General features: G+C 49.4%; 3 protein-coding genes across 3 annotated transcripts; all 3 read right to left on the bottom strand.

The window, feature by feature from the left end:
• Positions 1-25,095: 25,095 nt before the first annotated feature.
• VRK3 (VRK serine/threonine kinase 3) lies at positions 25,096-42,134 on the bottom strand. Its single transcript, XM_056866401.1, has 14 exons — positions 42,062-42,134; positions 40,468-40,593; positions 38,102-38,266; positions 37,108-37,254; positions 36,495-36,547; positions 34,666-34,732; positions 33,302-33,386; positions 32,377-32,479; positions 31,882-31,974; positions 31,214-31,346; positions 29,172-29,292; positions 28,560-28,618; positions 26,419-26,567; positions 25,096-25,199 (listed from the first exon to the last, which is right to left on the bottom strand). The coding sequence occupies exons 1-13, from the start codon at positions 42,132-42,134 to the stop codon at positions 26,419-26,421; spliced, it is 1,374 nt and encodes a 457-aa protein (XP_056722379.1). The 3' UTR covers positions 25,096-25,199.
• Positions 42,135-46,477: 4,343 nt separating this feature from the next.
• Positions 46,478-110,534, bottom strand: CCNF (cyclin F). The gene is made up of 20 exons (XM_056866572.1): positions 110,216-110,534; positions 109,579-109,712; positions 108,307-108,633; positions 107,128-107,197; positions 62,112-62,266; positions 61,076-61,182; positions 59,876-59,943; positions 58,585-58,778; positions 57,763-57,816; positions 56,558-56,662; positions 55,554-55,631; positions 54,325-54,476; positions 54,043-54,207; positions 53,589-53,712; positions 52,321-52,501; positions 51,420-51,507; positions 50,625-50,724; positions 48,950-49,074; positions 48,150-48,319; positions 46,478-46,935 (listed from the first exon to the last, which is right to left on the bottom strand). The coding sequence occupies exons 1-20, from the start codon at positions 110,532-110,534 to the stop codon at positions 46,478-46,480; spliced, it is 3,174 nt and encodes a 1,057-aa protein (XP_056722550.1).
• A 613-nt stretch (positions 110,535-111,147) lies between these two features.
• Positions 111,148-111,519, bottom strand: LOC130492706 (transmembrane protein 100-like). The gene has a single exon (XM_056866469.1). It carries the CDS (start codon positions 111,517-111,519, stop codon positions 111,148-111,150), a length of 372 nt encoding a protein of 123 aa, XP_056722447.1.
• Positions 111,520-119,839: the final 8,320 nt, after the last annotated feature.

Below are 119,839 nucleotides of genomic sequence, written 5' to 3'. Positions count from 1 at the left end.
TGCGCAGGACGTCCTACCCCCCGTGAGTTCAGGGTTTCAGTCCGGGTTCTGAGCCTCGACCCATATTATCCTCTCCCTTGGAGTGTCACAAGGAGCCCGGTGGAGCAGAGTGGGAAGCTGCGGTCCTGCAGTCCAAGCTCTGCTCACAACCTGAGTTCGATCCTGACGGGAGTCAGTTTCCGGCTGCCGGCTCAAGGTTGACTCAGCCTTCCAACCTTTTGAGGTCAGTCAAATGAGTACCCAGCTTGCTGGGGGGTAAAGGGAAAGACGACTGGGGAAGGCACTGGCAAACCACCCCGTAAATAAAAGTCTGCCTAGTAAACTTCGGGATGTGATGTCACCCCATGGGTCAGGAATGACCTGGTGCTTGCACAGGGGGCCTTTACCTTTTTTAGAGTGTCACAGACCATGTGTGCGGGAGGGCCAGGTATCGCCCTGAATGTCACTTCATGATCAGCGGCGATCCTTTAAGAACTGGGGGATGTGGGAAAATACTGGTTTCCTGCTTTGAGGTATACTTCAGCATCTTGGGAGGTTCTCCTGCAATTTGGGTTCCCTCACATCTCCGTTCCACACATGCTATTTTTCCCGTGTTTTCTCCACGCTTTCTCAAACCACCTCTGATCAAATAGGAGAAAGCAAGGAGAACCAACGAAGAAACCACAAAAGGACCACAAATGGAGAGAAGAGAACGCGAGGAAGCTGGGAGGAAAAGAAACCCCACAGGCTAGCAGAGAAATCCTTTGTGTGAAAAAGTCTAAATTTTTTGTCGTGGTGAACTAAATTGTCACTTTGTGGGTTTGTGTGTGTGTGTGTGTTTTTTAAACAGCTGCTGACTTTTATTCTGTGGGCTGTTTACCCTAGTACCAACAAGACCTACTTGCACAAAAGACGCCTGTCCTAAAGTTTCTGGTCAACAAGATGCCAGGTAGTTAAGAGATTATAAGCTTTGCTTCGTGAGCTTCCCAAAGGCTCAACGCAACTTATTTGCACGTTATTGCTTGGCCGGCTTCCAATGAAGACTGAGATTAAATTAAAGCCCACGATGTAACTAAAAAGTGCGACCCTGCTATAAATGCATTCCTCCGCGGAAGGAACGAATGGCCTGTGCTCTGACCCTCATAAATGCAGAGCCTGGAAAGGCTGGGTTGAACACAGAGATTGTTTTTCTTGTGCACAAAACCCTGTCGCAATGAAGGAGGGGTGCGTGACCGTGATTTCTGCCCCACGTGAAGCACCAGGCAAGAGGAGCCTCCATTTGGATTTTGGACCTTGGTCCCGGGCAAATTTTGTTTGCAAAGTCAGGTACTTCTGCGCCAGAGCTTGTCTATTTAGAAAGGTTTACGGCAGCCACCAAACGGCTCGAGATCTGCGGGCTCGGGCCCTTGCCGCACCCGCCAATTAAGACCCCGCTCTCTTTTGACAAAACGGTCTCATACTGAGTCAGATCATCCGTCCTTCTAGCTCAGTACTGCCCCGTTCTGGCTTGCCGCATCTCACCAGGGTCTCAGGCCAGGATCCTTCCCTGCCCTGCTGGCCAAGATCTTTTCATTGGAGATGCAGGGGAATGTACCTGGGGACACATTCTTTCTTCCACACACCACGGGAAATCTGAGGAACGGCATCACCTGCGGATATGGGGTTTGGATCGGCTCAAGGGAGAGGCTGCAGCTCAGAGCACGTGGGAAAGATTCCCACGTTCTCTGGCTAAAGGATCTGTGGTAGAACATGGAGGGAGAGGACCTTCTCTGCCTGGGACCCGCTCGGAGGAGACAATACTGAACTCGACTGACAAGCTCCACAGGGACCCGGATCATCAGGGGTTTGCAAGAGGCAACCTGCAGAACAGGGAAGGGCCAGATCGAGAATTTCTCAACGCACCCAACGTTTGCACGCCAGTAAGGTCAAGCGCCCCGCTGGGTGACAGTGCAAAATGCCATGCGCGTTAGCATCTTCCATCATACCAGTGCACCACACGGCACATGTCCTCCTGAATCCCCTGGACTTCACTTCATGGCTATGGGCCAATCACTACCACCCAGCCTAGATGGAGCTTGAACCAGGGACCTTGCCTATGCTTAAACCTGTGCTGTTCCATTAACACCACGCCTTAAAAGGCTAACAGAGTTTGCTACGACACACGCTTCCATGATTCGGAGCTCACTTCCTCAGATGCATGAGGTGGAACATCCGCCAGGCTGATCTACATACACAACAGAAAGGCGTGTGTGTGTCTGTGTTTCAAAGGGAAGCTGGATCAAAACAAGCTCCAGTCCAAAGAGTGATCTGTGAGACACTCACAGCTGCTGTTATATAGGCAAAATGGAAAACCCACTGCAGGGTGAAACAAGAAGAGTTGGTTTCTATATGCCGACTTTCTCTACCATTTAAGGGAGAATCAAACTGGCTTACAACCACCTTCCCTTCCCCTCCCCACAACAGACACCCTGTGAGGGAGGTGGGGCTGAGAGAGCTCTAAGAGAGCTGTGACTAGCCCAAGGTCACCCAGCTGGCTTCGTGTGGAGGAGTGGGGAAACCGACCCGGTTTACCAGATTAGCCTCTACTGCGCATGTGGAGGAGTGGGGGAATCGAACCCGGTTCTCCAGATTAGAGTCTGCCGCTCCAAACCACGGCTCTTAACCACTACACCACGTTGGCAGCTAAAGCAGATCTTTCCAGCGCAAAGTTATGGAACTACAGCTGAATTAGCCGACAACTGTAAAGGGTGTTATAAGCAAAACATTAGCATCCATGATGAGTCAGAACTGACAGGTCTCTGTTAAGACGGGGATGGAGAGTCGGTGCTAAATTTCTTGCTAAATTCAGCAATTCCCACTGGCATTCTACCTTGGAAATTTTTTCAGCAGGAGAATTGCGACCTTGGGTTCAGCAACGTGATGCCCCTCATCCATAACTCATCGCTTCAGCTAGCTGCCTACTGGATCGGCTTATCTCATTTCCTCCTGTACTAGGTTTTTACATTTTCCCTGTGTATTTATTTATATATGCCACTGCTGCAGTGATCTACCCGAGATGGCTTACACGTGTTCTAGGGGTGATCTCTGGATCTGGTTGGAACCCCGGTCAGTTCTGGGGCCAGGTTTGTCCAGAGGGGTGTTCTTCCCCGTCATAGACACCTCTCATGCAATTATCTTATCCCAGGTGCATGAACCCTCCATGGGGAAACATGTCAATGCCTTTGGAAAGCTAGAGTGTCAAGGAAATATTCTATCCTAGCTTTCTCCCAGCGCGTTTTTGTGGTGGAGGGATATTTTTTTTTAGAAGAAGAAGGAGAAGAGTTGGTTTTTATATGCCAACTTTCTCTACCACTTAAGGGAGACTCAAACCGGCTTACAACCACCTTCCCTTCCCCTTCCCACAACAGGCACCCTGTGAGGGAGGTGGAGCTGAGAGAGTGTGGCTAGCCCAAGGTCACCCAGCTGGCTTCGTGTGGAGGAGTGGGGAAACCAACCCAGTTCACCAGATTAGCCTCCGCCACTCATGTGGAGGAGTGGGGAATCAAACTCGGTTCTCCAGATCAGAGTTTACCGCTCCTAACCATGGCTCCTAACAACTATACTATGCTGGCTCTCAGATGAGCCTTCGTTCATGCAATTCCCCTACTAGAATCCTAAAACGGTACAAGCCAAAGAAGGCTGTACCATGTTGTTTTTCTTACCACGTTCTAGATCCAAAAACAACCACGTTCAGACCTCACGGAGGGAGCATTCCTTAATCTCACTCTCCGTATTGTCACGTTCCTTGGCTGTGCTGCCCAGAACTGAAGTTCCCTTCTCATAGCAAAACAGGATGGAGACACCCCCTCCCCCCAAGACCCTTTCTGAAATGTGGCAACCGCACATTCCCCACCTTAACATTCCCCACCTTAACAGTCTACCATCCATCTTACGCAGCCCCAAGTACTATTTCCCTTTATTGATTGAACGGTACCAAATGGATACCACAAACTGACAAGCTGCATTAAAGTTAGGTTAGCTCACCGCAAAACAAAATGCCCTCATCAAAAAGGCGGCCCTCTCGACGCGAAACCACCATAATCCTAACGTCAGCCTCAAAGTACCCGAGGCGCGCGCACTTAAGCCGTGGAGGGGAAAACCAGAGGATCAATGGGAGCGCATCAATTTTAATGAAGCGCCTCCTCTGATCTTCACTGCGAGAGAATGCAGCTCCCTGCAGCTCTTTGCCCTTCGAAGGGATTTGGTTGGTGCGAGGATTTGTGTGGTGTAGTGGCTACGAGCGGTGGTTTGGAGCGGTGGACTCTGATCTGGAGAACCGGGTTTGATTCCCCGCTCCTGCACTTGAGCGACGGAGGCTAATCTGGTGAACTGGGTTGGTTTCCCCACTCCTCCACTCGAAGCCAGCTGGGTGACCTTGGGCAAGTCACACTCTCTCAGCCCAACCTCCCTCACAGGGTGTCTGTTGTGGGGAAGGGAAGGTGATTGTAAGCCGGTTTGAGTCTCCCTTAAGAGGTAGAGAAAGTCGGCATATAAAAACCAACTCCTCTTCTTCTTCTTCATCCATTCACAAATGCAGCAAGAAACGCAAATGACCACCCAGCCACGGGGACCCTGGTAACATGGGAGAAATGCAAGGTTTCAGCAGACTAACCCGTCTACAGCCCGGTCTACACTGCAAGCTTACAGTGGGGCTATCCCAGTTCCACTGTCCTGGCTTCTACGCCAAATAATTCTGGGAACTGTAGTTTAACAAAGGGGCTGAAAATCCTATAGACCCCTAGCACCTTTCATAGAACTAGCCAGAAGAGGAGGTGGGGGGGGGGAGATGATTGCTCTCTGTAAGTATCTGAAGTGATGTCACGTAATTTATACATTTTGGATATTAGATGGTCATTTGTATCCAATAAAAGTTTGTGAAAAGTTGATTTATTTTTAGAAATCCCTGTTTTCAAGTCCTGAATAAAAACAGAGTTAATCTGGTGATATTGAAACCAGGTTAAAAGGTCCTTTACTTCCTCATAGTCTTTCAGTGAGCATTTATTACTTTCCCACTTTAAAAGGTCCTGAAACGTAATAAACTGTGCGGGCCTAAGTGGTCGTAATGTCAACATTTCTTGTGATGATATCCCCATCGGTGCCTTTGGTTCGAGAAGATGTTAAGTTTTTACAGTAAGAGTTGTTCAGCAGCGGCAGCGGTTACCTAAGGAGGTGGTGAGCTCCCCCTCGCTGGCAGTCTTTAAGCAGAGGCTGGACAAACACTCCTCAGGGATGCTCTGGGCTGATCCTGCATTGAGCAGGGGGTTGGACTAGATGGCCTCTACGGCACCATCCAACTCTATGATTCTACAATCTGCCCATCTGCGCGTGCCAGGGTTTCCCAACTAGCATTCAATGTAAAGCTCTGCCTCCCTTCTACTGTTCTAATCACTTGCCGGATCCTACCCACCCACCCACCCTCCGCCAATTCAGTTAAAGGATGAATGAGTCGCCTTGTTGTAAATCTACATTACAAAGTAATCACTCAGTGGACTGAGAACAAAAATCCACTCCATGTGGATTTTTTAATTAAAAACAACAACAACCTCACGTTTGATCAACATATTCCTTCAAATGATGCGCTTATGCTTTTGAATTCTGAATAGCATTCAGTTAGAGTTACACACATTTCAATAGTTGGGCGTTTTAAATAAAATAAAACAAACAGAAACAGATTTTAATCTATGCCGGAGATACAGGCAATGCTTTCTGCTTTTTTTCTACTGCTTGAATCTACTCCCAAACTCCTACAAAGTTCTGTAACTCTTGGATAGTGCTTACATTTCCAAACACGATTGGAGCTGGGAATCTCGCCTACTTACGAATGTCAGGCCTGATAACATTTATTCGTTGACGTCATTTGTAGACTGCCTTTCTCAGAGATTCCCGATGGATTGCAATTATCTTTTTAGAAATGTAACAAATCGGTGGATGCCCTGTCCTCCAGTCCTAAAGGTGGGGGGTGAGGGAAAAGGGCCCAATCGTCCATCTCATAGAATCATGGAGTTGAAACGGAGCACCAGGGTCATCTAGTCCAACCCCCCTGCCCAATGCAGGAAATCCACAACTACCTCCCCCACAAAACCCCCAGTGACCCCTACTCCATGCTCAGAAGATGGCCAAGATGCCCCTCCCTCTCATCATCTGCCCAAGGTCATAGAATCAGTATTGCTGACAGATATTTACTAGGTCTTAGCAGCTGACGGTGGCCTGGATTTCACCCAAAAAGCTCTACGCAGCTCCGGATCCACACGCTTTACAGAGCATCTCCTCCTATATCGGTTTTCCTTGCCCCTGCCATCTTTGGCCGCCAGAGTTCAGGACGGCTCCCGCGCTTGTGTCCTTCTTTAGAACAGGGGTAGCCGATGTAGTACCCGTGGGTGCCACAGCGCCCACCAACACCCTTTCTGAAGCCCGCCAAGTCTTTTTAGTAACTGGGAGGGGCCAGGTGGAGCGTTTGCCTATGTTATTATCTTATTTCAGGTACACGAACCCTCCATGGGGAAACAGGCCAATGCCTTTGGAAAGCTAGAGTGTCAAGGAAATATTCTATCCTAGCTTTCTCCCTGTGCGTTTTTGTGGTGGAGGAATATATATTTTTTTAGAAGAAGAAGAAGAGTTGGTTTTTATAGGCTGACTTTCTCTACCACTTAAGGGAGAATCAAACCGGATGACAACCCCCTTCCCTTCCCCTCCCCACAACAGACACCCTGTGAGGTAGGTGGGGCTGAGAGAGCTGCGACTAACCCAAGGTCGCCCAGCTGGCTACATGTGGAGGAGTGGGGAAACAAATACAGTTCACCAGATCAGCCTCTGCCGCTCATGTGGCGGGGCGAGGAATCAAACTCGGTTCTCCAGATCAGACTCCACCGCTCCAAACCACCGCTCTTAACCACTCCGCCACGCCGGCTCTCCAGCGTGGGCTGGAGAAGGCCGGCATGCAGACTCCACAAATTGGGTGTAGCTAGGGCACAGCTCTGTAACTGTCTGTAACAGTTGTTCTGAGCACACCCTCTGTAAGCATCGCCAGCGCTCCCAGCAAAGGCCGCGGACTGATGCAATGGCCAGACATCCAAGCCCTTGCTGTCAAGCATGCATTACCCTGCATCGTTTCATTCTGGAAACCACTCACAAAGGATCCACTCCTGGCCACGAGAAGACTAGCAGCATCCAAGGAGACTAGCAGCTTCGAGTCCAGCTGCGATCTCGTTGTCAGAAAAGACTGTACCGAGTTCTAAAGAGGCTGACGGTTCCTTTCAAGCCCTTCCTCGATTCCTTGCTTTTCTGATGGGCTGTTTCCATAGGAACCCAGGGCCAGGGAGGAGGAGGAGAGAGAAAGATCCGTTCTCCCACCCCCCACACACGCACGCACAAACAGACACATACTTTTGATGCAGGCACAAAAGTCTGAGTCACTCCGGGAATTAATTCCAACCTGCAGAATCGCACCAAAAAAGCAGAGTCAGGATCTTGCCCTCCCTGTTTTAAGAAGGTGCCCTATCCAAGCTTAGGGTTGCCAGGTCCCTCTTTGCCACTGTGTGTGTGTGTGTTAAGTGCCGTCAAGTTGCTTCTGACTCATGGCGACCCTATGAATGAAAGTCCTCCAAAATGTCCTATCTTTGACAGCCTTGCTCAGATCTTGCAAACTGAAAATCAGATCTTTGCCACTGACAGGAGGTTTTTTCGGTGGAGCCTGAGGAGGGTGGGGTTTGGAGATGGAGGGTCTTCAATGCCATAGATGCCAATGGCCAAAGGGGCCATTCTCTTCAGATGAACAGATCTCTATCAGCTGGAGGTCAGTTGTAATAGCAGGAGATCTCCAGCTAGTACCTGGAGGTGGGCAACTCTACGCCATATCCAACCTCCTGCCAAGGGTACAGCAGGGGAAAGCGAAGGGAAGGCCAAAACCAAATCAGGCTGGGCCCAGAGGTGGCCTCTTGCTCACAGGAAACTCAGCAGTGTACGCTTTGTCAGTGCAATCCTATGCATGGTTACTCCAGTCCAAACCTACTGAAATTAATGGGCTTAGACTGCACTATTGAAGGGTCCTCAATGCCATATCTTCTGAACCTAAGAGGCATTATTACGAGCTCACTTTTTATAGGAACCAGGGAATAACACACAACCCGGCAGGCACGGATGTTGTTCACAAGCAACTTGGTCTGGCCCGCTTGAGTGCCCCTGGCAACCAAGAGCCTACTGGTCCCTGAGAATTTTTTGGCAAAAAGGGCTAAAAAAGGAGGCACCAGGTCAGACCCTTGTAAAGCTCTTAAACAAGAGTGCATACTCAAGGTCACTTAAATGCCTATTCATTCCGCCGCGACTGTTAAGAGATCCTTAGTACGTACTCTTGCTTGGCACACTGGGGGGGGGGGACACATCACTGGACCACAGCGCAAAATTTCCCACAATATTTTATAATTGTTTTTACAGTGTATTAGTAAGCGCAACCGTAGAGCGATTGGGTGTCAGTCAGATCAGAATCCCACGCCCCAATTTCCCTACATTTCAGCCCCGTTGTGAATTTGCAAGAACAATTTGGGGGATCGCAGAATTTTCCGTGCAACGTGTTTCTGAAATTTTAGCACAGATCTGTTGAAAAAGCGACCTAAGGTTAAAATTACAGAACGCTTCAGCAACAAGCAGCGGAAGAAAAATCTCACCACAGGGTTAAATTTCTTAAAAGCTCACATTTCTAACCCGAGCTTGGCTTGCAGTCACACCATCGGATCGCTCCAATGTTGTAGGTTATTACTTAGTGATGGGCGGAAATATAATAAATTTTGCACGTGCTTAGAGTTTCAGAGGGTAGCCATGTTGGTCTGCAGTAGATTAGCTGGATTCGAGTCCAGAAGCACCTGTCCAGCAGACACCTGACAAAGAATACTCAAAATTGCCTATCCTGACAATCTCGTTGGTCTCTAAGGTGCTAGGTAAAGTAAAGGTAGTCCCCTGTGTGAACACCGGGTCATTCCTGACCCATGGGGTGACGCCACATCCCGACATTTACTAGGCAGACTTTGTTTACGGGGTGGTGTGCCAGTGTCTTCCCCAGTCGTCTACACTTTACCCCCAGCAAGCTGGGTACTCATTTTACTGACCTCGGAAGGATGGGAGGCTGAGTCAACCTTGAGCTGGCTACCTGAAACTGACTTCCATCGAGATCGAACTCAGGTCGTGAGCAGAGCTTGGACTGCAGTACTGCAGCTTGAACACAGGAAGCTGCCTGATACTGAATCAGACCCTTGGTCCATCAAAGTCAGTACTGTCTACTCAGACCAGCAGTGGCCCTCCAGGGTTTCAGGCAGGGGTCTTTCACATCACCCACTTGCCTAGTCCCTTTCACTGGAGATGCCGGGGACTGAACCTGGGACCTTCTGCATGCCGAGCAGATGCTCTACAAACAAAGCCACAGATCCTCCCCAGAGCTTACCACTTTGCACCACGGGGCTCTGACTTCTAAGGTGCTACTGGACTGAAATTTAGCTGCACCCTACAAAATCTGGGAAACAGGGATGAGGGGCTCACTGGAGCCACACGCCAGTGCTGATTCAGACCATTCGGGCACCCAAGGCCGAAAACCCAAATGGATTTTCACCCATTTGCCTGGTCCCGATCCTGTAGGAGGTGATCCGAGTTGACCTGCCGGCCTCTCACTCCGCTATCACGAACGGTGCCCCCAAACCTGTGGGGGATTCAAACCGCCTACAGTTAGGTAAAGAAGCACACTTCTGTCTGGGAAATCTTCAACCAGTTGGTACATGTTACAGTTAAGAGCACTTGAAAAGACAGAACGCTGGGTTGTCCAATTTTTTTTTTTTTTTTTGCAAACTCGTTCAAGACGCCTTGTGGTCACAACAAAATACCCTGACTACAGGGGAGTCAGTTTCCCTGATTCAGCCACAGACTTCCTGCCCAGCCTTGAGCAAGACGCTTAGATGTGCACCGAATGAGGAATGAGGACACGATTCGAGTGTGCACTTCCCCTCTCGGCAGCTGACTCCCGTAGGACGGGCCACGCTTGCTGCTCCCAACACAGAAGCCGCCAGGATGTTCTCAAAACTGGATTCGTCTGTCTCACAGACCCGATCTTTGGGTGAGTTCCACGCCCCAAACACGCACAGTTGCAAAACCTCGAATAGCGGGCGAGAGAAAGGCAAGATCTGGGAGCCCTGGAGAGTGGCGGAGGGATGAAGCGAGAGGCGGTTTGGCGCGCAGACTGTAGGTTCAAAGCAACAGGATGTAAACATAAGAACATAAGAAAAGCCCTGCTGGATCGGACCAAGGCCCATCAGGTCCAGCAGTCTGTTCACACAGGGGCCAACCAGGTGCCTCTAGGAAGCCCCCAAACAAGACGACTGCAGCAGCATCCTCCTGCCTGTGTTCCACAGCACCTAAGATAATAGGCATGCTCCTCTGATCCTGGAGAGAATAGGTGTGCATCATGACTAATATTCATAAGAACATAAGAAAGGCCATTCTGGATCAGACCAAAGCCCATCAAGTCCAGCAGTCTGTTCACACAGTGGCCAACCACGTGCCTCTAGGAAGCCCACAAACAAGACAACTGGAGCAGCACCATCCTGCCTGTGTCCCACAGCACCCAAGATAATAGGCATACTCCTCTAATCCTGGAGAGAATAGGTGTGCATCATGACTAATATTCATAAAAACATAAGAAAGGCCATTCTGGATCAGACCAAAGCCCATCAAGTCCAGCAGTCTGTTCACATAGTGGCCAACCACGTGCCTCTAGGAAGCCCACAAACAAGACAACTGGAGAAGCCATCCTGCCTGTGTCCCACAGCACCCAAGATAATAGGCATGCTCCTCTGATCCTGGAAAGAATAGGTATGCATCATGACTAGTGTCCATTTTAACTAGTAGCCATGAATAGCCCTCTCCTCCATGAACATGTCCACTCCCCTCTTAAAGCCTTCCAAGTTGGCAGCCATCACCACTTCCTGGGGCAGGGAGTTCCACAATTTAACTATGCGTTGTATGAAGAAATACTTCCTTTCTGGAACTGATGTCCGGGACAGAACAAATATAAATAACAGCTGGTTAAGTTGGACTGTTTCACAGTGCAGCCCTCAATATTTGGGGAAAGGGGCTTTCAACTAGGCTCGGAAACATCTTAAAGCCTTCCAAGTTGGCAGCCATCACCACATCCTGGGGCAGGGAGTTCCACCATTTAACTAGGCGTTGTGCGAAGAGCTGTTTGCGACTGAACGTGGCCCGCCACAGCAGCCTCGGTTGCCCTCTGCCCCAGCACACGCTTTCTGTCCCTCTCATCAATTGAGACTGGGCTGTAGACAGAGCATACTTAAGAACACACGAAAGGCCCTGCTGGATCAGACCCAGGCCCATCAAGTCCAGCAGTCTGTTCACACAGCGGCCAACCAGGTGCCTCTAGGAAGCCCCCAAACAAGACGACTGCAGCAGCACCGCCTGCCTGTGTTCCACAGCACCTAAGATAATAGGGCATGCTCCTCTGATACTAGAGAGAATAGGTATGCAGCATGACTAGTATCCATTCTAACTAATAGCTATTAATACCCCTCTCCTCCATGAATATGTCCACTCCCCTCTTAAAGCCCTCCAAGCTGGCAGCCATCACCACATCCTGGGGCAGGGAGTTCCACCATTTAACTATGCGTTGTGTGAAAAAATACTTCCTTTTATCTGTTTTGAATCTCTCACCCTCCAGCTTTAGCAGATGACCCCGCGTTCTAGTATTATGAGAGAGGGAGAAAAACCTCTCCCTGTCCACTCTCTCCAAACCATGCATACTTTTATAGACCTCTATCAGTTATTAAAAGAAAGTGGTAAGATGGAGGATAATTTTTTCCTGGTAGAATCACTGACCTAACAGGTTCTGGAAGGAGCACAAACCACCTGCAAAACAGGTGTGCCCCACGCAGCAATGTCCTTATCGCGCCACCGCCGACTCTCTCTCTGTCCTGCTCAAAAAGCTCCCAAATCTACAAACCGCCTGTTTCCAGCTCTACTATTATTTCATGTTTATTAAGAGCAGGCAACGTGGTACACCAGAGGTCCCTGACATGGTGCTAGTGGTGCCAGGTGTGTTTTTAGGAAGTGGGTGGGGGCCAGGTAGGGCTTTTGGCCAGCGAGGCTTCTGGATTTACTATTGGAGATTTGGTGGTGCAGATATATTTTTTTTAATGTTGCTCTGGCAAGCAGCGGCCACCACAGCGCAAAGATCTGAAGTTAAGCTGTGGCAGCCATTATGTTGCTGCACCCACCACAAAGTGTCAGAATTCCAGGAACACATGAATCTGTCTTATACTGAAGCTGCCCTTGGTCTATCAAGGTCAGTATTGTCTACTCAGACCGGCAGGGGCTCTCTAGGGTCTCAGGCAGGGGTCTTTCACATCACCTACTCACCTAGTCCCTTTAACTGAAGATGCCAGGGATTGAACCTGGGACCTTCTGCGTTCCCAGCAGAGGCTCTACCACTGAGGGTGTGTGGGGGAGGTGGTTGTGAGGTTCCTGCATTGTGCATGGGGGTTGGACTAGATGACCCTGGTGGTCCCTTCCAACTCTATGATTCTATTATTCTAACCCTGTCATCAGGTAGGGCAAAGTATCTCGGCGTTCCTTATGAAAACCGCTTAATGTAGGCCATGGAAGGTTTGCAAAAGGCCGTCGGAGATTGCGGCTGAACTGAGATGGAGAGGGCTTCCCAACTAGCCGTCCAGGCACCGTAAAACCACAGAACTCAAAAACCAAGGAAACCGACAGCTATGTATCAGCTCTTCTCTGTGCCCTGGCTTAGGTATGATTCACGTCACCATGTGTGGCAGAAGAATATTGTGAACAAATCTGGGAAGAAAGAAAAAGTTCACAGGAACGCGCTATTACCTGGATTCCATGTGTCTTAAAAAATACAAAGCTGAGCTTGCAAATGGAGAAAGGAAAGAGCATCGTCAACCCACATTCGGTATCTGGAGCATAGCAAATAAATCTCTCCGGAGCAAGGAAGGAAGAGGGATTAAAGTGTCAACCACAAAGGAATAAGTAGGCGAGGTACTTTGAGGCCAAGACGCCCACCTAAATGGCTGCAAGAAGCTACTGCGGCGTAGCCGTTACAGCATCAAGGCAGGATCTGGGAGTCTTGTGTTCAAATCCCTGCTCTGCCTTGAAACCGGGGCCAACCCCTTTCTCTCACCCTAGCCTACATCACAGGGTTATCGTGATGATAAAATGGTGATGTGGTGTATGTCACCTTGGGCTCCTTTGGGGGGGGGGACAGAAATGCGATGGACAGATAACACAACATGCCACAACCCTTTGCAAAGTCAAAGCATTCACGCTGTGAAGTCTTCCAGTCAAGTTCAAAAACAGGAAGTACCGCATATACTTCTGGCTTGGCGCTTCCTTTACAATGTGCGAAGCGATGCAAAACTCCAAAGCGACGCTGGAACTTTACACACCAGGCTTCTAAACAAACAGCTGTTCGCCTGGGGCGAGTAAGACTGGCCTGTAGGCAACCAGGCACAGAAGGCCGTGTTAACCAGAGGAGAGCCAACCTTCCCCTTTTTTCTCCAGATGAGACTGCGACAAACGACAGGCGTAGAATCATAGAATAGAATCATAGAGTTGGAAGGGACCACCAGGGTCATCTAGTCCAAACCCCTGCACAATGCAGGAAATTTGCAACAACCTCCCCCCGACACCCCCAGTGACCCCTACTCCATGCCCAGAAGATGGCCAAGATGCCCTCCCTCTCATCATAGAATTGGAAGTGACCACCAGGGTCATCTAGTCCAACCCCCTACACAATGCAGGAAATTCACAACTACCTCCCCCCCCACACGTCCAGTGACCCCCTACTCCATGCCCAGAAGATGGCCAAGATGCCCTTCCTCTCGTGATCTGCCTAAGGTCATAGAATCAGCAGTGCTGACAGATGGGCCATCTAGCCTCTGCTTAAAAACCTCCAGGGAAGGAGAGCTCACCATCTCCCGAGGATGTGAACATGTGACAGTCTATTATCCCGTCTACCACAGAGTCCAGCTGACACCAGCTTTTTGAGATCTCAAGCAGAGGACACCATGCAAACAACCAAAACACCTTAAAATGTTACACAAGCTTTCGAGTTCTCCTGATATTTCCACCAGGCTGGTCGTAGAGGAAAGGTATCACGCGGCTTTTGTTTTCGGATTTTGCTTTGGACTGACACAGTGACCCGCAATCTCAGGCAAAGGTCGTTCACGGCTCTCCTAACACAGATCCCTTTAACGGGAGACAAGAGGGGCTTTGAGGGGCCCTCAGTATATGAAGCGCGTGCTCAGACGCTGAGTGACAGTCCCATCCTATATGTGGGTAGGCTAGTAAAAAGATTTAGGGGGCTGGAAAACTTGAAGACATGCTAACAAGGGGAGGAGGAGTCCCAAACCCTTGATCCCCACCCCCCAGCAAATCTAGGCCCATAAGTAGCTTATTTCTAGGAAAGTAACTTCGGTAAGGGGTTCAAAATAAGGAAGAGGGGGGACTGTGGCTTAGTGGTAGAGCATCTGCTTGGCATACAGAAGGTTCTAAATTCAATCCCTGGAATCTCCAGTTAAAGGGACTAGGCAAGTAGGTGATGTGGAAGACCTTTGCCTGAGACCCTGGAGAACTGCTGCCGGTCTGAGTAGACAATACTGACTTTGATGGACCAAGGGTCTGATTCAGTATACGGCAGCTTCATGTGTTCATGTGTTCAAGGCTGACAAAAATAATTTGGTTTGAGCGGAACATTGTAAAATAACTCTAACAGCAACTGAACAAGATGCGCCATCTCGGCACACGACGAAACCAATACCCAAGTTTGAAAGCAAGCCTAGGCCACTTGATCCCGACTGTTACAGGACAATTCTAGATTAACGTCATAAAACGTACATCTTGAGGCTCACTCAAGCACTGGTTTGGAACCAGTTTGGGTTTGAAAATCAGCACGCCCGCGTTATATTGCCAGGCTGCCCACCATATTGCCTCTAAAGGCCTTTTTAAGGGCTTTTTCACCCCAGAAATCCCACTATGCAATACACGTCAAAATAGATGTCAGGGAGGGGCTGTGGCTCAGTGGTAGAGCATCTGCTTGGCATGCAAAAGGTCCCAGGTTCAATCCCCGGCATTTCCACTTAAAAGGACTAGGCAAGTAGGTGATGTGAAAGACCGCTGCCTGAGACCCTGGAGAGCCGCTTCCGGTCTGAGCAGACAATACTGACTTTGATGGACCAAGGGTCTGATTCAGTACAAGGCAGCTTCATGTGTTCATGCCAATGGCTACACCCGAAAAGGGTGCTAGAGAATGTTTCCTAACCCCCACTGCAGTATCAACGGCGTTCTCCTCCAAGCAAGCATAACTAAATCCCTGATGGAGCCGAGCCCTTAACATGCATCTGCTTCCTGCACTGATGTTCCATCCTCTCGACCCAGAGCCCTCTGCATGCTCCGAGGCATGCGTGGAGTTTCTACCTATTGCGCAGCCCCATGTCTTTGGCCGACGAAGGAGGCGGCCCCTCATAGACAAAAGCTCTGTACCTTTCACATAGGAGGCATTTGCTCCTTCTGCTGCAAAAAGCACCACAAAATTGGAGTGCGCAAGTCAAAATCTCTCTCCAAAACGTAAGAATCCAACGGCTCATCCGCGCCTTGCCTCATGGTTTTGCCAAGCAGAAGATCACAAACAACTAAATGCAAAATTGTCTCCTGTGGATAATTTATTCCCGTAGCCAAGTTCTCTGGTCAGGTCAGGTAGCAGTTTAAAGAACTGGCTACAAGTGTCTCGCCCATCACCACAACATGGGGGTTCTCTATACCTATCTGCACGCGCAAGAGGCCTAATTAACGTCCAAATCAAAAGAAGACGGAAATTATGTCCGGAACAAAGACTACAGGCCAAAACTTAATACTTTCTCGGGGGGAAATTAATAATTCCCCCAAGACTGCGAGAGCAGGAAAAATAATATTGCTAAATAATATCCCTAACAAAAGTTCTTTCTTTGTTCCTTTGGTGGTACGGTAATCTCTTGCTCTTAAAATATAGTTTGTCATCACCCTCTTTGGATGTTTGCTCTGTTACACAAGAAACCGTGAGTCTTTGCTTCCCGGCAGTGGAATGTAGGTTCTCTGGCTGCGGCCCACCATTCTAAGCATGCGGTTACCCATGCGCTTATGGACTGGATACCATTCATACAATGGGAAGGGACTGAGATCAATCTTGGCCGAACCCCTCACCCATAACACATGCCCAGTTCAACCCGAGCAATTCCAGAGTGCAAGCAAGAATGAGGTGTGCTGAGTGAAGGTGCCAAGAGAGCACAGGGCAACGAGTCTAGGCATAAGCGGCACCCCAAGTGCGAAATTAAGGTAGCCCGCGTCCTTCCTTCTGCGCCAAGATCCTTTGTTGCCAACCTCAAATGCATCAGCCTGGACTGCATGGATCGGGACCACATGAAGCTGCCTTATATTGAATCAGACCCACGGTCCATCAAAGTCAGTATTGTCTACTCAGACCGGTAGCGGCTCTCCAGGGTCTTGGGTAGAGGTCTTTCACATCACCTATCTGCCTAGTCCCTTTAACTGGGTGTTGAACCTGGGATCTTCTGCATGCCAAGCAGATGCTCTACAAACTGAGCCACGGCCCCTCCCCACTGGCAGTGGCTCTCCAGGGTCTCAGGCGGAGGTCTTTCACAGCACCTCAATTGTCTAGTCCCTTTAACTGGAGATGCCGGGGATTGAACCTGGGACCTTCTGCATGCCAAGCAGAGGCTCTACCACTAAGCCTCAGCCCCTTCCACACTTCAAATCACTCACAGCCCTTTTACCAACTGGCCCGGTCAGCACAACCCAGGCGGGGTGGACTGTTTTAGAGACAGGATTGCAGGCAGGGAGAAATGAACTGACCTCCCCGAAGGCTGTGTAAACACAGACGCATCCATAGGCTCCATCTGATAAAGGTGTGTTGAAATACAAAGGACCTGCCAGGCCGGGCCAGAGATTGCGCACCCGGCTTAAGTGGGGATGGATCAACAAGCAAGGCTCCAGACGGTATTTCCTGGTAGCTGTTTTGCAAAGAAAGGCAAACAGCAAGTTCTTTGATATAAAACATGGTAAATTGCTTCACAGGACGTTCAAGAAGGGAGGTGGGTGCGGGCCGAGGATCAGGCAAGAGGATCAATTTCCTGCCCATGTTAAGACCTTGGGGCTTAGCTCCTTCCTACCCTCTTTCTCTCTCGTTAACACAAAACTCCAATTGAAGACTGCCTGTAGTCTCCATACAAATCTCCGATCCAAGTTTCTCCACCTTCCGATGACCCTAAGACGCAGGGGGCCTTTTCTGCTGTAGCCCCTTCCTTAGCGGAATTCCCTCCTACAGAGCCCTCCCTTGCTTGTTCTTCATCAGGTTTCAGAAGAACGGCCATGACTTTTTCCTTTTTAATGGCCTCTGAGGGATGGGCCGCATTAATTTAGTTATTGCTACTTCTTCCTAAGAAACAAGGCATGCTGGGGAGGTTTTTTAAGACAGCTTTACTTTTTAATTGTGTGTGTGTGTGAAGTGCCGTCAAGTCGCAGCCGACTTATGGAGACCCCTTTTTGGGGTTTTCATGGCAAGAGACTAACAGAGGTGGTTTGCCAGTGCCTTTCTCTGCACCGTAACCCTGGTATTCCTTGGTGGTCTCCCATCCAAATACTAACCAGGGCTGACCCTGCTTAGCTTCTGAGATCTGATGAGATCAGGCTAGCCTGGGCCATCCAGGTCAGGGCATACAAACGGGTACATGTCAGTATATAAGTATTCTGCTCTGGCGTCTGATCAAAATTTTTCACCAGGATGCACAGCAAATTTTCAAAAAGCGGTCTTTTCACAGTTCAAGGAATCTCTTCCCCAAAAAATATAATATGGCAGGAGTCCCAGAGAATTACTAAAGCAGGGAATCATGGACGTGGCTGATTTGTTTTTTTTTTAACTGTAAGACCAAAACTGTTACTCTGCCACTCGGGCGGAAGGCTCATTTTGGATGGAACATCAATTTTGAATTGCCCTGCGTAAGCTGCTGCACCCACAAACCTGTGGGCACAGCCATACAATATACAGATTGAGAGGAATCAATATTCCACACGAACAGGCTTCGCCAGCCCACTCAGACACAAGCAAACAGAGGAAACAGAGGAAAGAAACAGAGCAAACAGAGCAACAGAGGAAAGTTTCAATACACATGCACCAAAGATGGCCGGGAGGAAGCAAGCCCCAGTAAAAATTAATCCATTGAAGAACAGAGGGGTGGGGGCGGAGATTTAGTACATCCAAATTGACAAAATGCCACCGGGCAAACAAACACATTTTTACCTTTTTGTGCATTACAAAGAAAACATTTTGGCTCTCTTGAGTTTGCACTCCATGTTTTCGGGTCACATTAAAAAAAAATCACTGCAGTATCAACGGTGTTCTACTGCACGAACTTTTAAATCCAAAGACCGAGAAGTACAAACCAGGGTCAACTCAGATGGCGCTTCGGGGGGGGGGGGAGTTCCTTTAGGGACAAATCCCTACAGTCCTTCTCCTTCCCATGTTCACAGCTTAAAAATGCCAATGGCTGCTAAGGACACCAGCATCAAACCCACTTGCAGGGGGGCACAGAGGTTGGCTCCTAAGAAAAGAGATGTGTGTGTGTTTGGGGGGGGGGTACAAGCTACAACAGCTGTGCTCCTGCCCCTCATCTCAGGTGAGGAGAAGCAAGTTGTGGTTACTTAGCAGAGTTATTCTTTAGCGTTTCGTACATCTCGGGCCCAAGCTACGGGATTAAGTGTGGAGGCATGCACTACTACCAAGACCTCACGGTCCTCAAACAATCGAAACCACACATGGTTACACGCTCTCTCGTTGACGTGGGACACAATCCGCTTGGAACGGGAGCTGCGCAATAATACGATCGTCACAGGCTGCCCCTCCACCTGACACATGGAGGGATTTCTCAGGGAATCTCCCATCCATGCGTTGATGGAAACCTGCTCCATTTCAATAAGTTGGGTGGGCCACGTGTCCTCCCAGCCACATCCTTTTGGGTGGTACAGTTCCATTATGAGAGAACTTGGGGGGGAAAATAGAGGAAATTCAGGGCACGGTGAGTCTCCTCAGGGATCTGATCTCTTCCCCCGCCCCCCGGCCCAATCTACCATTAACATCCCCTAGGTCATGCCACCAAAAATGCCCATCTCGCTTCGCATCATGATAAGACCTTTTTCAGGCCCTTGAAAACAGGCTGCACGGTTAAGTACTGGTAAGGTCTGGCTCCAACCAAGTCCTGCCATAAAGCTTCCTCAGCGCACACCATGCAGGCCAACTATTTCATTGTTTTGGGGAGGGGAGACACGTGCAGGGTCCCATTTACAGAAATCAAAGCTGGGTGCATCTGTCACACCAAAGAGTCGAAAGTGGAGGAAAGGGCCATCATGTCACAGCTGACTTATGGCGATCCTCGTGAGGTTTTTCAAGGCAGAGAGGTTCAGAGGGAGTTTATACAATCATAGAGTTGGAAGGGACCACCAGGGTCATCTAGTCCAACCCCCTGCACAATGCAGGAAACTCACAACTACCTTCCCCCACACACACCCCAGTGACCCCCACTACATGCTCAGAAGATGGCCAAGATGCGTTCCCTCTCATCATCTGGCCAAGGTCACAGAATCAGCATTGCTGACAGATGGCCATCTAGCCTCTTCTTAAAACCCCCGTTGGTTCTGGTCCGACCTTCTCGGGCAACAGAAAACAACTCAGCACCCTCCTCTATGTGACAGCCCTTCAAGTACTTAAAGATGGTTATCATATCCCCTCTCAGTCTTCTCCTCTTTAGGCTAAACATACCCAGCTCCTTCGACCTTTCCTCATAGGACTTGGTTTGCCATGGCCTGCCTCTGCGTAGCAACTCTGGACTTCCTTTGGTGGTCTCCCTTCTGGGTACTAACCAGGGCCGACCCTGCTTAGCTTTCGAGAGATCGAGCTAGCCTGGGCCGTCCAGAGTGAGTCGATGCAGTCATTCGTATGCTGAGACCTAAGACCTCGTGTGGCAGATACCATCTGCAGAAGGCTTCTTTGGACAACATCAGCCAAAGGATGCCTTTGGGTGCCGCCCAACATTCCTGACCAAAAGAATAATTCACCAGCGCTATATGTAGGCTATGCAACAAAAAATAAACCAGCACTAAACCTCTCAACATGTATTGTAAATCTTCTATTACAATGTGCAAACACTTACAACGTACAACCTATAAACATACTATACACATAAGAAAACCTACTCTTACAACAATACAAAACAAAAGAAATAAGTCCATACGAACAACTAGCATTTTATCAGGGTTGCAAAGCTAACTCATCAGTTGGTTCTTGTAGGTTATCCGGGTTGTGTAACCGTGGTCTTGGTATTTTCTTTCCTGACGTTTCCTAACTCATCAGTTCTTTTGCTGACAAACTAGCAGTCCAACTCTTATTGTTGTAAGAGTAGGTTTTCTTATGTGTATAGTATGTTTATAGGTTGCATGTTGTAATTGTCTGCACATTGTAATCGAAGATTTACAATACATGTTGAGAGGTTTGGTCTAGTGCTGGTTTATTTTTTGTGGCATGACCATAAACTCCAGGCAGGCGCACCTACCGGGGGAGCACCCATCCTCCTGCAAGGCCCCCCCATGCACGGCACAGACGCCCATCTACCCCCAGGCCTAGCCTCCCAAGAGACTTGGTGTATTTTCTCCTGGGGGCGGGGGATAATTCAGACGACTTCATGGTGAGAAGAAAGCCAAGGAGATTGTCATCATCTCCCGGCTCTCCAAAGCAGAGGAGGGAATGATGTCATGCGCATGACAGAACGGGAACATGATGCATTTGCTTAGAAAGACATGTCTTTTTTTTATTTAGACCTGGCCCTTAGCAACTCCGCACCTGCTTTGCAGGAAATATCCGGGGCGGCTTTTTTTGCCCCCTAGGGAGGGGATTGCTGGGGAGGGGGGGAAGGGGGTCGCGCTCAGCCAGGAAGAAGGGAAAGGTGGAGGATGCCGTCAAGGGGGAAGGAGCCAGGCCGCCGAGAGGAAACAGGGTGCCTTTGGTTTGGTGGCCGGTAATAGAAGGTGGGCCTGCAAAGTGAGGGGAGGGATCGGGGCCTTTTTGCGCCCATCCACCCTCCCCCACCGGGATGGCTCCTTCACTCCCTCCCGTGCAGCGCCCGCCTCGGCCTTTTATGCACGGAGACAAAAGGAGCCGCGCAAGGAGCACCCCCCTTCTCTCCACCCACCCACGAATCCAGAAGCAACGCGAGGGTGGGGCGGCCGGGCTTTGGAGGGGGATCGGGGCCGGGATCCTGCCAAAGGGGAGGAGAGGCGGCAAGGCCCGGCTGGGCAAGCCTGGCGAGGCTTGGAAAGGGCGCGCAGGCAGGGAAGGGCGCGCGGGGGGTGCCTTCTTACCGGGTCAGCGCCGCTCTCCGCGCCCCGCAGCCCACGTCGCCCCTCCGGCCGCTGCTGGCGCCGCTGCCATCCCGGCTGGCTGGCTGGCTGGCTGGCTGGGGCCGGGGAGGCGGCCGCTGGCTGCCAGCTGATGCGCCCGGGCGCCGCCTCCCGTGACGCGCCGGTGGGAGAGCCGGGGCCGGCCTCCAGGCGGCGGGGCTCCCCTGCAGCCCTTCCCAGCCGGACCCCGGCCAGGGGGCTTGGAGAGGCCCAAGAGGTTTTGGTGGGTGGAGCCTAGGGGTGCCAGGTCCCTCTTCGCCACCGGCGGGAGGTTTTGGTGGGTGGAGCCTAGGGTTGCCAGGTCCCTCCTCGGCTCCAGCGGGAGGCTTTTGGGGCGGTGCCTAAGGAGGGCGGGGTTTGGGGGAGGGACTTCAAGGCCACGGCGTCCAATGGCCAAAGCAGCCGTCTTCTGCAGGTAGGGTTGCCACCTCCAGGTTGGGAAACACCTGGGAGGTTTTTGGGGTGGAGCCTGAGGAGGGTGGGGTTTGGGGAGGGGAGGGACTTCAAGGCCATAGAGTCCAATTGCCAAAGCAACCATTTTTTGTTCCAGGTGGACTGATGTCTATCAGCTGGAGATCAGTTGTAATGACAGGAGATCTCCAGCTACTACCTGGAGGTTACCACCAACAACAGCCCAAAGGCTCATAAGTAAATAAATGCTATTACAAGGAATAATTCCAAAAAAAAATTTTGTAATAATATTCAACAACAAAATGCACAATATCACAACGACAACTCCCTTCCTGGGAATAATTCACAGTCCAAGAACAAATCCAAAGTCCAGTAACCTAAGGATTCCAAAAGTGTAAACAAAATGAGGTTACGTCACCAAATGTCCAAAGAAAAAGTAGTTGGTAGAATTGTTCCAAACAAAGATGATCCAAAGAGCTGATATGGAGATCAGTTGTAATGACAGATCTCCAGCTACTGCCTGGAGGTTGGCAACCCTATCTCCAGGTGAACTGATCTCTAGTGGCTGGAGATCAGTTGCAATAGCCAGCTAGTACTTGGGAGTTGCCAACCCTAGCCGGCAGGCTGCAAGCTCAGCCTGGCAAGATCGGGAGAGAGCCCAGAAAAGGGCCTGTCGATCGGCGGGTGGGAGCAGCCTACCTCGCTGGGTTGTTGCGAGGGTGAAGTTGGAAGAGACCTGTGTGTGCCACCCTCAGCTGGCTGGGTAGGGGGGAAATGAGCCTGGTGGGGGGAAGGTGCCCTTAAGTCACAGCTGCCTTAGGGCGACCCTGTTGGGTTTTCAAGGCAAGAGACTAACAGAAGTGGTTTGCCATTGCCTACCTCCGCCTGGGCTGAGGGAGTTCGGAGAGAACTGTGACTGGCCCAAGCCACTCAGCAGGCTTCATCTGGAGGAGCGCAAGGTGTCTATTTAAGTGAAGTTAACCGCTTACCCCCCAAAAATGATGGTATTAATAGTGTAGATCTGTTATGGACAAGAACGATTCAAAAAATGGAAATGTCCATCTTACAATAAGATAGTTTTGGTTAAGCGAGAAAGGGCTATGGATGCATGGTTGTAAAGCATTTTATGTGACTTTATGTTCTTATATGTCTTTTAGTTTTTAGTTTATGTATATATGTATTGCTGACTATCCATTTTATCAATAAACTATTTTTTTTAAAAAGCCTTCTCTTCTGTTTACCGATCTGATATTTTATGAGGTTGTACCTTCTTGGTTAAACAATGAACCGGCGTGAATGAGGCCAAAGTGCAAGACACTCCTTCTCCACGGAGGTCAAATGGAATTTCCTTGCTGAGGAAACGGTGCTTGGGATTACAGGAGATGGGTGCCAAGCCTGGAGGGGCAGGGGGTGAGAGAAAGCCCTCTTCTTCCACAGTTCCTTGGAGACCAGAGCTAGGTTGCGGGGAGGGGCCAAGAATTGGGGGAAGGCACAAAAACTGCCCATTCACCATGTACAGATTTTTATTTTATTTTTGTAAAAATGAAATAGCTGAAAAGGAACAACCTTGTCTTACTGTTTGCTTTTCTGGCACTTAGCAGAAAAAAGGGCGGAGGCGGAATCAAGGCGGGCCACTTTATTTCCTGATCGCTTGATAATTGCTAAGTGTAGCTTTTATTGCCCAATTCTACTCCAACGTTAAGTACCCTTCAGTTCGATGGGTCTTGTCTGCCAAACAGGTGTGTGCGGGGTTGGCGCCACGCAGCCTGAGTTTATGCAGGTTCGCTCAGAAATGCTGCTTTTTTATTTAAAAAATGAGGATGAGAAAGAATGGTTTATTATGGCCACCTAGAGAGTTCGCGGCTGAAGCTGATTCTGAACACAGTGATACATTTCTAATTTAAATATACGGGTGTGGAAGTTAAGACAATGAGGAAAGCCGGCAGGAAGAAAGTTGATCTGTTTGAAATGTGGTATTGGAGGAGAGTTTTACAGACCGCCAAAAAAGATTAATAAGCAGGTTCTAGTCCAAGCTCTGCTCACGACCTGAGTTCGATCCCAGTGGAAGTTGGTTTCAGGTTGCCGGCTCAAGGTTGACTCAGCCTTCCATCCTTCTGAGGTCGGTAAAATGAGGACACAGCTTGCTGGGGGTAAAGGGAAGATGACTGGGGAAGGCACTGGTAAACCACCCCATAAACAAAGTCTGCCTAGTAAACGTCAGGATGTGACATCACCCCATGGGTCAGAAATGACCCGGTGCTTGCACAGGGGACCTTTACCTTACCTTACCTAGTTCAAGTCAAGCCTGAACTGTCCCTAGAAGCTAAAATGATTAAACTGAGGCTATCGTACTTTGGTCACACTACGAAAAGACAAGAGTCACTGGAAAAGACAATAATGCTAGGAAAAGTTGAGGGCAGCAGGAAAAGACGAAGACTCACATGAGATGGATCGACTCTATAAAGGAAGCCCTGGCCCTCAGTCTGCAAGACCTGAGCAAGGCTGTTAATGGTAAGACGTTCTGGAGGACATTAGTGGGGTCGCCATACTTTGGAAGCGACTTGATGGCACGTAACACAAAGCCTCTCCCCATTACAGAGCAAAGGGGCAAAAAAACCCACCACCACCTCTGCTCCAGAAAGCAGAGTAGAGGGCAACTGAGGAACCTTCACTGAATACAATCCTTGTGGGGCAAAAATGACAGGAGGAAGAGAAAAAGGCTTCTTGCTCCCAAGTAAGCCCTACAGAAGTACCCCACACTGCTTGTGTTTGTCACTATGAACCACTCCAGGAGTTCACCAGAAAAGAGTTTATTACAAAATTAGTATTTACGAGTTAAAACATCATAATCATCAACTTGGAGAGGGGAGACTTACTCTCCTCCCCCAATTACGGTGCCTCATTCATACCCATGGCAGCATGAGGGGGGTTGCTCGGCGATTGCCATTCAGTAGCATGTCTGCCAAAAGGCATTAGGGCTTCAGAGGAACTAGAACTCACATGAAATAGAATTAGAACTTCACATGAAATCAAACTAGAAATTTAAGAGAGCTCAAATTTAAAAAACACACATGCACACTCGCAGTAAGGTACTAATAGATGATACCAGGAAATTCCACCGCTCCTGCTGATTCCCTCCATAATCTAAAAGCCAAGAAGAGGAAGAAAGCACAGTGGGAAACTGCATTCCTAGCTGCTCCAGTGTGAAGACCTCCCAGTGGTCCGTGACCCTGCACGTCCCATCTTCTCTGAGCTCCTCAGACCTGCAAAGCCACAAAGCAGAATGTGACGACTAATCCGTTTGCTACCCACCGTCTCCCTTACTCTCTACAATTCCACTTCGCTTCTATGCCGCTGGGAGCTCAAAGCAATGAAGCAGCATCTTGGCGCATAAAACAGGCCTGGTGGTGACACAGATTTGCATCCGCTGTCTGAAACAAGGGGACCTAGTTCAGCGCCTGACAGGGCCAAGGATCGTCCGGTCGGCTGAATTCAGCACGACAATGGAAGACAGCCATTGCAGATCCTTAATGTCACGGGCTTCCTATAAACCACTGAATGTTTTTTCCTCAGCGAGGAAGCGGTCAAGGGGCATGGTCCAATAGTCCAAAACCAGAGATTCCAAAAGTCCTGAAGAATGGCGGACAATATTTCGGGAGGTCGGTTTTCAATAGAAAAGGACAGAAATCTACATATCAGTCACAAACTGAAAAAAGGGAACTTTTGGACATAGCTCAGTGGTGGATTATCTACTTTGCATGCAGACGGTCCAAAGTTCAATCCCTGCTATCGCCAGTTCAAAGGATCAGGTAGTGGACAGTGCAAAAGATCTTTGCCCGAGGCCCCGGACAGCTGCTGCCAGTCTGAGTAGGCAATACTGACTTGCTAAACCAGGGGTGGGGAACCTTTTTTCCACCAAGGGCCTTTTGGATATTTATAACATCATTCACGGGCCATACAAAATTATCAACTTAAAAATTAGCTGGCCAAGACGTTTCTTCATGGCCCGGGTGGGAAAGGGTTAACACAGTTTCTTGGGTGGTCCTAGTACCTCCATAGCTAACGACTCTTCTGCAAGGGGGGAAAAAGGTTCCTTTCCTCGGCAAAACAAACTCTCATCCGCCTTGAATAGAGCCAATTCCTGTCCGCGGGGGGGGGGGGGGGGGATCGCCAGTCTTAGATCCTTCTGAGCTAGAGATCTGCCAGGACCCATGAAGGGCCAGACCAAATGATTTCGTGGGCCTTAAACAGCCCCCGGGGCCTGATGTTCCTCACCCCAGTGCTAAACCATGGTTCTGACTCAGCAGAAGGCAGCTTTGTGCAGTTCAAAATCCCAAAAGCGACTTTTTAACCCGGGTCGTCCCTTTCCCACCCGTCACACCTCCACTTTAACCCCCCCCCCCAATTTAAAGTTAAGTGGCACAGGCCAGAATCCCATTTTGGAGTGGAAAAGAGAATGCAAAAAGGTTCTCGGCACACTACCTAGGGCACCACTTTGAGGTCCACCGAGTCGTAGGCAGAAGCTCTCATCAGCTCGAGCGGCTTCCTCAGAAACTGCCGGAGCTCTTCGTAGTCTGGCCTCTCTTCATAGTCCAGGGAAACCACCCGCAGGAGGTAGCGCTGCACGGCATCTGGCAAAAGGGCATCGGGGAGGTAAATTAGACTGGCTGGATTCTCCGAGGCACTGGCTACAGTCTTCCCGATGCTGCAAAGATGCTGACCCAGATGGAAGCTAAGTGGAGTTTCGGACTTTGCAAGCTTCACGGTGGACAGGTAGCAACCGCCGTGGACTTGTGAGGAAACTCTGGCGCCAAGAAAGGAACGCTGAAAGAACCCATACTAGCCAACCACAGCAGAGCTGCAAAGACTGAGGGGATATGGTAACCATCTTCAAGTACTTGAAGGGCTGTCATATGGAGGAGGGTGCTGAGTTGTTTTCTGTTGCCCCAGAAGGTCGGACCAGAACCAATGGGTTGAAATTAAATCAAAAGAGTTTCCATCTAGACATTAGTAAGAATCTTCTAACAGTTAGAGCGGTTCCTCAGTGGAACAGGCTTCCTCGGGAGGTGGTGAGCTCTCCTTCCCTGGAGGTTTTTAAGCAGAGGCTAGATGGCAATCTGTCAGCAATGCTGATTCTGTGACCTTGGGCAGTTCACGGGAGGGAGGGCTTTTGGCCATTTTCTGGGCATGGAATAGGGGTCACTGGGGGTGTGTGGGGGAGGTAGTTGAGTTTCCTGCATTGTACAGGGGGTTGGACTAGACAACCCTGGTGGTCCCTTCCAACTCTATGATTCTATGACTGATGTGCCCGCACGATGCCACCAAAACCACTATGCTATGTGGAACCTGCTGAGTCATTAAGATCTTCCTGCTTAGCTTCGGGATGGGGTCTCCTCCACGGTGGCCACCTGCACGTGGAATTCCTACCCAGGTTACAACGGGCTGGTATGTAGTTTGCCCAAATTTAGATGCCAGCTGTTTTATTGCGATATGGGGTCCTATCGGTGAAGGAATAGTTTTCGGTTGCTTTATGTTATTGCTGTAAGTGGCTGCAAGCAAGCCAACCGGAGGAGAGAAGGCAGGAAATCAATTTCTTTTTAAAAGAATAAGAACCAAGAAATAAGTATTGCTGAGTCACTGATGTTGGAAGGAGTCCAAGAAGACATGTAGCAGGAGCAGCAGAAAAATGTTTGAATCTAGTGCAGCATCACATTGCCAATAAACTGCACGCCAGGAGATACAATCTCTCAGCACTCCTGCTGGGCCAAGCAAGCAGCTGGATTCTTTAAGGATAAAGCTTCCCGGGCTCCATCAGGCCTGATTCACTCCTTCCAGCACATGGAAGCCTTCATTTCATGAAAAAAAAGCACTAGATGCCCTGGCTCCACAAGAACCCTGAAGGGCTGCTTATCTGCTGTGGGCCAGGGAGATATATGATCAAGTATTAGGACTTTGCTGGGGGGAATGTACGCTAGCTGGGAGGAGCTGGGGAACGGTTTGTGAATACTGATTAATAATCTTTCCTGTACACACGGCTCAAGAGAAAGCACTCTAGACAATGGATAAGGAGAACAGTTAACTGGATCTGTCATCATGATCTCATACATGGCAGCCAGTGTGGTGCATAGGTTAGAGTCTCGACTAGGATTTGGGAGACCCAGTTCGAATCCCCACTCTGCCACGGAAGCTGGCTGGGTGACCTTGGGCCAGTCACACACCCTCAGTCTACCCTGCCTCCAAGAGTTATCGTGAGGACAAAATGGAGGAGAGGAGGAGCCGCTCTGGGTTCCCACGGGGGAGAAAGGTGGGACATACACTTAATAAAACAAATAAATAAAAAATAAATGCATGAAGGCGTCTGAAAGCCCCGACCTATCCCCAGACCTAGGTCCATCCTACACGACAGCCAGCATGGTATACAGAGGGAACTCGTCAATTCTAGACGCAGAAATATGAAGTTTAAATTCCCACGTTCAGACATAGAATTCACGGGGAAGTTTGGACAAGCTGCCATTTCTCAGCGTAACCGACCTGTAACGGATAAATCTCCTGCGTACGCCGTGGGAAGACCCGTCAAAGAAGGCTGAGATACAAATGTTGCGAAGAAACAAAACAACCAATACCTGGAATTGTTCTCCAGCCACAGGATAGTTTGGGATTCTTGATCCTATCAGCTTTATACCTAGAAGAAGAAGAGTTGGTTTTTATATGCCGACTTTCTCTACCACTTGAGACTCAAACCAGCTTACAATCACCTTCCCTTCCCCTCCCCACAACAGACACCCTGTGAGGTAGGTGGGGCTGAGAGAGCTCTTAATAGAACTGTAACTTGCCCAAGGTCACCCAGCTGGCTTCGTGTGTAGGAGTTGGGACACAAATCCAGATCACCAGATTAGCCCCCGCCGCTCATGTGGAGGAGTGGGGAATCCATCCCGGTTCTCTAGTTTATACTTAAAGTCCATTGCTCCAAACCACCATTCTTAAACTTCCCATTTTGCTTAACTGTTCGAACCTCTGACCTTCCTCCTCACCCGTTATTTAAAACCCCTAATTCCATTTCAGACATTCAGAGAGGTCATGCTTTCAAGATTCAGGGCGAGATTCACACCTCTTTACCTCCCTCGCCCCCCCAAAAAAACAAACAAACAAACAAACAGGGAATCTACACTTGAAAGACTCAGGTCAGAATTAACCCTTGCTTTGAAAACCCCAAAAAACAAATGCACAGCACTCACCTCTCTTTCTTCTCCATGACTACGCAGGGATCGGCCAATTCCTCAGACCACGGAAGGAAGCCGCATAGCCACTTCACGAGGCAATAACCCAGCGACTCCAGATCGCTCCGACGGGAGGGTGCTGACGGGGCAGGGAGAGGACACACGTCCACGCGTGAAACACTTGAGAACAGAGCCCAAGAGTTGTGCCCACAGAGGAAAGAGAACACAACAGTCCTCCATGGGTCACAGCAATTCCCGTGCAGTATAGCCACTGGCTGAACAGGGACGTCGACAAACGGCTCGCTTGCCCGCAATTTCTATTTCTGGCCTACCCTAGAGTATCCAGACAGTCCATGGGGTTTTCCGAAAGAAGTTCACAGCCTCGAGCTTTAGAGCATCTCGGACCTACTGCTGTGACCCAGCTGAGAACATCTCTCTCTATGTACCCTTCTTTCTACGGATTTCCTTCCCCCCCCCCCCCAAGTAGGGCTGTCGGCTGGTCAACTGATTAAAGGTAAAGGTCCCCTGTGCAAGAACTAGGTCATTCCTGACCCATGGGGTGACGTCACATCCCGACATTTCCTAGGCAGACTTTTGTTTACGGGGTGGTTTGCCAGTGCCTTCCCCAGTCATCTTCCCTTTACCCCCAGCAGCAAGCTGGGTCCTCATTTTACCAACCTCGGAAGGATGGAAGGCTGAGTCGACCTTGAGCCAGCTACCTGAAACTGACTTCTGTTGGGATCGAACTCAGGTCGTGAGCAGATCTTTTGACTGGAGTACTGCAGCTTTCTACTCTGCGCCATGGGGCTCCTAGGTCAACTGATTAATTACATGTATCTCCAAGAAATTTACACAATGCCTTTTTGGGGATATTAAAAAAAAAAAAAGAATAACCTAGCTGTTGCGATCAAGCTCTCAGTCCTCTCTCCATCAAAAGGAAAAGTCTTTTTTCCCCATTCTCCATTTCAGTGACACACTAGGACCAATACTGTCCCTCTGATAAATAAACACATAAATTATATAAACATGCCCTTAATTTGCAGCCCCCCTGATTAAAATTGGTCCACAGTTATTAATCAAAAGCTTTCATTAATTAATAGCAATAGAAGAGAACAAGAGTCCAGTAGCACCTTAAAGACTATTAAAATTTCTGGCAGGGCATGAGCTTTAATAGCACACTCCCTATTCGGAGTCACTCCAGTCTATTAAACTCTGTAAAGGGTTGTGCTGTGTATCTCATCAATAAAACCCTGTGATTCCAACTAAGTGCGGCCGGACACCCAGAGGGAGGGCTGGACACTAGGAGAGCAGATGTTCTCTTTGATGGGACCGTGAAGGAGAAGGTGTGAGCGCACTGGACTGCCCCGCTAGACCGGTTTCTGTTCAGATCCATGGGTGACAATCCAGAGGAGAAAGGGGAGGTGCCACCAGGGCATGAGAACACCATCTAGACGAGAACCCGAAGCTAGGAGAGATATCATCCAAGGTTCAGGGTCACCAGCCCCAGGCCGGGCCCCGGGAGATCGAGCCTAGGACTCATACAGCACGCACGCGCACCGTCTGTTTAGAACATATGAACATCAGAAAAGCCACGCTGGTTCAGACCAAGGCCCATCAAGTCCAGCAGTCTGTCCACACAGTGGCCAACCTGGGGCCTCCAGGAAGCCCCCAAACAAGACAGCTGCAGCAGCACCATCCTGCCTGTGTTCCACAGCACCTAATATATTCGGCATGCTCCTCTGATCCTGGAGAGAATAGGTATTCATCATGACTAGTATCCATTTTGACTAGTAGCCATGAATGCCCCTCTCCTCCATGAACATGTCTACTCCCCTCTTAAAGCCTTCCAAGCTGGCAGCCATCACCACATCCTGGGGCAGGGAGTTCCACAATTGAATTACATGTTGTGTAAAGAAATACTTCCTTTTATCTGTTTTGAATCTCTCACCCTCCAGCTTCAGCAGATGACCCCGCGTTCTAGTATTATGAGAGAGGGAGAAAAGCTTCTCCCTGTCCACTCTCTCCAAACCATGCATGTTTCTCAAGTTCCGCAATCTTACCGGCTCCTTTGTGGCTATCCAGGCTGATGAATTCCAGCGTGCCCTCATGAGGGGTCCTGCTGTCCTCCCGCTGCGGCACATGCTTCCCCCCTGGGCAGTACCGGAAAGCAAAGCAGTAGCCCGCCAGGGTGAGCTGGGGAAGGAAGAAAAGGGAAGCGTTGGAACAGGTTGCTGCGGAGGCCCGACAGGAACCAGAGGGGGAGCTATCAGCCGGGCCCTTGTGGGTGAAACTACCTCATCTCCAGTTTCCCCGTTATCTTTGGCGACTGGCTTGTGCCCCGAAGCCTCTGCCCATCTCTCTGTGATAGCCTGGAAGGAGGTAAGGTCAGAACAGGCTGAGCCAAGAAGTGTGGTGACACCCCCCCTTCCACACAACATGGTGAGAATTTTCAGCTCTGTCCCCCTTCTCTCGCTCAGGTTCCCAACTAGGAAAGACCCCCGTCTTCAACCCGACAGAGTCAGTGTTTGATAGCAGGAGGAGAGGAAGACACCCTCCCACTCCAGAAACTATTTGGCGAGTCATGTACCGAACTAACAGCTGGGTTTAAGTCCTCAGCACCTATACTTGGGGGTAGCTTGACTTTTTTCCTTGTCTTTTGGAAGCTTTGGAGTCTCAAGCTGTATAGGAATGCTCTCCAGCAAAGGACTTATTCCTGACTGCTTCTTACCTCGGAAAGATCCACTGGATTCACGTATATGTTCTCGGCAGCGATGTCCCCGTGGCAGTACTCGTTCTCGTGAAGGAATTCTAGCACGTCCAGCTAAAGGCAGAAGAAAAACAGCAACGCTGCAACGCCCACCTTTTCCTCTGCCCGAGACCCTGTTTAGCTGCTGCCAGCCAGAGCAGACAATGCTGGCTTTGATGGACCCAGTGTCTGGTTCAGTGCAAGGACATCACCCCAAACACACTTTCGTAGGGGGAACGAGTCTCTAGACTGACAGTCCATGCAACTGTGTTATGCCCTCTAGCTAGGCCCTGGCGGGCAGGAAGGATGAACCTTGCCTGTAGCTCACTCCTGCAGCTTCAGCAGTAGGGCAATCTCCCACAGTTCCCTGCTCCAGGAACTGGCCTGTCGTGGCGACATCCTCCATTTTACAGCTGGGCAAAAATTCCACGACAGACTGTTTTGGGACACCCCGCCCTTCTTTCTGGCATCCCGTACCAGCCTGATCGCGATCTGGAAGGCAGCTTTCTCCGTCAGCTTGCTGGCGCAGTCGTCCAGGACTGACTGGAGGGACCGGCCCAAGTCAGAGAAGACCAGGAACCTGCCGATCAGAGCGGGAGACTGTTGCAGATGAGCCACGCCTTTTGCCCTGATGTTTCCAACACATCACCCTTCCCACCCAACTCCAAGCCTTCCCACCCCAACCTCTGCATCAGTTGACTCTTCTTCAGGTCTCCTTATATTTATTCATTTATATCCTGCTTCCCCCCCCGAATGGCGACCTCCAAGCAGCGTACAACATTGTTCTTCCCCTCTTCCATTATATCTTCACAACAACAGCCCTGCGAGGTGGCTTAGCCTGAGAGAGAGTGACTGGCCCAAGAAGAAGAAGAGTTGGTTTTTATATGCCGATTTTCTCCACCACTTAAGGAAGACTCAAACCGGCTTACAATCCCCTTCCCTTCTCCTCCCCACAAGAGACACCCTGTGAGGTAGGTGGGGCTAAGAGAGTGTGACTAGCCCAAGGTCTTTACCAGAAGGCGGTAAAGAGGGTGGGAAAAGGAGGTCCGTTAACAAGAAAAGCATAATTAGAGGTTAAAAAAAAGTTACAGGAGCAATCCAGATCCAATAAAACAAAGGGTATTTTGCCTTCTAGCAAAAAAGATAGATGGGTGAAGAAAATGGCAGGTTAGATAATAAGAAAAGTCAGATCAGCGTAAGGAAAACAAACATTGAGGCCACAGCTTTTACGAAGAAAGGCAGGCAAGGGATGGCAAAAGGAAAAGCATAGAAGAGGCCTCAGGGGCCAGCGAAGGAAATGTAAGATGGGTGGTGGAAAGGGGATGACTTGGAGCAAAGAGCAGGATAAGGGCAGTCATAGGAGAGATGATACACGGGAACTCCTTAGCCAAAATTCCCTCACCTGTACTTACTACCATGGAGGCCAAAACCAATGCAATTGGGGATTCCCAGCAATGGTACCGAATGCTGTTTCTTCCACTTCTCCACTGCAAGGGACATAAAAGGTGACAAACAGGGGTTACTCAAGTAGATCTCATACACGATCACCTCTCTGGATAGGCAAAATGACTCAGAGACCAGCCCCTCACCTTTCACCTATCAGATACAACGCAGAGTCACAGAGTTGGAAGGGGGCAAAGAGGCCATCTAGTCCAACCTCCTGCTCAATGCGGGATCAGCCTAAAGCAACATGAACAAACCATTAAGAAGAAGAAGAAGAAGAGTTGGTTTTTTGCATGCCAACTTTCTCTACCACTTAAGGGAGACTCAACCGGCTTACAATAACCTTCCCCTCCCCACAACAGACACTCTGTGAGGTGGGTGGGGCTGAGAGAGCTCTAAGAGAGCTGTGTCTAGCCCAAGGTCACCCAGCTGGCTTTGTGTGCAGGAGTGGGGAAACAAATCCGGTTCACCAGATTAGCCTCCGCCGCTCATGTGGAGGAGCGGGGAATCAAACCCGGTTCTCCAGATCAGACTCCACCGCTCCAAGGACCTAGCTTGTTGGTAGCACAAAGTTGAGGAAAGAGGGCTGCTATGGGTATTTAATAGAGAATGAAGAGGCAGTAAGACAAGTCCCGCTGCCACTGACCTAATCTGGCAGTGCTGCTTTTTAACTTTTACCTGCCCATACTGCATTGTCTATACTTGGCCTGAGATCCTGGAGAGCCACTGCCAGTCAGAGTAGACAATATTGACTTTGATGGACCGAGGGTCTGATTCAGTATGAGGCAGCTTCATGTGTTCACATGTTTATAGAACAAACCTCCCTCAGAGATGGCAACAAATGACTGACACATATAGGAAAACATTTATTACTGCTGGAAGGTGCTCAGTGCAACACAAGAATGAGTCCCATTAGAGCTCACTGCCAGGAAGTGACAGCAACAGAATATATCTTGGAAAGGCTGAGCAACATAGAATCATAGAGTTGGAAGGGACCACCAGGGTCATCTAGTCCAACCCCCTGTACAATGCAGGAAATTCTGAACTACCTCCCCGCCACACACCTCCAGTGACCCATACTTCATGCCCAGAAGATGGCCAAAGTGCCCTTCCTCTCATGATCTGCCTAAGGTTACAGAATCAGCACTGCTAACAGGTGGCCATCTAGCCTCTGCTTAAAAATCTCCAGGGAAGGAGAGCTTACCATCCACAGCTCTCCCGTTACCCGGCCCCCAGAACTTGGAAACTGGCCAAAAATGATAGCAGGCCAAAGGAGAAGACACACAGCCCTGCCATCCGTAAATTGCTCAAGCCAAGTCTTACCCGTGGCTTTCTTTGCCGCTCGCTGCAGAAAGTTCTGCTCGTTGAACAGCCGCCCGTCTTTGGTATCCTGAGACGGAGGGAGGGAGGCAGAAGCGGGCATTAGTATTCCTTCCCGCAGTCTCGCCCCCACTGCCGTCTCCCAGATGACCATTAAGAAAGCGATTGTTCCTTATATAACTTCTCTAGCGGCTTGAAAGGAACTCACTGATGCGTGCAAGGCTGCTGTGCGAGGCTCCCGTTTAACAAATGGGGGAAATCAAGATACGGCACAGTGGGAAATAGCGAAACAGCCGCACTAAGAGCAGAACTCTGGTCTTCTGCGGAGAAGGCATTCTCAGCATTCTCAGCACTAGAGAGCCATAACAGACAGGGATGTTCGTCTCCTAATCGCCCACATAAGGGTCATGCAATTCGGTCCTCTGTCTGCTTTGGTACTTAACTGAGAAAAGAAACAAGCTTCTAGTCCACAGAGATGTGAAAACATGCAGGCATGGTATTCTGGAACCAAAGAGGGCCTTGGGGAGGCTTCCCAGGGAAGACACTGAACCTCACACAGCTTGTTCTGGGTCTTAGTTCCTAGCACTAAGAAGGGATGGGAGCCTTGTCCTGCTTGTAGAATAAGGGTTTTGTTTGGATCTCCTCCCTCTAGCTTTCTTTTGGATGTGACCGATTAAGCAGATTGTAGGGGGATGGAAGCATGGTGTTGTCTTGTTTGGGGGCTTCCTGAAGGCACCTGGTTGGCCGCTGTGTGAACAGACTGCTGGACTTGATGGGCCTTGGTCTGATCCAGCAGGGCTTTTCTTATGTTCTCTGTTACCACTCTGACCTCCCCTGTCTCTCTATACTTGCCCTTGACCACTCCCACAAATACCAACAATCTACAGCCTCTTATATACAGAAACATAATTAAACAAACTGGCAGGCACAAAACGGACTCTTTAGAATCTGTACTGTCCCTTGGAGAGTGCTGGAACAGCTTCTTACCTTGGCCTGCCCTGCTTGTTGGTCTGTATGATCTCACCCTCACGAGAGCCCTCCCTTAAGTCTATGATTTTTACTACTACCCTCTGGGAAAAGAGGCGCTTCGAGTCCTTGTGCGACATTCCACCTTGCCTTTTGCCGAGCCCCACTTCCTGTTCTGGTCCACGTTCTTGGCAGATGTGTTGGAAACCTTAATTCCATACCTCTCCCCAAGTTAACGTTAAGCCGGTGGAACATCTCCTAAGCAGGTGACAGGTTCACAGGCTGCCAGAGCTAGGATCGGAGAAGGGATAGGATCCTTGTCCCTCTTGTAGAATAAGGGTTTTGTTTGGATCACCTCCCTCTAGCTTTCTTTCGGATGTGACCGGTTAAGCAGATTGTAGGAGGACCGAAGCACAGAAAAGGGACAACAGCACTGTCCTAAAAGGATTGAAGGCTCTCGTATCGGGATCATGATGGCGGTGAACGAGACCGCTTAAATATAGTTCAGCCATCATGCAAGGTTGATTGTCCTTCCTATTTGGTTTCCTGGTGCTAGACCTGTCAGCCCCTGTATTTCTAAGGAATGATGAAGAAGTGCCACCAGACAGACAAAACAATCTAGCAAGCAAGCAAGCAAACAAACCCACAACTTTTGCTAGAAGTATAATGAAAACTGACTACATCCCCAGAACCATCCTAACGTCATGTAATTCTGACATGGATCCTGGGGTTTTACAGACGTAAAAGCTCAGATGAGCGCTTCACAGGGCTTCCCTCACTGACAGGTACAGCCAGCAACTCTGAGAACAAGAACCTGCCCATGGGACGTTCTACGTGATAAGCTCGGCTCCCAGAACTGAACTCACCAGTTTGAGAGAGAACCTCTGCTTCTGACGGCAGGCTCCAGATGCCGACTCAGCTGCGGGAGGATGAAATGAACGAAGGTTATGAATCAGCAACACAGGAGAGGTTAAACGGTGCTGTGTGCTGGGCCTGGCAAGAATGCATAGTGTCCAGAGGCTCTTAGAAGTCCCCATCCCTCACCTGGATGGACTGCAATGGCATGCCTCCTCCCAGCTCATTGTGGAATGACCAGGCTTCTGTTTGTGTTTTTTAACCACCTAAGCCGGACTCAGCCCCGAGGGCCTGGCTGTCACGGTGCGCTCCCGATACAATGAGTCACCATTAGAGCCTGGACCAGAGAGGATCCTGAGAGTTGTCAGCTGTGACTTACATGTTGAGGGCTGTGACTTGCCCAAGGTCACCCAGCTGGCTTCGTGTGTAGGAGTGGGGAAACAAATCCAGTTCGCCAGATTAGCCTCCACCGCTCATGTGGAGGAGTGGGGAGTCGAACCCAGTTCTCCAGATCAGAGTCCACCGCTCCAAACCACCGCTCTTAACCATTACACTGGTACAGATCAGAGAGTCGGGCATGGCTCAGTTCTCCCCATCACAAAGCAACGCAAGTATATTCTGTACCTTCGTACATCAGCCCAAGGTCAGACTGGCTTAGAAGTTTCACAAGCTTCCACCGTTTTTCGCTCTGGTCCATCAGGATCTCGCCCTCTGGGAGAGGGGTCATGGAAGCAGTCTTGTTCTTCTTGGGAGAGCGGGAACTGGGCTTTGCTTTATAAACAAACAAACACAGACATCCCTTAGACAGGCAGTCCACTGGGCCCGAGCAGTTCATCCTGTACAAACTACAAATCGTGCTAACATCACCCCTCAGAAGCTGTCAGGCCATGAATGAAGCCTTCAGGCTGTGTGTTTTGCGAGTGACAGGCACTCAGAATTCAAAATGCCCATTGTCAACAAACTGCAAGGTCTGGAAGTAACTTTAGTTCAGACCGAATGGGACAGCACAGGCCTCTCCTCTTGGTCTGTGCTTCTTCATCCTGTACGCCTTTGTGCTGCTAAATGTGTAAGGGCAAACCAGCTCTGGGAATGGAGGTGGGAAGTAAGTGTGTGTGTGTGTGTGTGTGTGTGTGTGTGTGTGTGTGTGTGTGTGTGTGTGTGTGTGTGTGAAGGACCACAAGAAGACACAACCGTTAAGTAAATGTTGAAAAATAGCATACACAACCAAGAAAAAAAAAGAATAGTAGGTGAAAAGGCAGCTGTATACACAAGCAGCGTTTCTTAAAATCCTGATAGAAGCATGAGAGGAACAAGGACTGGGACAGACCAAGCAGCAAAACATTTGCCCTAATGACAGCTGACAGCACATACTCTTCTTTCTTAAACGTAGCCAGAGTGTGGTGCAGAGGCTAGAAAATTGGGTTTCCCACCCAGCTCACTATATTTTAATACAAACCCACCTTGTGGGTTTTGTCACTTCCCAAGGATCTCCTCACATTCTCTGGAAACAAGTTCCCTAACTATAACCATTTCAGCCATGGGCTGTGGCCCATTCACGACTCTGCTGTGCGGAACAATCTGCGGCGTTGGGCCTTTGCTGTTACCCACAAACTCTCACCTTTTGTCGCCTCCTTTGGGGACCTCGAAGTCATGGAGATTTGAGGGGAGATTGGTTTCACTGAACCGGAAGCCTTTTCTTTGTCTGGGAAGCATATTTCCACTTTTCTCTTCACAGGAGACCTCACTGCAACAGTAAGCTCATCCAGGCCTTTCTGACTGAGGTCTAAGCAAAATGAAGCAGATCTGGTCAGGATCAGTAAGGTGCTGAAAGGATCAAAACTCCTACCCGGGATCCCTGAAGGGTTCCAGCCCGCCTAGAGTGACCTTAAGCAGAATTGAGCTTTTATAAGACTATTGACTTCTGTTGACTTGTCAGTTGACTTAGGAAGGGTGTAACTTCACTTAGGAAGGCCCTGTTTGTTCTCCACAATCCACTCCTCTCCGAGTTACTGAACTCCCAAACAGTTTAGTGATTCAGTTCTAGTCCTGATTAGCACATTTTAATTATCACACCAGAATAACAACTGTGAGAGTAATAGATGACGTGGTCTCTGCCCATTCTGGGCTTTCTCTCTAGCAGACAGCGACCCCTGCTGGACTTTGAACCGACATCAGTGTATTATTCACATTACACATTATAGCAAACTAATTGGGGACCTGTGGTAAGCTGCAGTACTGCAGTCCAAGCTCTGCTCACGACCTGAGTTCGATCCCGACGGAAGTCGGTTTCAGGTAGCCGGCTCAAGGTGGACTCAGCCTTCCATCCTTCCAAGCTCGGTAAGTAAAGGGAAGATGACTGGGGAAGGCACTGGCAAACCACCCCATAAACAAAGTCTGCCTACGAAATGTTGGAATGTGACGTCACCCCATGGGTCAGGAATGACCCGGTGCTTGCACAGGGGACTACCTTTACCTTTTAATTGGGGACAACATTAGCCACATTTAAACAATAAACATATCCTTGAAAATACGTTGTGTATATTCAATGTATATACAGGGATCATCGTTAGCTAATGCTGTAAATTATTTAACGCTACAAAATCTTCATTCAACACATTTTGAGTGAGCAAAGCCTTGTCTTAAACTGCATTGCATTCAATCCAAATGGTGTGGTGGGAAAAAAATTTTTAGTGTTCTCAAAAAATTCCATTTTTTTAATTGGGAAAAACCCGAAAAAACCAGTCCTTGGAGGAAAACAAACAACAAACAAACCCTTATTTCTTACTATTTTCTGGATTTTCTTCCAGGCCTTTGAACATCTATCTAGTACACATTCCTTCTGCTAGGAGAAAGCACCAGCAGCAACATGTAGAAAATGGGTCACACGTTAACAATGCCCAAACGACAAAGAAAGCTTCCAGAGAAAATAAGAACCAAAGAAGCTGCCACCGAGGAAATATTTATGCTCTAAATTAGAATGGAATCCTTTTTAAAATTTCATCCTCACAACCACCCTGTAACTTGACCAGGATAACTACTTCTAATTGATAGCTGGGGATGGAGGGCTGTGGTAGGTGGAAAGCTCATAACAGATTAAATAGCCTAGATCAGACGTTGCCAACCAGTGGGACATAAGCTTTTCGTAACATTTACTAAGATATTGCTTGCCCCCAAATCCCATAAATGATAAACATGATAACAGAATGTCTGTAAACATGTGAATGTCCTCGGAAACTTTTGTTTTTCTTTCTTTCTTTAAATTAAAATTTTTGGATAACAACAATAACACTAAACAATAACAACTGAAAGAAGCAGAAAAAAGACAATCTTCATGATTTAAAATACAGTATATATATCTATATACACGATAACAACAGAATTCCTATGTTACAGCTTATTTCTTTGTCTTCATATGCATCGTTCCGTCCTGACTGAGCACAATGCTTTCTCGCCCTTATTTATAAAATTCTCTATTTTATTTTTCTTTCTGTCTTGGTGGGCCCCATGTTCTCTTGACAGTGATCGGTGGGATTTACAATACAAAAGGCTGTCCCAGATCAGTCCTGAATTCTAGCAGTTGATTCAACATCTGGCTTCACAACTGTGTATGACCCACTCTTCCCAGCCAACAAACCCTTGATGTTAAAAAGCATAAGGTACCTCTAGCCCGCGTTCTCACCTGGATGGCCCAGGCTAGCCTGATCTTGTTAGATCTTGGAGGCTTAGCAGGGTCAGCCCTGGTTAGTACTTGGATGGGAGACCACCAAGGAAGTCCAAGGTTGCTATGCAGAGGAAGGCCATGGCAAACCACCTCTGTGTGTCTCTTAACCTGAAAATCCTATGGGGTCGCTGTAAGTTGCCTGCGTAAGGACAGCATTTTTCACTTGCCGCCTATAGCTTGTAATCAGAGAGCATTCTGCTTGGCTTTCAGATGGGTTAAGTTTTTTCTGTTTGCAGATCTTCATTTTGAGTGAATATTCTTACCTTGCTGTGACGGAGTGGGAGTGATCTGCATAGGTTCTTCTTCTGGTGCAGGGAGCCGGTTCCCACAAGAAGGGCAGAAGATAAATATTGCCTCTACCTTCTTTCCACATCGGGGGCAAAAATTGACTATCCTGGAAAAGAGAAGGGAAGGAAATGAGCACAGAAAGCGTTACTTTCAGAAAGCAATTTTTTTACTAAAAAGGAAAATTATCTTTTATAATGTTTTTATACCTTTGAAGGCACAACTTAATGGGGCTCTATGCACGTAGCATCAAAAACTCCAAAAGTGAAGTATAGCTCTAAGGCCATTTATGCATGGGAGGTTTTGCCTTGGATTTGCCACTCTTTAAATGCACATTTCCCCCATTCAAATTCTCAAAACTCAACAATAAGCCCCCATGCAGAGTTTTGAGAATCTGGATGGGAAAAATGAGCATCTAGAGAGCGGCAAATCCAAGGCAAAACCTCCCATGAATAAATGGCCACTGACTTCACCTTTATTCGAATAAAACATTTTAAAAAATGGTCGCAGGAAAAGAGGAAGACCCAACAAGAGATGGATGGACTCCATAAAGCAGGGGTTCCCAACCAGGGGGGAATTTTAGGGTTGCAAAGGGGGAATTGGGACCACTATTCAGCAAAAGTGCACATTGTTTGGAATGAGAGACTATTTTGGGAAGGGGAGAATTTTTTGAGATAGACTCTTTTGGGAAGGGGAGAATTTTTTGCGATAGACTATTTTGTGAAGGGGAGAATTTTTTGAGATAAGACTATTTTGGAAAGGGGAGAATTTTTTGCGATAGACTCTTTTGGGATGGGGAGAATTTTTTGAGATAAACTATTTGGGGAAGGGGAGAAGTTTCTGAGATAAGACTATTTTGGGAAGGAGAATTTTTTGACATAAGACTATTTGGGGAAGGGGAGAATTTTTTGAGATAAGACTCTTTGGGGAAGGGGAGAATTTTCTGAGAGACTTTTTGGGGAAGGGGAGAATTTTTTTGAGATAGACTCTTTTGGGGAGAATTTTTTGAGATAGGTTATTTTGGGAAGGGGAGAATTGGGAGAATTTTTTGAGATAAGACTTTTGGGAAGGGGACAATTTTTTTTTAGATAGACTATTTTGGGGAGAATTTTTGAGATAGGCTCTTTTGGAAAAGGGAGAATTTTCTGAGATGGACTATTTTGGGAAGGGGGGGAATTGTATCCTGAGCAATGGGGAAAGGGGGGAACAGAGCAAAACAAACACACAAACAAACAAAAAAAGGTTGAGGCCCACTGGAATCAAGGAAGCCGCGGCCCTCAATTTGCAAGACCTGAGCGAGGCTGTCCAAGAGAGGACATTTGGGAGGACTTTCATGCATAGGGTCGCCCTGAGTCGGAAGCGACTTGACGGCACTTCACACACACACACACACACACACACAACTACGCAACGTCCCCCTCGCCCCTTTCCTCCTCCTTCCCGGGCCTCCCCCCGCGTCCACTCCGAGGCCCAGCCCCGCTCATCCCAACGGGGCTTCTCTCCTCAGCCAACGGGGCTTCTCTCCTCAGGAAAGGCCGCGGGCGAGGCCTGGCGCTCGCCGTACCCACCCGCCGCCGCCGCCGGGGGGGCTCGCCATCCTCCCGGCCCGCAGCGTCGAGGCGGCGGCGCGGCCTCGGCGCTTCATGGTCCCCGCCGGGCCCGGGAGGCCGTCCCGCCGCCACGCATCGCGGCCCTCCCCCCGCGTGGCGGTTGCTCTTCCCCCGCCTCAGGGATCACGCGAGCGCGGGCTCGGGGGCCGGCCTGTAGGCCGCGCCCGGGGGGGTTTTGCGCGGGAAAGAAGAAGCCCCTTCAGCAGCTCGGCGGTTACCTCAGCTCTGTGGCGGTTGGTCGGGTCGTTGGTTCGTTCAAAGGTGGAACGAATAAAAACGTTTATTTTAAAACGACCAGACGACACCCTGTGAGAGGGGTGGCCGCACTTTCTGTTCCCAGCGACGTATTAGGAGTTTGAAAACGTTATAAATAGATATAGAGAGATAGAGATATATAGATATAGATAGATATAGATATATATCTCTATCTATCTCTATCTATCTCTATATCTATATAGGCCCCTTGAGAGCCCACCCACCTCTTGTCCGGCCGTCCTCTTTTCCTGCTGCCCTCCACTTTTCCTAGCATGATTGTCTTTTCCAGTGACTCTTGCCTTCTCATAAAGTGACCAAAGTATGACAGCCTCAGTTGAGTCATTTTAGCTTCCAGGGTCAGTTCAGGCTTGATCTGATCTAAAACCCACTGATGTGTAGGTGATATGGAGTCCATCCATCTCTTGTCGGGCCTTCCTCTTTTCCGCCTGCCCTCCACTTTTCCTGGCGTTATTGTCTTTTCCAGTGACTTTTGCCGTCTTGTAATGTCGTCCAAAGTACGACCGCCTCAGCTGAGTCATTTTAGCGCCTGTAGTGCCTTATTCACTTAGTTTATAGGGGAAACATGCATTCTTTCACATATAGGTCTATTCACATAGCGTGAGACACACATGCATTTATATTCTTATGTACCGATCTAGAATCGCTATGCATGATGGGTAAAATGTATTCTTTGGTCAAGAGCCATTGGCTTGTGTCAAGCCTAAGGTCGGCTTGACCCACAACTGCTTTTCGTCAGGTGCGAAAGTGAGATCGTTCTTTCTCTGTGTCTTGGCTGGTACAGCCAGACTCGCTAACGAGCGAACAGTGATTGATGAGACCATTGATGTCATCCCGGAACGTAGTGGCGGCTCTTCATTGCCAGCTAAAGTCAACGCCTTCGGAGGACTCTTATAGGACATGCAAATAGTTGTTTATACGTTCTTGATGGTCACTGGCTCAAGTCTTATACGCAATTATCATTAGCATTGTCTGTTTAATCACCTATAAAACATGCTGTCTCCTTTGTTCTGGCGGAGGGCTCTAGACTTTTTTGGGGAAGAGTTTCTTCCACGTGCGCTCTGCTCTTTTATTGATCAATAAAAGACCTGCTTGATTGTTAACCTCTGCCTTGAATTACTTATTTGAATGCTAAAAGGAATTAGGGCTTGACACTTCTAGGGTCAGTTCGGGCTTGATTTTATCTATAACCCACTGATCTGTCCATGGTATCCGTAACCCTCTCCTCCAACACATTTCCAAGGCATCTACTTTCTTCCTATACGCTTCCTTCATTGTCCAGCTTTCACACCCATACGTAGTAATAGGGAATATGATGGCATGAATTAACTTAATCTTGGCGGCCCATGACACATCCTTACACTTAAGGATCTTTTCTAGCTCCTTCATGGCCGCCCTTCCCAGTCTCAACCGCCTTCTGATTTCTTGGCTGCAGCCTCCCTTTTGGTGGATGATGGAGCCAAGGAATAGAAAGCCTTCAACAATTTCGATTCCAGTCCTACCAACGGGTATTGTATTTATCCAAATGCAAGACTGGGCTTTCCCCCAAAAGGTATGCAATCCACAAGGGGGGAAAAAAAAGGAGAAAATGACTTTGCATTCAGATACAAGTTGCAGTTATGTCCAGCAACTTTGTGGCTAATTATTGTCAAAGGCTTTCATTTGTACTTATTGATTGTACTTATTATTGTCGAAGGCTTTCATTTTTTCATTTGTGGCTAATTATATGCATGGGAGGTTTTGCTGCTCTCTAGATGAACGTTTTCCCCCATCCAAATTCTTAAAACTCAAAAAAAAAAAAAAAAAAAGCCCCCATGTAGTTTTGAGATTTTGGATGGGGAAAATGCGCATCCAAAGAGCGGCAAAACCTTCCATGCGTAAACGGCCTGTGTATGTATAATGTTTTTGAATGAGGCCCTCTTATATTTGAGGTTGTCTTCCTTTTAAGCGAATACTTTAGTCCAACCCCACTGAGAAGCAGTAAAACTCACTGTACCCTACACATTTAGTCCAGTCTGAGGGGTTAGACTAGCGTAACACTGCATAGGATACAACCTACATAAGCGTTGATTCCCCCATTGTTTTTAACTGCATTAGGATGCAATGGGTTTAGGAGTAATTTATAGGATTACATTGTAAACAGAATAACAGAAACACAGGTCACTTTATGAAGAAGAGATGGGCTTTATTAAACTTGGAACAAGGTTGAAATTTGTATTAAATAAAGACTAGCTTTCTTTTCTTCCCGTGTATTCTTCAAACACAGTCTTTGTTATCAACCTCTTTTCCCTCTCCCTTGCAAAAGGACTGTGCTAGAACAGTAGGATGTACACCTTCATTCTTTCTCCCAGGAGAATTCACAGTATATTTTAATACGCATTCTTGGTGCAAAATATAATGAACACATAGTATGTTATTGGTATTAATCAACAGGTCTATGAAACTCCAAGGAATTTTTTGAAAGTTAAAAGCGACTGGGCAGCAGCAGGAGAGTTTAATCAGGCTCCTTTCTTGGATTTTCAGCTCATGTTAAAAACCCACATTCTTAGTAAAAAATTAGCAGCAGGGTTTCAGAGTCCCCAAGTCTTCCCACATCACCTACGACCTGATCCTTTTAATTTGAAATGCCGGGGATCGAATCAGTTCAACTGAGATCTTCCCTTTCCCCAGCATGGCAAAACAAAAGCGACGTCCAAAGTTGTCATGCGCCAGTTAAAGATACAAGACATGCACGTGCCTTTAAGCAGGAACTTACCAAAACCTCTCTCTGCCATCCCAAAAAAGAGTCAGGAGTCCAGCGTTTTATAAAAACATGGTTTCTTTGTTTTTTTAATAAAAACATGGTCACTAGCCAGCATAAATTGTCACTGACATTACCTCCTTTATATATAAAAAAAAACACAAACGGAAACTGTCCAGTGTTTCTCAAGTCCTTGTAGTCATTCCCATCACACGAGATTGTGTATCTTGGCATACAGTCTAAAGAGGCATCATTTTTAGAAGGGACCAGGGCCTTATTCTGTGCCCCTAAAGACGGAACACAGGCCCCTGTTCAGAAGTTTTCTTACACCTTTACAACAGCCAAAGAAGGCTGCGGGGCACACCATTTGGTCCATGTTTTTCCTCACGTACTGACACAGAAGGGAAGTGGTTACTCCAGAGGAAGAAAATCCAAGCTTGAACGCCGTCTTAGTGTCGTCGACTCTTTTGCAAAGGATAATTCATTCCGCAGATTCTTAGAGCGATAGAGCTACACCGGGCAGTGGCGCGCCAAGCGTCGTTCAAAACCTCCTGTTGTGCTCACAAACCTCATTCAGGTTAAGTTCAAAATCGTCAGCTGCTTCCCCCACACTCTGCGGTCCCAATTGCAGAAGCCCAGCCTTACATTGGAGCAAGTCAGACACCAAGAATCTCAATTTTTTTTTTCTGTAAGAGCACATAAAATCTGAACAATGAGTAAGAGAGAAGAGGAACATAAAAGAGGGCTAGAAAGAGGAAAAACCAGATGCAGAAGGGTTTCCAGCACACCATCAGGACAGAATTCATCTGTATGATTCCTCCTAAAGTTAGCAGTTTAGCACCTGACCTTAATTTTTTAAGAGAACTTCATCTGTAAAACAAAGGCATTATAAAATTCACACGGGACTCTGGAAGATGCTGTTTCGAATTATCAGTCTGCAGAGAGAAAAGGCACAAAAAACCAGTCGGCATATCCCAGTATAACACAAATGAACAAGCCGCAAGTTTGGGGCTTTGAGACGTGGGCCAGATCTTGCAGCGGCAAAAGGGGTTTGGGCAGGACACTCATTTGGCACAAGTCGGGAAGACGTCGTTTGCATAGGGTGGGAAAAGCGGGATTCTCCCCCGCTTTCCCCAAGGCACTTTGAGATGGCGAGGTAACATACCACTGGCACAGGCAACCAAAGGGAGGGGGGACAGAAACTCAGGGACATCCTGAAGTAAACAACAGTGGCAAACAGGGCCGCACAGCTTACAACCCACTGTGCTTGAAGGCCAGCCCGGCGACCATTTTATGGCGCCCAACCAGCGGCTCAACGAGAACGTCACGTTTCCCCGGACTGGCCGAAGAAACGGCGCTGGCCCCTCAAAGGCTTATGAAGCCCAAATTCATCCTTTCCGCTTCACTGTACTCAGCCATGTTTTTCCTCTTCACCCGCCTCCGGCTGCTGTTCTTGCCGGGCCTAGTGCAGACGGAAGGCAAACATGGTTTTGCATCCCGAGGTGGAGGGAGGCCTCGGTCCTTCGCGGGGCCCGGAGGCCGCGCTGAGGTAGTTTTGGGAGCCGCACCGAAGGGGCAGTTCATGGCAAGAGGAGGGGTGGCGCTGCTGACGGAGGAATACCCGGAGCTGGCTTCCAGAGTGGTTTCTCGGAGGGTGTGGCACACGAGCCACCTCTTCGCCCCACCTGGCGGGTCACTTGGTCGCAGGTCGTGTGCAGATCCATCCTTAGCAAGGCACTCTTCGTCACTGGAGTCGTCACAGCAATGGTCTTTAGGATCCACGTAGACTACAGCGACGTCCAGGACCCCGCTGGGAGCTGTAACTGCAGCCGGGGTGGGGGGAAATACACGATATGGGTAGCCGCACAAACCTTTCTGAATTCAAACTGATTACACGAGATGAGTCTCGAATGCCTGGTTATTTCATTTCTCCAGTTCCGGCTGGGTTATTTCCCTACCCTATAGCACAGCATTCGCATATGACACTCAGGCAGTAAAGAAGAAGAGTTAATTTTTAAATGCCAACTTTCTCTACCACTTAAGGGTAGAGAACCAGTGTACAATCCCCTCCCCTCCCCACCACAGACACCCTGGGAGGTAGGTGGGGCTGAGAGAGCTGTGACTAGCCCAAGGTCACCCAGCTGGCTTCGCGTGTAGGAGTGGGGAAACAAATCCGGTTCACCAGATTAACGTCCATCACTCATGGGGAGGAATGGGGAATCAAACCCAGTTCTACAGATCAGACTCCACCGCTCCAAACCACCACACCACACTGGCTTCAGTAAAACAGTTTGACACTTTAAAAACCTGTCTTTTGCTAGACAATGTATACAACCGGTGTGTGTGTGCTTTTTCTGGGGTTTGGCAGATTGCATATTTCTTTGAGGTAAGCTATTAGCTACTTCTATACCCCCCCCCCACATATCAGGAAAAAACACTTTGAATGCTCCCCTTTCCCAAAACAAAAAGGAAAAAAAACTTGCCTGTATGTTAAGAATTGGCATGACAGGAAAAGGATTCTATAATTTTTTACATGCAGGGTTTTTCCCCCTCCTTATTGGGTTTGGGAAGGCAGAAGGGGGAACATTCAAACACACATTCCCTAGAATCATTGCTTATCACTTGATTTGCACGGCATAAATTTAACACACACCCTGACTTTCCATACCTTTGGTGGGAATTAAAAAAAAGGTAAAGGTCCCCTGTGCAAGCACCGGGTCATTCCTGACCCATGGGCTGACGTCACATCCCGACGTTTACTAGGCAGACTTCGTTGACGGGGTGGTTTGCCAGTGCCTTCCCCAGTCATCTTCCCTTTACCCCCAGCAAGCTGGGTTCTCATTTGACCGACCTCGGAAGGATGGAAGGCTGAGTCGACCTTGAGCCGGCTACCTGAAACCGACTCCCGTTGGGATCAAACTCAGGTTGTGAGCAGAGCTTGGACTGCAGTACTGCAGCTTACCACTCTGCGCCACGAGGCTCCTATTGGTGGGAATAACAATACAAAACAACAACGGAAACAAGGCAAAAGCTTTACCGTCCCCTTCCTTCTCTCCTTCGCTTTCTTGATCTCCTTCATAACCCGAGCAGGAATCCAAGCTCCAGTCTAGGAAGTCGTCCAGAAGACTCTCCTCCTGGTTGGACAGCTCAGCAGTGGGGGTCGTAACGAAGCTGCCCCGGTCTTCCTGGATGCTGTCTTCCCTTCTCCTGTGCCAAGAACACCGTTGTTAGTACAGATTCACCAAACGGTAATTACAAATAAATCAGAAACTGAACTGTTCCTAACTGGCATTTTCCATCCCAAAGGAGGTTCCCAAAGCATCTTTACAATACAAAATGCTCCACGTCCTGTCAATAATGATAGCACCACAGCCACCAGAAGTATTAAAAAGTAAAAATTTTAACCACCACCACAGAAAGAAAGCCCACCCAGAACAACAATGATCTAGAGGAGCTGAAAGACAAGATCCAGAAGGAAAGCAGAAGAATCAACCAAAGGCCTAAGGGAAGCCATCGATGGGAATGAACGCATGCACGTAGAAGACAATAGATCAGGCTTTCCTTCATGGGACCAACACCCAACACAACAAGGACGCAGCTGTTTTCTTAGGGTGCTTGCTACCAGTTACCAGCCTGACTCCCCACACAAGTTCAGAAGAGACCATCTTGTTTTCGCTGCGCTTCTCTCATCTGTACTGGGCAACCCCACAAAAAAAGGCAAGACTATAGACGAGTAGCTGAAAATCTTGACAAGAGAGGAGCTGAACCCCGCTGGCGCCTGCCAGACGGATCTGCCAAGCACAGAAGCAACAGTCCTGATGGGAAGAGTCCGCTTACCTTTTAGTTCTCTTCCCTGATGGAGAAGCAAGGAAGGTTTCCACCATGCTCGCGTGCCAAGAATTGGGCTCTGGGTCTTCCTGCTTCACTCCCAGCAGCGAGCAGAGCTGGCTGTAACTCATCACCTACAATTAGAGGCACCCGGTGAAAATACCACCACCTCTGCCGTCCTCCCCGACCCAAAACGTTCTGCTTTTTGCTCCCTTCCCAATAAGTCTGCAAGCTGGTATCAGGAGAGGCAACCTATCTTTAGACACAGGAAAGCATTCACCCTTGCTAGATGCCAAGCTCTTCCCTCGGCGGTTCTGGATGGGAGATACAGACAGGTTCCCTTGGAGGATAGGGTATGTCCCTGTGTTTTGAGGGAAATCGAAACAATGGAGCACGTTCTACTATACCAAGAGGTTTGTTCTAAGTTTATCTCCCCCTGGCTTAGCAGGCATCCTGGCCATTCAGGGGCAGGGTATACTAAAATGTTGCTTACAGATGAAAATCCACAGGTTACAGCAGGAAAGGCAAGGTTTTGTGCGGCAGCCTGTAGAATCCGCCAGACGCTGCTGAGAATCTCAGTATGCCAACTATCTTAATGGGTTAATATAAATAGCTTATAATAATTGTGCAAATAACTGTTTACAATTTGTGCAAACCAGTGGCTAGAGTGTAATACTAAAGGTTTCTGGAGGTAAATTGTGAAGAGCTGTGCTGGTCTATGGCTGTTTTAATAAAGACTGAAGGTGAGTCAATCAAAGCTTTGTGGCGCGTCAACCTAGCAAAGGCTAATTTCCGATCAGTGAAGTTCAGTGGTGGAAGAGGATGCCACCCTGTCGTATCTTGCTCCCACATACCCTTTTAACCCCCAGTGTGGTGCCAGAGATTGGGGGGGAAAGACCTGAGCGGACAAAAACCCACAGGGAGATGGACAGCTGTAGCCATGAGAAGAAAACAGGCGGGGCCACCTTTCTTTATGCCAGTGGAAATCGCCGGGATCCAACCCTGTCCTTATTGGGCTGTCTTGGTTCTGGTATGGTATCGTAAAAAGCAACAATCGTAATGACCACCTTGACTTCTAACAGTTGCTAGTATTGAGTTAAAGAGCAATTCAGCTAAAGTACCTCTGTAGAAAAGGTAAAGGTCCCCTGTGCAAGCACTAGGTCATTCCTGACCCATGGGGTGACGTCACATCCCGACGTTTCCTAGGCAGGCTTTGTTTATGGGGTGGTTTGCCAGCGCCTCCCCCAGTCATCTTCCCTTTACCCCCAGCAAGCTGGGTCCTCGTTTTACCGACCTCGGAAGGATGGAAGGCGGAGTCGACCTCGAGCCGGCTACCTGAAACTGACTCTCGTCGGGATCGAACTCAGGTTGTGAGCAGAGCTTTTGACTGCAGTACTGCAGCTTACCACTCTGTGCCACGGGGCTCCTAACCTCTGTAGAGCATCTAGTTAAAATCTTGATCAATGATTCAAACAAGCAGGCCGATCGTCCATCCACAGCCCCGCCAGCACCATTTCCCCATGTCTAGTCTCGGCTGCGCTCACAAAATACGTGCTGCTGCGCGCCCGGCAAACCTGCCTCGCTTCGCCTTATTGCTGTCCCAGGAAGTCCCCGCTCCCGCCTCCGTTGCCCATGTCCGACAGAGGAGAACACAAGACAGTGAGACAAGGCCGTTCAAACGTACCTCTTCTTTGCCGATTTCTTCGTAGCGCTTATCTTCAAACCGCTGCTTCACAGCAGTCAGGGACACCTGCCTGTAATCCTTTGGAACATCATCGTGGAAGCTTTGGGGGGAGAGAAATAGAAACCCTTCAGAGAATCACTGGTTAATTTTCAAGCCCACCAAGAATTAGACACGGCCAATATTTCTTTGTGTGCCGGTTGCCCTCTAAAATTCAAATTGCAGTTTTGCTAGAGACATCCATAAGAGTAATCACAATTTTTTTGGGGGGGGTTGCTTTTGACTCAATGGATCCTATGCTGCAGTAGGGGGGGTGTTAAAAGAGTCCCCCCAGAAAGCTGAAGACCACTACCCCGATTTTCATGTCACCTTCAGAATGTCTCAATTTGCTATTGCGGCCAGGAAGATCAAAGCTCTTGAAGCTATTAAGAAAAATTCTGTATAGGAAAGCAAATGAGTGTGACCTTTGTTTTAAGAAAGATTGTGCATGAAACAGTTTTTATCCGGGCAATGTGTACTGATGCAATTTCATTCTTTTTTAGATACCATTTTTGACTTTTGTACATACGCAAGGATATTTTGTAACGGTCTATGGCTAAACAAATCACTGAATCCATTCATCCACTATGCTATAATACTTTGTGCAAGCCACAGCTTTACAAACCACCACACCAACCTGTGTTCAGAGCGTACTAGGGGAAGTAGTCCCCACTGGATTACTCTAAAGCTGGACAGACAGCTCTTCAATTGCCATTCCCCTCACACCCTCTCCCCCGCTCCAAGGACCTAAGATTTTACCACTTCTTGTGGAGACTTAGCATGCAGAGTTTCAGCTCTTCAAGGGAAAATCCCGTGCATTCAGATAACTGGCTCGTCCAAGGATGAGCTGAAGGGAGAACAAAAAAAACGGAACAAAAAAAATCACAATACTATATGGATTTATTTCTCCTCTCTCCCTTCCCCAGAATGGCCTGCAAGGATCACAGGAGACCGACGCATGCGGTCCAGAGCAATCCTGGAGCAGAAAGAGCTGTCCGAGATGAGAGATGGGAAGACCAGAGACTAAATACTAGGGACCACGCCTAGAGAATTGTGTTCAGTTTTGGGCACCGCAATTTAAGAAAGATGTAGACAAGCTGGAACGGGTCCAGAGGAGGGCAACAAAGATGGTGAGGGGGTCTGGAGACCAAGTCCTGTGAGGAAAGGCTGAAGGAGCTGGGTATGTTTAGCCTGGAGAGGAGAAGACTGAGAGGGGATATGATCACCATCTTCAAGTACTTGAAGGGCTGTCACATAGAGGATGGTGTGGAGTTGTTTTCGGTTGCCCCAGAGGGTCGGACCAGAACCAACGGGTTGAAATTAAATCAAAAGAGTTTCCGTCTAGACGTTAGGAAGAATTTCCTAACAGTTAGATCAGTTCCTCAGTGGAACAGGCTTCCTCGGGAGGTGGTGAGCTCGCCTTCCCTGGAGGTTTTTAAGAAGAGGCTAGATGGCCATCTGTCAGCAATGCTGATTCTATAACCTTGGACAGTTCATGAAAGGGAGGGCACCTTGGCCATCTTCTGGGCATGGAGTAGGGGTCACTGGGGGTGTGGGAGTTGTGAATTTCCTGCATTGTGCAGGGGGGTTGGACTAGATGACCCTGGTGGTCCCTTCCAACTCTATGATTCTACTGAGAAAGCAACCAAGCGTCACTCACCTTGCCGGTGGAGGACTTTGGCTAGCAACAGTGCGGCAGCAGACAGGCAGGCAGGCGAGTACTGGCAGAGGCCCGTGTTGAGGAGGGAGAGCTCACAGATGAAGTTGTACAGGTGCGCCGTTCTTCTCTCCAGTGGGATGATGCTCAGAAGCACTTCTTTGTAGTCCACAATAGTGGGGATCTTTAGAATGAGAGAGTGGGGAAAGGGGTGTTAAACGAAGAAGAATGGAATGAAATTCACCTGGGAAGAAACGGGGAAAATGAATATGTTTCCAGTCTCCTACGCTCTGCACACCTCCATGTTCCTCAGCTTGGGTAATGGCAGAGATGCTTCATGCCCCCCCCCTTTAAAATATGTTAGTAAACTGCTGAATTTGTTCTCCAGGCGCTTTAGGCATTGCTACAACCTATGGATCTTGCGCCAACTACCTATATAATCTAGCTCTACCATTCCAGAGGAGAGCCTTCACGTTGGCAAGATTAAACGCCTTTCCGTCGGCAGTGACTCATGGGAGGTTTCTTTGTACACCTCACAATGCCCGACTACGCGCCTGTGATGCGGGAGTCCCCCACTCTGTGGAACCTATCCTATTGGACTGCCCATTCCACAGCAGACCTCAGCCATCTGCCAGATCCTCGGCATATAAGATCAAAAAGGGATATGACTCGCTTCCTTTTAGCAGATCAGGACAGTAACCTTACTGCTCTAGCAGCCTCCTTTTTATAAACAGCCCTCTCTGAGAGAATCCCCAAAGATCATCCGGTTCAAGAGAGCTCAAGTATTATATAAACTGTAATTTCAATCGATAAATCATCATTACTAATGTATCATAAGAACGATTTTAATCCTATCTTCGCCAGCTGTTCGGCGTGTTTTATTACTTCAAGATGCCAATAAAGGTATTGTATAAACTGCTAAGTAGACGCTGAAGGCTTTGGGGTCGTTTTGACCCGCCCCCTAAGCTGTACCCAAATGTGCAACTGAAGCTAGCAGATGGGGTGAAACGGACAACAACAAAACCTTAAAAGACGCTGAAAAAAAATACAATAAAAATACAAAATGCAAAAAGTAGCAAGGGAGCATAGATCCCATATGTTATTTCAATGTGGCATTTCCCAGCCACATGAGAGAGAGTATGTTCCAAAGGCTGTGGGGTGCAAAGGAACCACAAGAACTGCCTTTGATGGATCAGGGCCACGTTTCCAGCACTCTGGAAACAGCTAGCTAGACTGGAGAGAACCTCTCGGCAGCTTTACAAAAACCGTACCCGTATCTTGCCTTCCAGGGCAGAGATGATCTCTCCCATCATCCGGACCAGATCTTCATATTTATATGTGTTGTCCGTCAACCAAACCGCTTCCCGTATCGTCAAAATCTCTTTGCTGATAAAGCTGTAACGAAAAGAGTGGTTAGCATCAAAAGTCCAAACACAAGCACCCCACACCTCATTGAATTGTGCCAGATAAGGCCAGTTACGGTTTCTTTTCCTGTCGGCTGGGAGCTTATTTCTTCCATCTATGGGCCTGGGAATCTGCATTTGGACCCGCAGATGACAATATGGGGAGAATGGACTTGTAATATTTTAATGGCTTTGCCGTATAAATAATAAATCTGAATCACACACACAGAGAAAGTTTTCCCAGACCATCTCACGGGGACAGCCCTTATTTTTTTTCATTTTTTTAAAGGACAAGCCCCAAATCAACAGTCCAGCGTCTTACCGTGTACAAATAACCATGCATGCAATGCCCAAAAGTTGAAGGCGAGCCCGGGGCACGAGCCTCATTTTCAAGTACCGGTCCACGCAACCCACGGTCATGTGGAGACAGAGGCTGGAGAAATCCTTCATGGTGGCCACTTCCACCAGCCAATCGATCAGGATGTACCTGAAAAGAGAAACGGATGAGGGGGGAGCCGCCTGCAAGAGACGCTCGGCCCCGGGTCGAGGTCAGAAGCCTTCCCTTATGACAGTGTGTTTGTGTGTGTGGATCCAGGGTTTCTACCTCATGGTCTCATTCATTCCCTTCTGAACGCTGAAGATGCTCTGCTTGCTGAGCGGGAGAGAGGCCTGGAAGAGCTGAGACACCAGCTCGCAAGAGGCTTTGGCTTCCAACCCCGGCTGGTTTACGTTTCCGCAGGCTTTGGCGAGCGCTATCTGGAAAGCGGAGGAAGCAGACAATGAAAACGGGCGCTGCGTTTATTGCTTTCGAAGGCAAAGGAAGCAAAAGGCTGCCAATGACAGCAAAGGTCTTCTGGAACTGACCCCAGGGTCAGAAGAAATATAAATAATAGCTGGTATGTTTGGCTATTTCACAATGCAACTCTCAGTATTTCGGGAAAGGGGCTTTCAACTAGGCTTGGAAACATTTTTTTTTAAATGTTAAATGTCGGTTCACAAATAGAAGAAGAGTTGGTTTTTATATGCCGACTTTCTCTACCGCTTAAGGGAGAATCAAACCAGCTTACAATCCCCTTCCCCCCGCAACAGACACCCTGTGAGGTAGGTGGGGCTGAGAGAGCTGTGACTAGCCCAAGGTCACCCAGCTTCATGTGGAGTGAGAAAATAAATCCAGTTCACCAGATTAACCTCCGCCGCTCATGTGGAGGAGTGGGGGAATCAAACCTGGTTCTCCAGGTCAGACTCCACCGCTCTTAACCACTACACCATACTGGAGGTGGAGACTCTGCTATGTACACAGAGAGCGAAGCGTCTCTTTCATGTTCAGGGACTGTGCATGAACCGGAAGACGACTGGGCATTGCTTTAAGCAAATGGGGCAGAGCGTGCTTATATGGAGCAGAGGGAAGTGAATGGGGCAGACCTGATTCGTATTGAGCTCCACGCATACATTGGAGCAGAACCAACGGGTTGAAATTAAATCAAGAGTTTCCATCTAGACATTAGGAAGAAATTTCTAACCATTAGAGCGGTTCCTCGATGGAAGAGGATTCCTCGGGAGGTGGTGGGCTCTCCTTCCCTGGAGGTTTCTACGCAGAGTCTAGATGGCCACCTGTCAGCAATGCTGATTCTATGACCTTAGGCAGTTCATGAGAGGGAGGGCATCTTGGGAATCTTCTAGGCGTGGAGTAGGGGTCACTGGGGATGTGGGGGGGTAGTTTGGAATTTCCAGCATTGTGCAGGGGGTTGGACTAGATGACCCTGGTGGTCGCTTACAACTCTATAATTCTATGAAAGCCAGTTAAATTGCAGCAACTCGGATTCACAATCTTACCTGGGCCTCCCAGGACCCCTTAGCAGCATAGTCCCTGAGTTTCCTGAGGCTCTGGAGGTACCTACCAGGGTCTGACATCTATAAAGAAGGGATACGATCCTATTATAAGATGCTTCTTGGTCCAGCTTAGGCCAACGGTGCATGATTTTATTCCAACAAGATGGAACAGTCCTCTCCAGAACAGGTGTCTGCGGGCGCCATGGCACCCACAGGCACCACGCTGGGGACCCCTGTGTTATACTAGCTAGGTGGAAACCCCCTCCTCTCTTTTGTAAGCTAGCCAAGCTCAAGCGCAAACTGGGAGGTTCAAAAACTGGAAGCAGGACTCCAGAGACAGGCCTCCGATTGGCCGCACCGACAAGGCATTCCCTCTGAAGATGGTATGCCCACAGCTAAGAATCTCAACGAAATTCTTCCAAATCCTCCCCTACTTGGAAGGAGATCACATCCCACCATGTCTCTAAATTTTCCTACCTAGTATGGATTTCCCTCTTAGAGCTCATCAATGTCGGCATCAACTCCCGATCAAATAGGAAAGCGTATAAGGTGGACAAATGATCTCCACTCTAAACTAAAAGTCCACTTTATCGGCAGAAGATGCACAATTCTATTGCTCAGCCTTTTCAAATCCAACTGTAAGTCAAGATCCCTTGATACTATATGAGAATTTTATTCAGCAACTTGAGACCTGTCCTATATAACACAGGCCAGCAAAGGCAGGTGTCGGCTCCTAAATCCAAACCATGGTTTGATAGGGGATGTTCTGAGGCAAAAAAGGCCCTCAAATATGCATATTATAGGATTACTACAGCACACAACAACCAGATTCAGGAGGCTCAGCAATTTCTTATAGCACTCTGAAGATGCCCAGGCGACAGAGATGCTACTGCCCTTCCTCCCCTTCTCGGGCCCTCGGCCAGCACAAGAAAACCTCCCTCGCTGCAGGCTTTAATTCAAGTTAGATCCCTCGCCTCTGATGCCGCCCATGAATCGCGGACACTCACGGCTGCTTTCCTGTTGTATTCCCAGAGGAGGTAGGAGCTGTGCAAACAGCCTTGCTGCGAGGACGTCTCGAACATTTCCAGGGCTTCTTTCTTTCTTTCTTCATCCTGTATTTTAACAAAAGAAACAAACAGAGGCAACTGACGCCAACTGGATGCTAACCGGAGCAGAGAAAGCCACCAAGCTCAAGCGCTCGCTGAACTGGCTGCTTCTGGAACGCCTGCAGCCGAGAAGTCCGCGCAGCGACTGACGCACAAGGAATGTTTTCCGGCCGCACAAGGAAACCCCACAACGAAGCCGTGCAATCGTACCAGCCAGGTGTTTTGCACCCGCATGGACTAACTCCAAGCCCATGTTTAGAGGCCAGCAACGAGAAGAAAAACTACTTTTATTTTTATATGGCTGCCAGCCTGCAACCAATCCCCCCCTTTTCACCTACAGATGTATTAAGCCATTAAGGGCACAGGCAGCCATCTCAACGGGCCCCTATCTGGTTGTGAGGGAACGATACATGTGCAGAACGGGGCAGAATGGTTCCCAGTTCCCGAAGCCTCCAGATTCCTTGATGCCCGAATGCAGGCACCTGTGTAAGCGGGAAATTTGCCTTCTCCCCAAACACAGACTTCCAGCCACAACAGACACTTGTCGATGGGCCCTCTGATTCTCAAAGCCAGTGATGATTTGTGTCATCCTGCATGCCTCCACTCATCTGTCATTCCTGCCTGTTCTAGCCCGAGCACTTGATAGCATCCTCATCGATCCAGGCATCAGAAATGGGGTCAGACAGATCCCACTGCAACCGGCGAGAGCCTCTGGCAGCAAGCACTTTGCTATAGCACAGCACTTGATAAACAATCATGAGCGCCGCTCTACACTTGAGGAGGGGCTGTGGCTCAGTGGTAGAGCATCTGCTTGGCATGCAGAAGGTCCCAGGTTCGGTCCCCGGCATCTCCAGTTATAGGGACTAGGCAAGCAGGTGATGGGAAAGACCTCCGCCTAAGACCCTGGAGAGCCGCTGAAGGTCTGAGTAGACAATAGTGACTCTGATGGACCGAGGATCTGATTCAGTAGAAGGCAGCTTCATGTGTGACCCACACACTCCAAGCACCTCTATTAAGGTCACACTTAACACATCGGACCTTGCGGTGAAGTACTAGGCGCCTTTTTAGAAGCGGCAAGAACGGCATGACTGTCGTAGAAGGCTTACCTCAAAGAGCTGGAGCACCTTAGCCAGGCAATACAGAATCGATCCTCTCTGAGCCTATGAAAGGAAGAGCATTTTGTTACAAAGCCAGACGAGATTAAAGCTGGCCTCTAGGTAAAACAGAGAGGCAGTAAGCTCAGCGGCAGAGCCCCTGCTTGGCATGCAGAAAGCCCCCAGCTTCTGTCCCTGGCGCGCCTCCAGCAATGCTAAAGATCTCTGCCTGAGGCTCTGGAAATCTGCTGCTGGTCAGGGGAAACAAATCTGGCCTTGACAGACCAATGGCCTTTCTCAGCAGAAGGCAGCTTCGTCAGCTCCCAAAAATATTTAGTATTCTCGGGCGCTTCCAAGAGACGGAATCCTTCAGCTCAGCGGGTTTGCAAATTAACTTTGAATCAACCAATGGGCAGAGGGTGCCCAACTCCAGCCGCAATTAAAATGGTGACGAACAAGCTGTCTAACTGCAGATTCTGAGCGAGGAGACAGTGATTAGGCCCAGAACCAACGGGTTGAAATTAAATCAAAAGAGTTTTCGTCCTCCATGCTTTAATGTAGATTACACATCGTTGCAGCCTTAAGGGCTAGAAACTTGAGCTTTTGGGGTTTTTTTTTTTTAAATTATTCAAGCAGGGATTCTCAGGATGCTTGGCCCAGGACACATTTTGCAGTTTTTCTGCGCTCAAAATGGAATTCGAGACTGCCCTAGGTGTAGACAGGTCTCGGCTTTGGCCAGAGGTCTGACTCATTCCTTTTCCTCCATGAAAAACAAGTGCAGTTTCCGCCAAAGACCCCCAGACACCACCACCACCACCCCGCTCCCCGGCTTACTTGCTGCTCCTGGCATTCCGCTTTGAGGCTCTCGTAGACCACGGCTTTACAACAGCTCCCGCTCAGAGACCAGGGAGGGCGGATGAAGAGCCAGACGAAAGGGGCCGCGCAGACGTTCAAGCGCTCCATCAGGCTGAAGAAACGTGAGGCTTTCAAGCCGTTCACCTCTGCACGGCCCTCGTCGGAGACAGACACTGGAGGGGCAGCGCAAGAGAAGAGGGCGTGACCCGCGCAGTCCACCCTGCCGGGGCGACTCAAGCACGCTGACCCTGCAGTGCAGCGCACCAAGGAGACGGCACCAAATGGTAGCCCGACTTCGTTGTCCCTGGAGACGGTTGCATGCAAGACACGGACAATACGTGCCTTGCCTCCCCACTCGCCGGGTAAGGTGACACCGAACGTGTGGATGGGAAGGAGTTGATTTTTATATGCCGACTTTCTCTTCCACTTAAGGAAGAATCAAACCGGCTTACAGTCACCTTCCCCTCCCCACAACAGACACCCTGGGAAGTAGGTGGGGCTGAGAGAGCTGTGACTAGCCCAAGGCCACCCAGCCGGCTTCATGCATAGGTGTGGGGGAACCAACCCGGTTCACCAGATTAGCCTCCACTGGCTCATGTGGAGGAGTGGGGAATCGAACCCGGTTCTCCAGATCAGAGTCCGCCGCTCCAAACCACCACTCTTAACCACTACGCCACGCCGGCTTGAAGAAGAAACAGACCGGTCTGCTGCACTTGAACGAACAAAGCAGAACGGGGAAATGCGAGGCAGTAGGGGCACAATGAGAAGGGCTACTATTAGGCGAACTAGGCCGTCACCTAGGGCACAGACCTCAGAGGGGCGCAGAACTGGCCAGAGGGGCACAGTTTTAAACCGATTTGTTTCTTGAAAGAAAGAAAAATGCAACGGACATATTATTTACTTTAAGTACCATGACAGTGCTATGAAATATAATTCATTATAACGTCTTATTAAAGTTTTGTGCTTTTGTTTTTCTGCAAGATATCCGTTTTTGAAAATTGGTTGGCACAAGTAGTTAGCCTTGCCCGGGGCGCAAAAATGACTGGCACCGGCCCTGATCGCACAGAAAGAATCCCTAAGGACTCTTCCAGAGTTCGGTCTGCGCAATGTTAATTCCACACACATAACACACCCTACGTGCATTATTCTAGAAGCCGATTTCAACATCTTTTGTGGGGTTAGCCTTGCTGGCCCCAAATGGGCAGGAAAGAAAGATGCAAACGTCCCAAGCCCCTCCGCCAAGCAGTACTGAGCTCGTACCCATACTTACAGCCTTCGTTGTAGAGATAGGCTATTCCCAGTTTCACAGCAGCTTCGAAGTTGCCCTTCTCGGCAGCCCTGTGCGAGAACACGGAGGGTGGTTTGTTTGTTTTTAAAGCCAGAAATCTGTCAACCCTAGTTTCAGGCGGGTAGCTGTGCTTGTCTGCAGCCAAAGAGCAAGGTTCGAGTCTAGCCACATCTGAAAGACCCAACAAGATTTCCAGGGAATAGGCTTTCGAGAGTCCCTTCATTAGACTCTTTCTCAGGCAAAGCTCCTTTTATATCTGTTGGGTCTTTCAGGTGCTACCGGACTCGGATTTTGTAAATCCTAGCTTTTTTGGCAACCAGATCTAAGCCACGTGTGATTCAATGGTACTTCGACACTTAAGTACATGGACTGCGTTCTAGAAAAAGCCAGAAAGGCCCGACACGCTAAGATAAAATGGGGGACAGTGATGCGAGTCTGCACATCGCCTAGACGGGGCAGAGGGAAGAAGATAAATTTAGTGCAGCTACAGCCTTGCCTCCTTATAGGAGAATTCACAAGGCCTATTTCCAAGCAGAGGGGCACCCGGGTTCTCAGTACCCACTGAAAATAAGGGGCTTGTCCACCAAACAACCCAGAAACCTGGCAACTCTGCCAGCTAATCGATGGGGAACACAAACCATAAAAGGTTCGTAAGTTTCATGTCGTCACAGTACGTTCCTAGGCGGAAGCCATATTAAAGCCACATAAACGGAAGGCTCCTGGCACCCGGCAAACAACATTTATCCCAGCAAAAGCTCTTGCATGTCAGAGTTCACTTCATCAGATGCGTAAAACGCCCACAGGCAGATGCCACTTTTAGTATCTGCCTAATGGACGATCACGCCAACGTATCCAAGGAAGTGAGCTCAAACTTGCAACAGCCCATGCAGAATCAAGTGAGCTCAAACTTGCAACAGCCCATGCAGAATCAAGTGTGTGAGAGCTGTGCTGAATTTTGTCATATCATCATGAAGCAGCAGCTTCAGTAAAAGATACCATACTTTCATTTCCCAAAGACTTAACTACATCCAGCTGAGCCAAACTCTTTATTTAGAGCAAACTGGACAGCGCTCTCAATACGGCACACGGGAGGAATTGTCGCCCGCCATATTTCCCCCACCACGGTATAACCAAACGCGTAACCTTGGTGCCTTAGAATTTCTGCGGTTCTTAAAGGTTTACCTTTCAAACATTTTCAAGTTGCTCGGCGAAGGCCACGCTTCTTGAAAACTCGCACATGCCCAAACACTAGCATGGTTATCTACAAGGTATTTCAGATGAGAGTGGACCTAAGGGGAGGGGGAGAGATAAGAGGGTTGTTACTACCACCCCCCCAACAGACTTTACAAAAGCCTCCTCGAGGTCAGTTAATACAAAGACTTGGGTATAAGGCTCTCCCACAATGCACAAACCCATCTAATGCAGAGTGGAAGTGGGGGGGGGGGAGCTCCAGCTTCATTTTTAGCAAGGCCTTCTTTGCTCCAGAGCCAAGAGGAGAAGAATGAGAAGGGATAGGATAACCATCTTCAAATACATGAAGGGCTGTCATATGGAGGAGGGTGCCAAGTTGTTTTCTGTTGCCCCAGAAGGTCGGACCAGAACCAAAGGGTTGAAATTAAATCAAAAGAGTTTCCGTCTAGACATTAGGAAGAATTTTCTAACAGTTAGAGCGGTTCCTCAGTGGAACAGACTTCCTTTGGGGTGGGGGGTGGGCTCTCCTTCCCTGGAGGTTTTGAAGCAGAGGCTAGATGGCCACCTGTAGCAATGCTGATTCTATGATCTTAGGCAGTTAATGAGAGGGAGGGCACCTTGGCCATCATGTGGGCATGGAGTAGGGGACCCTAGGGGTGCGTGGGGTAGTTATGAATTTCCTGCATTGTGCAGGGGGTTGGACTAGAAGACCCTGGTGGTCCCTTCCAACTCTATGATTCTAGTACCCGACTACATCTGCGACAGGCAAGACAATCCACAGTGAACCTTGTTTGTCTCCTCTTCTTCCTCCAAGGACCTCAAGGCAGCATCCGTGATCCCCCCCCTATCCTTCCACCAACCCTGTGAGGTCAGTTAGGCTAAGAGCGCGAGTGAATCAAGCTCCCCCAGGTTCCCCGCAGCGGAGTAAGAATTTAACCCAGATTTCTTCCATTCTTGTCTGAGATTCCAACCACTGCACCGCACCCAATTTTGGGACACTGGCCGGAGTATTCAAAACAGGACTTACAGCGCGCAAGGAAAGGATGTCTTCAGCAGGTAGCCCCTTGAGGACATGAAAGAGGACGTCTTCAGGAAGGCTCAGCAGCGTCAGCACTCTCGGTCTCTTCCTCATCCTTCGCTTCAAAGGGATAGAGAAGCACCCGAAGCATCTACAGTGGGTCACTAAAACAGAAGCCCAGGGGTTTCAGCAAGCACGAGAAGCGGAAGCAGCCATATCAAAACGCAAGCAGTTGTTGGGGAGGAGCCATGGCTCAGTGGTAGAGCATCTGCTTGGCATGCAGAAGGTCCCGGGTTCAATCCCTGGCATCTCCAGTTAAAGGGACCAGGCAAGTAAGTGATGTGAAAGGCCTCTGCCTGAGACCCTGGAGAGCCGCTGCCGGTCTGAGTAGACAATACTGACTTTGATGGACCAAGGGTCTGACTCAGTATGGCAGCTTCATGTGTTCCCTCAGACCTTTAGGGGAGGGGCTGTGGCACAGCGGTAGAACATCTGCTTGGCATGCAGAAGGTCCCGGGTTCAATCCCCAGCATCTCCAGTTAAAGGGACTAGGCAAGTAGGTGATGTGAAAGACCCCTGCCTGAGACCCTGGCGAGCCGCTGCCAGTCTGAGTAGACAATACTGACTTTGATGGACCAGGGGTCCGATTCAGCAGAAGGCAGCTTCATGTGTTCATTGCGGGCCATGTAACTAGTCCCCAGGATGGCCTGCAACGCAAGGTAGACCATTTGCTCCATCTGCTATCGAACTCATCTTGTTTTTAACCAGACATGCCGGGATGAACACTGAGCCACTCCACTGAGCGAGAATGCCGAAATCGACAGGGACCGCCAGCTTCACTACAGCCACTCATCTCTTTGCTGCCGCACAGGGCCCTTCCCATTCACACCCAGATCATACCTAGGGGTATTACCTGCTGCAATTCACGCATACTAAGGGGATCTTCCTGTGGGTTCCTGCCACTTCCTGTTACAGGTGCTCGTGCTGTTAAAAAACCCCTCAAAATAATTCAGAGAACGGCTGTACTCTGCCTCTTGTTTCGGAGCAAGGATGAGCACTGGGCAGTCAGATGACCCAGCAGTGCGCTCCTAGATGCGTTCAACGCAGAAGCAATCCTACGCAGTTACGCCAGTCTGAAACCGCTGAAATCAACAGGCTTGAACTTAATAGCATTGCACCAATCCTCTGAAGTAATGACACACACACACACACACACACACACACACACACACACACACACACACACACACACAGACTGCATAATTGGGCTGTTAAGTTTCGAAGCCTGGTTTGCATTTAGGGAAGCAGGAGGAGGAAACACGGCCAAAGTAACTGAATTCAGCATGGAATTAGATTCCTTAATGTATCAGAAGCAAATGCCCAATTTTTTTTTTTAAAAAGCAACTCAGTTTGAGCCTGTTGTCTTAAAGAAATCCTGTTAACTAACTGATAGGATTTAAAAAAATATGTACAAATGGGTAGAAATCTCTGATGCATTAAACAAAACAAAACGACCCTGTCAAAAAACAATCCTGTACCTGCCAAATGCAGGAATTTCTTTAAAACTGCCAGTCCGGCTAGAAGAAGAGTTGAGTTGGGGTTTTTTACATGCCGACTTTCTCTGCCTCTTGAGGGAGAATCAAACCGGCTTACAATCCCCTTCCCCTCCCCACAACAGACAGCCTGTGAGGTAGGGGAGGCTGAGAGAGCTGACTAGCCCAAGGTCACCCAGCTGGCTTCGTGTGTAGGAGCGGGGAAACAAATCCAGTTCACCAGATTAGCCTTTGCCGCTCATGTGAAGGAGTGGGGGAATCGAACCCCACTGCTCCAAACCACTGCACCATGCTGGCCATCCTAAGGTCAGTATGCCCCATTGAACAGACTTAAATAGGATTCTGCGTAGACCTGCTTAGGGTGTCCCAGGTGGCCTTTTCAGATCCTAAAAGGCATCTCCCCCGGGGATGCACCCCTTTGTCATAAAAGCCTGCTCTGTCTCTCCATCTGAAGGGGGATGAAGATGAAAATAAAGGCGCCCCCAAATGGTACCCAGCGACCAGCACGCACCGAGAAACCCTCAGGCGTCGCCTGGATGCCCCAGCAAAAAGCCGCAACTCGGTCTCCTCCCTCTTTGGAGGCCGCGCCCATCCCACCATAGGCTCCGCTTCCTTTTTAAATCCACCCGCCCAAAATTGCAGGAGCACCCTCGCTGTGAGGTTTAAATGCAAAATTGGGCATTTTCTCTCTCTCTCCCCCACCCCTCCTTCCTTCCTTTTGCTCCTACTAGGTATGCGGAAGGTTGAAAAGCAAAGAAAAGCCATTGATGCCTGGGAGGTTTTGCCTTGAATTTGCCTCTCTCTCGATGCACATTTTCCCCATCCGAATTCTCAGAACTCTGCATGGGGGGCTTTTTGTTGAGTTTTGAGAATTCGGATGGGGAAAATGTGCATCCAGAGAGCGGCGTACCCAAGGCAAAACCTCCCGTGCGAAAGTGGCCAAAGATGCCCCGTTATAGCCTACCCCATGCGAGAGCCTGCCACTAATCCGGTTTCCCTCTGGCAAGCCAGGCCAATTCTGGACGGGAGGTGTTGCCTTGGATTTGCCACTCTGTAGATGCCCATTTCCTCCCCACATCCGAAATCTCAAAACTCAATAAGCCCCCCATGCAGAGTTTTGAGAACTGAGATGGGGAAAATGGGCATCTAGAGAGGGGCAAATTGAAGGCCAAACCTCCCAGGCATAAATGGCCTTTGACACAGTCCAAGCCGTTCAAAGTCCAAAAAAAGCGATAAGGCCCCTCAAGGAGGGCAGTTGGGAGGAGGGGAGGCCAAGGGTTTTGCATGGGGTGGGGGGAGATCGATCCATGCCCACCCTCCACTCCCCAGTTTCCTTCACTTTTTTGGCCCAAGAAAGCCCTGCAGCCAGTTCAGCCCCCCATTCGCGCTTGTCCATCCTGAATAATGCACTTTCAATCCACTTTAGCGATTGTCTGCAAGTGGACTTTGGCCATTTCACAAATCCAGCCGCACAGCGCATTGAAAGGGGATTGGAAGCACATTATTTGGCATGTGTGAAAACGACGCATCACACTATTGGAAGGCGAGCACGGTTGCAACCGATTAAAAAAAAAGTCTTAGTGGTATTGTTAAAGATTTAACACTGGCAGTTAAATCTTTAGGGTCGCAATGCACGCTTTTGCTCAGAAGTAAGCCTCACTTTGTTGGGGGGGGAGCTTGCAGTTAGTTTGCACAGGAGCGCAACCTTACTGCGGCTTGTCTCCGCTGGGGTACAGGGGCCACAACGCCTCGGCCCCTCCAGTTATTGCAGAGAGCAACCTCCTGTCTTGGGCACCGGGGGGGGGGGTTGGACTAGATGACCCCGGGGGGTCCCTCCCCAACTCTATGATCCCATGAAAAAAAAAGCAGCGTTTTCAGCCGAAGCCCACCTACTCGCAACGGAACCCTAATAAGGCCATTTATTCATGGAAGGTTTTGCATTGGATTTGTCACTCGATAGATGCACATTTTCCCCATCTGAATTCTCAAAACTCTGCATGGTGGCTTAGAATATGGATGGGGGAAAAGTGCATCTAAAGAGTGGCAAACCCAATGCAAAACCTTCCATGAATAAATGGCCTGATGAGCATCCCTACTCGGGAGTAAGTTGCACCGCGTCCACTTACTTTCCAGGTCAAGGGTCGCAGCCTTTACACGGGCGGGGGGTGGTGGTGGTGGCCAACTTTGCATAGGATTGCAATGCTAGAGAAACCCCCTCCCCTAACTCGGATCCTTTTTGGAGCTTCCTGGGCGTTGAGCCCGGTTGGCTCAGCTCGGCCCCCCGCCGGGCAAGATCCGGATTCGAATGGCGCCCTTTTACACGGCGCCAGTTCCCTCCATGGCTGTTCCCAGTGGGATCTTTAATTAAAAAAAAGCAAGGTCCCATTTTTCCCAGGAGCTTTTTAGGAAGGGGGCTGGGGGGGTCCAGGCTTGCTGCCCCGGGGGCTGGGCACTCACCGCTCGCTTTCATCCCTGCTTAATCCGGAGCGTGCACCAGAACCGCTGCAAAGAGCCGCTTCGTAGTAAAAGCGCCTCTTTGGCCCGTGGGAGGAGCCTGGCGCCAAGCCCCGCCCCCCTCCGCGCCTCCAGCCAAGTTTCATTCATTCATTCATTCGGAAAGGAGCGCTGCCTCCCGAGGCCGCCCTTTAAACCACGCCCCCCTTAGGGCGGGGCCCCGCTCCCTAGTGAGAACCCCGCGCCTAACATTTTCAAACCCTGCCGGGGCTCGCGATTGGGTGGCTGGCTGGCGGGGAGGCGGAGCGGCTCGCGCGCCTCCGCCATTGGCCCGCCCCGAGACGCGGATTCGAACGAGGCGGCGGTTGGCGGTTCGGAGAGCGCCAGCTCGGGGCCCCCGCCCCCCCCGGCGCGCACGCCGCCTCAGCCAATGGCAGGCCGACGCGCGCCGCCTCAGCCAATGGCAGGCCGCGGTGAAAACTTAAAAAATTTCCCCCTCGGAGAAGCGGAGGGGTGGGGGAATCAAGCTGTCATGGCCTCCCCGCCCCCCCCACAGATCACACGTCATAATCACGCGCCAAGTTGTACACAGAACAATCACGTGCAAACACACAGAGATTGTGGCGTTCTAAGGAACCCTACCCCACACACAGAAACGTCTGAAAAGGCTGACACGGGTTTTTATGTGCTGGCAAAAAACCACAACCACTCTAAAAAAAGATAAATAATAATAAATAAATAAATAAATAAAACCACAACTATGCAGCCAGCCTGTGGCGCCCTGAAAGATTTGGGGCATCTTAAGGACTCTGGGCTGCCAAACGCCAGGTGGTAAAAAATAATCACCGTATAGGGTTGCCAACCTCCAGGTCATAACCCAAAAAATACAGTCACAACTTAATAGAGATGCAAATTCTTTGTTATGCTGCGCCTAGAAAAACACTATCTAAATGACGTACAGAATGGAAATCCATCAACCTGGTGAAGAAACTTGCACAGGTACAGACAGACATCCTTTTTCTCACCAAATGCAGAAGACTCAACATCACACCTAAGGGACTAAGAATAGTCTTTAAGGTGCTACTGGACTCTTGCCCTTTTCTACTACTGCAGACAGACTAACACGGCGACCCACTGTAAATGACTCTGATAAAAGATAGCGACTGGAGATCAGGAATTAGTTTAACAGCTTTTCTATTTAATAGTACAAAGTTAAACAGTTACAAAAGCTGGGATTTAAAATCTCTCTCCAGCCCCACACAGAGTCAGACTGCAAAAATAAATCAAACTTTCCGTTCTACAGGCAGTAAGCTTTATACAATTCTGTTCAGAGCATCTTCATTTCGATACATGAGGACAGTTCTCATGGCGTGATCCTAGCAAACAATAGACAAGCAATTCTAGATTGAACCAGCTCTGCAGCTGAGAGGAGCGAATGTCCCTTGCTTTGCAACATTTGAAGGCGGTTAGTGTGCGGATAGTGTGTGTATGTGCTTATGCTGACATCGCTTGAATAACAAGCAGACAGAGAAAATGGAAGAAAGCAAAGCTTTCTGGGGTATCTGCCCTCTGTTCATATACACAGGCGCAATCCACAGTGCCATAGGTAAAATACCATTTAAGGTGGTCACTTCATTACAAAAATTGTCAACACACCCATATAAGCTATACAATCCACCAACTAGTGTATATATACAAAGTATCAAAAAGATAATAAACCTCCAGGCAATAAAGGAAGCCAAGGCCTTCAATTTGCAAGATCGGAGCAAAACTGTCAAAGACAGGACATTTTGGAGGACTTTCATTCATAGGGTCGCCATGAGTTGGAAGCGACTTGACGGCACTTAACACACACACAATAGCAGATCTCCTGCTATTACAACTAGGGTTGCCAACTGCCAGGTAGCGGCAGGAGATCGTCAGCTAATTCAACTGATCTCCAGCCGATGGAGACCAGATCACCTGGAGAAAAATGGCCGCTTTGGCCATTGGGCTCTATGGCATTGAAGCCCCTCCCCTCCTCAAACCCCACCCTCCTCAGGCTCCACCCCAAAAATCTCCCACTGGTTGAGAAGAGGGACCTGGCAACGCTAACTACAACTGATCTCCAGCCGATAAGACAGGGGTGAGGAACCTTTTTTCTGCCAAGGGCCATTTGGATATTTATAACATCATTCGCAGGCCATACAAAATTATCAACTTAAAAATTAGCCTGCTATAGTCTTGGGCAGTCCTAGCTGCTCCATAGCTAATGACTGTTCTGCAAGGGGGAAAGAAGGTTCCTTTTCTCGGCAAAACAGGGGGCGGATCGCCAGTCTTAGATCCTTCTGAGCTAGAGATCTGCTAGGACCCACGGAGGGCCAGACCAAACGATTTCGCGGGCCTTATATGGTCCTCGGGCCTGACATTCCCCACCCCTGCGATAAAAGATCATTTCCCCCGATAAGAGATCAGTTCTCCCTCAGGCTCCGCCCCAAAAATATCTTGCAGATAGCGAAGAGGGACCTGGCAATCCTACCTGGGGGAAATGGCCACTTTGGCCATTGGACTCTATGGCACTGAAGTCCCTCCCCTCCCCAAACCCTGCCCTCCTCAGGCTCCGCCCCCAAAAATCTCCCGCTGATAGCGAAGAGGGACCTGGCAAGCCTGTCATAGTACCGTGCTGAATGGAGCCCAGGAAAAAGAACCGGCAATGGAGACCACTGTAAACTGACTGCTCTTGTTCAACCAAATAAAATATACATGGGACCACAGTGTGTGTATGTATATACAATTGCACATTTTGTCAAAACTTAGCCAAAACAATTGCAATTGAGAAAGAAGCGCTACCTGGAGCATCATGTATTTGCACACTGTTTATTTCTCAATTGCAATTGTTTTGGCTAAGTTTTGACAAACTGTGCAATTGTATATACATACACACACTGTGGTCCCATGTATATTTTATTTGGTTGAACAAGAGCAGTCGGTTTACAGTGGTCTCCGTTGCCAGTTCTTTTTGCTAACCTCCAGGTGGTGGCTGGAGATCTCCTGCTATTACAACTGATCTCCAGGCGACAGAGATCAGCTCACCTGGACAAAATGGCCCCCTTGGCAATTGGACTCTACGGCATTGAAGCCCCTCCCCTCTCCAAGCTCCTCCCTCCAGGTATTTCCCAACCCAGAGGCGGAAACCCTATAAGGATTGAAGGCTGCCACCAGACGAATGCTTTCCTGGGAGTAAACCAATGAATAAAATGAGGGTTGCCAAGCTCCAGGTGGTGGCTGGAGATCTCCTAGGATTACAACTGATCTCCAAGCGACAGAGATCGGTTCACGTGGAGAAAATGGGCCACTTTGGACAGTGGACTCTGTAGCATCATACTCTTTCCAAACCTCACCCTTCTCGGGCTCCACCCCCAAAATCTCCAGGTATTTCCCCACCTCGAGCTGGCAACACTAGTTTCTACCTGCTTTGGGTTTCTCTGTACGTAACCCAGGAGATTTGTGGCACCTTAAAGCCTGAAAGAACTATTGTGGGATAAAAATGCAACCACACAGCTTGTGACACCTTGAAGACGGATCCATAGCCCTCTATCCCATCCTAAATGGGGCAGTCTTGAAGGTACCCTAAGACCCTTGGGGTTATCTTGGCTGCAGCAGACTTGAACTGCAAGCCTCCGGGAATTTCTCCTTTTAAAAGGGAGACGTTCTTTACGAGAGCTTTCTAAGATTGCCAACTCTGGGTTAGAAAATACCTGGAGATTTGGGGGTGAGGGTGGGGAAGGCAGCCATTTCCTCCAGGGAAACATCCCCGTCATCTGGAGATCTCCCGTCATCTGGAGGCTGGCAACCCTAGATGACGGCATCTGATGTAACCCAGTGCTGCTGTTATTCTTTAACACCATGAAGGAGAAGGAGGCAGCCAAGCCCTGAGGTGGCAGAATAGACTGGCCCGCTTCAGAATGAGGGGTATTGGGGCCCACCTTTGAATGCCCCTTTGATTAAAAGCAACAACAACACCCAACTCTGCAAATAGAAAAAATTCAAAGGGAAAAATCAACCCCAAATTATGGGTCACATCCCATCGACGGCTCTCCCACCACATCACCTCTCCATGCAAACAGCGTGGAAGAAACTGTGGAGTTTTTATTCTCCTATTAGTGAAAAAAATTATTTGTGTGATCATTGCATTCATACTATTCTCCACCTACTGGGACTAAGACGCAGACGTGGCCCATTCTAAAACCTTCCTTAGGTTCCCTTTTGAATAAAAACGCTCTCAAATGGGGAATTTCCCCCCAACCTGAAATACCCCTCTGTCTGCCTGCTGTACTCGTTTGCTAACATTCTGCCCCCCAAAAACCCTCTAGGCAAGTATAAAACAGGCAGATCACTCCTTGTGAGAATACGTTTCTTGGTGCATTCCTTCATGCACCAAGCTTCTTATGCCAGGCAGAGTTCAAAATGGCAATTTCCCTACCTGCCAGGAATGAGACTGGGGGGAAGGAGATTACCCCCTCCCCCCATGGTGTTTTTGCAATGAAATTCACCAGCACCCGACTGCTATTTAGCTTTTGTAGGAAAGCGTGGGATAGTAATATTTATTTTTCTCTTGAAGGGCAAATAGCGGCTGGGGTGGAGGTGCAGGAAAATGGTACTGCTGGAAAAGATCCCCTCTGAATTACAGATCACGTCCTAATTAAATATCTCCCAGGTCACATCTTGCTAGATAGCACTGTGTCAGCATTAATGATGGAAAAGCTACTTTCCTATGCACACACACAAATCTTACACATTAAAAAAAAAACAACCCAGAATGTCAGGCTAGGTTGGACTTCTTCCTGACATAGTTTTCTGTGCATGAGGTTTTGTTTCTTTTCTTTCTTTTTTTAACAAGAAGCACGCAATCCTGTGAAGCCCCCCTGCAATCTGGAGCGGCGCACAGTCCAGGCAGGCTGACCGTCTCAGAGAGAACGAGGCCTATGTCAGCTTGCACATTCAGCTGTGCGTCGCCGCGCCGAGTCAGCAAGCGATGTATATTCATCTCATGTGCGAACCCAGCCTGCCTGCGAGGGGGACGAAACGGCGCCGACTGTAGCTGTCAATCCCGTTCGCTTGGTGTGAAAGTGAGAAAACACGCTTCAGTTCCCTTTTCCAAAACGGCAGGCTTTCCATTGCAATTGTTTCCCCTTCCCGCGACATTTTCTGGAAAAAAGGGCCGCGTGTCGGCTAACGCTCGGCTGTGCTGATTCACTGCTCCGACAGAAGAAAGCGATGGCCTGCAGCGGGGGTGGACACTTTAATTTCAGCAAGATGAGAATCATCTCCGAATCTAATGGCCCAGCTCAAAATTGGATTTCGCAGGATCTGACTGATGGCCTGCTCTCAGAGACAACGCCGGCTAAACCATACCCAGCTGGATTCCATTCCATTTGTATCATATATCAGGTTTTTCGGGTTCTTCCGGCATTGTCCGCTGAAGGGCGATTGCAAGATAAAATCTCTGCCCTCGAGGAACGCTCATGATGCACAGGCCGTAGGGAGACGGAAAGACTTCTGCAGCGGCCCCGCAAAATACGGGGTCGCTGGCAGAAAGCAACCCCCCTGTTAGCCACTGCCACTGCTGAGAGCATTAGTAGATGCTGACTTTATCACTGCTGCAGCTATCTGGTGGTCAGTGCCTCTGGCGTTGTCAGTCGCACCACTCCGGTTGCCTCCACCTGCCATTTCAGACTTCATAAATGTCCCCACGTATCAATTAATTCAGCTGTTCCCTGAGCCATTCAAGCTGCTAATCGGTGAAAAAAATTACTGTTCCCCCCCCCCATTTAATTCTTTGATGCCTCACCTGGAAGCGTTGGCAAAACATAAAGACACTTCTGTGTCCTCAGTAGTTAAACCCAAAATCACACACAGAAACCATATTATCCAATAAATCACAATTATATTCCAGTAATTAAATCTACAACCTACAACGGCCGTCTTCCTCGCCTGTCTGGCATCTGATGAACCTTTATTCTGCTATGAAAGAAATATTATTAGATATATATATTAGAAATAGATATTTGTATATTGGTTCTTGTGGGTTATCCGGACTGTGTGACCGTGGTCTTGGTATTTTCTTTCCTGACATTTCGCCAGCAGCTGTGGCCGGCATCTTCAGAGGAGTAACACTGAAGGACAGTGTCTCTTGAAGGGAAAGAAAATACCAAGACCACGGTTTTCTTTCTTTTTTGGAAAGAAAATACCAAGACCACGGTTACACAGCCCGGATAACCTACAAGAACCAATGAACTCTGACCGTGAAAGCCTTCGACAATATTTAGATATTTGTATACTTACCTGTATTCACACTTTTGTGGATTTTGATGTGTAACCATCTTTTTTGTATATTTCTGTATGTTACCTGACTGGGTTTGTTATCACCTGGAAGTGTGGCAACCCCTCCTCTAACAAGGGAAGTCGACCTCAGTTCCGTTTTTGGTAAACTGGTGCCTACCCGGTCATCTCTTGCTCAAATAAACTGCCTTATATAACAACCATTAAGTTACCACCAGGTGGCATGCGATTCATACTCAACTGCTGCGATTTCCTCCACACACACCCCACACAGTGTAACCTGCGAGGAGAGGAGAAGTAATGCCAAACAAAAAATAGTATTAACAGGGTGACATTTTAAGGGAGGAAAATTATACAACTTGGCTCATCCCAGTAGAGCTTTTTTTTTTTTTTTTTTTTAAGGTAATCCTCATCTTTAGAGGAACTATAAGCGCAGATATTACTCAGCATGAGTAACGGCTGGAGGGAAGAAAAATCAAGTTATTTCTTATGAAATAAACCTGTTGGCGTGGCACGCTCTGAAAGAGCAGCCAACTCCAAAACCTATGTCCAGCAAGAATCGGCAGGGTGGGAACATGTTAAAATCTCGCTTCCTGTCCTGGCCATACTATTACCCTTGATAAGCAGTCCTGGAAGCTGCAATTACCCCCAAAAAAAGGGGGGGGAAGGTTGCTTAAAGTAACAGAAGAAACCGTAACGGATGCAAGAAGTCCTTCCTAACCAGGCACAGGCTGATTAGCTGCAAATTCCAACTGTATCAAATAGTAAGCAATTAGTCAGCGAGTGTTGGAGGGGAAAGGACCATTATGTGAGTGGGAAATGCCTGGAATGAAACCAACCGGTCTTAATTGGGAGAAATAATGACACAATCCAGATAGAAAGCTGTCCCTTCTCGGCCAGACAAGAATCATCTGTCAGCACGTGGAGCCAAAAGTTCTCAGCTCGGCCAGTTTTTTTTTTTTTTTTAATCTTCCAGATAAGGAGGAATCTTTACAGTGAGGATTCGAACCCGGGTCTGCCAGTTCCCGATAGATTGACACCATCGAGGAAGCCACGGCCTTCGGTTTGCAAGACCTGAGCAAGGCTGTTGATGACAGGACATTTTGGAGGCCATTCGTTCATAGAGTCACATCAGTCAGAAGCGACTTAACGCCGGGTAACACAAACGTTACCAGATCCTAACCCAATACTTTAACAATTATACCGCACTCTGTCAGTACAACATTGGAGCGGTTAAAATGCTTAGGGCTGTTTAGCCTGGAAAGAAGACATGAGAGAGGTCTATAAAATTATGCATGGTGGGGAGAGAGTGGACAGGGAGAAGCTTTTCTCCCTCTCCCATAATACTAGAACGCGGGGTCATCTGCTGAAGCTGGAGGGCGAGAGATTCAAAAGGGATAAAAGGAAGTGTTTCTTCACACAACGCATAGTTAAATCGTGGAACTCCCTGCCCCAGGATGTGGCGATGGCTGCCAACTCGGAAGGCTTTAAGGAGGGAGTGGACATGTTCATGGAGGAGAGGGCTATCCATGGCTACTACCGGGGATACTAGTCATGATGCATACCCATTCTCTCCAGTCTCAGAGGAGCATGCCGAATAGGTGCTGTGGAGCACAGGCAGGATGGTGCTGCTGCAGGCGTCTTGTTTGGGGGCTTCCTAGAGGCACCTGGCTGGCCGCTGTGTGAACAGACGGCTGTGTCAAGCCATTGCCTTTTAGCTGGAGTAAAGGCTCTTGACATGAGTTAGTCCAGGTTCTGGCTACACGTCAAGTCCTTGGTTCTCATGCCTGTGAACGTCAGTGTACAGTTTCGCTCATCCTGTTTTCTACAGCTGCGGTAATGTTTAATTTATCTTCCTGGGAACCGCTTATCTCGGGGTTGCCTAGCAATGTTTACGTTTTCAGTCCGTAGTGTCTTAAGCATGTAACTTGCCTGTGTTCAGCCATTACCAGCCTTACCTACCTGAGAGTAGTCAGTTCTTTCATCTGTCTTTTGGCTCCTAATAAAGTCTTACTGCTTCAGATCTACCTGTCTGGATGAGTTTGCTTATGGGATGCTAGGGACAGACGCCTGATCCTGACAGGCTGGACTTGATGGACCTTGGTCTGATCCAGCAGGGCTTTTCTTACGTTCTTATGTTCTAACATTCTCGTAACTTTTCCCCCACCATTTCACCCAGTGAAATGTTACGCAGAGCAAACTATCTAGAAGGATGGTCGGGAACGCCCTTGTCTGTGTCCTCTTGTAAGAAAAAAATATACAACTACTTCCAGGACAGACCCCAGATTTCTAGGTCTTTGCTTTTTCCCCCTTTTTCTCAGCATGGGAATTAGCTTCTAGGAATAAACATCCAAGAGTTCAATTATGAACTCAATGACAATTTTGTGTGATTAATAAACCGCTGATTAAAAATAGTCGCTCTGTCATTAAACACCGCCTGTAAAGTTTATTTTCAGGTAATTCAGGGATATTATGTTTGGAAGGAAATGGAAGCCAAGTGACAACTGTGGGTAAACATTTCAAAGCCTCCAGTATGTTCGCTCTGTTATTACTTCCGCCTGTGTATAAGAGTCGAAAGTGTTTTATTAATAACCACCGTGGCAAGATCTGGAAATGCCTATTTTGATATGAAGCATCTGCGCGATTCTCATCTTGCAAGCCTGAGAAAAACCGTCTCCCTCGTTCCGCGCCACAGAAAACGGACCCAAATGTTTAGGGAAGCCGAGGCTTAGCCGCAAAATCACTTTAGAACGAACAGGCCACGGAGGTGAGCGCGGAAGGCGTTGACGCAGGATGACTTTTCGATCTCTTTCAACCCAACACATTTTTTCAAATGCTTTTTAAAAAAAGTTCCAGCGGTTCTATTTGGACCACGTGTGGGAAATAGCACAGGAGAGAATGCACACAAGTTGGAGAAGTTCAGATACTTCTTTCCTTCCATATTCTCAATCACATTCCCACAAACGTCACCAATTGCTCTCCAAATTCCACGCTTCTTGGAATTCCACGCTTCCTCCACCAGCGGTTTTGGGGAGATTTCCCCTCCCCTTTTCCTTTTGGCTAGTTTACAAAGACATATTCTTCCACATACCTGGAGTGTCCCCTGCTAGGGATGCCAGCCTCCAGGGCCGACCCTGCTTAGCTTCCGAGATCTGACGAGATCGGGCTGGCCTGGGCCATCCAGGTCGGGGCATCGTTGCTATTAGATACGGTTTTAAAATATTCTTACCACTACCAGTTTTACATTCCTTTCCCACGCATCACACGCCTCCCTTTGATTTTTAATATTCAATATTCATATTTAATGTTCAGCATTTAATACCCCCTTCTTTCTCGAAAAAGCCGGGAGACTGATACCGTTTCCGCACACCACTTCGGAGCGGTCTGAATTCTCTGCGGTCTGGATCGCGGTAATTGCGCGAGATCTCTTTGGGCGCCGCGTGTGGCCTGGTTTTCAAAGAAGTGTATCTGAAGAAGTGAGCTGTGGCTTACGAAAGCTCATACCCTACCAGAAAAATATTCTTGTTAGTCTTTAAGGTGCTACTGGACTCTTGCTCTTTTCCACTACTGCAGACAGACTAACACGGCTACCCACTGTGAATTATTTCCAGAGATAAAGTCAGCTTATCTTCCTCTCCTTCGGTTAATTCAGTTACCGCTTCATTAGCCTGCCTTTCTCTTTCAGACAGTCCAATATTCGTATATCTTAATTTACTTCCTCTTGATCTTGCTCCCAAGAAGGTAACCTCTTTAGTATAAAAAAAGCACCCAGCTTAAAAAAAAAAAAAAAAACCCAACCAGCTACTATAGCCACATGCATACATTAGAGAATACATATGAACACATGAAGCTGTCTTATTCTGAATAACACCCTTGGTCCATCAAAGTCTACTCAGGGTCTCAGGCAGAGGCCTTTCACATCACCTACTTGCCTAGTCCCTTTAACTGGAGATGCCGGGGATTGAACCTGGGACCTTCTAGCCGAGCAGATGCTTTACCACTGAGCCACAGCCCCTCTCCAAGGCACTCCAGGGTGTCAGGCTCTTTCACATCACCTACTTGCCTAGTCCCTTTAACTGGTGATGCCAGGGATTGAACCTGGGACCTTCTGCATGCCAAGCAGATGCTCCACCACTGAGCCACGGCCCCTCCAGGTTGGGTCTGGGGTCCCCACTCTGTGTCAGATGTAACACATTCACACGGGAGGCTCAGGTTCTCCCCAGTTCCCCTGCGTGCAATGCCCAGTAAGGATCAAGACCACAGGGTCCACGGAGAAGGAACTTCAGCCTTCCCGCCTTCCTGCTTTCTGAATCCAAAACAGTTCAGGGAGGAGGGTGGCTCCATCTGGGCAACCCCCCCATGATCTCTGGGATACAAGTGGGTGTCCTCTAAAGCACCACCTGGAGCTAGGGTTGCCAACTTCCAGGAAGCAGCTGGAGATCTCCTGCTATTACAACTGATCTCCAGCCGGTAGTAATCAGATCACCTGGAGAAAACGACCGCTTTGGCCATTGGACTCTATGGCATTGAAGTCCCTCCCCAAACTCCGCCCTCCTCAGGCTCCGCCCCAAAAACCTTCCGCCGGTGGTGAAGAGGGACCTGGCAACCCTGCCTGGAACTGTTTCAGGCTGGGAAAACCGCACGGGGAGGAAGCCCCTTCTCCACGTACACCCTGGTCCTGATCCTTATTTGCAACTACACACATAGGAGTCGAGAAGCACCAGTAACTCATGTGCGGTTGTGTTACACAGCCTGGCACAGGGTGGGGACCCCAGACCCAACCGGTGTAAGGGTGAAGAGTCCCCCCGGCCCTTCCTCAGACGCCTGACAGTTTTAGCAAAGGTTCTCGGAAGAGATGTAGGGCCGCAGTCTTCGATGAACAGAGCGGCACGTGGGGCTGCCCCTCGCAAGCATGCCATGGGCTCCCGCCTGGCAGCACTGTCAGTGTGCTGGGGCGCATGGCTGTCAACCCCAGCACGTGGTGCCTCAAAATAAGCACGCGTGACCCTGTGACACACTAAGCCAACATTCACCAGCTCTGGAAACCTCTTACACAGACGAGGCAGGTATTACTGGGCAAACATGGGGGCAGGAGAGAATATGGAGGCTATGTTTGCACCTTGTTAAGCCCTCCGTCTCTTCACCCCCCCATCTACGTCAGCCCTGTGCAGTAGGGCAGGATACCAGCGCAAATAAGCCGGAGTTCTGGCTCGACAGACTCCCTGGGCTCTGCCAGAACGTCTGTTTCCCCCACCCCCTGTGCGCCGCACAGCCGGCCTCGCTATCTCCAACTGCCTGCATCAATTCTCCTTGGTGAGTCATAATAGATGGTAATACAAGAGCCCAGGAGGTATCCTTCCTCTCTCTTTGGCGGGGCATTGTGATATGGGGACAGATCTGTGGGCTGGAAGCCTCCACGCCGTCTATGAGGCTCTTAAGAGTCGAGTAATAAAGGTTTTTCATTAAAACCCGAAAGAAATATGTTTCAGGCTGAACAGAACTTGTGCGCGGTGGATGGAAGGATGGATGGATACAGGTAGGCAGGTAGGCAGGTAGGCAGGTAGGCAGATAGATAGATAGATAGATAGATAGATAGATAGATAGATAGATAGATAGATAGATAGATAGAGGTAGGTAGGTAGGTAGGTAGGTAGGTAGGTAGATAGATAGATAGATAGATAGATAGATAGATAGATGATAGATAGATAGATAGATAGATAGATAGATAGATAGACAGACAGACAGACAGACAGACAGACAGACAGACAGACAGATAGGCAGGCAGGCAGGCAGAGACAGATAGATCGATAGAGGTAGGCAGGCAGGCAGATAGATAGATACAGGTAGGCAGGTAGGAAGGTAGACAGGCAGATAGAGGTAGGTAGGTAGATAGACAGACAGATAGGCAGGCAGACAGACAGGCAGGTAGGCAGGCAGGCAGAGACAGATAGATACAGATAGGTAGGCAGGCAGGTAGATGGATGGATGAATAGATAGATTCAGATAGGCAGGCAGGCAGGCAGGCAGACAGACGGACAGACAGACAGATGGATGGCAGAAATGCAATAAGCATTCCACAAAGATTGCATTCACCAAGCACGGATCCGCTACGGATGCCTGGCAGGCTAACGTTCAGGCGCAAGCAGAGCAACCCAATTTCAACAAAGATGCAGGGAGCGCGCAAAACCACGACGACGGGTTCAGCGGCTGGCGTCTCATCGCAGCGGCAGTACGATTTCAAATGGACGACATAAACCGATTAGCTGGAAGCTGTTCTATATGAAACTGCCTATTCCCCAGCCACTGAACAGCTACTTCCCATCGATCACGGCCCCGGGCTACGCTCCATTATCTCTGGGAGGCGGGCAAAGAACATGTAAAGAACACACTAATTATTTTAATTACATGCTCCCTGCCATTAATTATTCTCATTGTTAATCTTTTGGTGGCAGGGGAGGGGGGAATAAAAGGAAGGCAGAACGGCTGGCCAGAACGACACAGGACTGGCTTCCCTCCTAAGAGCATTTATGTGCCAACTTCCGCGCGTTCCAAGGGAAACATTTTATTTTGGCCATCTCTCCCGTGCCTCTAATGGCCTGTTTGGGAAGTCTTGGCCAGATCGCACAAGTTTCAATAGCAGAAGCTGGTTTCCTTGGACGGACAGATTTCAGCTTCTGCCTCGGCGGTTTTCAGACCCACTTTTTGTTCTGTTGGCCTCTTGCCTTGAAAACCCTTTATGGGTTCGCTGGAAGTCAGCTGCCACTCGACGGCCCTTTCCACCACCATATTGTTCCTCCTGCGTTGTTTTTAACAGTGTAAACCACCTTGAGCCTCAGCAAGGACGGCAGCCTATAAATGAAGTTATAAAACCAAACAGTCTCTGTAAAGATACCTTTACTTTCTTGTCCCCGTTGCACAGCTCGCGATAAACCCCATAAGACAGTAAGCCAACTTCACACCAGCCCTGCCTAACCCCGGTGAGTCATCTGAGCCGCCTCTCCTCTGCGGAAGGGGGAAAATTGTCTAAATCATGCCATCTGCTAAAAGAGGAAGAAAACAAGAAGGATACTGGGTCTGTCTAGTACGAATTAGACCAACTAAGTGTTTCCCGAGGGCTAAGTGGACCCATTATAATGCTTTCAGGTATTGCCGGTGCAGGACTTTGGTGCAAGAGTCACTCATTGTATGAACAGACAAGATAGTCTCTCATCCGGCGGGAAGCCCTACGCAAGTGAGTAAGAGAGGTTTAAAAACAATTACTGGACCCATTTCATGGATGATCAGGCTTTCAGAAGCCAGGAGCCAACAAACGGATAAGACACGCAGGTGCCTTCTTTAGGAGAAAACCAATTCTGTTTCTCTTTTTTCAAACCCTCTCCCGTTTCTTCTAGAAGAAGAGTTGGTTTTTATACGCTGACTTTCTCTACCACTTGAGGGAGAATCAAACCGGCTTGCAATCACCTTCCCTCCCCCTCCCCACAACAGACACCCTGTGAGGTAGGTGGGGCTAAGAAAGTGTGACTAGCCCGAGGTCACCCAGCTGGCTTCCTGTGGAGGAGCGGGGAAACAAACCCAGTCCACCAGATTAGCCTCCGCTGCTCATGTGGAGGAGTGGGGGGGGGAATCAAACCTGGTTCTCCTGATCAGAGTCCATCGCTCCAAACCGCTATTAACCACTACACCATGCTGGCTCCTCATTGTCTTTATGAACCGAGCACAAAAAAGGGACAAGAAGAAGAAGAAAGAAGAAGAGTTGGTTTTTATATGCCGACTTTCTCTACTACTTGAGACTCAAACCAGCTTACAATCGCTTTCCTTTCCCCTCCCCACAACAGACACCCTGTGAGGTAGGTGGGGCTGAGAGAGCTCTAAGAGAGCTGTGACTAGCCCAAGGTCACCCAGCTGGCTTCATGTGGAGGAGTGGGGAAACAAACCCGGTTCATCAGATTAGCGTCCGCCGCTCATGTGGAGGAGTGGGGGAATCAAACCCGGGTCTCCAGGTCAGAGACCACCGCTCCAAACCACCACTCTTAACCGCTACACCAGGCTGCCTCTCAACCAGGAGAAAACCAATTCTGTTCGATTTTTTGTCAAATCCTCTTCCGTTTCTTGGAAATCATAGAGTTGGAAGGGACCACCAGGGTCATCTAGTCCAACCCCCTGCACAATGCAGGAAACTCACAACTACCTCCCACCCACACCCCCAGTGACCCCCTACTCCATGCCCAGAAGATGGCCAAGATGCCCTCCCTCCCATCATCTGCCCAAGGTCATAGAATCAGCATCGCTGACCGATGGCCATATAGCCTCTGCTTAAAAACCTCTAGGGAAGGGACCTCTTTAGGGACCGCCTTTGCTTCTGTCCCCCTGGCTTTGTTTAGTTCACTGTCAAGAGTTCTTCGGCTAGCGTTTCCAGGTTCCCACCTGGGGACGCAAGCGTATTTCCCTTTAAACCGGCACAGATTAAAGATGCTTCCGTATATAGCACCCCGACTCCCCACCCGGCGCAAAATGCTTCTGTTGGCAGGGGAGGACCAGGGTGGGTATCAAAACCGATGCGAGAGGCCTCATCCCCTGCTTCTCACCAAACACGCCCTCCACACAATGCAACCCAACACAAAGGAACACCCACTCTCCGGGTGGCAGCCTGGCAACCCGATCATAGTGTCAGGGCTATTGTGTGCCCTTCTTTTGCGCCACGTTGGTTGGCACTCGGTAAACAATTTACATTTTTGCACCAGCTGCTTCTGGAGGGAGGGAGGCAAACACATAATCTAAAGACTTAAAACTGGGTAAAACAAAACTGTATTATTTTACACTTCCTAGGTGACAAACGGGAGGGCAGGACTTTCTTGTGGGAGAAGACCCTTGAGAAGCAGTTTATTTTATTCTTGCACCAGCATGGCATAGTGGTTAAGAGTGGTGGTTTTGGAGCGGTGGGCTCTGATCTGGAGAAGAGTTGGTTTTTATATGCCGACTTTCTCTGCCACTTAAGGGAGAATCAAACCGGCTTACAAGCACCTTCCCTCCCCGCAACAGACACCCTGGGAGGTAGGCGGGGCTGAGAGAGCTGTGACTAGCCCAAGGTCACCCAGCTGGCTTCCTGTGTATGAGTGGGGAAACCAACCCGGTTCACCAGATTAGCCTCCGCCGCTCACGGGGAGGAGTGGGGGAATCAAACCCGGTTCTCCAGATCAGAGTCTGCTGCTCCAAACCACCGCTCTTAACCTCTGGAAAGGATCTGCCTTTGCAGTTAGATAATTAGTAAATTTACGGCGCAAGTCCTAAGCAGACCTTTCTAAATCCACTGCAATCCAGTGGGCGTAAAAGGGTGTTTAGGATTGTACTGTTCGAGAATTATCTAACTGCAAAGGCAGATCCTTTCCAGAGGAAAATGCCATCGTTTTAATTATTAGGGGAGGGGGAAAAACACATCTTAGTAACATAAACGTCAATTATAAATGGTTATCTTTTACCGTGACCATTTTTCTGTCTTTTCAAGTCTGCTAGATACACACATACTGATATATGTTAAATAACAAAAAATATTTTAAAAGTAAGCAATCCCCTTCCGAACCATCACAGCTTTGAAACAAGTCTGCTAAGCTGTCCATTTGCCAGGGGTAGGTGGGGAGGCTGTAGAGGCCAAGCGTTCAGCATTGGCTCCTGTGGCTGGCAGTCGGTATAAGCCCTCCGGATTGGGCAAATCAGGAACAAAACGCCATAGAGTCTAATGGCCAAAGGGGCCATTTTCTCCAGGGGAACTGATCTCTCTCGGCTGGAGATCAGTTGTAATAGCAGGAGATCTCCAGCTAGTACCTGGAGGTTATTAAGCAAGGGCGTGTTGCATATAATAGCTGGCTAAATCTCCTGTGTGATAACAGGAGATTTAGCCAGTACCTGGAGGTTGGCAACCCTAGGAGGGAGTCAGAATTTCAGACTGGGTTGAATAAATGACAGACGCCCTTGTTTGGCCGCAGGCTGCCAGTCTGGCGGAGAATGCGCTGTCTAGCCGTCTGAGCGATAACCCTTCCCTTGCAGCCCTCGGGAATTAAATCTAGACGTCGGTACAAAACTCATCATAAAATATTCAGTGGGTACTTTGCCGCTTTCCTACAAAGAGCTGTATTTAAAAGAGAGGGAGAAATTAATCTTGCCGGGCCAAGATCCCCAAAGGGGGAACAGGCCTTTGTAGGGGCAAGCTGCCCTGTTGTTTAAAAGAACCACCCCAGCAGAAATGGGATCGACCTCAGCATCCGGTCACCCCTGGCAAATGTCCGAACCTTCCTAGGGGTGCTTGGGGTTTTGCATCCCACCCTTAAAAACAGAGATAACTTTGATCAGTTCAGACGTTTCTCTCGCCGCCACCCCGCCACCCCCGGTTCCCGCTACGAGGCTGACTGCCTCCCGTACAAGATGCACCAAGCGTTCGGCAGTACAATATCGTAAGCAGATTCATATCATGAATAGGACTCCAGATGACAATTCCCGAGTAGAAGAATTCAGTCTTGTGGCTGTTGGGTTGGATCCTTTTCATTTCCCTCCTGGGTGGAAGGCATATGAATGTCTTGATTAGAGCCAGAGAGAGAATATATTACATTTTTTTAAAAAAACAGGGAAACAGCAAAATATAGAGACGTAAGGTTGGAGGCAAGAGCCCCGTGGCGCAGAGCGGTAAAGCTGCAGTACTGCAGTCCAAGCTCTGCTCACGACCTGAGCTCGATCCCGACGGAAGTCGGTTTCAGGCAGCCGGCTCAAGGTCCACTCAGCCGTCCATCCTTCCAAGGTCGGTGAAATGAGGACCCGGCTTGCTGGGGGTCAAGGGAAGACGACTGGGGAAGGCGCTGGCAAACCACCCCATAAAACAAAGTCTGCCTAGGAAACGTCGGGATGGGACGTCGCCCCATGGGTCAGGAATGACCCGGTGCTTGCACAGAGGACCTTTTTAAGGATGGAGGCAGAGGACTGACAGCTGCTTGGGAAAAGGATCACAGCTCTTGGCGTATGCATGGGTCCAATTTTTGCCTGGAAATACTAGGCTTTACAGATTTATTTGTGTGTTTAAAAACCCTGCTAAACCTCTGGCTGCTAGGCTGGGCTAGGTGCATGCGCCAGATGTTGGGAGGTTCTTGGGTGGAGGTGGCTGTTTCCCAAACTGCAGTCACAGAGAGAATGCCTTATGGGCTCCTCTAAAGTTCCTCTTTCTCCAGTGGATGGTTGGCTCTTAGCTTGAACAAAGAGATGTTTTGGGGAAGAGGTGAGCGGGAACCAGGAAACACATCAGTAGGTGCTGTTGGGGATCCCTGTCCTAGACAGTTTACAATAGCTTAGATTTCCTGGAACGCATCATCACAACTTTTTTGGGGGGGAGGGTGAGAGGGAAGGCATCCCATCGCTTCCCCATAAGAGCCTGCGAGGTGTAGTGGTTAAGAGCGGTGGTTTGGAGCGATGGACTCTAATTTGGAGAACCGGGTTTGATTCCCCACTCCTCCTCATGAGTGGCAGAGGCTAATCTGGTGAACTAGATTTGTTTCCCCGCTCCTCCACGTGAAACCAGCTGGGTGACCTTGGGCTAGTCACACTCTCTCAGCCCCACCTATCTGGCAACCCTACTCTACCTCCCCCACTGGTGGCCGGGGGGGGGGGGGTTTGCAACCCTAGCCACATCCTGTATAAACCTACAATCCTGCTTTTTTAAAAAAATATAAAGTATTTGGACACTAATATACAGCAACCAAAAAGCTTATTTCTTGGACCGTTTTGTTTGATATCCAAGTCAGCCTGAAATTGCTTTTGAAGAGGATTTGCTTGTGATTAATGGGCCTTGGGAACAGCGGAATACATTAATGGTCCAGACCTCGCCGCGGCTGAATTAAATCTGCTTTTCACAGACTGTATCGAATTATTATCTGGGCAAGTGCTGACCCATTCACAAAAAGACTAACTGGCCATACACAGATCCATTGAGGAAATCGACTCGTAGACTTCATCCCATTAGAAAAGCGGCTTTGGGGATCCGGGATCCGTTTTCCAACCCCTGCATTTGGAGACACCCGATTTCCTGCCGCTGTAGGTAATCGCTAGAGCGACTTTTACTGGAAGTGACGGCAGAGTGAAAAAGCATTTTCATTTTATTGCGGGAGCGCGGCAATACTCAGAGAAACGCAGGCAGTTTCCCCTTGTTTTTCATCCGAGCCTTCCCTAAAGAAACGGAAAACAATATTCTTGAAAGAGAAAAAATGTGGCGTTGGAACCACAGGGACCGTAAGCGAAGATGGTTTTTCAAAGAACAGGCGTCGTTCCAACTTGGCGAGGCCAAAATTTTAACACAATCATACCTTAGCTAGCAATGTAGTCTATTATCCACAAGGGCAATCCAGCCGTGACTATGTCACAATGGCCCTTGGCGAGCAGAGGTGTCATGGCTCCTGCGAAAGCCATTGGCTTAGTTTCTGTGATGTCACAGAGGGCACGGACAGGGAAGACGGGAGAATCAGCATTTTAAGCCCAACACGTTTCATATTAATAGTTCACACACGCCCCACACCAGACGCTCATCTGTCCATCCTATCCCAGATGGTTAAGGGGGTTAACAGTGCAATCCTTGGGATAAACTGGCAAAAATGGATTTTACTATTTTACTTAGAGAGTTATAGAAACTGGATTTAATAGTTTTATATTTTATAGTTAATAATATCACCAATACGGTTAAGATACTTCTACGGAAGTCGGGTGATGGGTCACTTTTTTAAGGTGGGTGGAGGGTCAAAGGGGTATCTTAGTTTTTCCAATTCTATATACTCTGTAATCGTAAATGTATTGATAAGTTTATATAGATACTCTTTTGTATTTTCTTTTTTTAATGTTTTGTATTATTATTATTATTGTGTTTGTTTATTTTTATTTTATGTTATAAAAATAAAAATATATATATAAAAAAAAGTGCAATCCTAAACGGAGTTACTCCCTTCTAAACCCTTTGAGGTCCAAGGTGTAACTCACTCCACTGTGTGTGTGTGTGTGTGTAAAGCACCATCAAGTCGCAGCCGACTTATTGCGACCCCTTTTGGGGGGGGGTTCATGGCAAGAGGCTAACAGAGGTGGTTTGCCAGTGCCTTCCTCTGCACAGCAACCCTGGTATTCCTCGGTGGTCTCCCATCCAAATACTAACCAGGGCTGACCCTGCTTAGCTTCCGAGATCTGATGAGATCAGGCTAGCCTGGGCCATCCAGGTCAGGGCACTCACTCCACTATAAGTCGCTTAAAAGCCACAAAGTCAGCCAGGGAAACTTGCAGTGTCTGGGGAAGTGGAAAACTACAGACCGAGGTTACTATAGCAGCCTGGGTAGTAATTTCCCCGAAAAACAGCTCCCATTATTTTTCACGCTTGCTTGTTCTCTCCAGCTGTACCAATGACAGCCTCATCTTTACCAATTATTTTTCCGGTGTCTCTGTCGGAGCCTGTGGTCATTAGCTTTGCAGAATAAAAAGAAAAAAACCCAGCAACGGCAAGACGAAAACAACTTTAGCGGAAGAGAAAGTGAATAGCCTTGTGGGATAGGGGTGTGTGTGGCTCATGGCGACCCCGTCGGGTTTTCAAGGCAAGAGTTGTTTGCCTTTGCCTGCCTCCACATGGGCTGAGAGAGTTCGGAGAGAACCGTGACTGGCCCAAGGTCGCCCAGCAGGCTTCATGTGGAGGAGTGGGGGAATCGAACCTGGAATTCATGCGCAAAGGAGTGAGTGAGATATGGAGATATGTTTTTTTAAGATCCCCCAGTAGCTGAGCTAGGAAAGACCCTTTCCTAAGACCCTAGAGCAAGGGTTCCCAACCTTTTTGAGCCCAATGGGTCAATCAGAAGCCCACTTTCTAAAAACACTTGGCAGGAAAGGCACAGGCAGTACCACGTTGTGGACCTGTTCCCTAGGGAGCTGCTGCCGCTCCAAATAGGTGGACCCTGCAGACTACCTTGGATTCCTGGAAGTATCCAAATATAGAAGGGCCTTTACCCTTGCGTGTTTCTTTTTTTTTTTAAATAATTTTTAAAAATTGCTTTTTCCATAAAGTTGATACAATAATACCATTCGATATACCATCTAGCTTATTTTTCCATATATAAACAATAATAGTACAATGCTGAATGAATATCCTCATGTAAAATACATATAACAATTTGAACTTCCCCCCCAACTTCCTCTAACCCATTCTTAATCCAGTCACTTCTTTGTTTTACTCTTCGCCTATCCTTCTAAAACATTATATATTTATTTTTATTTATCTATTTCTTTCTTATATCCATGCATACGCCATAACTTGGTAACCCTATCTGATATACCCTTGCGTGTTTCAACGCCTTACCTTCTCCTGGAAGGCAGGTATCTCCGTACTCCCTTTCACCAACGACTATGCCCGTGCAAAACAGAGAAAGTGGAAACCACAGAACACGTTCTGCCGCAATGTCCCTTCTACAATGACATAAGATCGCAGTACGTTCTCCCCATATTGTCATCCTTTCTTGGGAGATTGGAAGAAGCTAAAGTTTCCCTTCTCTTAGCAGACTCCTCTTGGGAGACAACCATTCAAGCAGCCAAAGTTTGGCTCCGGTCCAGTGGGATTTGTAAACGGCTGATTGAAAACCTTTCCCCATAGAAGATTTTTCTTCTTCAAATCACCCCTCCCGGAATCGTCAACTTTCATTATTTTATTTTATTATTTTAACCTAACTTTGATTTTTATTGAGCTGATATTGTATCGAAATGAAACCCGATTGATTGATTGATCCACATAGGCAGAAGGAGGCAAGCTGGAGCCGTGGTTCGACTCGTGTCGAGGCCGGAACGGATGCTGAACTTTATGTATCCCAGGGCCCAAAGTTTAAATCTGTTCCTGAGCCTCTTTTTTGGAAACCTGGCCAGTTTTTACTGATCCGACCACTCGTTTTTTGCCTCTCTGTGAACATTTGGCGGTGTTCTTCGACTAGGTGTCAGTGTGGCTTGGGGCAAGACGCGAGGACAGATGCTCGATTTAACAAGCTCTACCGCACAGTGCAAAGAGCTCCTCCTAACTATATCAGCCGCTTAATTGCTTCTCCCTCTCGTATCTTTTGTGCGCCTGAGACTTGGAAAGGACAGAGGAAGCCGCCTCTAACGGAAGAGCAACCCTCTCTCTCTCCCCCTCCCCTTTTCGGATGCACAATTTTCAGCTCCTCAAAATATTGTCGAAGGCTTTCACGGTCAGAGTTCATTGGTTCTTGTAGGTTATCCGGGCTGTGTGACCGTGGTCTTGGTACCAAGACCACGGTCACACAGCCCGGATAACCTACAAGAACCATTCAGCTCCTCATTTTGCAATTAGCACAGAGAACAGAAGAGCTCATCTTCCCTAATCATTTACAAGGGGAAAAAAAAACCCAAAGTCCTTTATCTCCGCATCGAACCCCACGGTGATGAAATTACCTCTGCAATGGCTGGCTGAGTTCAGAGCTCCGGACGGGGGGACGTCTCCGTCCCCCCTCTTTGGGTGGTATCGTCAGAGGAATTACGCTGGCCACGATCCAACGCCATTCAAGTATAAACGGCCGGCGTCGATGGGTCCTACAGAATGCTGCCCTTTGCGGGATGGTGACCTCTGTCAAGCAAAGAGGTTATTGATTCTTGTAGGCTATCCGGGCTGTGTAACCGTGGTACACAGCCCGGATAACCTACAAGAATCAATTAACTCTGACCGTGAAAGCCTTCGACAGTATAAAGAGGTGTTTTTTTTTTTCTGTAGATCTGGCATGAATGATTCACTCTTAGGGGTAGCTCAGAGTGACTGATCTCCAGGTTGGGGAATTCCTGGAGATTTGCAGGTGGGACCTGGAGAGTTTCCGTCCAGACATTAGGAAGAATTCTCTAACCGTTAGAGCGGCTCCTCAACAGAACAGGCTTCCTGGGGAGGTGGTGAGCTCTCCTTCCCTGGAGGATTTTAAGCAGAGGCTAGACGGCCATCTGTCAGCAATGCTGATTCTATGACCTTGGGCAGTTCATGGGAGGGACGGCATCTTGGCCATCTTCTGGGCATGGAGTAGGGGTAGGGTTGCCAACCTTCAGGTAATGGAAAACAAATCAGACACCTCTATACACCTATCTTAAGATGAGAAATTCAGTATAGGAATAGCTGTAACTAATGCCAACAATTTTGAGGCTATATATTTACAGTATGTGGTAATATACCCACCAGCATCACATATTACCAACAACACATGTATTTATTTCTTTTACTTCTTTTACACATAGAATTTATGAACAAAGACACATTCTCAGCACTTACCTTTTATAGGAAGTGCTGAGAATGTGTCTTTGTTCATAAATTCTATGTGTAAAAGAAATAAATGCATGTGTTGTTGGTAATATGTGATGCTGGTGGGTATATTACCACATACTGTAAATATATAGCCTCAAAATTGTTGGCATTAGTTACAGCTATTCCTATACTGAACCTTCAGGTAATAGCAGAAGATCTCCTGCTATTACAAGTGATCTCCAGCCGACAGAGATCAGTTCACCTGGAGCAGATGGCCGCTTTGGCAATCGGACTCTATGGCATTGAAGTCCCTCCCCTCCCCAAACCCTGCCTTCCTCAGGCTCCGCCCCAAAATCCTCCCGCCGGTGGCGAAGAGGGACCTGGCAACCCTAAGTAGGGGTCACTGGGTTTGTGTGGGGGAGGTAGTTGTGAGTTTCCTGCATAGTGCAGGGGGGTTGGACTAGATGGCCCTGGTGGTCCCTTCCAACTCTATGATTCTAAGTACCAGGGGGGGGAAAGGGACACTGATAAATAGGACGTATGCCCACCTACTAGTTTGGTGATGGCCAATAATGATGAGGACTTGGGGCAGAGACAAAATATCTCAGGAGTTAGCCAGCGAAGGAGACGGATGTTTTGTATCTAGCTAGGGAACTCCAAGGATGCGCCTTCTGGAGGAGCTGATGCAGCCCCAAGTTCCATGTGTTTCCAATTGTCCCTCCTGCCAAGAGAACCGATGCTGTTGCAAATGTCATTACCTCCACCCTGATCCTATATGCGTGCGTCGGTTTGCACAGGCCGCTCAGATTTGTTTTTAATTTGGCTCCCGATGAAGTTTCCTCAACAGAGACAGGCCCAGCTCTCCAGCCGCCGTTGCTGAGTTTGGTCTTCGTTGGGTTTCCCGGACTTCCAGACCTCGTTATTGTTACCGGGTAGGAATGAAATTCGTCGGGTTTTTTTCCATATGAACTTTTTTTTGCCACGCCGCACTACAATTGTTCCCGGCGATCCTGTGCGTTACGTTCTCGTCCGGTATACACATGAGACGGTTTGATTTTCTGCCTTACTTCCGTACTTAGTTGTACGCCAGCGTGGTGTCGTGGTTAAGAGCGGTGGTTTGGAGTGGAGGACTCTGACGGGGAGAACCGGGCTCGATTCCCCACTCCTCCACACGAGCGGCGGAGGCTAATCTGGTGAACTGGGCTGGTTTCCCCACTCCTACACACGAAGCCAGCAGGGTGACCTTGGGCTAGACACAGTTCTCTTACAGCTCTCTCAGCACCACCTACCTCCCAGGGTGTCTGTTGTGGGGAGGGGAAGGGAAGGCGATTGTGAGCCAGTTTGAGTCTCCCTTAAGTGGTAGAGAAAGTTGGCATATGAAAACCAACTACTACTCCTCTTCCTCCTCCTCCTCCTCTGTTAGGTTTTGCCTTTGGGGTTTTCTCAGAAGCTGCATCTGGAATGCCCCGCTGTTCCACTCCAGCCCCAGCAGGCCGGCAGGAATCCCCAGGCATCGTACCGCCCAGATGTCTAACTGTGCTGCCTCCCAGAAGGGAGAAAATACTTTTCTTTCCGCTTTTCCCAGCACTGCATAGGGTTGGCATCCTCCCCACCCACCCAAAATGTGACTCCGGCTCCTGGAAACCCATTTCTGGCACCTAGGAATCTGCATCATTTTCCCCCAGCGCGTCCCTCACCATTTCCTGTTCATCTGGAGAGCAGATGACTCTTTCCATAGTCGAACCCCAGTCTGGCTTTGGAGCCTACAACAGAGTCCGCCTACACGTTCACCCCCTCTGGCAACCATGAGAGCTAGACTGGGAGCCGGTGTGGTGGTTAAGAGCGGTGGTTTGGAGCGGTGGAGTCTGATCTGGAGAACCGGGTTTGGTTCCCCGCTCCTCCACGTGAGCGGTGGAGGCTAATCTGGTGAACTGGGTTGGTTTCCCCAGTCCTACACATGAAGTCAGCTGGGTGAAGTTTCCCCATTCCTACACATGAAGTCATCTTGGGCCAGTCACAGCTTTCTTAGAGCTCTCTCAGCCCCACCTATCTCAGGGTGTCTGTTGTGGGAAGGGAAGGTGATTGTAGCTGGTTTGATTCTTCCTTAAGTGGTAGAGAAAGTTGGCATATAAAACTCTTCTTCTCCTTCTCCTTCTTACTCTTCCTCTTCTCCTCCTCCTCCTTCTTCTTCTCCTCCTCCTCCTCCTCCCTTCTCCCTTCTTCTGTGGTTTTTTTTTGCAGACTTCAGTTTTTGCTTTCTTCCTCTTCCTCTTCTTCCTCCTCCCACTCTGAATCTCTTCTTTTTCTTCTCCTTCTCCCTTCTGTGGTTTTTCTGGCAGACTTCAGTTTTTGCTTTCTCCCTCTTCCTCTTCTTCTTCTTCCTCCTCCCACTCTGAATCTCTTCTTCTTCTCCTTCTCTCTTCTCCCTTCTGTGGTTTTTCTGGCAGACTTCAGTTTTTGCTTTCTTCCTCTTCCTCTTCTTCTTCTTCCTCCTCCCACTCTGAATCTCAGCCTGTCGTGGAATCGCTGGGCCGCCGTGTCCAAGGGAGAATCGGCCCCTAGGAGAATCCTAGCCAGAAGCGCTGACCTTCCTTGGGTTCCCACCGTGTTTCTTTCCATATATTGCAATCCGCCGTTCGATGCTGACAGCCCGAATGCTCGTAAGGTCGCATCAGGGACTGGGTCCTTACCCTGCTCACGGCTGAGGCATCTCTTCAGTTTGCAGGGAACTGATCTACTGGCATAAACAGGCAATAAAACTGTGGAAAATCCATAACGTTGTTTTCTTCAAACAAGATTTGTTCCCCAGTTTATGGAAGATTCTCTCAGGCAGGCCGGGCTGCTTTCCAAGGTTTCTGAGAAGGGGGATGATTTAAAACAATCACAGTTAGCTCTCCCAACGCTGGTTATGTAGTGACTGTCCAGTGGTTAAGGCAAGTCTACAGGCAGCTTTCAGCTTGGGAGAGTTTCTTCCTGGGTCAGGGCCAGCGTGGCATAGTGGTTAAGAGCAGTGGGCTTGGAGCAGCGGACTCTGATCTGGAGAGCCAGGTTCGATTCCCCTCTCCTCCACATGAGTGGCGGAGGCTAGTCGAGTGAACCGGGTTGGTTTCCTTGGGCTAGTCACAGCTCTCTCAGCCCCACCTCCCTCACTGGGTGTCTGTTGTGGGGAGGGGGAGGGAAGGTGATTGTAAGCCGGTTTGATTCTTCCTTAAGTGGTAGAGAAAGTCGGCATATAAAAACCAACTCCTACTCCTCCTCTTCTTCTTCTTCCTCCGCCTCTTCCTCCTCTTCTTCTTCTATAGGCCAGGGTCCCAGCAATGCTGATTCTATTACCTTAGGCAGTTCATGGGAGGGAGGGCATCTTGGCCATCTTCTGGGCATGGAGTAGGGGGTTACTGGGTGAGTGTGTGGGGGGGGGTAGTTTGGAATTTCCAAACCAGGGGGTTGGACTAGATGACCCTGGTGGTCCCTTCCAACCCTATGATTCTATTCTATGACCTCCCAGCCCGAAGAAAGGTCACTTCTCAGTTCCAGCGCCTGAGGTCACTGCCCTGATACTGGCCTGTTGGACAGCCCGCAAGATCTCCTGCTCAGTCGCGGCCAGCATCAGATGGAAAGCAGCTTCCTGGATTTAACAGTCTGCCAAAGGAACGACTTCCAGAGCCTGGCCTGTTCCTCTGTGTGCATTCTTCCTCTGGCCCCTCTTGCTCCCCCCCCCCCAAATAAGAAAGCCTTTCCACGCTTGGGAAAACTCAAGACTTCTTGACAGAAAGCCGTCCTTCACCCCTGCCCTTTGGCCGGGGGCCCAGGGCTCCTCTGCCCATGACATTTTGCAAAGAGCAGTCAGATTTAAGACCATCGCTCCGTCCTATTTTTAATTGTCCGCTTTGGACATATGACGCTCTTCGGAGCTCCCTCCTCCGCTTCCCAGCCCTGCCTGCCCTTTCCACTGGAAGCATCCCACTGCCTGCTTGTGAACTCTCCAGCACTCAGCTAAATTTTTCTGGGTTTTTTTTTCTAGAGGCGGGTGTGGGGGAGCTGCAGCAGAAGCAGCGTGGCCCCCTTCTCATCCAGGCTTGCACCAGAGCAGTAAGAAAAATCCCTCTCCCCCCACCCCATCTAGGACACTTAATGAACAATGTCCTTGTTACATTGGGCTGGTCACAGCTCTCTTAGAGCTCTCTCAGCCCCACCTACCTCACAGGGTGTCTGTTGTGGGGAAGGAGAGGGAAGGTGATTGTAAGCCGGTTTGATTCTCCCTGAAGTGGCAGAGAAAGTCGGCATATAAAAAGCAACTCTTCTTCTTCTCCTTCTCCTCCTTCTCCTTCTTCTCCTCCTCCTCCTTCTCCTCCTCCTCCTATTCTCCCTTAAGTGGCAGAGAAAGTCGGCAATGTCATTGTGGCTGAAATATCCATGCCTCCTTTGGCACCAGAGAGGGGAAGGGGGACATGAAGTTCAGGGGAAGGGGGACATATGTTCAGTCTGAACATATGTCCAGATAGTGTCCAGATCACGCGAAGTGATGGTATCGCTTTACTCTGCTCTGGTTAGACCTCAACTAGAGTACTGTGTTCAGTTCTGGGCACCACAATTTCAGAAGGATGTAGACAAGCTGGGACGGGTCCAGAGGAGGGCAACAAAGATGGTGAGGGGGTCTGGAGACCAAGTCCTATGAGGAAAGGTTGAAGGAGCTGGGTATGTTTAGCCTGAAGAGGAGAAGACTGAGAGGGGACATGATAACCATCTTTAAGGACTTGAAGGGCTGTCATATAGAGGAGGGTGCCGAGTTGTTTTCTGTTGCTCAAGACGGTCGGACCAGAACCAACGGGTTGGAATTAAATCCAAAGAGTTTCCGTCTAGACATTAGGAAGAATTTTCTAACAGTCAAAGTGGTTCCTCAGTGGAACAGGCTTCCTCGGGAGGTGGTGAGCTCTCCTTCCCTGGAGGTTTTTAAGAAGAGGTTAGATGGCCATCTGTCAGCAATGCTGATTCTGTGACCTTAAACAGATGATGAGAGGGAGGGCATCTTGGCCATCTTCTGGTCACTAGGGGTGTGGAGGGGGGAGGTAGTTGTGAGTTTCCTGCATTGTGCAGGGGGGTTGGACTAGATGACCCTGGTGGTCCCTTCCAACTCTATGATTCTATGAAGAAGAGGAGGGTTGAGGGGGGACAGGACTGCTCAGTTAAAGTATTTGAAAGGCTGTCACTTAAAGGAGGGCAGGGAGCTGTTCCTGTTGGCAGGAGAGGAATGGACTCGCAATAATGGGGTTAAATTACAGGTGGAAAGGTATTGTGCTCAATCAGCACTGTGCTCACAGCTAGTTTTTGCTGCAGGGGGTTGGATTAGATGACCCTGGTGATCCCTTCCAACTCTATGATTCTGTGATTCTATGTTCTCAACCGCAAGCCTAAATAATCCATAAATCCAGACAGCATCCAGGGCTGCCCCTGAAAGGCCGTCGGTGCTATGCAAGGTGACTGAACTCTGTGAATCACCGGGGCGACCAACAACCTGCTTCTTCAGAAACACCTGCTGGGGTTTTCTCCAGGGCAAAGTTAAGAGGCCGCTGAAAGGAGAAACCGGAACAGCGGGCTTCTTTGACGGGGTCTGTGCTGGAAACTCGATAGCCTGACTGACGCTGGTGGAATACCGACCATACAAGCGGATCTTAGCACCTCTGCGTCACTTTCTGGTTATAAATACTTAGGATTACTGCTTTGCAGTCTCTACGTCTGAAAGATGCCTAGTGAGGTCCAGTGGGGCGTAGTCAAAGGGAGGCAGGTGCTTCCGGGTTCTAGTCTTGGGATTTTTATTCCGCATTAGCACAGTAAGCAGAGAACAAAACACAACGGAAAGCAAAAACTGAAGTCTGCCAAAAAAACCACAGATGAAGGAAGAAGAAGAAGAAGGAAGAAGAAGGAGAAGAAGAAGAAGAGTTGGTTTTTGTATGCCAACTTTCTCCACCACTTAAGGAAGAATTAAACCGGCTTACAATCACCTTCCCTTCCCCTCCCCACAACAGACACCCTGTGAGGTGGGTGGGGCTGAGAGAGCTGTGACTTGCCCAAGGTCACCCAGCTGGCTTTGTGTGTAGGAGTGACGAAACCAACCCGGTTCACTAGATTAGCGTCCGCCGCTCGTGTGGAGGAGTGGGGAATCGAACCTGGTTCTCCAGATCGGAGTCCACCGCTCCAAACCACCGCTCTTAACCACTACACTACGCTGGCTCTCATTTAGGCTCTCACTGGCTTCCATTTGGGTGGAAGTGGCTATTGCTCCGGAGCGTAATGCAGTTATCAAAGTCTTTCTAGAGGGTCAAGCCGCCTGCCTCTCTCGTCTGGGGCTAGTAAAATTTGCCCAGCAGCGTGTGCCACTCACGATCCCATGTAATACTAGTTTAGCTTTGACATCCTTCAACCTTTCCTCTCCCTCTGTAATTACACACCCTCAAACAAAAAGCCCAGCCTTATTATTCAGGAATTAATGCGCCGGAGAAAATAAAAGGCGGAAAGCCAGAAGTGAGCGGGAGAAGGAAACGCAAAAAGAGATTTTAAATGGTGTGTGTGTGGGGAAGCGGGGGTACCGCTTCAAAATTGATCTTTCGTTTAATTCTCCGATACAGGAATAATTCTCGGGGTGTCATTTCCTACACAGTCTCCCATTCAGTGGAAAGTAATTTCCACCAAATGAAAAACATCAGCTTAATTTCACACCGAACACAGTTCGGAGGCTGCCAGGTGAGAACTAAACTAATTGAAATCAATGGGGTTTGGGACTTGGGAAGCCGGCAGGATATCTTGCGGACCTAAGAAGATTTCCTCTGGATCCAATCGAACATCCGTCTAGTCCAGGATCCTGTTTCTAACAGTGGTCACTTCCAGTTTCCAAATCTAGCAGGGGGGAAAGGAATTTAGGGGACGGGCTACAGTCTAAGGCATGAGGAAGGCGGTGAAGCTCTCCTTCCCTGGAGGTTTTTAAGCAGAGGCTAGATGGCCATCTGTCAGCAATGCTGGTTCTATGAACTCTGGCAGTCCATGAGAGGGAGGGCACCTTGGCCATCTTCTGGACATGGAGTAGGGGTCACTGGGTGTGTGTGTGTGGGGAGGTGGTTGTGAGTTTCCTGCATTGTGCAGGGGGTCGGACTAGATGACCCTGGTGGTCCCTTCCAACTCTATGATTCCATGAAGGTTCAGTTTTTGGCGGGCTTGAATGGTAGTAACCCTGCACTGAAAATCCCAGCCCCCCATAATCACCCTCCCATCAGCTTTAGATGTGTCCAGAGCAGAGCCATATCTGATGACATGGGGTTGGCTCCGTTCTCACACTGTGCAAAACTGTGGTTGTTGTGGTTGGTGAAACCGGGATTCAGTTTGCAAAAGGCTGTTCCAATCCTAGTTTGCTAGTTTCATCCCTTTGGCTGTGCAGCTGGGGACAGGTCAGGACATCGGCATTCGCACACCCCATAAACCCAATTCAAACCAGGGTTTCAGATCCTAGTTCCCTAACCATAGCGGAGTGGCTTGCGTTCAGACAGTTTCGAGTTGAGTTCAGCCACAGTTTCAGGCGATGTCTGAACCGAGCCACGCAATTTGGGCCTGGCACGCGCAAACATGGTCTGCGTAGAAGCTTCCAGGATCTAGTTGCTTCTTAAGCTCAGGACTTCAGTATTCAAGTCATGGAAGGAAAAGCAGGGAGGGGGTGGAGCAAAAACCACAAGTGACAAATTCTCCTAGAAACCTAATTCCATCTCTGGCATCAAGGGCTTGATAACCAAGTCAATTGTCCTTTCGTTCCAGGAAACAGACAGGCAGCGTTTCAAAAATGTCACAGACCTGGTTCCACTCTTTCTTTCTTTGCAAAGTCCCTCTCCAACAAGAAAACCACCAAGGAGGAGGAACCACTGACATTAGACTTGATTTCAACGGGCTTAGACTGGAGTAACTTTGTTTAGGATCACACTGCTAAGAAGCCCACGGTAGCACATTAGAGCATTTCCCAATATCTTCAGCACTCTCTGGTGAGGGAAATTTAGGGTGTAAGCATACCTACATAAAAATAGGACAATAGATGCCACTTAACATGAGAACCCTCTTCTTTCAGAAGAATAAGAATAAGAATTGGTTTTTATATGCCAACTTTCTCTTACCATTTAAGGAAGAATCAAACTGGCTTACAATCACCTTCCCTTCCCCTCTCCACAACAGACACCTTGGGAGGTGGTTGGGGCTGAGAGAGTTCAAAGAACTGTGACTTGCCCAAGGTCACCCAGCTGGCTTCATGTGGAGGAGTGGGGAGACAAACCCGGTTCATCAGATTAGCGTCCGCCGCTCATGTGGAGGAGTGGGGAATCAAACCCGGGTCTCCAGATCAGAGTTCACCGCTCCAAACCACCGCTCTTAACCGCTACACCACGCTGGCTCTCAACCAGGAGAAAACCAATGCTGTTTGATTTTTTTTCAAATCCTCTCCCGTTTTTTGGAAATCATAGAATCATAGAGTTGGAAGGGACCACCAGGGTCATCTAGTCCAACCCCCTGCACAATGCAGGAAACCCACAACTACCTCCCCCATACACCCACAGTGACCCCTACTCCATGCCCAGAAGATGGCTAATATGCCCTCCTTCTCATCATCTGTCTAAGGTCATAGAATCAGCATCGCTGACCACTGCTCTTAACCACTACACCACGCTGGATTCAGCAAATGGAGAACAAGCTCGGCCAGGATGGAAGAGTAATGCTGACTGGCTGAATACCTGGAGCATAACAAAGTACCCTCCCCGTTTCCCAGAGCAGTTTTCACAGCTTTTTAACCCAAGAAAATGTTTTCCCCCCCACTATTACATATCTATCAGATGCCATACAATTGTTTAAAATTATAATTACATCTGCCTGGAGTGTGGAGGCAGGGATGCGTCATTTGAAGAGCAAAGGAAGCTGAGCTCACCCTAAAAAGGCAAAAATCCCCACTGACTCCCATTGTTTCTGTAATCCTTATGCACTAGGAAAGGGATTTCACAAGACCACCCAGCCAGCATGACCTACGTTCTCCGTTTTCTCTCCCTCCACCCACGCCCCGACACGTGGGTGTGTTTGTGTGCCTACACGCGTGTGCGCAGCTCCCTAGTTTGCTCCCAAAAGCAATACACTTCTGACATTTATTTCCCCCCCCCCCGAACTGGCTAGATTTATTTGGAGGGGATCAGGAATCAGAAACCGGGCCAGCGGCACCACCAGATGACCGGTTCCTGGGTTAGCGTGGGATTGCACGCTCACAACGTCGCTGCTCAAAAACTCTTGCTGTTTACTCATCTCAGTGCGCAAGCGAAATGTGCGACTCCCCCCGGCTGACAGCTTAAAAGCCCCTCCGTTACCCGAGCCCCAAACTACGCCCCCTTCCTCCCCACCGGTTCCCACATAACCGCAGCTGACAGCTGAAATCTTGACAGTTTCGCTATGCTTCCCTACAGATGTCAGGCGGTTTCCTTCCCCCTGGGTTGAGCTGATCTGCGTTTCCCCCCCCCTTTCTGTGCAGCAGCTGCGTCCTTTGCTCCCCCCGCCCAAATCGGCAGATTTGGCAGGGAGGGGGATTAGCCGAACGAGACACCCCACGATTCCTGACTGGACCACCCCAATGCTTTAAAAACAAAAACTGCAAACCCCTGTTCTGATAATAATAATGGGGAAGGCCTGTGATTCAGGCAGAGCCTCTGCTTGGCATGCAGAAGGCCCCAGGTTCAATCCCTGGCATCTCCAGTTAAAGGGACCAGACAAGTAGGTGATGGGAAAGACCCCTGCCTGAGACCCTGGAGAGCCGCTGCCGGCCTGAGTAGACAATACTGACTTTGATGGACTGAGGATCTGGTTCAGTACAAGGCAGCTTCATGTGTGACATATGTTCATAATCTAAAATGACAAATTGCTCCTTAAAAGCGAATTTAACAACAAAATCCATGCAGCTGCCGAAAGAAATGAAAAAGACTTGCACCGAAGCCTGAGGACATTTGAGTGGGGAAACAATCCCACATTTGAGTGGGCAAACAATCCCTCTCATCATCTGCTTAAGGTGATAGAATCAGCATTGCTGACAGATGGCCATCTAACCTCTTCTTAAAAACCTCCAGGGAAGGAGAGCTCACCACCTCCCGAGGAAGCCTGTTCCACCGAGGAACCGCTCTAACTTGTTAGAAAATTCTTCCTAATGTCTAGACGGAAACTCTTTTGATTTAATTTCAACCCGTTGGTTCTGGTCCGACCTTCTGGGGCCACAGAAAACAACTCGGCGGCACCCTCCTCCATATGACAGCCCTTCAAGTCCTTGAAGATGGTGATCATATCCCCTCTCAGTCTTCTCCTCTTCCGGCTAAAGATACCCGGCTCCTGCTTGTGATCTCATCCGAAATGAGCCAGAAGAAGATCTTCCCACCCCCAGAAGATGCAGCATCTCAAAAGGCTAGGAGGACATGTGTCAAATCACCCCCGCTGGGTGGTTCAGATAGCAAGTCTTCATGCTCCAGGGATCCGTTTTGGGGTTTTTTTCCTTGTTTTTTTTCTTTTCTTTAATTGCATGTCGATTAATTACTGTCATTATGCGTTCTGCTCGCTGCCAACTGAGGGCAAGTTGGAATCTTTTTGCTGTTGTTAAGAAGCAAACAGAAGAAAACGGGGAGAGAGAGAAGTAGCTGAGATGCAGACGTTCCTGTCGAAAGGCGGCAGGAAGACAGAGCAGAGTTTTTCCCTCCTGGTTTCTCCAACGTTGAGCATAAATATTCAGAAAGCAACACCAGAACCAATTATATTTATTTCGTAGATTCATGTCCTCCTGTGCTGTGTCCAAGGAAGTTGGGTTCGCTTAAATGATCTCTCACAGCAACCCTGCGAGGTAGGCGAGGCTGAGAGAGTCGGATCGGCCCAGGGTCACCCAAGGAACTTCATGGCAGAGGGGGGGGGGATTCAAACCTGGGTCTTTTTCAGCTTTAGGGAACAACCCTAAGCAGGGGTACTCAGCAGTCGGTCTAACTGCCTCTCCCCATTTCAGCTCCCCACCGCTAAAATCAGGAAGAAGAACCAGGGAACTGTTTGCCCCCCGTGTCCTTTGGCCTGGATCTGACCCGTATGTTATTCAGGACAGCAGGCGCGTACTGCGGGGTCCCTGTTTCTACTGTCGTGGGGCAGGCACACATCCAGGACCGGCTCAAGGTCAGGGCTGTCTACCCCGACTGGCAGCGGCTCTCCGGCGCAGACGTCCTTCACATCCCTCGCTACCCGACCCATTCTCCTGGAGATGCCAGAGAACCTGGGACCTTCGGCATGCTCGGCCATAACCCTACCCGCAAGAACGGCCCCGCTGCAAGGCAACCGCTTTAGGAACGCATGAACATATGAAGCTGCCTTCTACTGAATCAGACCCCTCGGTCCATCAAGGTCAGTATTGTCTACTCAGGCCGGCAGCGGCTCTCCAGGGTCTCAGGCGGAGGTCTTGCACACCACCTTACTTGCCTAGTCCCGTTAATTGGAGATGCCGGGGATTGAACCTGGGACCCTTCTGCATGTCGAGCAGATGCTCTACCACTGAGCCACCGGCCCTCGCACCTCAGGCATCACATCCAGCCCGTGCGAGCCAGGAGAAAAAGCAGAATCCGAAGCAAATCTGCCGGGAAAAGAATAGGACTCGCTGCGGATGGGAGGAGAGACAGGTGGCCAGGAGTGTAAGCAGGTTGACAGATGACTCACAGGGCATCTCTGCTTGTGTATATACATAATCAGGGCGGGAGGAGAAAACAGCACGGCGAAAGGCATGCTCAGCCTAATAGCGCATGTCTGGAAATGCTATTAAGGCACATTACGGGCTGGGTAAACAGGAAATGCAGCTGCCAGCCAGACCCAGAGCCATTTGCCAGCTCTTTTCTGTATTCAGGCCGAACGGAGGGGAAGAGGGTGAGTGGGTGGGAAAGTGCAGTAACCCCTTCCATGCTGATACGTAGACATATCCAAGCATGCCCTCCGTCCACAGTCACCGACGGAGGGGGATCACACCCCAGGGACTGTCCTGCAAGCATCTCTCTGGAGTGTGTTTCAGTTATTCCAAGCATAGCATACAACCTTCTCCAAGTTTCCTAAACTTGGCCATGGGAGCCCCAGGATATTCTCCCGCAGGGAAAATCCCTGAGTGACTCCGGAAGTGATCCACCAGTGCTAGGACTGCTGAAAGTCCTCTCAGTCTTGGGGGGGGGGCAGTGGAAGAGCATCTGCCTGGCATTCAGAAGGTCCCAGGTTCAACCCCTGCCAACTCCACTTGAAAGAGTAGGCAATGTTGACCTTGACAGACCCAGTAGTCTCAGTAGAAGGCAGCTTAACGTACGGAGGGGCTGTGCCTTGGTGGTAGAGCATCAGCTTTGTGTGCAGAAGGTGCCAGGTTCGGTCCCTGGCTTGCCCACTTAAAAGGATAAGATAAGAGGTGTTGCGAAGGACCGCGTTCATTCATGGTGTAGTGGTTAAGAGCGGTGGTTTGGAGCGGTGGACTCTCATCTGGAGAACCGGGATTGATTCCCCCCTCCTCCACATGAGTGGCGGAGGCTAATCTGGGGAGCGGGATTTGTTTCCCCCACTCCTACACATGAAGGGTGACCTTGGGCTAGTCACACTCTCTCAGCCCCACCTACCTCACAGGGTGTCTGTTGCGGGGAGGGGAAGGGAAGGGGATTGTAAGCCAGTTTGAGTCTTCCTTAACCAGTAGAGAAAGTCGGCATATAAAAACCAACTCCTCCTCCTCCTTATACTGCATTTTTGTCTGTCGATCTCTAATCTCGACGGTTGCATGTATTAATCATGCCGTTCTTTCGGCGCTGTTTTTAGCTGTCGTCTCAGTTGAGACAGGCAGGCTGTAAATGAAGCGGGCAAGAAAATAAATACTCAACTGCTCAAAAGGTTCTGCTTTGTTGCCGGTCAAGGTCACTCTGGGAAGCGGAGCAGGTCCAGAACATGAAAGCACACACACCCCACCCAGTAAAAAGGTTTTGGCACCACGGCCCAAGCGCTGGGCAGCCGGCGCCAATGTCCTACTTGTCTTGGCAAGGCTCTGATTTTAGGCCATCGCACCTCATTAAAAGCCTGACAGGTCTGCAGGAGGGAAGAACAGGAAGAAATATCGCTCTTTCTGGCCGTGTTTTTCAACCGCATGACGTGCGTTACTTTTCTAACTTTCCTAAGGTATGCGAGACCTTTTTTTTTTAAGAAAACCCCACCAAACCTCGCAGCGGGACTTTCAGGGACGGCTCGATAAGAGGCTGATCGTAGGAAACTGTGTTGGGAAGCAGGTTCTGGGGTTTCAAAGAGGTTTCTTTTGGGAAGCTAGCTTGGTGTGTGCCAGAGGCAGGGCTGGAGAGAAATGCAGGGAAGTTCTCTGCACCTTTCATGGGCTGATGTCTCCGTACAAGGTGAATAGACAATACTGACCTTTATAGGGTCGGATTCAGCATAAGGCAGCTTCATGTATTCATGGGAAGTGATAATACTATTCCTAGGATAAATATGGAGCTCCCAAACGGGCTGCTAGCTTGATAAATCGTCACCTCGGTTGCTTAGCCTCTTTGTATAATATTTCCATTGTTATACAGTACCTGGAGGTTGGCAAGCTTATGCAACATCCAAATAAACATAAAAGGGGGATGATGTTCAAAAGAAGACATAAGAAGAGACACGTTAATCTTTCTTTCTTTGTTTTACTGAAATCCCATTCCAGTGCAATTAGTGAGAGTGCGTATGAAAAAATACATATTAAAATAACATCTTTGTGGCACTTGGAGAGGAAAAACGTCGCCGTTCCTCCGCTGTCTGTCTTCCAATGGTAGAGCATCCGGTTTCAAGGAGTGCCCAAACAGAGCACTGTCGCATTTTTCTGAAGTAGGCAAAAGGTGCAGTGGTGTACGGGAGAGGCGGGAGGGAGGAGGAAACCCAGCAGGCGGAGATGCGCTTACATCCTGAAACCATGAAGGGTGTGGTGGAAAGAGCCGGGGCAGAAAGAACGCCGGGCCCCTTTCCTCCTGCAGCAACTGATAACGCCAAGTGGAAGGGATCAGAACAAAATTTCCCCGCACGTGTCGGACCCCCCTGCACGATGCAGGGAATTCACAACTACCTCCCCCACACACACACCCAGTGACCCCCACTACATGCCCAGAAGATGCCCAAGATGCCCTCCCTCTCATGATCTGCCTCAGGTCACAGAATCAGCGTTGCTGACAGATGGCCATCTAGCCTCTGCTTCAAAACCTCCAGGGAAGGAGAGCTCACCACCTCCCGAGGAAGCCTGTTCCACCAAGGAACTGCTCTAACGGTTAGGAAATCCTTCCTAATGTCTTGACGGAAACTCCTTTGATTCAATTTCAACCCGTTGGTTCTGGTCGAAATTAAATCAAAAGAAAACAAAAAACACACCACAAGATGTGTTTCTCACCCCTTATCACCGAACACAGGTGCTGCAGCCTCCCAGGTGGTCCTGAGCCAGATATGCATTGAAAACCAAACGGGACCTTTTGAAAACCCGGGTCAGAGTCAGCTCAGAGCAACGGGTGCAAACGCGGTTGTCAACACCACCCCCTTTGTGCGGTGCAGTTTTCTCTGCTCACAGGGGAGGAGTCATCATGGGTAAGCCCAGCTGTTATACTGCTCATACAGTTAAACCCCTTGTATAAACATTGCTCACAAACGGCCGTTTGAGACAACCAGCGTGCCACAGCGACTGGAGCGTCCCGCTAGGATCTGGGGGGTCCTGTGTTCGAATCCCCGCTCTGCCATGCAGCTCTGTCCCAGCTTAGCCTACCTCACAGGGTTGTTGTAAGGATAACATAGGGGAGAACTGTGTTTGCCACTACGTGCTCTTTGGGGGGGGGGGAGATAAGGCGGGCCAGCCCCCTGACAGCTTTGCCCTGTAAACATTTCCAAAGCATTAGAGGCCTTGCACCTTCTGACCACCCCCAAAAAGGAGCTGGACGATCGCCAGCCTGCAAAGAAACAACGAGGGCCAGCTGCCAGTTCTCCCCAGCCCTTGGGGAAAGGGTGTCCATGACACCAAACCCCCCCCCCCACCATCACAGTTCCCACTCCCCCCCCCATCCAATTGTAGCTATGCTGCAGGCAGTAGAGAGAGGGGAGCAGACATGTTCGTGGAGGAGAGGGCTATCCATGGCTGCTAGTCAAAATGAACACTAGCCATGATGCATATCTATTCTCTCCAGGATCAGAGGAGCATGCCTGTTATCTTAGGTGCTTTGGGACACAGGCAGGATAAATGCTGCTGCAGTCGTCTTGCTTGTGGGCTTCCTCGGGGCACCTGGTTGGCCACTGTGTGAACAGACTGCTGGACTTGACGGGCCTTGGTCTGATCCAGCACGGCCGTTCTTATGTTCCTATGTGATTCTCTCAGGACAGTCAAACAGCCTTTACTCAACGGCTTGCTGACTTGCGGGACTCCCTGCCACCAGATGCCGTGCTGGTTACCGACGGAGACAGCTTTAAAAGGGAATTAGACCGATCCAAGGGGGTCTCTATCAGCGGCTTTCAGCCCTGGGTGCCTTGCTTGTAAGACTCCTAGAGGCACCAGATTGGCCAGTGGGCGACACGTGTTGCTGCCCCGGCCGGATTGTGGGTCTGATCCAGCATGGCCGCGGTTTCGTTCTCCCACGCTGCTTGTAGCGGGGCAACAAGGAACACAAACTGGCAGCCTCTTTCCGAGGCCCATCTCGGCGCTAAATGGGAAACTGCCCCTCCGGTGCCTGTGTGGTGTCAGACCTCTCCCATTTTTGTTGCCTGGAGGCAGCAGAGAGTGAGATTCGCTTGCCTGCCATTCCCTCTGCCGCTGCAAGGAACTTCTCCCACGGATAAACGGGAGGTCAACCCACCAAGATTAAGTTAATTCATGCCATCGTATTCCATACTACTATGTATGGGTGTGAAAGCTGGGCAATGAAGAAAGCTGACAAGAAGAAGATAGATTCCTTTGAAATGTGGTGTTGGAGGAGAGGGTTACGGATACCGTGAACGGCCAAAAAAACAAATCAGTGGGTTATAGATCAAATCAAGCCTGAACTGACCCTAGAAGCTAAAATGACTCAACTGAGACTATCGTATTTTGATCATATTATGAGAAGGCAAGAATCACTGGAGAAGACAGTCATGCTAGGAAAAGTTGAGGGCAGCAGGAAAAGAGGAAGACCCAACAAGAGGTGGATGGACTCTATAAAGTAAGACGCAGCCCTCAGTTTGCAAGACCTGAGCAAGGCTGTCAAAGAAGGACATTTTGGAGGACGTTGATTCATAGGGTCGCCATGAGTTAGAAGCGACTTGACGGCACTTCACACACACACCCAAGCCAGCATCACCAACCAGGCGTGGGCCCTCTGCCCGGGCCACAAGGTTTTGACAGATGCATACTGTCAGTCTTCGATGGCGGCTCTGAAAACGGCCGGGGTCAGCTTCCTCCGAGGCTGGATAAAACCAAGAGCAACAGTCGCATGTTCCATCAGTAATCGTCCATCCTCCTCAAGCAGCGACGATTCAGGCCCTCATCTGGACCGTTTCCTCGCGGCTGTAACTCAAAATTGCAATTTGATTAAGAAGAAGATAGGAGGAGGAAACATAATCAGCTCCTTTTCCAGCCCGTGGTGTTTTCCCCCCTCCTCCCAAGCCAGCAATACCGACGGCGAGAAGGTTCCAAGCAGATGTCTTTTTCGGTGGGAGGAATCAAAAACGGCAGAAGCAGATGAGATTTGCTGGCGACCCGGGCTTGGCTTCCGTTAATGGGGCTACGAGCAAGGAGAATTGTAAAGAGCAGTGCCGGGGGGGGGGGGTGGAGGGGGGCGGAAACGAAGGATGTTTCCGTCTTCCGAACCCTTGGCCGCATTTAGCATGCTGGAAGCGGAGAAAAGGTGCGACCGGACACAGGAGCGATGCCAGTTTAGAAGGTCAAACTCGCCCTTCGACGAGGCATCAACCTCTCTCGGTTACTGGAAAATGCTTTCGCAGCTGTCTTGGCGGCAGAAACGCTTGCTTTATGACGGTCGCATTGAAGCAATACAGCCCAGGGCTTCCCAGACAGAAACTTGCCAGCTGGGGCCCCGGATCGTGGCATGGTAAAGCCCAATCTCATCAGATCTCGGAAGCTAAGCAGGGTCGGAACTTGGAAGGGAGACCACCAAGGAAGACTCTGCAGAGGAAGGCAACGGCCGACCACCTCTGCTTCCCTCTTGCCTTGAAAGCCCCTTGCTGGAGTCGCCATAAGCCGGCTGCGACTTGACGGCACTTTGCACACACAGAAACCTGTATGGTCTAGAGATCTGCTGAAAGTCTGGGAGAACGCCAGGTGCCACCTGGAGATTGGCACCACTAGCTCTAACCCTGCTTCCCCATTTTATCCTCACAAAAGCAGGACAGGCTGAGAGCGAAAGGAACTGGCACCCCCACGGTTACCCCAGAGAGCTTTGTGGCCAACTCGAATCCAGCTCTCTCCAGCCCCAATCTGACACTCTAACCACAACACTGTACTATCATTAGAACATAAGAAAAGCCCTGCTGGATCAGACCCAGGCCCATCAAGTCCAGCAGTCTGTTCACACAGTGGCCAACCAGGCGCCTCTAGGAAGCCCACAAACAAGACGGCTGCAGCAGCACCATCCTGCCTGTGTACCACAGCACCCAAGATAATAGGTGTGCTCCTCTGATCCTGGAGAGAACAGGTATGCATTATGGCTAGTATCCATTTTAACTAGTAGCCATGAATAGCCCTCTCCTCCATGAACATGTCCACTCCCCTCTTAAAGCCTTCCAAGTTGGCAGCCATCACCACATCCTGGGGCAGGGAGTTCCACAGTTTAACTATGCGTTGAGTGAAAAAATACTTCCTTTTATCTGTTTTGAATCTCTCACCTTCCAGCTTCAGCAGATGACCGCCGCGTTCTGGTATTATGGGAGAGGGAGAAAAACATCTCCCTGTCCGCGCTCTCCAAACCATGCGTAATTTTATAGACCTCTCTCATTGCCTTTTTGAACTTCACCTCCGGGGCAATTATTTCCAGACTGTGATTCTGGATGGGGTTTGTAAGTCTGCCCATTGACTTGGAGGCTGGAAGGTTGATTCAGAGATGTCAGCAAGCAGGCCCCAGATTTCCCTCCAGCTCAGGAAATACCGCACATTTCACTCAGTTGCCAAGGGTGGGGGAGCGGTCTGATGACCCCGGGGGCCCAGGAACGGAGACCCGCCGTGGGCAGCCTGACCCTAGAAGGCCAATCTAACTCTTGCAGCAGCGAAGCAACAAAGGGTTAAATACGGCAGTGGGGCTTCTCCCCATCTGCAGAGCACGTAAGGTACTACCCCCCCCCACACCCCAAACATGGCTGATTTCCTTCCGCTTCCACACACCCTCAATTTCTTTCAGAAACTCCGCGTAAATTAGGACAGGAGAATCCTTCAAGCTGTCATGGTAAATACTCTTGGATCGGAGAACAAAGCGTAAGAAATTATCCAGAGTTGCACTAGGAGCAGGAAAGGGTGGGGAAAGGCGTAGGAGGGGAGAACAACCTGATTTTGCACAGGCACAGCTGACATTTTTTGGAAGCTTCTTTCTCTCCCCCCACCCCTTGTCTCTTTACAAAAGTGCCAAGTGCCGAAAAAGCCATAGAGGCCTTGCACCAAAGGCACGCTTAGCTCAGTGGTGCCGATTCCGTATGATGCCTCAGCATCTTCTGATCACGCCAGCGCCTTTGCCATCTGGATTCTGGGGAGGAAGGAAAGCCCTGCCTTCTCTCAAGGCACGACTGAGAGAGAGCCAGATGGGGGCTCAAGGGCCTGTTGCCAGTCCGCGCCAGGCGATTTTGCCTGCCCCCTGGCAGCCCTACAAAATCTTAATCATAGAATCATAGAGTTGGAAGGGACCACCAGGGTCATCTAGTCCAACCCCCTGCACAACGCAGGAAAAGCTCAACTACCTCCCCCCCAACACCCCCAGTGACCCCTAGAAGATGGCCAAGATGCCCTCCCTCCCATGAACTGCCTAAGGTCATAGAATCAGCATTGCTGACAGATGGCCATCTAGCCTCTGCTTAAAAACCTCCAGGGAAGGAGCGCTTACCACCTCCCGAGGAAGCCTGTTCAGATGAGGAGCCGCTCTGACTGTTAGAAAATTCTTCTTAATGTCAAGACAGAAATCAAGACCCAGGTGTTTTTTTTAAAAAAAGTTAAACTGGCAAAGAAAACATTTTTTTTCCCAGGCGGTGAGAAATGAAAGCTAAGCTACATCCATACAAATTAAACACGCGGAGGAAGAGAGAGAAATCTGGAAAGCGCACTCCACTTATGGGCCCCGCGAGGCTTGGGTACGTATGCTACAGAACGGATACAGCCCTTGCTTCTAAGCAGCGCCAAAGATGAAGGCGGCCTAGGCAACAACACTTTGATTTTTTCTTTTTATGGCAAAACACGGGTTCGAGTGTGCTATCCCAGCCAGAAACGTGGGAGACGGCCATCTGGAAGAGACCCAGGAGACTCACCCCCTCGTCTTTGCTTTCCTTGGTGCACAACGAAGGCCTCTCTTTCACAAACCTGGCCAGGTTTGTGCCCCACCAGAGGATCGGCCAGCACACCCTGAAGCGCCTCGGCCAGAAAACGTGATGTATGTGTCCGCCCCGCGTTCCCGGCTGAACCACCCCCCTCGTGCTTGTCCTGGCTGCTCTCTCTTCCCCCGGCTTCTAAAGGGTCCGGTTTCACTTCTTCCCGGGTCGCATGTGCGTATGTGGACGGGCTCCAGGTGCTGAGGAAGCCAAAGAGCAGCTGGCGGCCGGGAGCGGAGGGGGAGCTCGGGTGCCAAAGGGGAGAGAGTCCTTCCTGAATTTCCCTGGGGACACACGGCCACGGATCAGGGCCACCCTGCTGCGGAGACAGAGAGAGCGTCAAAGAAAATCCGCCAGAAAAGTCCGATCGAAAAGTTCTGGGGAGAAGCTCAGAAACAGACCCACAGACCCTACCCCAGGGGTGTCGAACTCAATTGTTACGAGGGCCAGATATGACGTAAATATCACTTGGTTGGGCCGGGCCATGCCTCGCCAGACCCAGATTTAGAGTGGGGGGGGGTTGGCTTGTGGGCTGGATAAGAACGCTCAAGGGGCCAGATCCGGCCCCCGGGCCTTATGTTTGACACCCCTGCCCTACCCCGTACCAGGGGGATGGAGACAGTATCTTTTTCTTGATTATTCCCCCCTCCCCAATGCATCCATTTATCATGCATATAATGGCCTTATGACCATTTGTAGCTGAGCATCAATCCTTTTCCCCACTGGGATAATTTCAAACCGAGCGAGGCTGAGACTGCACAGCCCAAAACCACAGTCCTGAGCCAAGCTACACCATACACGTGATAGAATCGGCTGTTTCTACCAGGCAAAGGCCCTCGACGCAGCTCTCCGTTGCCCTTGCCAGTGCAGAGATGTTTGAGGTGGGGACAGATAGCGGTCTCAGCTCCCCCACAGACGCCAGCTCCCCTTCCCTGTGCCCCACCGAGGGCTCTGCTGTTGTTTTTGGATCAGTAAAAGTGCTAGAACACTAGAGCATCCTAATGCTATCGCAATCTACCTCCGTGATCTACCTGTTCCCAGCTTTCAAGAAAGAGGTAAGTCTCTAGCCCCAAGACAATCCTGTCAAACCAGATCTGAGAAACGTCACGGCAAAACAAGGGAAAACCTGGACAGTGAACGATTAGGGGATAATGTTGCGTGGATGCTTTAAAAAAAAGGGTGGGGAACAGCTCCACGGAGCAAAACTTCCATGGGGAAGCAATCCAGGGATGCCCTGGGGTGGCACAACCCACTCCGCCCTTGCCGTGGGCACCGTTCCGAAATCGGCACAGCGTGCCGTGGCGGCCGAATGCACAGCTCGCTTGCGCATCGGTTTATAACCGGTGCGCCAGCAAACCGAGGCACCGTGCCCGTTGCGCGGGCCGTTGGAGCGGGCCCCTGTGAATTTAAGAACATAAGAGCATAAGAAAAGCCCTGCTGGATCAGACCCAGGCCCATCAAGTCCAGCAGTCTGTTCACACAGGGGCCAACCAGGTGCACGCAGGCAGACAAAACCCATCTAGATACTGTCCGACACGCACTTTGCGTCAAAGGGGACGCCGGATCGACGTCTTTTGGGATCTGCGCCGGTATTTATCAAGGGGCGGTCACTCCCCCCACTCGTGCCCAGCCCACTGCACCCCCTTCCCCCCCCCACAACATTTAGCCACAGCCTCAAGCATCCTGTGAGATTTCTTAAATTCTCTCGGTTCTTCACTTCTGTTGCCCGTAAAGAAACAAGGGGGCTTCTTCTCTGCCCTTCGCGGGGAAGAGCACGGGTTCATTCCAAGAGTCCCGACAGTGACCTCTGACACGGACCCCCCCCCACACACACACACAGAAACAAAGGGGCCGCCACTGCCCAACCAGGACCCCAATGTCAACTGCGACCCACCCCTCACGGTCTAAAAGGAAGGATCGTGTTGTTCTTCCGGCAGCTTGAGAACTTTTGGGAACACCCTTGTTTTCAGCATTGGGTACCGCTCCATCCTTCTCATCTCCCCCAAAATAAAGGAAGCAAGCAAGGAAGGAAGGGGGAAATAAGGACTGTCTGTGATCAGCCGGCGATGTGCGCAGCGGTGATGGAGACAGGCAGACGGCATCCTTGAGGATGTAAACACCTCTCCGCTCTCTCTGCGCTGGTGCCTTCTTCAAGTTAGCCCTGGCGCTCTCTGTAAACGAGGGGTCTCGTTCCGGGTGGGAAAGAAGCTTGCAGTCCATCCCTCACACCCCGAGGCAGGGGTGTGTGTCATCTTAGCCAGCGTGGTGTCATGGTGTCGTGGTTGAGAGCGGCGGAGTCTGCTCTGGAGGACCGGGTTCGATTCCCTCACTCCTCCACGTGAGCGGCAGAGGCTAATCTGCGGAAGGGGATTTGTTTCCCCGCTCCTCTACACGAAGCCAGCTGGGTGACCTTGGGCTAGTCACGCTCCCTCAGCCCCACCTACCTCCCAGGGTGTCTGTTGTGGGGAGGGGAAGGCGATTGTAAGCCCGGTTTGAGTCTCCCTTAAGTGGTAGAGAAAGTCAGCATATAAAAAACAACTTCTTCTTCTTCTTCTTCATCTTGGGGAGTCTGATGCACAGCCAGCCGCAGGTTCCTGCCACACAGCTCCACAGACTATCAGTCATCCTTCCTGGGTGGGCTGTGTCCTTTTCCTATCCATAACGCTGCTTGCTTAATAAACAGGGGTCCGGTCGCCCACAGGCTTCCAGGTTCCACCATCTCCGGTGCAACGGAGGGCGCCCTCAAAGCTCCCCCCCCAAAACTCCCTTCACTCCGCCATGGGGCACCAGGAAAAAGCTCCGGCCACGCTGCTCTACCTGCCTGGCGCCTGCATCATAGGGCCCCCTGCTCCAGGGACACAGGCTCACCCTGCTGCTTCTTGCGCTGTCGCTCCCTCTTGGCCCGCCAGCAGATCAAGGCGGCCACCAGCAGGCCCACCCCGAAGACCAGGGTGGCCACGGAGACCACCTTGGCAATGTCCATCTGCGGCCCGTTGATGGTGAAGGTGATGCACGTGGCGGCCACCCCGATGACCAGGGAGACGATGCCGAATGGGAAGACGCAGCGGTACCAGGACTTCTCCGTGCCCCCCGTGGCCAGGGCCAGCTTGTTGAGCGTGGCCGTGGAGTCCGTGGCCATGGCCACGGGGAGCCCCGGCTTCCCACCTTGCAGGCAGGTGAGCGAGTTGGTCTTGCAGCCCATCATCCTGGTGGCCTGCCCGGCAGAGGCTGCCCGCAGGAACCCGGGGAGGGGGAGATTACATCTGAGGATGCACCCCCTGCTCTGTCCCACTACCTCTTCTACGAGCGAAAGGAGGGAAGGAGTGACGTCCCGCCTGCCCCCTTTCTCCCCGCTGACTTCTCGCCTGGCCGCTGCTTCTCTCTGTCTGCTCTGAGCTCCTGCTCCAGCCGACTCTTTTGCTGCAACGTAGAGCGGCGATTGGCAAGCGGGAGGAGTGATCTCATGCCAGGAGGCGGGTGCTTCAAGAGCATTAACTCTTTCAGAGGCTGCGAGCAAACGTTTCCAGAGAATCCCTGGGGCGAAAATGCTTGGGAGGTTTTGCCTTGGATTTGCCACTCTCTAGATGCCCATTTCCCCCCACACTCCAGAGACTGTCCCCTGCAAGAAGACATATAGCGGTGCCCGGTCCAAACATTGGTTCTGGCACCACGGGCTTCTTTTTGGCCCCTGGAGCTTGCAAGAGACATCTTTTGGTGCGGGGGGCGGAGAAAAGGGGTTACGTTTGATCGGGATCCGAGGCCCCAGACAGCCCCTGCGGTGTACTGTTTAGAGCGCCAGAGCCGGGTCTGGGAGACATAAGCTCAAATCCCCACACTGCTGCCTAACCTACCTCACAGGGTTGCTGTTGGGAGGATAAAATGCAGGAGAGGACAACAATGTAAGCTGCTTTGGGCCCACACTGGGGAGAACGGCGGGGTATTAATGAAGTATATAAAATAGCTAGTGAGTCAAGCCATGCAGGTGGTCTGAACACTCTTAAGGTCATACCCAATTTGGCCTGGGGGACGACGACGACACATTATTTCATGGTGCTCAGCCAAACCTTTAGCAGAACTAATCCACAGAGCATTTCCAAAGGGAACTGGGAGGACTTCAGACTGGCTGGAGACCTGGGGGGATTTAGGGCCGCTGTCCGAAAGACTGCTGCTTGGGAGAAAGCCCCACTGAATGACGGAGAACGTACTTCTGAGTAAAGCTGTTTAGAATTGCTCCCGCTGTTAGCAATTAGGCATGGACCATGTTGCTTTCATTTCCATGCACACAACTTGCACACACACAATGCAATTTTTAAAATCAGGTTCTTATTAGCGTCTGCTCAGAATTTCCAACGTGTGGCATGCTGCTCACCGTTTGTTGGCCTTTATCATTCTCCGGTTTTGCAAAACAAAGAAGACACCCCCCAACCCCCCCTCTTTTTCATGCAGTAAACAGACCACTGGGTATCCTTTGTCAAACAGCGTAGCATTTAAATTAAAAAAAAATTATGTTAAGCAAAGCGATACTGAACCCTGGCATCAAGGAAAACATTGCAAAAACAGTCCCATAATAGTATACAATTGTAAGCATATTTTCATACTGGAAATGGAAAACCAGCGTCGGAGGATCTCTCTATAACCCTGCCCTCTTCAGCCTCATGCGCAACACTAAGAGCCCTGCCCAAAGGAGAAAAGTACAATTCAGACAACCATGCCTACCATAGGCCCTGAGATCAAACCTGGCTATTAGAAATATCTCAAAGGAAGGGATACTCTTTGGTTCAAGCCACAAGGGGGTCCCACTGAACATGTTTCCCTTCTAGCACCTCCGCTAGCTCCTGGAAGCCCGCCTGATCTGATTCTGCAGGAACCGAGATCGGAGCGTGGTGGTTAAGAGCAGTGGTTTGGAGCGGTGGACTCTGATCTGGAGAACCAGGTTCGATTCCCCACTCCTCCACATGAGTGGCGGAGGCTAATCTGGTGAACCGGGTTGGCTTCCCCACTCCTACGCATGAGGCCAGCTGGGTGACCTCGGGCTAGTCACAGCTCTCTTAGCCTCACCTCCCTCACAGTGTGTCTGTTGTGAGGAGGGGAAGGGAAGGGGATTGTAAGCTGGTTTGATTTTTCCTTAAGTGGTAGAGAAAGTAGGCATATAAAAACCAACTCTTCTTCTTCACCAATCTCCTTTTTATCCCACCTTTGCTCAAAGGAGCTCACGGCGGCATTCCTCATTTCCCTCCTCTTCACTGTACATTACTCTCCGTTTCCCAGATATGCCTACGGTGGATATCTAGGGTCCAAAGCAGGCTTCTTTATAAACATAAAACCTGGCCGAGGAGAGACGTGACCCTCCCCACTGCACCCGTCGCTCACTCTCACAAGCTAAAAGACTAGCCACAGTCAACTTCCAGGATTTCACACAAGGAAAGTCTTTGCCTCAAAACCCGTTTTCAGCGCCAGGATCGGTTGTCAGGAAAGCGAAGTAATAAGAGACGGTTTTCTTTAAATGGTTTACTCACAATATTGTTACGAGCTCTCCGCTTTCCCGAACGATGAGAAGTCCCAAGGTCAAAGCTTTCCGGGTTTGATTTCCTGTAGACAAGAGAAGAGACAGGAGAGTTTTGTAATATTTGCTTTGTCAATAAAGATCAGATTGTGCTCAGACAGAGGCAATAGGGCACTCGTACACAGTAGCAGACCAAAGTCCCAGAAAGAGGACCTCTGTCCCACAAGGTGCTTTGCTTTCAGACAACTCAGTCCCCCCAAAGCCTTTTTCCATCCATACCTGCCCCCTTTGCCTCAGCTTGTGGGATGGCACCTTCTCCCAATCCCAATAGGCCCTTGATCCAAAGATCTACCTGGAGCCCATTAGCTCCCACTGAGGAAACATCCACAGCCGCTAAAGAACACTGACATTCTTTTTTTCAGGCTCCGTTATCATAACCCAGACAAAAACAGATAGGTAAGTAAATAAAAAAACTGAAAAACAACCATTAGAATCTCTATTCATCCCCAATGGAATTGGAGCATTTTCATCTGTCTGCAAGAGGAGGTCCAGAGAAGAACAAATGTAGGCTTCCAGAAGGAAAGCATTTTAATTTAATTTAATTTAATGCATAGTTAAATTGTGGAACTCCCTGCCCCAAAATGTGGTGATGGCTGCCAACTTGGAAGGCTTTAAGAGGGGAGTGGGCATGTTCATGGAGGAGAGGGGTATTCAGAACTACTAGTTAAAATGGATACTAGTCACGATGCATACCTATTCTCTCCAGGATCAGAGGAGCATGCCTGTTATATTAGGTGCTGTGGGACACAGGCAGGATGGTGCTGCTGCAGCCGTCTTGTTTGGGGGCTTCCTGGAGGCACCCGGTTGACAGCTGTGTGAACAGACTGCTGGACTTGATGGGCCTGGGTCTGATCCAGCAGGGCTTTTCTTATGTTCATTCCACAATGGCAGAGACATCACAGAAAAAAGGCCTGGCTCCTAAACGCTGGTAATTTTACCTTCCTAAAAGAATGAACCTGTGGCAGGGGCTCATGAGCAGATCTTAGAGCCCTCGGGAGCTCAAATGGGAGATGGTACCCTTTGAAATGTGTGAGACCCAGATCAGACATGGTTCTAAAGGTTAAAGCCAACAGCTTGAATCAGGTCCAGAAACAAATCTGTAACCATTGCAAATGTTTTAGGACGAGCATAATGTTTCCTTACCAACCTATACTTCTCAGTACAGGGAAAGGCGTTCTGTACTAGCTGACATTTCTGAATTGCCACCAAAGATAGCCCCATGAAGAGAGCATCGCAGTAGTCTACCCTGGAAGTCTCCGATCTTCAAGTACTTGAAGGGCTGTCATATGGAGGAGGGTGCCGAGTTGTTTTCTGTGGCCCCAGAAGGTCGGACCAGAACCAACGGGTTGAAATTAAATCAAAAGGGTTTCCGGCTAAACATTTAGGAAGGACTTCCTAACAAGTTTGAGCGGTTCCTCAGTGGAACAGGCTTCCTCGGGAGGCGGTGGGCTCTCCTTCCCTGGAGGTTTTTAAGAAGAGGTTAGATGGCCATCTGTCAGCAATGCTGATTCTATGACCTTAGGCATATGATGAGAGGGAGGGCATCTTGGCCATCTTCTGGGCATGGAGTAGAGGTCACTGGGGGTGTGGAGGGGGGAGGTAGTTGTGAATTTCCTGCATTGGTGGAGGGGGTTGGACTAGATGACCCTGGTGGTCCCTTCCAACTCTATGATTCTATGATCTGATGGTAATCAGGTCTTTGAGTGCCTGCTGAGTGCTTTTCAATAAAGCATCCACAACCAGTATTCACTTATCTGAAAATATTTCTGCCACAGAGGGGAACAATTAGCTTGCAGGTCTTCACTCTACCATCAACCAACCCTCCCCGTGTTAGAAATTAAGCGCTTGTGGTATTCCTAGTGGGCGGCTGCTTATTCATAGTATTTCTTCAGCGCTTGAAGCCATTAGGCATTGTCACAAAGTATTTTAGGAGACCAAGAACCTTCCTCCTCAAATTTACTATCTAAAAAGCTTTGACTTAGTTGCTTTCCAGCACACCAAAGCAAGTGCCGCTAAATAAGGGACAGATCCGGAGCAGAGTTTTGCCGACGGAAATAGAAGAAGAAGAGGAGTTGGGTTTTATATGCCGACTTTCTCTACCACTTAAGGGAGACTCAAACCTGCTTACAATCTCCTTCCCCTCCCCTCCCCACAACTGGCACCCTGTGAGGTAGGTGGGGCTAAGAGAATGTGACTCGCCCAAGGTCACCCAGCTGGCTCTGTGCGAAGGAGTGGGGAAACAAATCCAGTTCACCAGATTAGCCTCCGCCCTCATGTGAAGGAGTGGGGAATCGAACCCAGTTCTCCAGATCAGAATCCACCGCTCCAAACCACCGCTCTTAACCACCACACCACGCTGGCTCCCACTACTTGCTTGGGATACAAGCCACCCATGCAAAATGATGCTGGTGTTTTCCGGAGCAACCCCCAAGGGTTTCCGGAGTCACTCTTGTACCGTTATCAAGCCGATGGAGCTTTCCAGTAACTCCGGGCAAGACGGCCTTCGCCAGGAAGGAGCTGTCCATAGTACCAAGCTCATGCTTTTTCGGGGTACTTTTTTCACCACTTGGCTTCTGGACGGCTGATAACGTCCAGGTTGCCTCTTGCCAGTTAAGAGAAGTTTTCAAAGGGAACCTAAAAACACCCGCAGGGGCTCAATGGTGGCGGAGTGCACCTTTGGCATGGAGAAAATCCCAAGTTCAATCCCTTACAACTTCTGTTTAATGAAGCTACGGCAGCAAACCTGGGAGCAGCCCCTCACCGCCTGAGAATTTGGACAGCCGCCAACCAGTCAGGGTGGTGTAGCGGTTAAGAGCAGTGGTTTGGAGCGGTGGAGTCTGATCTGGAGAACCGGGTTTGATTCCCCCACCCCTCCCCACCCCAAAGAATTTTCTCTTTTCGAGAGCACCGAATGTAGTGGGCATGCTCCTCTGATCCTGGATCTGCCGCCTGCAGCAACCTTTTTGTGGCAGCGCCCACCATGCGGTGTCAGAATTCCAAAGTTGGCTCAAAAAAGTTGGGGACCCCTGACCTAATGTGTCAGAACATCCATCCCAGTGTATTAGAAGGTAACATCATTCATAATGACACCTTGGCCATCTTCTGGGCATGGAGTGGGGGTCACTGGGGGTGTAGGCGGGAGGTAGTTGTGAGTTTCCTGCATTGTGCAGGGGGGTTGGACTAGATGACCCTGGTGGTCCCTTCCGACTCTATGATTCTATAAGGGACTAAATTAAAAGTTGCTTTCTTGCAGTTATCATACCTTCCCCCCGCCCCAAGTTCAGCTCTGGCAACAGTGGAATGGACGGTTAATGTAAGCACATAAAAACATAAGAAAGGCCCTGCTGGATCAGACCCAGGCCCTTCAGGTCCAGCAGTCTGTTCACACAGCGGTCACCCCCATGTTCTTCTGAAATAAACCGGGAAGCATCCCGTGAAATCAGGAACCTTTCCTGAAATCGGTTAACTGGTGGCCAGCAAGCATAATAAACCATCCCCTTAGGGGGTAAGCTGCAGTGCTGCAGTCAAAAGCTCTGCTCACGACCTGAGTTCGATCCCGATGGGAGTCGGTTTCACGTAGCCGGCTCGAGGTCGACTCTGCCTTCCATCCTTCCGAGGTCGGTGAAACAAGGACCAGCTTGCCGGGGGTAAAGTGTAGATGGCTGGGGCAAACCACCCCGTAAACGTAGTCTGCCTAGTAAACGTTGGGATGTGACGTCACCCCGTGGGTCAGTATGACTCGGTGCTTGCACAGGGGACTACCTTTACCTTTTTACCCAGGGGGTCTCCCAAGGTGTTCCTTAGCTTGACGCTCTTCAAGGCAGCCACATCGCAGAGGGCTCAGCAGTGCTTCAACTCAGTGGCGCCCGGACATGCATACCAAGTGAGATACCAGTCTCAACACTTCCCACCAAAACAAAGCGTCCTTCGAGGAAGTTATGTCTTTTGAAGCAGGCAAGGGCTTCCTAGGCACACAAAGGCTGCAGTGTTTCCTGGCCTGTCCTTAACTTGGCCCCATGAGCACTCTCCTTGTTTGGCTCCTAGACTCTCCACCGCAAGCTTTTCCAGCAAAGGAACAGGGGGGGGGGGAACCAAACGTCCGGCTTTACCACCAGCATCTCCCCCCACTAGCATCTCCTCTTTAACCTACCTGGTCCCATATTTCGTAAGAGGGATAACAATCGATTTTATCCATCCGCGGAGAAAAAGCAAAGGAGGCCGAGCCGCAAAACCAATCCATGTGCCTGGAACCACTAGAGGGGGCAGGAAAATAATATATTTTTTTATTGAAAATCACAGGCTTTATTGAATCCATTCAAGAAAAACAAAAAAAACAAAAGGGAAAGTGTGAACCTCCCACTTAAATCCTGTGCCGAATCCAAGAAAGAAAGGCAGACAAGACTCCATTCAAAAAATAAAGCATTCAAAGCTCTGGAGGAGAGACGGAGAAACGGATTTCTTTCCCAGGGTCTCCTTTTGTACAGGATTTTTAAGCTGGCAGTTTCCCCCCTTTCTTTGCCAAGCGGTTCAATAGCGGGAAAAGAAAAGCAATGGGCAGCCATCGCATCCCGGTTCGATGCCAAGGAGAGGATAAAAATCTCCTGACCAGAATGAGTCATACGAAGGAGGAGACATTTGCCGGTTGCGCTTACTGTATTCTGCTAGCCAAAAGGAAAGGCAGAAATCTCCGCAAAGCGTTAACAGCCTTATCTTTCATTTCTATAAATCTTGATCATACCCCTTTTGGGCCCACGAGACATAGAATCTCTTTGTGGCCCTAAGGACCAGAAACTTGTTTAAAAATGTGAACACTTAAAATCCTTATAATATTGTAGTTCTATACAGAGATGGATGGACTCAATAAAGGAAGCCACAGCCTTCAATTTGCAAGATCTGAACAAGGCTGTCAAAGATAGGACATTTTGGAGGACATTGATTTATAGGGTCGCCATGAGTCGGAAGCGACTTGACGGCACTGAACACACAATACAGCATCATTTATTTTCAGGGGTTCCCCCGCTCAACTGCCCACCCTTTTTGTAACCAAAAGAGAAAAGGACAGGAGGAAAGGAACTGAGAACGCATAAAGAGACAGGCGGGAAAGGGGAAAATAAAGAAGAAAGAGAAAGGGGGGAAATTGGAAAGAAAGAGAAGGACAGGAAGGGAACAAGAGAAATGGTGGTGCCTTGGCTGGAATGGGACAGAATGCATCCCTCAAAATTATTTTGGGGAATGAGATTATCTCCCCTTCCTTTATTTGACTGCCGAAACTCCCTCCCGCCCTCAAAAAGCATACCTGAGGGGCTGACCTCCCCCCCCCATTATAACTCTGGTGACCAGGTCTTTGGCAAAAGGGTCCACCAAAAATCTGGCAGGTTCTCGCTCCCCAGTCCGTAATGGCAGCTCTTTCGCCACCAAATGCAACTTGGACACATGAAGCTGCCTTCTACTGAATCAGACCCTGGGTCCATCAAAGTCAGTATTGTCGACTCAGACCGGCAGCGGCTCTTCAGGGTCTCAGGCTGAGGTCTTTCACATCACCTCCTTGCCTGGTTCCTTTAACTGGAGATGCTGGGGATTGAACCCGGGACCTTCTGCATGCCAAGCAGAGCCTCTACCACTGAGCCACGGCCCCTCCCCAAGCAAATACACATGAACACATGAAGCTGCCTTATACTGAACCAGACCCTTGGTCCATCAAAGTCAGTATTGTCTACTCAGACCAGGGTCTCAGGCAGAGGTCTTTCACATCACCTACTTGCCTGGTCCCTTTAACTGGAGATGCCGGAGATTGAACCCGGGACCCTTCTGCATGCCAAGCAGATGCTCTACCACTGAGCCACAGCCCCTCTCCTTGTGGTAATACTGAAATGAACCGGGAAATGATCTACCTTCTCCAACGTTTTCTTCCGGGGAAGTGACCCGCTTTTCTGTCAGCAGTTCTCATGAAGCACTTCATCAA

This window comes from Euleptes europaea, chromosome 21 (genome assembly GCF_029931775.1).
Source record: "Euleptes europaea isolate rEulEur1 chromosome 21, rEulEur1.hap1, whole genome shotgun sequence".
Taxonomy (NCBI): Eukaryota; Metazoa; Chordata; class Lepidosauria; order Squamata; family Sphaerodactylidae; genus Euleptes; species Euleptes europaea.
This window is presented reverse-complemented; position numbering and strand designations above follow the sequence as displayed.

Bases quoted from the DNA above. Each gene is read 5' to 3' on its own strand.
- CCNF (XM_056866572.1), bottom strand. From the start codon at position 110,534: ATGGACTGCAAGCTTCTTTCCCACCCGGAACGAGACCCCTCGTTTACA. The intron at 109,713-110,215 runs GTGAGGGGTGGG...TTAAATTCACAG, and splicing joins ACGATCCTTCCTTTTAGACC to GGGCCCGCTCCAACGGCCCG. The intron at 108,634-109,578 runs GCAAGGGCGGAG...CTGTCTCCGCAG, and splicing joins ATTTCGGAACGGTGCCCACG to CAGGGTGGCCCTGATCCGTG.
- LOC130492706 (XM_056866469.1), bottom strand. From the start codon at position 111,519: ATGATGGGCTGCAAGACCAACTCGCTCACCTGCCTGCAAGGTGGGAAG.
- VRK3 (XM_056866401.1), bottom strand. From the start codon at position 42,134: ATGAAGCGCCGAGGCCGCGCCGCCGCCTCGACGCTGCGGGCCGGGAGG. The intron at 38,267-40,467 runs GTAAGAATATTC...CATTTTGCTTAG, and splicing joins TCCCACTCCGTCACAGCAAG to ACCTCAGTCAGAAAGGCCTG. The intron at 36,548-37,107 runs GTACAGAATATA...ATCCTCCCGCAG, and splicing joins CCTTGGGCTGATGTACGAAG to CTGAGTCGGCATCTGGAGCC.